This window comes from Lissotriton helveticus, chromosome 2_1 (genome assembly GCF_964261635.1).
Source record: "Lissotriton helveticus chromosome 2_1, aLisHel1.1, whole genome shotgun sequence".
NCBI classification, from domain to species: domain Eukaryota; kingdom Metazoa; phylum Chordata; class Amphibia; order Caudata; family Salamandridae; genus Lissotriton; species Lissotriton helveticus.
Genome location: NC_136059.1, coordinates 1539207147 through 1539351325, shown reverse-complemented (window position 1 = coordinate 1539351325; position 144179 = coordinate 1539207147).

Below are 144179 nucleotides of genomic sequence, written 5' to 3'. Positions count from 1 at the left end.
GTGATGTGGAAGCTGAAAACTTTGTGGAACAACTCAATGTTAACAACTATAACATAAAGTTGACTCACTGTAAGGACAGACATAAGGTTAAATATTTAGATGTTGAGGTCAGGGCGGAAGGAGACCGATTGACAACTAAATTGTTCAGGAAGGAAACTGCGGGCAACAGTGTCCTCCATGCTCTTAGAAGCCACCCTGATACCCTAAATGGAGTATTCCTTATGGGGAGCTTCTAAGAGCAAGGAGAAACTGCTCTAATACCGAGGAGTACAAACAAGAGAGTAACAACATGATACAGAGATTCAGGGAAAGGGGCTACCCTAAATGGGTCCTCAATAGGGCCTTATCTAAAATGGAAAGCATAACAAGAGAAAATACTCTGACACCAAAGGAATGTGAGGATAAGGAGAATGACACCACCAGAGTAATCCTTACTTACAACAGGGGGTCTCAAAATGTGAAGAAAATAATTTCAAGGAATTCTAACATTTTGAAAAGTGACCCGATTGTTGGCCCTAAACTGAGTGCAAGACCAGCAATCACATACAGAAAAAGTCGGAGCTTGAGGGACTTAATTACGAAGGGAGATATCACAGAATACAAGGATAGGAACCAACATAACCTTGTGGGATTTTTCCCGTGCGGGCACTGCAGAGCCTGCAGATACAGCTCGATGCGAAAGGAGTTTGAGATCCCTCATGGAACGAACAAGAGAAAGACTATTGGTCAATTTTTGACATGTAGCTCAACACATGTAGTACATGTACTTGAGTGTCCGTGTCAAAAGAGGTATGTGGGCAGCACAACAGTTATGGTGAAAAACAGAGTTATGCAGCACCTGAGGGCAATCACGAACAGGGACCCACAATACCCTGTGGCGAGACATTTTGCCCAATATCATAAATCCAATTGCAACTTATTAACATATTTTGCAATAAAACAGGTGAACCTGAACCCGAGAGGGGGAAACAGAGAGCTACAGCTGAGAAAGAAGGAATCCAAACGGATCCTTGAATTAGAAACGAGACAGCCTTATGGGCATAATGACCATGAAGAGTTAGTAGTACACCTGTATGATTCCTGAAGTTGAAAATAGTAATAGTTCTTCAAAGGGAAATACTGTATCAATTGAAAAGTACTATAAATGTTGACTCATCGGTATTTGCAATAACTTAGGGCTATCATGTTTAAGAGTTTCTCATCTAATGGTAACAAGAAATGCTTGAAACTGTACATATGTTTTTAACTGTGATGGGAGCGCAATTGTAATTATACGTTTGTTTTATTCTAACAGGTAGAATCAAGGAGCTCAGAGTAGATATCACGTGCACTTCACGAGCAATTGAACCTGTCACCTGGAAGAACTCATAACAAGATACAATATGAGATCACGTCACCTAGTAATGTAATGATTTATTCACTATAGTTCACGTTTTTTTCACTTAATGTTTTTATTAGCACTCCCCAGAGACATTGGACCCTTATAAAGCCACTTGGCGAAAGAATAGGGGTAATGAAACAGAATAGCACATTCAGCCACTGTGGCGAAGGAATGAGAACGATAAATGATAAAGTGTACTTAACTTAGAGAAGGATTAAGATTTTCTTGTAAGAAAAGTAAGACATCGTGAGAAAAGAAATCATGTGAAATGGACATACTTTAAGATGTCAGCCATAATGAAATGTGCAGTCCTGTTTCTATAGCCAGCGCGAACTGTGTATGTAACTGGTTGAGAGCAGAGGTATTGTTGTGTGAGCAAGGGAGCAAGGGCTTCCGAAACGCGTAACAGCAATAAAACTACACTATGTACAATCCTGGCTTCTGAGAGTGCGTTATAACTTTGGATATTATTGAAACTTTAATATCTGGCGGGGCTCTGCCAGTACGACGCACCACCAGACTACGGGCGGTTCCCCCTGAAACGAGCCGCGGAGAGTAAGCATATATATATATATATATCCAACAAACTTGCGCCCAACAAGGAGAGGCCCAAACGGATTTGAAATTCGCCACACTTTATTGATGGAGATTAAAGCGTGCAGGCAGGAAAGGAAGCTTCACTTCTTGTAAAAAGTTCAGCCCGATGCGTTTCGTGCATGTCAGCACTTCCTCATGGGCTACGGCTTTCTCTGCGAATGAAATACGGCAGTTTCAGGCTTCTGATAATATCCCAAATCCCGCCCCACTGGGCGTGGTCACACAGTGGCCTTATGGTCTTTGTAGTGCCTTGTGTCCTCATGTGAGTCGCCGTTTTCAAAAAGAATTAAAAAGTCTTGTATTTCCCAAGTGGGCAAGTGTTGCTCTCTTCATACCTCACGCCGCACTTGATAACCACCATCTCTGGCACCCGTTCCAAATGCTGTAGCGTATTTAATCGCCACAGCTAGACCGCAACAGCAGCTGGGCACTCTCCGCGGCCCAGACGTGACCGCTTTACATCCAACAAACTTGCGCCCAACAAGGAGAGGCCCAAACGGATTTGAAATTCGCCACACTTTATTGATGGAGATTAAAGCGTGCAGGCAGGAAAGGAAGCTTCACTTCTTGTAAAAAGTTCAGCCCGACGCGTTTCGTGCACGTCAGCACTTCCTCATGGGCTACGGCTTTCTCTGCGAATGAAATACGGCAGTTTCAGGCTTCTGATAATATCCCAAATCCCGCCCCACTGGGCGTGGTCACACAGTGGCCTTATGGTCTTTGTAGTGCCTTGTGTCCTCATGTGAGTCGTCGTTTTCAAAAATAATTAAAAAGTCTTGTATTTCCCAAGTGGGCAAGTGTTGCTCTCTTCATACCTCACGCCGCACTTGATAACCACCATCTCTGGCACCCGTTCCAAATGCTGTAGCGTATTTAATCGCCACAGCTAGACCGCAACAGCAGCTGGGCACTCTCCGCGGCCCAGACGTGACCGCTTTACATCCAACAAACTTGCGCCCAACAAGGAGAGGCCCAAACGGATTTGAAATTCGCCACACTTTATTGATGGAGATTAAAGCGTGCAGGCAGGAAACTGCCTTATTTCATTCGCAGAGAAAGCCGTAGCCCATGAGGAAGTGCCTGCACGCTTTAATCTCCATCAATAAAGTGTGGCGAATTTCAAATCCGTTTGGGCCTCTCCTTGTTGGGCGCAAGTTTGTTGGATATATATATATATATGTATATATATATATATATTCACTGAAAAAAACATAGGTTATAGACCATATATAGTTAGGAATTAGCATTTACAAAACCTTGAAAATTCACTGAAAAAACCATAGGTTATAGACCATATATAGTTAGGAATTAGCATTTACAAAACCTTATTTTACTCACACAAAACCATTGAAATTCGTATATATAGTTATTTGCACTAACTATATATCGCGCACCCGCACTAACTGCTGATCATGTCACATATTACATCATTCATGACATGGTCAGTGACATCACTGATGACATCACTGATGACATCTCAAATGACATCACTGATGACATCACTGATGACATCTCAAATGACATCACTGATGACATCACTGATGACATCTCAAATGACATCATTGATGACATCACTGATGACATCTCATTTGACATTACTGATCACATCACTGATGACATCATTCATGTGATAATACGATGAACCTCTTTAGACTCTAATATAACCTTAGATACACTCAGTGTAAACAGACACTCACAGACTGTCACTCATCCATGGAGTTACTCACACACCTAGTCAGTCATGCAAAGAATCAATCACACCTCCATTTCCTCAACTATACAGTTATACACACCTTACTTATTCAAACATATACTAACACATATTTACTCTCTTATACAATCCCTGATACAAGTTCACAATGATCCATACAGCCACTCACACTTTCACTGGCTCTTATGCACAGTTATTTATACATGTCAACTCTCACATGTACTGTGTTTTACATATGTACTTACTTTGACATGTAGCACTGAGATATCCATTCACTCACCAATACACTCATGCACACAGTCAACCGCCCATACAGCTGTTTCCACATGCACTTTTGAACCCATACATCTAGTGAATCAACTGCTCACACATCTATGCACAGAGTCATACACCTCCCAGCCACCCACACACACACCCAGTCTCCCATACAAATACTTGGGCAACCAATCAATAACCCATATAGTTACTCGTATAGCTACTGATCAACACATGCAGCAGTTTACAGAACAACAGACATAATGATGCACAAATTAAGACAGTTTAGTCACTAACCCATGCACTCAGTGAGACACATTTAATCACTCACTCATACAGTCAGTCATGCACCTACTAAATCCTTCATCCAGACACTTATACATCCACTCATTCTTTAATATGTAAGACATATTTTAACTTTACAGAAACATACAGTCACTGGATGTTGTCATCAGTGATGTCATCAGTGAAGTCATTTGAGATGTCATCAGTGATGTCATCAGTGATGTCACTAACCATGTCATGAATGATGTAATTTGTGACATGATCAGCAGTGGATTGCGGGTGCGCGATATATAGTTAGTGCAACTAACTATATATGCGAATTTCAATGGTTTTGTGTGAGTAAAATAAGGTTTTGTAAATGCTAATTCCTAACTATATATGGTCTATAACCTATGGTTTTTTCAGTGAATATATATATATAACATATATGTATTTATTACTAAACACTCTAGTAATCTCTTTATGAGATTACAGAGCCTGGTACACATCAAAAACACAATATAACTTAAGTAAATAGCACACCATACAATGGGCCCCACAGGGAGACCAAACCATATATTAAGAAAGTGGTATAAGAACCACAACTTGACTAGACACAAAGCCTAGAGCTTGTAGAATCACCGGGACTCCAAGGAACCACCCAAGGTAGTGACACAGGGGACGCACGGGGGACGTGTGCAGTGTGAGAACACAGACACGAGCTCCGTTAGCTTCTAAAAGGGAAAGTCACGGTTGGAATTTTAAAGTTTAAGGGCACTTAGGAGAGGACTTTGAGAAAACCCCTTTACACTTAAGGAGTTCTAGGGCCAACACCCATGGGAGCACCAGAGTACTGGAGTTACCTCACCCATGGAAGCCCGGAGCATAGGTGTCAAATGGTGTTGGGAAATTTCGTCGTTTCAATGGCGACCTGCTGCAAAGTGCTGCTGCCGTGAAGAAGGAAAGTGTCCAGTGTGATCCAAGACAGGACTAAAGATGTGAAGAACCTGAAAGCAGAGGGGACAGAGTCTGGGACACTTGCCAGTGACCAGGGGCACAATAGACTAATGCCAACGAGTGATTCAGGTGCGAAGAGATGAAGCTTGACTCTGCAGCCAAGAGGACCAGGAGGCGTCGACAATGACTGGGAGCTGGATTCGAGCTGTCCCATGAAGGGAACACTTGTGGAGTGTAGGCCAATAATCTTCGGTGGAAATGCTGCTCGGGTCTGGGCTACAAGTAACCCAAAACACAGCCTCAGGATTGCCAAGAAGTATATGCACTTGCAAATGTACACGGTGTCCAGGGGTTCTGGTTCCACGGTCCTCACGAGGGCTAAGGGTCTCAGCTTTGCTGGGAGCTCAGGTTAATCTCTGGGACGTCTGGGTACCCACCTCTTGTGTTGCAAATTCTTTGGAATCCAGCCGGAGCTTCAGAGATGCAAACCAGTCAGATGCATCTTTGGTGCCTGCCACGCAGGGGAGTAACTCCTTTACTCCAAAGGAGATTCTTCAGTCATCTAGCGTCGTGTAGTTCATCGAAGTTCCAGGATTCAGTATCAGAGTTTCGTCCAGGTAATTCTAAAGTCCTGTAGTCAGGGGTTCCTACTTTATACCCAAGGAAGGGGTGGGACAAACACTGGGGACCCACCTATGGGAGGGTTTAAAAAGAGGGGTGGCTATACCCATTTCCTTTGTTCAATTTCATCCTGAGCAGGGGCTGGCAGCCCCTGAAATGGGTTTGAAATGGGCTCTGCACAAGGACACCAAATGTGCCCCCAGTGCATACTTCAGAGCAGTCTTGGAGTGCACTCGCCCAGCCCCAATACACTAAAGCCTGTCTGGGAGGTAGTTACACCTCCCTAGTCCAGGTCTCTCCTGTCGGAGTTTCATCCAGCAGCAGAAGGCCATAATCGTGCCTGTGGCTGCAGCAACCATTTTGTGATGCCAGGGTTAAGGAAAGCTGGTACCGGGTAGCCCAGTGCTCCACACTAGTGGTTCTACCATGGAGGAATCATACCTCCCACACCAGTTACTAGTGTGGAGGTATGATTCCAAGGTGTTTGACACCAAACAGGACATGGTCCTGTGCAGCCGATTTAAAGTCAGCATTCACCGCGAGGTTATACTGCACTTAAGAGTATATGGTCTAGGCTGTATCACTAACAACCACAGAAGATAGATCCCGAAGGCTGCAGAGGGCTCTGCTCATGCATGGGCACTCTCTCACACAAAGCCCAGCACCCTGCCTTCAGGATAGAAAAGGCCTGCCATAGGGGTGACTGATAAGTTAATAAGTGTAGTGATAAGGTAGATATAGGTAGATGTAGGTAGATAAGGGATGCATACACCATCTTACACAGGCTGCTGTAGAAGACCTGTTGTGTCATTTTGGAAGGCTTCCCAGGGGTGGCATAATACATGCTGCAGCCCCTGGGAGGCCTCTGGGGTACCTATGCCCTGGGTACATAGTATATCATTTCAAAACTTTATTCGGTTATTAAGACAAAATAACCATAAAAGTACAATAAAAGAAAATCATGATTAAAAAGATTCTTACAATACAGCAGATTACAGTACACAAAGGTTATTTCCACATAATTCAGATTACAATTGATTTTCGTGATTTAAAAACATTTTTAAGGAATGAGGAAATAAATACGACACTTAAAATACTATCAAGCTTCTGTATGGTTAAAAAAGCAGGGCGACAGCGATGAATTCCCATAGTCTTCAGGAATGGAATAACCCACGTTCGTCTAGGTACAGAATAAAATTTACAAAAAAATAATATATGTATATCTGATTGTACTGACAATTCATCGCAGAGACAATTTATCAAAGTTTTTGACCAATCATTCATTACTGGGAAACTAAGTAGCCGAAACAACAAGTTCAATCTAAAACGAATTAATACAAACCTTTCATGGTCACTCATTGGTAAGCTCAAAAAAGGTTGTACATTTCTAGAAAACATAATTTGTTCATGAGCTACTACAGTTATTTTCTTCATTTCAATCTTAGTTCTATTCTCGTGCAGATAAGTCATACACTTTTCTTTTAAGGATTTTCTAGAAATGTTACATAAAGAAGATGGTTCTGTGAAATAATACCCCATGCCCAATGAAGTGAGGAATTTCCTCACATAACACAGCCAACTAAGTTTATCACTCTTCTCTAGCCCAACCGCATTGTTCATTATTGTGCGGTTTAAATTACATTCATCAACTGTCCATATTCTGTGCCATAGTAGAATTGGTGCCGTTTTTATGGTGTCTTCCAAATAAGGCTCCCCTAATTCTACATGACAAACATATGTTGAAACACTCTGTGGTACTGCTAGTAGATCTATACTACTATAATAAAGGAAGAACTTTCAGCCTTTGAGGCGGGTAAACTCGGGAGCCACAGCACCAATCCACACACCTGTTACACTGTTGGAATCGTCAGGGTGTGTAGATGGTTATAGGCTATATAAATTTTTTTAAAACGTTATTTAAAAAATTTACAGTAAAAAAAACTAGTCCCTCCGAAGTAGCGCCGGCCGCGACGTGCGTGCTCACGTCAGGAGCGCGGGGAGGAGCGGCGTCCAGGAGCTCAACGAGGAGCGGCAGACATGGCGCGGGGGAGGAGCGGTGACGTGAGGAGCAGCGGACAGGCCAGCGGCAGTGCGAGCAGCGGACACAGCGGACAGGCCAGCGGCGGTGCGAGCAGCGAACAGGCGGGAGGAGCGGCAGCTCAGGTAAGGGGACCCATGTCAGGGCAGGCGGGGTCGGGGCAGACGGGGGTCAGGGCAGGCGGGGGTCGGGGCAGGCGGGGGTCGGAGCAGGCGGGGTACGGGCCAGGCGGGGGCCCAGGCTGCTGCACAATGTCGGGGCGGGCGGGGTTCGGGGAAGCCTGTTGCACCCGGACAAGGTCGGGACGGGCTGCTAGTATTTCATAAAGAGATTTTCAACGACCTGCAGTGAGCTCACGTTGGAATGTCCCCATAAACCTGCGCCATATGTTACAATCGCTACGCAGGTAGCTTTATATCCGGTTAGCATTGATTGGTCTTTTCCCAATCTTATGGCTAAAGTTCTTTAAGGCCATAATTGATTTGCAGAACAGCAGTCTCCTAGTACTAATAGTGGTATTCCATAGGCCCTTGCAGTCAATTAAAACTCCTTAGTAACAAAATGTTGGGGAAACATCAACAGGGATAGAGCCAATATAGAGTGCCCTTTTCCTATTTTTTGATCCAGATCCACAAGACATGGTAAAGGTCTTAGAACAATTAATACGCGAATCTAGCCTTGTCATGAAATCACAGAATGAGGTAACCAACCTCTGGATAGCCTGTGGAGTTCTGGCCATAAGAACGGCATCATCGCCGTATAGCAGGGTTGGTATTGGCCTTTCCCCTACCATTGGGAGGTCCCTACACTCATTCAGTAGTGTGCTCTCCACATCGTTAATATAGAGTGTGAAGAAAAATGGAGCTAGGACACAGCCTTGGCGTACCTCTCTTTTAATTCCAAAAGATTTGGTGCATTCCCCATTTTTCCCAAATCTAACTTTTGCAGATGCTCCAGCATAAAGTTCCCGAAGAAGGTTTATGATAGAGCGATCTACACCCATGTTACCTATAACCAGCCAAAGTTTACTATGTGAAACACAGCCCTGGTTGTCATCTATGACCCTAGCGAGGAAGAACCTCCACTGGCTCCCCATTCCGTCAAGGATCACTTTCAAACTTCTTTGCCTCACATATAAGGCTTTAACTGCAGGCTCGGCTGATGCCCTTGGTTCATTACTTACCAGATATGTTCCGAGCAGATGTTTACGATCCAGCGAGCAACACCAACTGGTAATCCCCAGAGCCAAGAAGGCCAGATGGGGGTCCAAAGCTTTTTCCATACTGGCACCTCTGATGTGGAATTCACTCCCCCTTGAAATCAAACGACTTCCCTCCCTTGATCTCTTTAGGAAGTCAGTGAAAACTTGGCTCTTTATTAAGGCATACCAGTAGGCTCTGTTTCTGTCTGCTAACAGCTTTACATTTTGGTGTAGGCGCCTTGACGCCCACTGGGCATAGCTGCGCGTTACAAATAAAATTTCATTCATTCATTCATTCATTCGTATATACATAGTATATCATATACTAGGGTCTTATAAGGGTACCCCAGAGAATCCAATCTGGAGTGTAAAGTACATGGAATCAATTTATAAGAGAAAGCAGACAGGCTGGGGACCTGAAAAACAGGTTACCAGACAAATTAAGTCAAAAACCATCAAAACACCAGTAAATAAGTGGTGGCAAACATGTAGTCAGATTCCAACTTCCCTCAAGGAGCACAATAATAGCACAGTGGAGTGTGATGACCTGGTCAAAAATACAGTTAATGTGACTGTCTGGGAATTAAAAAGGAACCAAGTAGTAATGGGATAAGCAAGGGATGAATAGAGAAAGCTATAATATGGCCATCAAAATGTTGAACTGGAACAGTGACAGAGTGATTATTCAGATGAAGATAGGGAGCACTGATCATGTGCCAAGCCGACTGCATAATATGAACATACTGATAATTTGAAAAGCAGTAAGCATAGCAGGAAGAGAAATATTGAGACAATCCATGGAAAAAAGAACTTTGTGCTAGTGTGACTATCCTGGGGACAAAAAAAGACGGAGTACCCGATTACCAGTGCGGGGCTAAATTTTTAGCCCTGTGCAACAACAGTCAAATTAATGAGTAATGAATTTATCACTGCAGAGCCTGTAATTTACCTGAGTAAAACATGGGGATAAACTCTGATACATGCAGAACTAGGTGCAGTAAGTACATAATTTTCAACTTTCTGAGTGTCAACTTGGGCCAAAGAGGGTATTAATGCTGCTTGTAAATATTGCATCCTAGGAAAATGTTGTGTACCCAGTATGGTCCCCACCCTCTGTGCCCAATCATAATCAAGGTTATAGAAAGAATCATAATCCAGAGAAACAATATGAATATGGTGAAAATATTGCAACCATGTAGCAGAACAGAACTATGAAGGGGTGAATTTAATATCTGCATATGTTCACTCTGAATGAGTGGTTGTAGAAAACAATGATTCAAGAGTCATGTGTGACATTCATTAGCAAATATTCCTTACTGAAACAAGGATGCATTTCCACTGTGCCAAGTCAAAAGTTCTTTCCGTTGAAGCTGAAATAGCAGTTGGAAAAAAAGATTTATATGTAAGTAAAGGTAAACGTCAAGACTCATTTTAAAGGCCATGGGCTTACATATCAAGTACTGGCAGAAATAGAATCACACAATTCAAAGTGTGAAAAATGTGTCTGTTGGCTCAGCCTCACCTAGCAATTGATTTCAAGGCCCTCATTTATTCATGTGCCCTTGATGTTACTCTTATCTCCTTAAATCAGTGTATTACAGAGTTTCTGCCCTTAAGCATTTTGGCTGTCAGGTGCAACCGTGATCACCATTATAGTTCAGAGTTAAAAAGTGCATACATGCTCTAAAATTACATAACGTAGACAAATACTTTTTTAATATATCCAAGACCAAAATTATTTTAACACTTCATAATTCACCTAAATGAAATTATAATAAGTAATAATATATACCTAAAAACACATTAAAACACTTCAGCATGATATCTGGTATACACAGGCTGAAATATTTCTTGTGTTTCAGAAAACAAGGGTGTGCAACCTAACAGTAATACGTATCAATTCATTACCACCAACGTAATATCACCAACTCTTCTTAATGTCCCTTACTGTGAAATTCTCACATAGTAGGATTCAGCTATGCAACATTTAAAACATTACTTTTAACTCCAACTAATGGTTGAACCAGTGTCCTAACATTTTTATACATATTAATTGCGGTGAAATACCTTGTTCAGCCTTACTCATCATACAAACAATGTTATGCCCAAGTAGGCTAATCTACCCTCCCATGTACCCTGACTAATACTTGCTTCTAATATAAAAGTAGAGACAACGTTTGGTGTTATTAATTGTGTTTGGAAATTCTCTTCTGTATTGAAGCCACCTGGGGTCTTTTTTCAAGCTCAATAATTTCGAAGAAGTGGTGATACTGCATTGTTAAAATAAGTCACAATTGAAATAAAAGACCTGTTGCGGATCTGAGAAGTGTAATAATCATGATGGCCTTGGATATATTGAAGAAGTATTTTTTCTATGTTCATGGAATGTTTGAGCAAATGTGCACTTTAAAACACGGTGCTTCATTATGTGATCAGGCTACCGTCTGACAGCTGAAGCACTTCATTGCAGAAGCTTTGTAACTAACTGATTTTCAGCAAACCAATGCTGTCAACGGCCTATCTTTTACATGAGGGAGGAACCCAGAACTTGTATGAAGCTTCTGTCGATGAGGTTTGGAGTATGGCAGCAGCCAGCTACAAAACAATGACTGTGTGTATTTCTTTCTTTTTTTTTGCTTACTTATACAGGCTTTTAGTCAGACCTCCTCATCCGCGGATCTATTGTGTCATCAAAAACATTCTCTTTTGTCCTCCACAGCATTCAGAATGGGCCAATCAGCCCTAGGCTAACTTCACTGTGAGTGATGACATTCTACTTTTACAGAAGGAATACATTCACACACAAAGTATTTATCTTTAGTTCCGGGGACTACTATGGGAATGTTCCCATGAGGCACAGGGTCAGACTGATTTGCATATAGCCATGTCAGAACTGGGGTGGCAGAGTGGGCTAAAGAACGGTGATGGATTGAACCCAGATCTTTTGACTGGGAGTGAGTGTTTGATTGATTCAGATGCTCCGTCCATCACCACCCCCTTTTGTACCGCTTTTGGCCGCCATAAGTGTGGCAGGGTATGCTCAGACGTGAGTCCCTTGCTCACTTTGCTACTGGATTCAAGCAAGCCGGGCTGAAGACGGCTGGAATGCCAGAAACCGGTCCTCGGAAGCTTGTTTCCGGTCCAGGGAAGACATGGCTTGGCAGTTCGGGCTGGACTGTTCCCATGAGGCACAGGGTCAGACTGATTTGCATATAGCCATGTCAGAACTGGGGTGGCAGAGTGGGCTAAAGAACGGTGATGGATTAAACCCAGATCTTTTGACTGGGTGTGAGTGTTTGATTGATTCAGATGCTCCGTCCATCACCACCCCCTTTTGTACTACTATGGGAATGTGGGCTTTTAAAAACCAAAACAATAATATATGCTTTAGACAATATGTTTTTTATCTTGGTGAGTACCTGGCGTCTCCATTCACAAAAATGTTTTACAAAAACCGTTAAAAAATACAAGCGTGGACAAAGCCTAAAAGCTAGCAGCGACCACCAGAATTATTTACTTTGTCAATGCTTGTTTAAATGCCATTAATGCTTGTTTAAATTGTGTGCTCACTGGCTCATACTTTGGGGTCTTACCTTCTAAATATGCTATCAGCGGGGGGATCTTCATTTTGGCGAGTCCCACTAGAAATGGGTAGTTTGCAGTAATCAGGTGCTCGATAAGAGCCAAGACCGAGGTTCCCCTTTCGACATCCCAGTGGGCATAAGAAGAAATTACCTGAAAATCCACAACAAATTATTCAGAAAGTGATCATTTCATCAGGTCTTACTCTCTGGCCTTTAAAGTATCTGTAAATGCTACCTTGTTTTCTATACAATCCACATGTTGGCTGTTTCTATACAATGTAAGTAGAATGTTGTACTGATAACCAATTGCCTGGAAATAAAACCATCAAATTCATATGGATAAAAGCTGAGTTGAATTCAAGATCTTCACGGGCAAGTTGTATAGAAATGCCAGCAAAGAACTTGGGAAAATGGATCTGGTGGAATATTGCGGGGATGGAATGTGATACTCACTAGTAGTCTGATGAAGAGGCTGCGCATTGGAAGACCTTTAGCTGATAGATACAAAAGAAAGAAGCTGTGTCATACTCAGTTCATATAATACTGAGTAACACTTGCTAAAGGAAGACATATGGCTGATACACACACGTATGACACATAGTTGTCCCTGCAAGGAAGAGGGTGGGGTGATGGGTGACATTTCATTGATGCTCTTGAGGTCATGAGGATACTTTGAGATCACTGCAGATACTGGCAAAGGTCCCCTACCACTAAGGTTGCTGCTAGAGTTGTAAGGTGCCTCAATGTCATGTGTTGCAATGCTCCCCCTCCCACCCCAGCGGTTGCTCTCAAGCAATGACAGCTGCAGGAGGAGCTACGTAAGCTGTCATGCCCAGATCCCCCTGCAGCTGTCATTGCAGGGCAAAAGTCTTCAGTGGGATAAGAGAGGATGCCACAGTAGCCGTGGACGTGCTTTACATCCTGAATGGACCATGTCATTCTGTGACAGCGGAGACCCATAAGAAAATAGGACTCCAGAACATGTTCTTGCATATCCATTTTCTAATAATGTTAATGACCTGGGAGGAAGGCGATATAGGGGCACATATTGCATGTTCTCTTCTGCTCACGACCCACTAACACAGGTAACAAAGAAATAGACTATGATGCCATCTGCCCAGGTTACTTGCACTTTAGCAAAACAGCCAATGGAAAACTGCAGTCTGCAATTACAGGTACTCACCCACAGATGCAAATCTTTCTCCTAACCGTGGAGTCAGTCAAAATAATTATTTTCATTTACCCTCATTGAGCAGGCATCCTTGTGTACCAGGTCCATAAGTCAAGTGAGGGCCAATTACTAACATTTTAGTCTAGATCTGAAGTCCTAAATGTTGAACCAGAAACATTGCAGAGAAAAATATAATAACTAAAAGTAACTCCATGGAGGAATAAAATACACCCCTGTTGCTGTCAACAAAATAAAAAATGTATAAATAGGTACCATATCCAGAAGGGTCTGATCAGCATACCAGACAGAAGTAATTCTATGGATAGCAAAAACACTCCAAGGTATGAAGAGGAGAATTAGCGGCCTGGGTAGCCTCACGGAGTGGGGAAACCTGGGACAGTTGACAGGGGTTGAGAGCATTAACCAGACGAAGAGATGAAACCAACAGGAAAGTAACTTTATGGCTGGCAAACTGCAAGAAGTATGTAGAGAGCTGCAACATTGGCACAGATACATATATCTCTAAAAGGAGAGCAAAAACTGTTATTTGAAAGAACACCCACATGCTATAATAAATCAACCAAAACCCCTGAGCGAATGGACTGGTTTTTCACCTCATGCCATATCATGGCTATGTAAGAGGTGATCTGGGAGCTGAGGAAGAAGCATTAACCACCTTCAGGGATCGATCCCACAGTATCAATGAGCAAGATGCATAAGACTCACCACATTTCTGAAAGTTGATGCTTGCTCTTTTATCCACAACAAGTAGCATCTGGCACAGAGCTGGCACCGATGAAGTATAGTCCTCTTCCAGCATGTAGCTCAAAATCTCTTTCCAAAATTCCTCAAGAAAGAGCGGCAAATGCGTTATTTGTATCATTAGCATTTAATAAGGTTTTATTTCCATAGATATACAATCATTCCCTGTGGGACGGTTTTGGGCACCTAAGATCATTTGTCATTTTGTAAGTCCACCTCTCCTGGAGATGGGGCTTCATTTGATTCTTCCCCTTCCTTATACCATATTCCTTAATCATGGTGTCCAAGGAAGATGCCTAGTATTACACTCATGTAGCACCAATCCCGTTTAATGCTACAATCTGTGGCTCTGCATCCAAGGAGAATGAACACATGATTTGCATAAAATGTGTGCAACATTTACTCTCCAAAAAACCTGCAAGTGAGCTGAACGTTGCAAATTATCTCATTATCTGCGGTTATCTTCAAAGAATTATCTTTATCAATGTGCAAGAATATGCAAAGCCATTGCTGGGAATGCAAGACCATGTTGATGTGAAATATTGGTGCCTGATGTATCATGGGGCATATAGCAAATATTAGATGTAAATTGAGTAGCAATATTTTGCAGTATCACTCATGTCAAACTGGCTATTTAGAAGAAGATGCAAAACCTCCTGCCTCATTAAAATGAATGAGGTAGGATTTGATTAGCAATCTTCCCCGAATGCTGCAAACACTGGGAATGAGGACTGCATGGGTCAGCAGACCTCCATCCCAGCAGCAAAGGAAACAACCTTTACATTGCATCTTGAACCACGCTGTGCTTAAAAATGTGGTCCAAACCACGAATGCATTTTTACAACGCATAACAATGCAAGTCATTACAACAAGTGTTTTAAAGAAAGCTTTGTTGGCCTAATGTTGGACTTTAAATCCAACACTTTCCATACTTTGCGCAGGCTGGAGTTGGAATTGTAAATTGTACTATTCCAAAGTCCAGTGCTTTCCCTAAGGCAAGACATTGTAACAACTTGTGTGGTAAAGGAATGCATTTTAAACAGGTATTCATGGTTCAGACCACGTCGTTAAGGCAGACGTGATAAATGTCTGAATGGTTCCCACATACAACCCTGCAGTAGAAGGAGCTTTACTAAAACATGCTTTTATGTGAGGTGGTGGATAATTAAGATCACCTGGGAAATCAGGACTCTTTGGACATTCTGCAATTTATATTTTCTGCACTCCTAGTTAAATGCCCCGCCTTGTTTCACATTGTTCTCACTTACTTCATCAGTATTTCTATGGCGTAATGCAATTTTATTGAGGAGCTGAGAGATTTGGATGCGGATGGTCTCTTCCTCAACATCAGATTCATGATCCGTGTGACTAGTGCACTGTGAAAATGTGGAAAGCAAGAGAAGTAAAGCAACATGTTTTTTCACATCATATTTACTATGTTTTCTCACCTCATGGAGGGACAAGAGAAGTGAGAGTCAAAACATTACAACTTCCTAATCCAAGTTGTAAACAAAAAGAGAATCTCTTGGCTTAAATTCAAAAGTGAAAGCAAAAACAATCACCTCAAACATGTAAATAAAATGTATAAATGAGGTTATGCTCTCATGCTCCGCTCTGTAGAGAATAAATTATTCAGTAATTTGGCAGGGAAAGGCATAGCATTCATATACTATAAAAATATTGGTGGACTCACTTATAATATGTAAGCGTCTGATACATAGGACACTACACCTGAGATATTGCACCTCTGGCACCCCAAGGTAGTCTCTCATCCTTACCACACGGATTGGGCTGCTCATGCACCCTGCCCCCACCGCTTGATGTGGAAGTATGTGCTATATTATGGGACTTTTTACTCTCAATAAGGACAAAAGAATTCCAGGAACTACATTTTTGGGAGACAGTGTTGATATGAAATAGTGATTTGAAGTACATTGGTGCTACTTTGTGCAGGATTTGGTAGTTTGCCCTGTCAGGCATTTGAATGGTAAAAATGGGTATGTAACAGGATAATGCACTCTCAGTGAAAAGCACATCATTTCAGTGCAGTAGCGCAATGCCCTTGTGCCTTGTCCAATCACCCTAGAAGCTCTAGTAAAGTCTAATGGCCAGTTGCCTCTCATAGGCTGGATTGTGTGCTAGGCCCCTGCACTGCCTGTGAGCACTGCTGTGGATCCAGTGCCATTCCCACGGTGTCTGAGCATTGTATTTCAGGTACAAATGTAAGCAGATAGATGGAGCAAGGGAGTCCTTTAAAGCAAGGGAGGGAGAAAGACACACTGGAGTGGTTGTGCGGGAACATTAGGCTCAAATGGAGAACATGGAATGTCAAGGCGGGCCTATGGGAACTAAAAAGAGGGACACAAGGTCTATATTCCACCACCCGATGCAAATATGGAACACTGCAGATCTATATTATATGGCATAGGAGCTACATTGGGTCACAAAGGGGCCAAAAGGTCCCCTTACTTCTTTTGGATTGACTACGATTGCTGTTCCCTAACACATTCACTTAAACAAATATGTACATCTGCCACTTACTTGCTCTTTGGTGAGAAGATTGTACTTTTTGAGCACATACTCAATCACAGCTCTTCCACTCATATCTTAATAACCTTTGGATGTTAAACTGGATATTAAACTTAAAGTAGCAAGAATAACCTATAATAAACAAAAAATGGTAAGCATGTTTAGTGAGAAACACTTTTGGCGTATAAATTGGATCAAATCCCACATTCTGGTGAGGGAGCAGCAAGGGAGTGTGAGGAAACCATACAATCTCTCCTTCCCTTTTGTTCACAGAGGATAGAAATATACATTTTGTTATGTGTGGAAAGCTAGTATCTCGATGCAACCTTTTAAAAAATATTGGAAAAGGGTTATTAAGACACTCTGAGAATGAAACTGGAGTCAATTTAATTAAACTGTTCTAACAGAGTGTCTGACCAAAGTGCGATTGAGGGAATATCCAAACATTCCAGGTACACTACACCTTCTATAGGTGCCTGCGACTTGGTAAAAGATGGCAAAACATTGAAAAATATGTCCAAGTAGGTTACAATCAACAAAGAACCTCTCAGGACCTGGTATTGATTTAAAAAAATTAGACTGAAAAATAGACTGTGGATTCCACTAATGTGGGAATTAAAACAACCTAGAGTAGTCTGTGGGAAGAATGATGGCCTCTGTCTAACTCCACCCACAGGATATAGCAAACCTACACCATCCCCACTCTACCATCAGTTAACAGATGGGTTAAAGTACTTAGAGTCCATTATCCCACACCTTGATGTTTGATTGGTCCATATAACTTTCAAGAAGTCATTTTGGCTCAAGACCGTAAATAGTCACAGTCTCCTGTATCCACATAACAGGGTTAAAATTCACATCCCTAATATCGCTCTGTATGCTGCATATTTGCACAAGCTGACCCCAATGTCTTCAACCGCCAAAGAATACATTCATGTTTGGTTTCTGTGATTCTAACGCTCCTAGTAGGGTCCTGACTCTCATGTTTCTGGTTTAGTCTGCCAAGTATATAAAGTCAACTGGGTTTATATCATGAAGTTAAAAATGACAAACCCAATAAACCCCCCAAAGAGAATAAATTAGAGACCCAGTTATGGAAATACAGGTTTTTGTTGATTATCAAAAGAAAATTACTTTTTTGATTTTCCTTCATCCCTAGGTCCTGTGCTTTCTTACATACTGACCATGGTGATGCTGTTATTGAAGTTACCGGCTTTCTCAATGTCACTGAAGTTGGGCACATTGTGGACGAATATGGCGTGAAAGTTACATATATTCCAATCTCTACAGACAATACATCTTTTATATCACAATTAGATTTTTCAAATGTGCACACTGAATATTATCCTGCTCTATTGATCCATATGTGGTGAGATTTCGCTGAGACATAGTCCAAATATCATTCTTGGAAGAGACCATTGACTCATCAACAAAATATCTTACCCCCGGTTGTTAAAGGTTTCAGCAGATATTATTATTCTAAACTTCAAACCCCCTGATTTGATCATCAACACTCTCCTCTTCAGTGAAGGGTATTACAGACCAACTCAATGTGAAATACAGACCAAACATGTAGACAGCACACAAGAATTGTTTCTTAACACACATGTATTCAACAATTAGGGAACAGCACCTGGGACAGGACAACTAGGATATGTCCACTTGGACAGGGAAACAATGGAACTCAGGATGCACTGAACAGACATACATGAATGGAGGTTGCATGACCCAACACCTCCCAGAAGATTTGCCTTGGAGAAAATCAACAGACTGTAGTCTGCATACCACTGTTATGGGTCCGTGTCAGTAGAGAATACTACACTATCCAAAAAGTGCAAAACTTTAATTAGATTGAGTTGTTAGTTATGAAACTGCTTCAACACAGATTGCTTCATACATAATAGCTTGATGGTACCTTGCGATTGTCATCCTCAAGCACGTGACAGACAGCATCCAGATAAGAGGCACCTTCTGAATCTATAAAATAAAGCCATACACCAAATGTTCACAACACAGATATTGCCTTTGTCTAGAAAGATCAAGATTGATGGATAAGTAGATGAAGTTTCCGCTATCAACTGTGCTGACCACTCTGAGGGTCCTGTCTTTTAGTTTTGGTGTGCGAGTCTGTGACTGTGAGTCCCATGGGCCTATCAACGCCTTCCTGTTCCACTGTAGATGTCTGTGTCATCATGTCCCACTGAACGTGTCTGTGTCTTCCTTCTCCGCATTGTATGTCCCTTATTATTCCTGTCCTGTCTATGTCAGGATCTCTGTTCACAGTGTCCCTGTTCCATTAATGGCTCACAATGGGAACAATAAACTGAAAAGATAGAGGTGGCATTGTTTGACCACTACTTTATATTTTCACTGCAATTCATGTTATTGAAGGTGATGGAAGGGAGGCTTTATCTAAAATTACAGTGCTCTCCCAGAAACTATTTGCAGTTAATATAGCTGAGGAGTATGAAATTGAACTGATTTGCTCAGAGCTGCACCATATTGGTTAAGTAAGGTAGTAAGTATAATTTAGGGCTACAGATTCCATGACAAGCATTTTAGTCCTTTAACTATTCTCCATGTTACCTAAATCACCCACTGCCACCTACTCACTGGCAGTCTTACCAGTTTCAGCAAAAAGCTTGCAGAGCAGCTGTATTGTTATGGCACGGGACTCTGCACTCATCTGGATCAAGCTACTTTCAAAATATTTAAGGACCTCACTAGAGTGAGAATGGGCTGCAAGAGGAAAGTGAAGAGAAAAAATAGACATCAACGAAAAATAACACAACATAACATCATGCAATGAGAAACTCAACGCAGGGGAGCAGTTCATCAAGGCCAAATATACGAAAATTCTTCAACTCATATCCAGGAGGTACGATATCAATGGTCTACAACATAAATGATGATCTTAGGAGCACATAGTACTCATGTGATTACTATAGCTGTATATAGTAAACTGGACTCCATGATCCAGTAAAAAGCCAACCAATGCACTGGGAAGGGAGATAAAAACTGAAGCAATAGTATCTTTTAATAAGATCAAGTTATGTGCAGGGCAGTGAACAGAAATTAATGTTTCTGAGGACCTGATTCCTAGTAAATACCATAATATACTTGCAGTATCACAAATATATACATACATGCATTTTTGACCAACTCACCCAGTGACAGGATAATGGCTGTGGACACCTTGAGTGGCTCTTCCCTTTCATCAGAAACTCCCCTTGAGGGTGTGCAGATCTGTCAATAACAAAGCAATAATGGAAGCTAGGCTATCTGAAAGCCAATCCCTTACATCCAGACAGCAAATAACTTTCAGCGAGGGAATTACGGCATAATAGTTTGTCAGACCTAGTGGGGCCATGATCCATACAGCGCTACAGCAAAATCAATTGCGTGGAAAACAGCATTATCTGCGAGTCCAGTGTTGGTAGAATTGCAAATCCTCAGTCACCACTCTAAGATGGGCACCTTAGTTTCAAATGGTTTGTTGTATGGTTTGGAGACTCTGAAGTCTCACGAGATTGCAGCAGGCAGTCGTACGGAATGCTATTTAACACAGCTGGCACTAGTGACAGTGTTAGCTATTCAAGGAAATCAAGGAGGACTCTGTTGTTGCATTTCAACTTTGTTTATCTTTGGGGACGATAACTGAGTTCCCCTTTTCCATCCCGAGGTCTCTGGCAGGCAAGATGGGTTTCATGCTTTTCAGAACTGCCATCTTTTGTGCACTTGTTGCTCCTTTTGCATCCCAGGTTTCTGGTTGGCAGAGGAGGGAGGTGAGTGTTTCTGTCGGTGCCTACATTAAGACCTTTTTCTTTTGGGTAAGTACTGAATTTCCGTTAATTGATGGCATTAATCCGATGTATATGATATATACTATTTATTATTATACTTATTGATTTATGACATGCGATGTTATTAGACCTCTTTGTGTTTACCATATAAGCATTAGGTTTCCTGTTGTTGGGAATGTCACAACGTCCAGTTAATGTTATATAGTAAAGTCTAGATGGACAATTGATCCTTCCAGATAAGCTTTGTTCGTGACTATGTCTCTGTTGTAAACCATTGTTATTAGGTAAGACGTTTGTTTCTCTTTCAGGTCGCCATCCTTCTCTGTTATCTATTACAAGAGCCAGAGTTGCAGAGAGATGGATTTATGGGTAGTTCCTGACTAGTACCTCTCTACGCTGACAGTACTGACAGAGTTTTTGGCATAATCTTCTTTCTTGGCATCATTGATGCAAATTGGTTCATTTTGATGAGACTCTGTGTGTTGGTCTGGCATGAATCACATGGAAATTTGTCATGTGTTGGGAAAAATGTTTAAAAATGATATAGTGGGAAGGAAAAGTTCAAGGCCATGAGAACTTCCACCATCTCTGACTCCAGGATGACCCAAACCAATATAATGTGGAAGCTCACATCTGGGTTTGTACTCCTGAGCAGATTTCCACGTTTCGTTTTGGGCATTTGGTACCATTCGGTGATCCTGGGTCTACGTGTGGGGATCTAGGTCACAGTAGGGAATACCTGATGGTGAATAAGTGAGGATCCCACACTACCAAGTAGCGGTGTGAAGGCAACCTGCTCTGATTGCTTTTGAGAGGCATGACTCCTGTCCTGGTTTCATTGAAAAATGCAAATGACACATGCTCTTTTTTCAGTTGCTGAGATTGCACTTAACAAGGCTTTTTATGGATTATAATTTAATATTTTTTCCTAAATGTTGTCCTTTAAAAATACTCTTACTATAAATTGGAACAATGTGGTTCTTTTCTTTTTTACAATATGTTACATAGGAAATGACTGTTGTTTCCCACTGAGATACTTTGTATATCCTCATGTATATACTTACCAGGTGATGCAGGGCTGCAAGAACATTTGGCACATATCCATTCAGGCCTCTGCAACTCTTAGTAACAGCTGCCTGCATGCATAACTCAAGGGTCTGTAAGGAGATAGGAAAACTGGGATGAGGCCAAAGGGCAATTTGATGAAATAGTGATGGTCAGTGGTGAGTTACAAACTTTAAAATGTAAATTCTGTATGAATGCCAGAGTGAGTTTCTGTGTGAATGAGCTCTCATGTGTTCTAATTCTAAATAGAAATTACCACAAGTACATTTTGACAGATGACCTTTCATAGGTTTAATTATTTCTTCACTGGTTTGTCTGTTTTCTTCACTCGCTGTGCTTCACATAGTACTGTTCTCTGTTGGCATCAGATGTTGGATTGTGGTCTATCAAGGAACCACAACCGAACATATGCAGCAATTAACTGGAGCATGCCCTAACACGTAGCTTACAATCACTACTTGTCATTGTAGGCCCTGTTTTCCTAGCTGCACTTGCTGATGGCCCTTGTCTCGGTTGTCCCAATTCTCTTGGTGGTTCGAGTTCTCTTGTTTGTCTGCTGCTCCTTGCTTCTTATGGCACTGTTGTCTAGATCCACTTAGCCATCTTAGTCCCTTCCTCCCTGTTCTTGGTCTTCCTGTTCCTTGTCCTCATGCTGGCCTTGGTCTTGATGGCACTAATCAGTTTTGTTGCTCTCCCTTTCCTTTTTTCAAATCCTCATTCTGCCTTTGCTACTCCTGTACCTAGTCCACCTGATGTTTCTTCTCGTGAATCTCTTGATGGTTGTGTCCTGATCCTTCTCGTCATGGTCCACAAATTCTCTTGGTGAACCTGGTAATCCCAGTGCTCCTGGTCTTCTTGGTTGCCCTTGTCCCTCTACTCCTCCTGGTCATTCTCCTCTTCCTGGTCTCCCACCTGTAGCCTTTCATCTTCATGCTCCTGGTTTACCAAGTCTTCCTTTTCCTAGTCCCCCTAATCTTTGTGTCGATTTTCATGCTCTTCTTTTTTCTAGATATCTTCCTCCTGAACATCCTCTTACTCTTCTTCCCCTCTGCCACCTCATATTTTTCCTCAAACTCATCCTCCTGGTCTTCATCTACATATTCTTGGTCCTAGTGTTCTGGGTATTGGTCATTGTTCATAAGTGCCCTCATCCTCCTGAGACCCTCCTTCTGTTGGTAACTATTATCTTTACCATGGTGCTTCTTGCTGTGCCAGTCCTTGTTGTTCTTCCTTTTGGTCTGAGTCCTACTGGTCGTCATGATCTTCCTTGTCCTTCTGCTTGTGGTCCAGCTAGTCCTGGTCATCCTCATCCTGGTTCTCTGAATCTTCTGGTACTATTCCTCCTAGCAGTTCTGGTGTTGGCCCTCATGATGGTCATGGTGGTGAATGTTGTTCTGGACCTCCTAACCTCCAATTTCTATTCTTGGTCCTCCTCCTCTTTCTGGTCTTCCTCCTCCTGGTTTTCCTCTTTTTTCTCCTACCTCTTGGAAGTCCTTTTACTTTGCCTCTTGGTCTTATTCCTCTTGGTTTTCCTAGTTCTTGGGCATGATATTGGTCGCCTGTTGGCTCTAGTGTTCCAAATCCTTTTGGTGGTCTTGACGTTCAAAAACTTCCTGGGAGCGAACTTGACCCGGTATTGGGTATCAGAGCGCTTTAAATAGCATCAGTTGCGTTACATGAGGACACATTCTTTTTTTAAGGCACAGAGAGATTAAGTGATTTTCCTAGAGTCACAGGATGTTCAGCGTCATTGCCAAAACTCGAACCCGGTTCCCCAGATTCAAGGTCAACCGCCCTAGCCATTAGGCCAACACCTCTCCCCACTTGACCCCCTACTAATCATCCTCATGGTCATCTTCCTTCTCCTCATCGTGTGTGCGGTTTTCATAGTGGTCTAGGATCCCCTTGTGGATATGGTCATCTTTTTTCTTCTTCTTCTGGTGGTCTTCACCCTCCTGATAGTCCTCCTTTTCTACTTACCCATCCTTCTCCCCCTTTTTCGCGTTCTGGTTCTGGTTCTTCTGGGCTTCCTCATTCTAATTCTCATACTGGTTTTACTGACCCTCCTCTTTTTCTTGGTCTCACTGATCCTCATGTCCTGTTGGTCCCAGTCATCCTGGCTGTGTGATCCTCCAAGTCTTTCTCATGGTCCTCCTGCTATTGCTATCTCATCATTCTCCAGGACATCCAGTTCCTTGTGTTCTTAATCCTGCTGGTGGGCCTGGTCCTCCTCCTCCATTAATTCCTCCTCATCTGTGTGACCTCCTCTTCATTCCCCTGGTTCTCCCTCTTCATCCGAGAGGACCTTTAGGTATCTGCCTGCTTCTCAAAGTGCTCCACCCCTCACAATATAATCTCATACAAAGTCAACCAGATAAACCTCCAGCTAGAGGGCACACTGAGATGCAGCACGGGTAGATAGGACCTATTAAAAGGAAATCAGCCCCTTGTTTCCTGTTAGATAGTACAATACAGTACGAATTGGGGTGCTCCTCTAAGCCCTAGATCCCGATGCCACTGCACCTGTTTTACTTTTAACATTTGTGGACCCAGGTTCCTCAATGTCCCCCTTGCAGCCCCGCAGACTGAACCAAGGGAGTACAGAGGTGCCTACATGTGGTAGCATTTGCTTATGAGAATCTAATGCAACTTGGAGGCAGAAGCTGCAGGACAAAAGATGTGTGCCTAAAAGCAGGAACACGTTTAGCTTCACCGATACTAATGAGGAGAATGCTCCTCTACAGTGAAGGCTCAGAAGAATCATCTGAACAATTGCCTAAAATTAAGTGCATGGTCAGTATGTCTTACACCAAACCTTTGTGATTTGTTTTTTGGTTTGTAGCTGGCTTTTATTCCAAGTGGAGTCTGTCAAAAGAAGGCCTGGTAAGGGAATTTGAACATCCTGTCCTTTGTTGAACTGTAAATGATCAGACCCACAGAATCTGACCCACTTAGAGCCTCAGCACTAATCTTTTATTCTAAAGCATCTCCAAACAATATTTCTGTGGAAATTAAAATTGGAAGTTTTGAGAAGTAATGATCCCAATAATGTTTCCACCAAGCTCTATGTCTCTCTTGCTTTTTCATTAAATACAGTGTGAACCCGAGTAACTGTGGACTATTTCCTTTGCTAATGTTATTTTAAAATTTCACATAGCAACCAAAAGTAGTATTCAATACTGCCAACAAAATATTGATTACCAACATGTAACAAGTCCAGGGCCCCTCTTAAAATTACCTTGTTTTACCTTTATGTTCGGTCACCAGGAGTGTAATGCAAAGTCATTGTGCTCTTTAGTGAAGGTCATTTAAAAATGTACTTGTCGTATCCAACTTGTATTTCAAAGGGTGTAAGCAGCCCCTCAGACTACAATGTCCCTCTGTATGTTCTAAGCGGACACTGAGGCTTCAGTATGCCTCATAACTGCTCAGGACCTATCTCTGGGCTCTAGTGACTGAAGATTTGCTGTTCTGTTGTGATTACCGCACAAATATGGGGCGTCAGTATGCTTGATTTCACTTAAATAACCAAATTTGACTTACCCAGTATCACAACAAGTGTAAAAGTTGCAGCAAGAATGATGTTTATTTAAATTCTAACACAATTGTTTGGTTCACATTTTTCCTTCATTTATTCATATGTAACAAATAGGAATTCAAGTTTTGCTTCTCAAGCTGTCCTCACAAATTGTGTACAAATCAGAATTTAGCTGGTTTGGTATTTAGAATGAATGCTTGGAAAACTATATTCACTGTAATCCCTTCATCGCTCCACACAATACACCAGTTCAAAGCCGAAGAAATTATCAGACGTGAATGTGTCAAATAGTGGGGAATTACAGTCTGAATTGATGTGGTATTTCTATTTCTCACATTTACCTTAGAGGCAAACTTGGATTCATACATTTTTCCTGTAACTCAAAATTACTGATACTCAGAACATTGGTAGTGTCAGGTGTGGAATACCAATATGTTGGCCCAAAGTGCACATTATGGCGGCCTGAACCATTGCACAACTCCACCTGTGGTGTAACTGACTCACCAATGGAATTCTTTAGTTCTGTATTTGGTCCTCATTTCTCAGTAATTTATTATTTCATTGAAGCTAATCTCTCACTATGGATAGGGTGTTCATTATGAGCGGATCACTTGGGATTGGTTGCAGTGGCAGGCATGGACAGCAAATGGAGGTCACACTTACCTTGAGCAAACAAAATGCCATATCAGCAGGCAGCTGGGGTTGAAGGCTTTCAACCTCTTTAACCAACCATGGAAGCTCTTTATCTAGTTGCTCCTCTGGCAGGACGGAGGCCAAATGTCCCAGAGTGGTGATAACCTGCCCCCTGTTAAGAGAAATTACACCTGGTTGTCAGTTCCACACCATTGACATTAACTACTAAGAAAACATGAGCCACATCTGGAAGAAGGTGGTTCTTTGGAGAGGCCGTGCATTTCACACCCGTTCCCCAGGAAGTGGTTTTGCCATGCAAAGGCAGAGGCTTTGTTTTACTGTCAGTATAAAAAAAGATAGACCAGACTGATTCTGGAAAATAGAAATCTTATCCATGAATTCGTTTTCACAAATACTTCAAATAAATAATAATCCCAAGTTGTTACATTTATCCTGATTAATGAATTTAATATCAGAGTAATTCCCTCCAATTCCTTTGTTAAAATTGCATAGACCCTTGGGTTCGCCGCCATACCCTTCCAATTTTGTATCCCTCACAAACCTCTCTTCTTATTTGGATGAGAGTTCTACATCCACTCTTTCCACTTTTGTATGTTATGTTTCCCCTGCCCCCCCACCACATCTCTCAGCTGTTTTCAACAATTTCTACTCCCCTACTAAAGCCATCTCTTCCCCGAAGCCGCTCACTACCACTCCTGCCATTAATCCTCACTACCACTTTAAATCTGTACCATCATTTCATTCCAATACCCATTATTCTCCTTGCTTCCTCTTCATGTTAAGATTGTGGTGGACATAAAAAAGAGACTCCTGCAACTCCGATTCTATTAAATTACCCTAGAATCGCACTCCGTCACTTTCTTTTTCAAAAATAATTATTACACTTACTGTTCCTTAATACTTAAGTATTATAGCATTGTTTAGCTTTGATTTTTTTTTACATATCTGACCTGATATGCATTGGATACTTGGTATGGTACAATACAGGGTTTTACAAATGTTAGTCATCTACAAGAATAGATATCACAAGTCTGGATCAAGAGAAGGAATTACATTTTGTTTGTATTTCATCGAATGAAGTCCATATGCAAAGGCAGAGGGAGGGGCAGTCTTGTGTATGAATCAGTCGTCTCACTAAACGGTACAGCTCTAATCCATCATCCTCTGCGCTCTGTCCTTTCCCCACTTTTCCAACTCACCTCCTGGAGACTGGGGATGGTTTCAAGAAGAAACATCTTACAGGCTGAGTAGGCTTCAAAGAGAAGTGTATCTCGAGAGAGGGTACCCCACTGGACACCAGGGAACAGGGTACAAGAGACCGTAAGTCAAAAGGAAATCCCTGGGGAATGCTCGTTTCTGCTTTCACACCACTTCATGCACACATAATTTAAATCTGTGTGGCCAGATGGCCGTGCTTGGAAAAATATTTCAATTTCCACAACCAGATTGGATCGTTTACAATCTATATTTTAATAAAAACATGTACAAGAATATACAAACAAATCAATATCACATTTAAAAATTTCAGCACATTTCTGTTGCATAAACCACCAATGAACAGACATTAAATCACAATATTTTCATCACAGTAAAAAAAAATTCAAAATTTAAGGATTAAAAAATGTAGCACAGAACACATAAGAACATATATAAACAACTCATGTATAAAAATGAAAAAAGAATTAAGCCTAATAATGTGTACCCCCTAATTCAGTTGTGGCTACCAAATCTATTTGCCACTGTTTATCGTTGGATCCAAAGGCTTGCCAAACTATTCCATCAATAAAAACAACAGTAACAGTGAGTCCTGTATATCAGTTGTTCACTGGGCCCTGGTTGGATTCTCAGTATTTACAAAAAATGCGTAGACGCGTTTCGGTGCAGAACAAATGATATAGTAGCACCTTCTTCAGGACTTCTTACATCGGGGTTTCTTACTTGACAAAATGGTGACAAGCACCCTCTCCCATCTATGTTGAGGGAGATCCAAATATAGGCATCCGAGAGGTTATAGTTGACGTCTTCACTGTCACGTCTCAGGATCCCCCCGGGAATTGTCTCTATTTTCTGGGCAGGGATACTTCTATCTGGTTTACTTTTCCTGTGCTTGTACTGTATTAGACAAGTTTGCTAAGTATCTTATAAACGTGTAAAACTCTCATTGGACGGGCATAACGTTCATGCTCTCCTTCGGGAAACTGGATATGTTCTCGTCTTTGGTCGAGCCGCGTCTCTGCCTTGTTCCAGCACTCTAGAGAGTGCTGGAATAGTTTGGCAAGCCTTTGGATCCAACGATAAACAGTGGCAAATAGATTTGGTAGCCACAACTGAATTAGGGGGTACACATTATTAGGCTTAATTCTTTTTTCATTTTTATACATGAGTTGTTTATATATGTTCTTATGTGTTCTGTGCTACATTTTTTAATCCTTACATTTTGAAAAAATGTTTACTGTGATGAAAATATTGTGATTTAATGTCTGTTCATTGGTGGTTTATGCAACAGAAATGTGCTGAAATTTTTAAATGTGATATTGATTTGTTTGTATATTCTTGTACATGTTTTTATTAAAATATAGATTGTAAACGATCCAATCTGGTTGTGGAAATTGAAATATTTTTCCAAGCACGGCCATCTGGCCACACAGATTTAAATTATGTGTGCATGAAGTGGTGTGAAAGCAGAAACGAGCATTCCCCAGGGATTTCCTTTTGACTTTCAAAGAGAAGTGTGACTAGAGGAGCGTCTATAGTGGCAGCAAACTGGCCTGCTAACATCTCAATGACTGCAGAAAAATTAAAATAAATCACAGATAAAGTTCAAAGGCTTAGGTGTTGCATTTATGTGAACATTTACCACCTTGCCTGGTAGGACATACTGAACAAAAACAGTGCAATGTGTCTGCTGACAGCAAATGATTTTTCGCAGGTATTAGACTCAATTCACAGAGGTTTTCTTTGACTCTCATGGGTCATGTAATGTCATCCATTTCAGTCCTGCATCGTATTGCACTTTTTTAGCATTCTAGACTCTAGATATTACATGGTAATAATTCCACATTACTGCAACTCACTGTATTGAACTCAAAAGAATGAAAGGACAAATATGTATCACCAGGGTGTTGAATACTTAAAATTTGCAACAAAGTATTTCTATTTTGCACGGTTTTGTTGTTTGTGAAATAAGATTGGAGAAATTAGATTTTGCACAAGTTAATATTGTATGAAGATATTGGCCCTCTGGGCAAAATAACAAAAAACTGAATATAAAAATATAACATATGATGCATCAAAGCATTCCGTATTACTAAATATGTGAATAATTTTAGGTGCTTAACAAAGAAGTGCTGGTTCGGGTATCACCAGAGTAAAACGTGATGTAATGATTCACTATTTTGCTCCTCAGGAAGGAAGAAACTGAACCAATTTAATCTCACACATCTGAATAAACACTGATTCACTAAATTTTCTATTTTAAACATAACAAAAAGTGTGGAATCACATTTCCCCCTTTTCTGTCCTATTATTGTAAATGTTTAGTTGGGAGCAAATCTTGCTTCCTGCATTCTCCATTTTTCAAGTGGCAAAAATGGTTAAAATATATTAACACCATGATTTGCACCAGTCAAAACCTTTACCTAATATGGTGCTTAGTTTGCAATTGTGTGAGCTGTAGGTTGCAACAAGATGTCTGTGCCAATGAAATGAACCAATGCCTCTTGATAATTGTGTACGGTTTCTACAGATTTTAATGCTCCTCTTCCTATAAAGGTAATTTCACAACTCAAGACCTGATTCTGGTTTTGTCAGATGGGTATCCCATCACAAACCTGATTGAGAACCGGTCCGTCTAATTACAGGTACAATAAGATTTAAAGGATTTGTAATAAGTCAGCGGGAACAGACGCCAAGTTCCTAATGGAACAATTCTTCCACCAAACTCTAAATCAGGCCCTTAGATTTTTGTTACTAAAAAGAATAGGTTGTTTCCTGGAGGTGTGCTCTTCAGACAAGAGCGATGTGGTCCCCTCATGACATGGTAAACTTGACACAGCAGCTCAGCATGCAAGTTCAATTGGCATATGTACTAGAATGTAGTGTTGTTATACTTTATGCAGACCAATGTTGCAGTTGAATTCTGATTTGGGCCACAAATGAGAGTTCAATGAAGATAAGTTATCACTTGTTGAAAACTATGGGATGAATATGGACTGTTATTCTCTGCACTGATCAGACATAAGAAATTGCATGTCTTTGCATGAAGGGTGTTCTCAGGTAATGTTACAAAAGGGAACTTAATAAAGGTGTCCTTTCCCCACATCATACAGAACCCCACGCTTCCACCAGCGCAGGTACACACGGAGGCTAAACCAATATTTCTGGTTGACTGTAGAAGCAGTCTTCATTACAGGATAGAACGTCCTGAGAATCAGACCTAGGTGTGGTTCAATTTCTGGTCCTGCAAGAGAAAATAAAAAAAACAATATTAATTAAAAGAAAGACAAATGCCAACTTAAAATGGCGAGTGTGCTGCAAACCTCATGTGTTTGTTATGATACATATTGAAAAATAACTTGGTGCATGGCTTTCTAAGATTTCCACTCAGCAGCAAATGAAACTTCAAACCTCTGAGGAAAAAGGGAACCAGATTTCACCAGATTTGATATAGAAAAATGGGCAACTTTCTTTTTTGACAAAATGTGACTGCAACTCCTTTTTAACATGGTTCACACAAGTAAGACATAATCACAATTTTTGCATCTTTGTGCAGTCTGCATCTCTGCATCTACAGCAAAGTTTATATTAACTTTTCAGGAGGAAGCAAGTAGGGCATTTAGCCAACACAATGCTCCAGGCAATGTAACTTTTTACAGCTCATGTAAGGCAATCAGCCTCCATCAGTAAGCGAAAAAGAACGTTTCACATTGTCTTTTCCCTGGATTCCCTGGATTCCCTTGCACCTTTTTATAATGGTGATGAAGGAGTGTGGAATTATAGCAGGATTGCTGCATTTTTACAGAAATCCAAAATCCTTGTATGAAGAAATACTTCATAGTTAAGTAGTAAGTTGGTGTAGAGATGTTTTAGTTTTTAACTGTTTTTTAGCAAGAGACATAATGAAACAACACCTGTAAGGAACATCTGGTCCTGGCATGTGGTGCTAAAATGTGACTATGCAATGTGAATTGATTACGAATGACAACAAATCTAAAACAATATGTATCTTTTTAACATAATAACCAAAATAGCTGCAATACATGTTTAGCCTACAAAAATTGCTGTCGGTGTACCTATATTTAAGATGCAACCATTCACTTCAAAGGCCTCTTGCTGGAGTTCCATATTTGAAGCCTCCTGATGGAAGTAGCTCTGAGATGTTTGTTTCCTTAATGAGCACTGTCCGGAAAGCAATCTTCTTAGAGTTGATTTGCTTACCCAATATGACATGGGGTCGCAACAGATAGTGTTGCTGTTTTATTTTCTTCCTGTTCATTGTCAAATTCCTCACAAATTAAGTGTTGAAACTATATGGGTTGAAATGACAAAGTCATGGGCTTCTATTCTCAATGCCAACATTTGTTTGAAATATATGTAGAAAAGAACTTAAAAATACCCTGTGTGGCTTTTTTCCACTTTCAATTCGCATTGAACCTTGAAAATGCCATGCTAGTGATTGACCCACTTTCAAACAGCACTGTAAAATGTATAAATCCACCATACTGTCATGGGCTTATACAAAATGTGAAACACTTTATTAAGGGACCAGAAAGAAGAAGCCAACATCTGTCAAGGCATGCTTCAAAGCCAACTATCTGTGTATTTGAGTGGTGTGATGACATGAGCCAAAATAGACAGATAAAACTATCTGCAGCCAGACCTAAAAGCAATGTAGAATGGGTAGATTGCCACAGATCACAGTGTTCCATAACAGCATAGCATTTTTTAAATTACCGTATTGAATTGTTATTTGATGGATGGCCCAAAACACAATCTCCTCTGGAATAGATGACACCATAAATAGATTTACGATCCTAAAAGATATTGACTGTGGTATCCACTTGGTAAGAGCAATTTGACACATTAAAGCCATCCTTTCAAGTTCAGCAGAATTCTCCTAAATATGTAGAAAGAGGAAATATTGGTAATTTAAATGATTTATGACAAGCAAGACGAGACAAACAAATCCAAAACAAGAATTAAGTACAAAGTATCAGGTATGCAGATGATATTGTGAAACAGGAAATGCCTAAACACATCATCTTGGGCCTGATTATGAGTTTGGCAGATGGGATACTCCGTCAAACACGTGATGAATATGCCGTTCGCCATGCTACAAGTTCCAAAGGATATAATGGAATTGTAATACAGCGGACAGGATATCCCTCACGTTTCTAACAGAATATTGCTGACTACCAAACACTTAATCAGGCCTTAAAACTCAATCAACAATAAGATAGAACCAGAGCAGATACGAGAAATGTATTCACTCCTTAAAATAGATGAAGTAGAACCAGGAATTTCCAAAACAGACTGAGCACCAGCGGCAGGAACGTTTACAGGCTAAAAACGGGTCATATATAAAATTATAAATATAGTGGTGCACCCAATACATAAATAAAAAGTCCATCGCAATATAAAAAATTCTTGTCTCTTCTTTATTTCACATCCAATATACTTATATTTTTATCAGTGTCTGTCTTTCTGCACTGCAGAGGTATTTAAAAGCGACTGATACCCTTTAGGGTGTGCACCAAATATATTTCATGGGACAAGCTGGGACGTGCGTGCTATTTTACCTAGCCGCTTTCAGTATTTGTATGGGGCACATACAATAAGAAATAATTAATTGCATTTGGCTGTTCTCTAGACCTTTATTGCCTTAGTGTTTTCTACATATAAAATAGCTGACTTTAGGGTGTGATTTTATTAAATATTTAACCTCTTTTCAACACAACAGAAAGATTGCAGAAGCTTTTTGATCGAAACAAATAGTACTGGCTTTAAAAATATTGAATGATTATTTTTACAAATATTTTACCTATTTTAGGACTAACACAAATGTATTTCAAACACTCTGAAAAGGATGGACTGTTTTAGATATAAATGCAGGGACAGGGAAAATCATGATAAAACACCATGACAATAAATCAGAAGTACCTATAATAGTATAATACATAAACTGCATCCTAATGACAATGTGGGGAATTACTAAATATGTCTACAATTGTTTAATCTCGTTGTATAGCTTGCAAAAAACCGCAACCTCTCTTGTGAAGTTCTGAACTCTCAGAGGCCAGAGATGGTACAACAGTGAAACATAGGTGGCACTTCCAAGCTGCTGTTCTGTTTTGCAATGCCAGCATACATGGCTGCATGTGGAGGTTGGTACAGTCCTTAACTCCATATTCCTTCAGGGGATGCCTGGACCTCTGAGACGCTAAGTGTCCCCTACCAAAATGTTTCTTAGTAGCTGTGCTAGCTTTGCACCACTTCCCTTAAACATATTCTGAGATCGAGTTTGCCTTTACCAGTGCTTAGTAATTTGACAGAAACAACTGGACAAAAGTGTTCACTAATTTGTATGGGACTGAGCCTCCTAACAAATGGTGTAATGCATCTTGACACAGTGTTGGGGTGAAATGGGTATAAATACAATGCTTGTTACAAAAGGACCAAAACATTCCTTGGCAGCATCCGCTACAAACTGGTACGGCCAAAGAGGAGCAAAACAAAGGATCTAACACCACCTCCCTCCTGTGCACTTTGCTAATCTAGTCCATGTTGTGAAATGAATGGAGATCCGATCTCTGTCCCCCTTTCTCTCTCTTTTCACTGTTTCTCACACACATAAACAAATACACACGCAAACACGTACAGACATGCAAACACATTTCTGTGTGCACATCAGGCTCTAAAATAGGCAATTCATTAAAGAAAATACAAATCAAGATCTACAAGAGAGCTTAACTTTTGAATCTATAAGTTTGTTACATACAGATTGAATCTATTTTGTGTTCTCAGCCCTTGCCTACATGAACATGTGGAAGGTAAAGAAGAATCAGATTCTTGGTGGCTCTACATTGCTACCTTTGTAAGATATTTAAGAAGCAGCAGTTTCTGAAAAATAGAAAACTCATGACCTACACGCTCAGGGAGTTTTCACCTAAGGTATGTGGGTCATTATTGTTTTTGTTGTCCCTCACCGCCAAGTTTTCCTTGCAGTGATGGACAAAAAGAAATCATACAGTTTGCGCTAAATAGAGGGGACTTTGTGATGCCTTTATTACAGACCATCAGAGTAAGCTTTCATCGACTGAGCTACCAAGAAAACTACTGACAAAAAGGTTGTAGTCTGCCCATCTGTAAATGAGGCAGGTTGACAAAAGCTTGGTGGGCAGAGTGCTCTGACACATTTACAATAGTGTAACCTGTACCACAAACTCAAAAATAAGCTCTTAATATTTGTAATAGTTTTATTAAAGGCCTTGCAAAATATATAAAAAGGGGAAACAATCATATACCTGAGTTTAAATCCACTAGTTTCTCACTTAGATATCATTTAAGTATCATATTGTTACAAAGGAATATTTACTTTGGTGTATGCTCATTTATTTTTTAATTGATATATGTATTTACAGGTTTTTTTTTCCATTAGTTGTGAAACAAACCTCTCTTTCTTTTACTGTCACTGTGCAGAAAAAATTAGTGTGACTAAAATGTGATATTTTTTGAATATTTTTTCTGTTTGATCGGATTATATTTTTCTAATGCATAGGTTTTGTTAGATGTATTCATGATTCAAAACCTCTGACCACAATTTGCCAAAAATGTATTAAATAGTTTTAAAAATCACAACCAAGTACACCACTATTTTACAAAAGAATCAGAAATAAAGCAGAGCTGTTTTATTAGTTGTATTTTGTTTGGGTATGTGTGTGGGATGTTATGTTTGAGAAATGGTGTAGAGAGTTTGTGAGACGTATGATTTGGAGGGTGGTGAGAGTGGCTGTGGTTGTGAGGGGGTTGTTGGTCAGTATGAGGGGTATAGATAATAATGTGAGTTAAATGATGTGGGTTTGAAATGTTGGAGGCATTGGTTGATGAGGAGAAAATAGTGTAAGATTCATAGGATGTCTGGTGTAGGTGTTAGTGTAAGGTGTAGAAGGAGAAGGAATGTAGGTGAAGCACTGTAGGCTATTTAAAAGTTTACAATGGCATTTCGTATTGGTGGATTAAAAACAGGGGTCTCCAACTGGTCGATCTCAAGTTACTATTAGCTCGCAGGCTGCTACTGAGTAGCTCACATATGATATTTGCCTGTCAACAGACTTGAGGACATGCTGGTGCCATACAGATAACAAATCTATTTAAAACACTGTGCCCGTTTCTATGATTTACACAAAAGCTGAGAGTGTTGGATGATGCAGACTACCCTTTTCTGAAAAATAATTTCTTCTTTTTCTACTTTCTTTCTAGCCTCTCTTTCCTTGTCTTTCTTTTTTCCTTGCTTCCATGTCTCTTGTTCCTGTCTCAATGTATTTTTTCCCTCTTTCTTGCTTTCTCTTAATTTCTCCTTCTTTCTCACTTTCTTACTATTTCTTTACCATATTTCTTAATTTCCCTCTTTTGTTGTGCATTCTTTTTCAGTTCTCTTTCTTTTTGACAAACGTTTCTTATTGCTATTTTTCTTTCTTTTTTTCCATTTCTACCTATAGTTATTCCTTTTCTTCCATGTCCCCATTCTTTGTTTCTTTCATACCTTTTCTTTCTCCTCCTATTTCAATCTCTTAATTGTTTCCCTATTTTTCTCTGCTTATTTCTTTTCCAGTCTAATTATTTTGTCTTCGCCTTTCTTTCTCTCCTTGTTTCTCTCAGTAATTCTTTTCTTTAATCTTTCATTCTTCTTTTTTTATCCCATTTCTGTCTTTCTCTTTTCTCTGTTTATTTTTCTATCTTCCACTCTTACTTCCTTTTGCTCCTTCTTTTCGTTTGTCCTAACTCTGTCTTTTTCAATGTCTTTCTTTCTCTTCTTTTTTCTCTTATTGTTTCCTTCTCTCCCTCCTTTCGTTCAGTCTTATCTGTTTTCTATGCCTTCATCTTTCCTCCTCGGTTATTCTTTTCCTGTCTTTCTCCTTTTTGTTGTATTTACTTATTGTTCTTTTTTCTTTTTTTCCTTCTTTTCTTTTATTCGTCCACTACTGACCTTTTCTTCATCTACAACTGACCTTATCTCTTTCTTTCTGTTTTCTTCTAATTTCTTTTGCTTTCTTTCTCTCTTTTTTTTCCTTTAATTCCTTTCCATCGTTTTCTCATTGTCTTTTTTTCTCTTAACTTCTTTCTTTTCGCTTTCTCTATTGTGCTCTTCATTCTTTCTACTTCTACTCCCTCCTTTGTCACACCTTATTTTTTCCCTTCTTTTCAATCATTTCTTTCAAGGTTGGTTTCTTCATCTTTCATTTATTTTCTTCCATAATTTTCTGTTGTATGGTCTTTTATCTGATTAATTTGTCCTCATTGTTTTTCTCCTTTATTTTGTTCTTTTTCATTTCCTACATTTCTCTGCCTCTTTCTTTTTTATTTTCCTGTCTTTCTTTCTTTTTTCTTTCCTTTCTTTTCCCTCATTCTATCATTTTTTCCTTTTGTTTTTTCCCCTTCTCTGTTATGTCATGAAATAATAAAGAATTTGTAAAGCAGATGGCTGCCCCAGCAACAGGGCATCCCAGCATTAATTCCAGGTCATATCGTGGAAGGAGAGAAGAAGCTGAGAAATAGACCGGAAATTCCCAAGTCTTTATGGCCTTTATAAAAGCCTAATGATTGTGGATACTCCTGATGGTCACTGGGAGCGTGTTTGAGAGGGCGGTACCTTTTCTCGGAATGAGCGCCCTCCTGCTCTTGCTCTTCTGACTCGGGGAACAGACACCAAGTTTAGATCTTTAGAACGCAGCTCACAAAGTGGGACGTACGGAAATAATATATTAGATAGAATAGGGTGCGCAGGGAAGTAAGGATTCTGTGTGCAATGCACAGTGTCTTGAAGTGGATTCTCTTATCCACCGGGAGCCAGTGCAATTTGTGAATAAATGTAGCAAATGAGCAGAATTCAGGGAGTGCGAATAGAGTTCGCAATGCGGCATTATGAGCCCTCTGAAGATATTTGATCCTTGTTTTAATAGCGTCCAGATAGAGAGAGTTGCAGTAGTCCAGTCTAGAGAGTAAAGTAGACTGGATAATGATCTGGCATGTCTGTGAGTCAAAGAACCCAAGCAAAGGCTTAAGTCCTCCTAAAAGTCCAAATCAGACACCTGCCACTGATTTCGTCTTTGCTTCTAAGGACAATGCGCTATCTACCCAGACACTCAGATTGTTTTACAGTCTCCTTGGGCACAGAGGAGGATCCTAGCAAGGTGGCCCACCAATGATCACCCCATATGTGGGTATCTCTTCCTAAAGGAAGAATCTCTGATTTGTTAGCATTTAGCTGCAGACAGTTGGCCAACATCCAATCCGCAACGACCACCATATCATCATGAAATATGATCAGACTCTAATTAGAGTTGTTTGAGAAGGAGATCACGAGCTGAGTAACATCACCATAGGATACTAATGAGAGCCCACTGTCTTTTGCCACCACCGCAAGAGCCTGTTTATAAATGTTAAATAGCCTGGGGCTCAGAGCTGATCCCTGGGCTACTCCATGACATACGATGTGCACCTGAAAGCAATAAGTGGAAGAAACAACCTGGAATGATCTCTCTGAGAGAAATGACATAAGCCAGGTTAAGGCCGAACCTCCAACACCTATCTCTTGTAAGCGCCGCAAAAGGATCCCAAGTAATACTGTGTCAAACGGGGCACTTAGATAGAGAAGGATCACAGTAGAATTGTTGCGGAGTCCCGCAGATGTTCAGTAACCGCCAACAGGGCAGATTAGGTACTGTGATGGGATCTAAAACCATTGGGAGTACAAGATTTCGATGAACTCCACAAATTTGGTTAAAATAGAATTGATGTAGGATTTAATAGTTTTAGCCAGGAAGGGAAGAAGGGAGATGGGATGAAAGTTTTCTGGTTTAGGTACATCCACAGTAGTACTTCTCTTTTTTCCCTCACATCATTGCCTGCCTGTCTTTCTCTCTCGCTCTATTTCACACTTTTGGTGTTTCAAGAGCAAAGGGACACAACTTACCCACAGGGACCCCAAATGTAAACCTTTGCGATACATCTCCTATTCTATTAACACTTTATGGTCCCTGTATCTGGAATGAGTTACTCTAGGGTATCTAGGTGCAGGGTTTACGTTGTTTGGCCTCTGTGTGCATTTATCACTCCTATATTAGACAGTAGCTCAGAAAAGGGTGAAGACACCTGAATTAACGAATGTTGATGGCAGTGTACACTGCATGTGGTGGTGAAGGAAGTATATGCTAGCTAGTCGTACCTGATGTTGTTTGTGTTGCAGGTGTGTAGAACAGCAAACATTTGGGTGTAGGTTTCATCTATGTTGTAAGTAGTGAAGGTGCGGTATGTAAGTGCAGTGTTGGTGCAGGTTAGAGTTTACTTGGTGGTGTCAAATGTCCCTAAAATGTATCAGAGTGGTGTGCTTACACTAATTTGCCTTGCATCATGGTGTTCAGTACACTCATTTTATAGAGTCAGACCATTCTCCATGCTTCCTTTCTAGGAACACTCTTTACTATCAATATACTAATTCATCCCTGTCAACTCTAAAATACCACTACACCAAACTAACGGGCCTGGAATTATTAAAAAAAATAATAACGTGCAAACACTAGGTAGCAACAAAATTGACTGTTATCTTGAGAGTACTAACAGTAGAGAGACTCGTAACTAAAACCCTTAAAAGGGAATAATAGACTATGGCACCCACAATAGCATTGGTGGCTCTTCCGCTAACGCGGATGAGCATCACCCCACTGTTTGAATTGCAAGCTGAATACAAAAAATAAAATGCTAATAACATTTGTTATTATCATTTTGTTTTCTGTATTCTACTTGCAGCTGAAGCCAGAGGTAGGGGCTGGGCTCCGCGTGTCACAGGGGGAGGAGTCGTGGCAGCACATAAAGAGCGCATTATGGTTTGGCCGGCCATCTCAGGCCAGCCAAAGCATCATGTGCACACTGCATGTTCTCCAGGGAAGCTGTATTACAGCCTGCGTGGAGAACATGCACAGCCTGCCAGCCCCTGTCTGAGCGCCAAACCACGGTGATCCAACATATCACAACGCTGCTGTAAGGCAGCCTCGTGACTGGTCAGGGGATTTTGGGAGGCTGTGTGCTTCCAGTGGAAGGAGGAGGGAGGAAGAAGAGGCGGCAACCGGCAGTCGGTGGTATAAGGTAGTGCTTTTTAATTATTTTTATTATTTCCCACCACCTCCTTCTGTTCCCCCGCCCCACCACCACTATTCTGCAGCAGTCAGTACTGAATAATAGTATCAGTTATGGTAGTTAAAAAGTCCAGCACTTTGTATTATACTCCTACTTAAAGGTTTTTTAATGGAAATAAATGAGAAACCGGTGTGTAAATGAAAAAACTGTTTAATAAAAAGCCATATTTTACAGTTCATTATTTCTCTGATTTTATTATCCGTGTAATAGTTTTAATTAACCATGCACTTTGCAAATCAAACTTACTTACTTAAAATTAGTTAAAAATGCCATTGTTTAAAATAATTTGTGTGGATACAGTGTCACGTTAAGTTTTTATATTTTTATTGAAAATGAAATACTACGACTGCATTTCACACAGTGTGAAACAAGTTATATTTTCTTGCTAAACGCACTTCTGGACTAGCACCTGATATATTATATAGGTCCTCCTGACAAAATCTAATGATGCAGTAGCAGCTGGTGTCATTGCAGTATTTTACATAGAGTTATTCTGCTCTGCCTTCAAAGAACGGGCCCATGCGCAAGATCAAGATGGCCATACATACTGGATTTTAATATGGTGCCTGTCGAGCACTACTGATTTACCTGCTATCACCACTTACTTTATAGAATGACATCCTGTGCCACATTCATTGAAGGTCTGGTACTAGAATATCTTTGTCAGTATATTGCTTGGCATAAATATTCTGTACTAAACATTGTTGATAAAAGTTATCACCACCTTTAGGACAGGATATTGATGTCAAATTATATTCTATATGTGATATTCTGATACATAGTCCTATTAATTATTACTTTCCCACCAACTGTAAAACTAAGTCAGTGCTCTCTCTCAAGAGCTGTTATATTTCCTGCAGCTCCCACAATATTACCAATCCTGTGGTACATCCTAAAAAATCCCTTCTATTGCCATTGGGTAAATAATTAGACTTTTTCATATCATGAATATCTTGTTATTTGTTAGTGCCCCATTGGGTCTCCCATGCACTACTTCAGCTGGGCTCTCTACTCACATCCATTGTGGCATCAAGATAATCATCCTGTGTAAATTATATCACAACCTATGGGAGAGCCATCTGTATAAGCCTGTTAACAATCCAATGGCACATCTGCTCGTTTCCATATTGACTGCAGATCACGATGGAACTATTTGGGATACCAAAAGTCTGACCGGATGATCCGTAGTAATTCTGCTTTGCCACGCAAGTAAAGACGCAGTGCTTTGCTGCACCTGCCCTAAAGCTCCTGAGGTTTCCCAAAATGGAGTGAATAATTACCATCTGTCAGTGAGAACCTGTTACTTACCGAGTACTTCAGGATGCTGTCCAGAGTTTCAGCAGTCACCAACATGTTGCTCTGTGTCAAATCCCTTTGTGTGACGGTAGTGTACATACAATGTACAATAGCTAGTTCCTGCAGGGGTGTTAACTGGGAAAAAAGCAAATTTTATGCATCTGAACAACAGGGTTAATCAGGGACTCATTCACAAACTCTAACAAACTATAACATGCTTTTCACAAAACCTATATCTGAAGACTTCTGCCTCCAACTCTCACATCTTTTCTACGAGGAGATAAATGCCGCGCATGTATACCTACCATTTTCTTTTACCTGTTGGAAGGATAGGGGTGATTGGCTGGAAAATGGGGAACATTTATTACAAAATGGGAGGGATTTAGGAAAAGGTAAGGAGGGGTAAAGGAAGGAATAAAGAGGTTTTTAGGGAGGGACAAACACCCACCCACAAAAAGGTAAGCTTGTTGATATTCACAAACTGTACTTACTTTATTACTTAAGCCATAAAGGTCATAAAACAGTTACAAATGTTTTTTCAGCCCAGAGCTGGAGTAAGTGCAGAATCACACATGGCAAACCACTGAAATTGCAACACCATTCCATAGCAAATAATGAAGATAAGGACGTAAAATAAAACCCAATAGAAATGAATGTTAAAATACATGAACCTATTTTGAATGTAAACATATATATATATATATATATATATATATATATATATATATATATATATATATATATATATATATATATATATATATATATATATAAAATATATATATATGTGTGTGTGTGTATATATATATATATATATATATATATATATATATATATATATATATAATTCGCACAGTTTTACCGTAGTAAGCATCACACGCACTCGGAAAGGTACAGCTGGTGAAGGTTTATTTACAAAGTCACGCTATGCGTTTCAGCACAGAAGTGCCTTGTTCACACGTTTAACCTGAATTAAGTGAGGAGCAGTATTTAAGTACAAACATACAGATCACGAAGTGTAGTAAACATAAAAGAAATACAATCCGCCCAAGAAAACTTGGCGGCCATTATTAAACATGTTGGTTCATAAGGATCCTCTATGGGTTCAATGGCTTGCTGTCATATGTGTTTCAAATTATATAAAATTGTATGGCATGACAGTGTTTCAGGTTAAGAAAACATGAAACAAAGTATATGGTAATGTTTGGTATGTGCACAAAAGAGCCATAATCTGTCATATGTAAACATCAGCCCTTATACACGCCATTTTGGAATGGGTTATCCCAATCTATCAAAGTATCACACTGAAGTTTGTAAGATAACCGGTACTCATGATGGGGAGCAACATAAGCATTCAATTTCCTAGATGCATATTTACCCAACATGAAAACCTTTGATTCAAAATACAATCGGTCTAGTGCCCGACCACAGCATAAATAAACATAATTCAAAAACAATACATTCGGTCTAGTGCATGATCACACCGTATGTAGGACATACGAAAATACTTATTATGCCAAGAGACATTAACAGCCAGTGAGTATCAATGTCTTATATAGTCCAAACATATTCGGAATCAGAACCTCACATATGAAGGAGGTTTAGCCTGTCTATTAGAGGAGACCCAATCTATGTAGTTGGTGATCCATATAAAGTCGAAACTAGATGTTCCCTCACATTTCCAAGAAATGCATCAATCCAACAACGAACTTCTAAGGTATTTTGCCATCGAACAGGTTAACATTGGCAAACAGGCGGAAATCGTGAACTGGCCCTGAGGAAAAATGAATCCAATTGGATATTAGAACTGGAAACTAAATTCCCTGGGGGGCACAATCAGGACGAAGAACTTACAACCCATCTCCATATGGACTAACCTTCCCTATGCCAAATTGTATGATGTACCTGATCTTAACTGTGACAACAGTGTCTTTACTCTAATTTGTGTGTTTTAAAAACATTTTTGGGGTGATTCCAATATTCACAGCAAATTCTATGTGATAAATTTGTACAATCTTTGCGTTTTTAAACCAATTTAAAAAAAAAATTTAATTTTTCTTCTAGGACCAATAGTGGGACATTAATTTTTGAGCACTATACTGAATCCCACATGGCTTCCAAGAATTGAAGACTATCACCTCACAACGTTAAGCTAAGACATTCACTTTCACTTTTATTATTTTTGTATCGTTTGGAATTTTTGCACTCGTTTCCAATGTGAGAAAACATCTAGTTTCGACTTTATATGGATCACCAACTACATAGATTGGGTCTCCTCTAATAGACTGGCTAAACCTCCTTCATTTGTGAGGTTCTGACTCTGAATATGTTTGGACTATATAAGACATTGATACTCACTGGCTGTTAATGTCTCTTGGCATAATAAGTATTTTCGTATGTCCTACATACGGTGTGATCAGGCACTAGACCGAATGTATTGTTTTTGAATTATGTTTATTTATGCTGTGGTCGGGCACTAGACGATTGTATTTTGAAACAAAGGTTTTCATGTTGGGTAAATATGCATCTAGGAAATTGAATGCTTATGTTGCTCCCCATCATGAGTACCGGTTATCTTACAAATTTCAGTGTGATACTTTGATAGATTGGGATAACCCATTCCAAAATGGCGTGTATAAGGGCTGATGTTTACATATGACAGATTATGGCTCTTTTGTGCACATACCAAACATTACCATATACTTTGTTTCATGTTTTCTTAACCTGACACACTGTCATGCCATATGATTTTATATAATTTGAACAAGGAGGTATGGAGAAGTCGCACAGCTGTTTTTTATAGAACAAGGATTACTATATTGTAAATCCACAATTTTTAAAGTTCATGAGGTTTGCTGTCAGGGAGGCGTCTCTTGTCAAAGACGTCCAGTAAATCATAAAATCGTGCTGCCAATAGAAATTAGAAGCATCCCCTGGCGCTCCACTCTCAAAATAAATTCAAATTGATTCAAAGAAAAGTTCATTCAGCGTAGAAATCATTTCAAAGTTTATATGTATAAGTTCAATTTAGGAAATATTTCTCATTCAATTGTATAGTTCATCGGATAACATTCCATGATCAAAAAACAACACATTTTCAAGTCCGATGCATTTCGGGCTATTTGCCCTTCTTCTGGGACAACAACTAGAAGCAAGAAAAGAAATTCTATTCAAATCACTGTAGATATAATATCATACTCAAAACAAATTCATTACATTTTATGTGTATCACTAAAACATGGTGCCTGTGACCGTAGTGCTCTCCCCTTGTGTGCATGCATGCTAAATTGTCAACAGAATCTTTATACACTCACGCATTGTTCGTTTTCTAACTCATTCGAAGTCAATGACTGGTGCTGAGGTTTAAACAAGAGAATGCGTAAATATCATGTATAGACCAAGCGTCTATACCAAATTTAAGAATCGCTGTCTCAGTTTGACTTACTAGTGGTACGCATTAGCGTCTCCTGTGTGTTTCGAACGGTTTCCCAAACGCGTCTGGCGCGAAGCTATTTGAAAGGACTCAACCACTCATATCAGGTATAAGATATCTACGGATTTTCTGTTCAAAGTAAGATGTAGTGCAATTGGACGAAGTTCCGATCATGTGATCGGAAGTCCCCCAATGGCTGATCAGCATTATGAACAACAAACTAATATATCGTTTCTATTGCAATAGTAAAGATGCATTACAGTGCACATTATAATGAGATTTAGAATGAACCCATGATTAGAAAAAATAAAGAAAATTGGATATGCAGATCGGTCCCCTTTCAGTTCCAACAGGGGAGAAAAAAGTTCAAAAAGGTACTACAAATTCATGAGTCAATATCATAGATAGCATGCAAATTCGATGCGGTCATTGAGACCGTTCGGCTTGCTGGAGTTCAGTAAATAGATCCAGTGATTTTCTCTTTGAAGAAGAAAACGGTTGTTATCTCTGCCTTCAATCTTCTCAATAGTTTCAAGAACCACATATTGAAGTTGGGAAATGTTGTGATTAGCTTCAGAAAAATGACTCGCTATTGTCGATTTTAAGTTTTTTGTTCTTATGCTTGACTTATGTTCGTTGATTCTGATTTTTATTTTTCGTTCGGTCTTGCCGACATATACTTTGCCACAAGGGCATTTCAACATATATATCAAGTTCGACGTATCACAAGTCGCGTTGACTCTCAGTTTGTTTTTATGACCCTTCATAGGATGTACTATTTGATTTCCTCTCATGATGTTGTTACAGTTGCCGCATTGCAGACATGGACGGGTGCCACGATATAGTTTGGAATCTGTGGTAGTAGGTTTCAACATTTCTCCCAAATTTCTGTTTCTGGTGAAAGAAAAGATCGGTGGATTGTCAAAAGTCTGTTTGCTTTTTCTGGGTTTGACGTTATCCGTTTTGCCCGCATCATTGGGTAAAACAGATAACGTCGAAGCCAGAAAAAGCAAAGTTGACCATTAGAGAGATGGGTGAAAGATTTCACGCTAGAGGATATCCAGAGTCCATAACCAATGAAGCTGAACAGAAAACAGCAAGCCTACACAGAACGGATTTATTGACAACAAGAGACAAACCTCAGTTAGACAGAATGACAGTAGTGTCTAAATACTCCACTGCGAGTTTCAACTTCAAGAAGATTATTAATAATCACTGGAACATTCTCAAAGCAGAACCTGATTTTAAACAGACTTTTGACAATCCACCGATCTTTTCTTTCACCAGAAACAGAAATTTTGGAGAAATGTTGAAACCTACTACCACAGATTCCAAACTATATCGTGGTACCCGTCCATGTCTGCAATGCGGCAACTGTAACAACATCTTGAGAGGAAATCAAATAGAGGATTAATAGGCACGGCTCACAGCCAGGGTTAATGGAGGGGTGTTTGTTGAGCGGTGTTGAGGTTCAGATAATTTTCAGGTGCTCCAGCAGGTGACATAACTGTCCGGGTACGCCAAGGAAACTGTTATGGGGTTGAGTGCATTACCACAAGTGTAAATGCATCCCTGCATATGGGAACTCTGTCGTGGTTCGTTGTAATTTATCGTCCGACTCCCGGTGAATATGGTTAGAAAGTGTTTATTTGATTTCAAATGTTCAAATTATGTTTGCAGGTTTGAAACTGATAGGTTCTCAGTTAAACAAATGTTCAAATATTATCATAATTCATGATTGATGATGAAACCAAAATTAGCCTTGCAGGCTCCGATGCATTTCGGGCCGGTTGGCCCTTTGTCAAGGAGCGCTGCAAAAGAATGCAAAAATTACGAGCTCATCAATGAACGACATCCGGTAATAAGATCTCACAAGATATCATGATTACCATAGTGATGCATGCAAGTTGGGCAGTGTAGAGTAACATGCTTAGAAAAGGGGTAAAATGGTCGGCCGTGTGTCATAACTGGTTGAGGGGGGGATTAGGGAGTGGCGGTCAGTGAGGAAACGGTTGTGAGAAGCACGTCAGGAGCGGGTTTTACAAGGATCCTGTACACGTGAAGGAGACTGGGTTAGGTGCTGGGGAGGACGCGTGATGCTTCTGGCATAGAACGGCGGTCACTGGTGCTCGGTGTGTGGTGTTACAGTGGTTAATGCGATGTGCCATTAAAAACCGAAAAAGGGGAAAAAAGTGTAGGGAGGTTGCCTCGTCCAAACGAGACTTACGTGTCGGGTTACGCGCCCAGGTTTGGGAGCCTGAAAATCAAAAAGACATAAAGAGATGATTACAAAAAAAGGGTCTAAACATGGGAGCGCATTCACACGGCGCTCCGCGAAAAGTGAAAAAGACTTACAGTAAAGGTCGGTTTTCGTCGTCTCGGAGCGGGGTCTTCACGAGGCGTGTGTAAGGGTAGAACGGAGTTCGGAAAAACTCCGTGAAGATGCAAGTGGAATGCTCGGAGAGTTCCGGTTAAAAAGAAGGGGTGGCCACAACTAAAGAAGTGAAAGACGGACTGGGGAATTGGTCGCCGTGAGGGCGGCCATCTTGGAGAGGGGTGGAGTGTAGGAAGTTTAAAACAGTGGTGGATTAGTAGGGAACAGTTCTACATTCAAGTATAACAGACCGATGCAGATAACAATGTGTATGACATGTACCAAAAGGCACTATAGATAACTTCTTAGTTCTAAACGATCATTAAGACCATTCGGCTTCATAGCTTGAAGTCTATAAATCCAAAATGTTTCTCTTTGAAGGAGTGTTTTGTTAATGTCTCTTCCTTCCATTATCGGTACAATCTCTAGGACAAGGAATTTCAATTGTGCAATGTTGTGCTTGGCTTCAGTAAAGTGAACAGCAATGTTGGATTTAACGTTCTTTGTTCTGATGTTTGATTTGTGGAATGGTGGCTGCATGTGTCATGGCTTCATCGATGATCTCTTTGGGGTATCCTCTCTTCAAGAACCTCTTTGCCATAGTTTCCATTTGAAGAATGCTGGTTTCAGGATCAGATACAATACGTTTTATCCTCAACATTTGACTGTGTCATCACTGCAATAACTGCAACAATATAATAAAAGGGACCATCATCAACCACCCCATGAGGGGATTCAACATAAAACTGAAAGTTGACGCTACTTGCGATTCAAGCAATTTGATTTACTTGCTAAAATGTCCATGCGGCATGATTTATGTAGGCAAAACAACCAGGAAGATAAAAACCCGAATAAATGAACACAAATCAAACATCAGAACAAAGAACGTTAAATCCAACATTGCTGTTCACTTTACTGAAGCCAAGCACAACATTGCACAATTGAAATTCCTTGTCCTAGAGATTGTACCGATAATGGAAGGAAGAGACATTAACAAAACACTCCTTCAAAGAGAAACATCTTGGATTTATAGACTTCAAGCTATGAAGCCGAATGGTCTTAATGATCGTTTAGAACTAAGCAGTTATCTATAGTGCCTTTTGGTACATGTCATACACATTGTTATCTGCATCGGTCTGTTATACTTGAATGTAGAACTGTTCCCTACTAATCCACCACTGTTTTAAACTTCCTACACTCCACCCCTCTCCAAGATGGCCGCCCTCACGGCGACCAATTCCCCAGTCCGTCTTTCACTTCTTTAGTTGTGGCCACCCCTTCTTTTTAACCGGAACTCTCCGAGCATTCCACTTGCATCTTCACGGAGTTTTTCCGAACTCCGTTCTACCCTTACACACGCCTCGTGAAGGCCCCGCTCCGAGACGACGAAAACTGACCTTTACTGTAAGTCTTTTTCACTTTTCGCGGAGCGCCGCGTGAATGCGCTCCTATGTTTAGACCCTTTTTTTGTAATCATCGCTTTATGTCTTTTTGATTTTCAGGCTCCCAAACCTGGGCGCGTAACCCGACACGTAAGTCTCGTTTGGACGAGGCAACCTCCCTATACTTTTTTCCCCTTTTTCGGTTTTTAATGGCCCATCGCATTAACCACTGTAACACCACACACCGAGCACCAGTGACCGCCGTTCTATGCCAGAAGCATCACGCGTCCTCCCCAGCACCTAACCCAGTCTCCTTCACGTGTACAGGATTCTTGTAAAACCCGCTCCTGACATGCTTCTCACAACCGTTTCCTCACTGACCGCCACTCCCTAATCCCCCCCTCAACCAGTTATGACACACTGCCGACCATTTTACCCCTTTTCTAAGCATGTTATTCCACACTGCCCAACTTGCATGCATCACTATGGTAATCATGATATCTTGTGAGATCTTATTAACGGATGTCGTTCATTGATGAGCTCGTAATTTTTGCATTCTTTTGCAGCGCTCCTTGACAAAGGGCCAACCGGCCCGAAATGCATCGGAGCCCGCAAGGCTAATTTTGGTTTCATCATCAATCATGAATTATGATAATATTTGAACATTTGTTTAACTGAGAACCTATCAGTTTAAAACCTGCAAATATAATTTGAACATTTGAAATCAAATAAACACTTTCTAACCATATTCACCGGGAGTCGGACGTTTAATTACAACGAACCACGACAGAGTGCCCATATGCAGGGATGCATTTACACTTGTGGTAATGCACTCAACCCCATAACAGGAAATCAAATAGTACATCCTATGAAGGGTCATAAAATCAAACTGAGAGTCAACGCGACTTGTGATACGTCGAACTTGATATATATGATGAAATGCCCTTGTGGCAAAGTATATGTCAGCAAGACCGAACGAAAAATAAAAATCAGAATCAACGAACATAAGTCAAACATAAGAACAAAAAACTTAAAATCGACAATAGCGAGTCATTTTTCTGAAGCTAATCACAACATTTCCCAACTTCAATATGTGGTTCTTGAAACTATTGAGAAGATTGAAGGCAGAGATAACAACCGTTTTCTTCTTCAAAGAGAGAATCACTGGATCTATTTACTGAACTCCAGCAAGCCGAACGGTCTCAATGACCGCATCGAATTTGCATGCTATCTATGATATTGACTCATGAATTTGTAGTACCTTTTTGAACTTTTTTCTCCCCTGTTGGAACTGAAAGGGGACCGATCTGCATATCCAATTTTCTTTATTTTTTCTAATCATGGGTTCATTCTAAATCTCATTATAATGTGCACTGTAATGCATCTTTACTATTGCAATAGAAACGATATATTAGTTTGTTGTTCATAATGCTGATCAGCCATTGGGGGACTTCCGATCACATGATCGGAACTTCGTCCAATTGCACTACATCTTACTTTGAACAGAAAATCCGTAGATATCTTATACCTGATATGAGTGGTTAAGTCCTTTCAAATAGCTTTGCGCCAGACGCGTTTGGGAAACCGTTCAAAACACACAGGAGACGCTAATGCGTACCACTAGTAAGTCAAACTGAGACAGCGATTCTTAAATTTGGTAGATACGCTTGATCTATACATGATATTTACGCATTCTCTTTTTTAAACCTCAGCACCAGTCATTGACTTCGAATGAGTTAGAAAACAAACAATACGTGAGTGTATAAAGATTCTGTTGACAATTTAGCATGCATGCACACAAGGGGAGAGCACTACGGTCACAGGCACCATGTTTTAGTGATACACATAAAATGTAATGAATTTGTTTTGAGTATGATATTATATCTACAGTGATTTGAATAGAATTTCTTTTCTTGCTTCTAGTTGTTGTCCCAGAAGAAGGGCAAATAGCCCGAAATGCATCGGACTTGAAAATGTGTTGTTTTTTGATCATGGAATGTTATCCAATGAACTATACAATTGAATGAGAAATATTTCCTAAATTTAACTTATACATATAAACTTTGAAATGATTTCAACGCTGAATGAGCTTTTCTTTGAATCAATTTGAATTTATTTTGAGAGTGGAGCGCCAGGGGATGCTTCTAATTTCTATTGGCAGCACGATTTTATATAATTTGAAACACATATGACAGCAAGCCATTGAACCCATAGAGGATCCTTATGAACCAACATGTTTAATAATGGCCGCCAAGTTTTCTTGGGCGGATTGTATTTCTTTTATGTTTACTACACTTCGTGATCTGTATGTTTGTACTTAAATACTGCTCCTCACTTAATTCAGGTTAAACGTGTGAACAAGGCACTTCTGTGCTGAAACGCGTAGCGTGACTTTGGAAATAAACCTTCACCAGCTGTACCTTTCCGAGTGCGTGTGATGCTTAAAACTGTGCGAATCATTAAACTAATCGGCGGTGGGGTCTTCCGAAAATTGACACACCACCTGACTACGGGAATTGGATCCCAGAAACTAACCCTCTTGCAACTTTTTCATATATATATATATATATATATATATATATATATATATATATATATATATATATAGGCTTCACAAGCCGAACACGTAGATGTTTTTTTTGTCTGCCACTTGCTATGTTTCATTAAATTTCATTTCTTTTCACGGAGTGCCGTCCCTGAGTGATTCTTTTGGAGCAGCCCTATTTCCCCCTTTGCTATTTTCAGATCCCCGATCGGGATGTATGGTGGTGTTCTCATATAAAAATACACTCTTTTAAGATGTCCCTTTCAATGTTAAGCAAGGACTGAAAAAGGCTAACGCCGAAACACGTCTACTTGCTAATTTAAGAACAAACTGATCCCTTGAGTGCTCCGTGTTGTCCCGTTGAACCTAAGTTGTAGCAAAGCATGTCAGCAGATTTCAAGCAATAACAGTGACTCAAGCCAATCTTTGGAGAATGGTTGTACATGTATATAAGCTTGAAAATGGTGAAGTGCCAAAAGCAGTAAAGTTATACAAAGTCTAAGAGTAAATGTACGTGTGTGTGTGTGTGCGTGTCCTTTTGCACTGGTAATCATTGACCTTTTTCTGGTGCTTAATTTTTCCCAACTATCCATAACCAGAGGAGGAACAAGCCATGAATGCTTGCTCTCTCAGAAATCTCTCCTTTACATGACACTCAACATTACCGTTCCCGGGATGCTTGTTTCGGGTGCAAGGAAGACCTGGCTTGGCAGTTCGGGCTAGACTGTTACTATGAGGCCCATGGTCAAGACTAGTTTGCATATGGCTGGGTCTGAACTGGGGTTGCAAAGTGAGCTAAAGAACTATGATGAATTCAACCCAAATCTGTGACTGGGGGTGAGCATCTGAGGGGTATCAGCGCTCCGTCCGTCATCTCCTTGTGTTTGCAGAAATATGATATAACACTGCAATACCGCACAATAACTTATTTATACTGTACACTACAGCAATACACTGTATGACAACCCAATACAACCTAACCTATTACAGCTGTACTTCACACCACACAGTCCTTCACAGTACAGTAAAGCACAAAACGTCACACTACAACCCTACACAATATAACACAATGTTAGACAACCACATATGTAGCTGAAGCTCACTGCCTCTCATTGCCTTGAGTGTCATGTAAAGCAATGGAGACTCACAGATACCTTTTTTCGATGTTCCAGGATTTTACAACACGTTAAAATGGTCTCATCTGGTTTCACAGAAGCAGACGTATCCAAAAAAAACATAAGGATTTCTATGTCCAAGCGCCGGGCTGATGCCATCAGTCGAACTGTAATGACAACCCCAAGAAACAGACACATGTATGAATAATGTCTAGGCAGTTATTGCTCTTTAGTCATTTAGAAAAAAGTATCACAAGACATTTGTAACTCGCAACGCAATCTGCATGAATTTTTAAAGGTAGGACAGATATCTAAGATTCATTTGTGATTGCGCAAATTATGTTGTGTTTTATTTTTTTACGGCTTGATTACATATGGAATTTAAGTGTTATGCATTCTATATATATATGTGCTTATGACCTATTGGTAAAACTAGCATTGGCATAGGCAATAGATCTCGACCCCTAAATTGGGCTGCCACCTTTCGAAGAGAAAAATACAGTAATATATTGATGTTTTAAGAGTCTGCAGAGACCCAAAATAGGACTTTAAACACAATTGTATGTATTAATTTGCAAAATGACTCTTCTGTCTTTGTTTACTTTAATCATTTGTCATGGATCATTAACTCACGCCTAGAACACATTTAAATGGGTTTTCTATTTATATTTGCTCTTTGAAGTATACACAGATAAGGCCTAACAATTCCTGCATTAGGTGGTTTAGCCTATTTTTGTTACGACTGAGACATTAAAATGACGGTGGTGCTGCTAGGAAAGAAGTTAGGTGGCAACCTACCCCTGAACCATATTGGTTTTGCCAACTGCTTTTTAGATGACTTCTGTGGATGTACACACATTCACAGTTGTCAGCTTTGAATGGATTTTCCTATGCTTTAAGAAAATCCATTCAAAGATGATCCCTACACATGAAAACCCATTCATGTCAGCCATCTTAGAATGGATTTTCTTAAAGCTGATAAGAATTAATTGGGAAATGTCTGTCATGTATATTTGTGCACGTGGAAGCACAGGCAGCCATCTTGGAATGTTTAAAAAAACACTTTATGATTACCGCCTCCCAATACAACAGTGAGCTGAGTTAAGAGCCCGAAATCTCTGGAGGGTCAAGGAAATGTAGAGGGGGCAGTTTTAACAAAGAGCGGGTGGTGGCAGAAGACGTGGCAGCAGGAGAAAAGAAGAGAAAATAATACTTCATATGCACTGCAGTGCAAGATCTGATGCCTGTAGTGGAAGGATTCATGCCATACAATGAACACTGGGTTAGTAGAAAAGGCTCAAATGAGCGACAAGCACAAGAATAGGGCGGAAAGCCATCAAAACATTAACAGAGAAGTGAGAGAGACAAGAAAACTATCCAATCATGAGCAAAGAAAAGACAAAAAACAAAACACAAAGACTACTATCTGATGATGACTAGCTGTTTTGTATTGCTCAATAGGTCTTCAACAATAGACATCTAAAACTAAAGAGGCCTAAAACAGCCCCAAAACAAGAGAGTCAAACATACTCCTTTTTCTAGGTTATTGGGACAGGTAGAACAACTGATTGCATTTTTTGAGTGATGTACAAGTCAGTGGCTGACATATGGCATGTTTTCATAAAGATTCTTGGGGAATAGATCACAAAGATTTTTAGTTAATCAGAAACTATCATCACCATCCCCTATTACAATTGGTGTAACGCAAGGATGAACTCTTTCCCCAACTCTTTTTAACTTGTACATAGAACCGCTGGCTGAGAGTCTGCGACAGCCAACATCTTGTTTCATATATATGCTGATGACAGACAGATCTACATTAAAGTCTCATCACTGAAGGAGATCAAGTCAATGAATGAAGCGCTAACGATCACCATTCAATGGCCAACAAGTAATCAACTTGAACAAAATGAGCAAAAAACTGAATTCTTATTAATTTTCACCGCAAAATCTCTTCTAAAATAAAGGAATGGACCACACTGATTCACCGCGCTTAACTGCACCCAGACCTTAGTGGACTCAGCCAAATCACTAGGATTCATGTTGGACAAGAACCTGAATATGCAAAGCCACATCAACTTGATGGCTAAAAGTACCTGGTACCACCTGAGTTGTCTTAGAAAACTGACACCATTCCCAGAAACGTCAGACCTCAAAATGGCGGTTCAGGCGTTGGTCATCACGAGGATCGAATACGGTTGTTCAACTTTATCTGGCCTGCCCAAGACCTCTACAGCGCCCCTAAAAGCTTGTCTCAACGGAGCCACAAGAGTCATAACTGGATTTAGAAACTTTGATCACATCTCTCCAAATTTAAAAGCTCTGAACTGGCTACCATACGAAGCCAGAGTACAACTCAAACTGGCCTGTATGACACATAAGGCGCTAGACTCAAAATCACTGGCATACCTTGCCCAGAAAGTGATTATATCCGGAGGAGGCAGGTACCACCAAACATTAGAAGAAACCATTGTATTCAAAATTCAAGAAGGAAGCTAGGATCTTCCTAATGGGGAAATTCCTACCATAACTCTTTACAAAGAATCAGCTAATTCAGCTGTCAATCGAATCACGTTCCGTTCGCTACAGATTTATAAATTAGAGGGTCTTTTGATGGTAAAAGATCATTTGTAATTTTACGTATTCGTTCATTCTCAGATATTATTGTAAGTCCTGAGAACTTTTACTGTCCACTGTTTTGATACTGTTTTATGTTATCTGTATGCATAAGTTTATGTTGCTTGCTATTGGTCACATTCTAGACCACTATATCTCTGTTAATCGCTCTGACACACTAACGGGTCATGATCGTGCTATATAAAACACAAAATAAACAAATAAATATAGATGCCATGGAGCCTTTAGTTTTGCATGTGGTGGCTGGCAATCGACCCTCTCTTCAATCAGTTTGGAAGGTTTTGCACAGTGCTCATTTTGTCTTGGTAAGTTAACATGAAGTGTAAGGGGTAAATTTAGGGTAGGGTTGCAAGATGAAAGTGGTCTGATAATTCATCCTAAAGAAAAGTTAAGTTACATTTTCAGAACTTAAGATAACCAGTGTAAGATGTAATAGATGCTGTTAATAAGGACAGTGAGATAAAGCAGGATTAGACAATGTGCAGGTAGGTGTGGCTCCCTGAGGATCATGTATACCCAGGTTGACAAAGGACCAATATTTCATTAAGAAGGAAGCAACAAGTAGGTCAGGTGGGGGACAGTAGGTCATGTCTGAGAACTGAACATTAGGCCACAGGACAAAATGTAGACGTGAAACATAACAGAGGACCAGCACCAAAATAATGAGGAAATGCGTAAAAGGTGAAACATAAGTGAGGGAAGGGGAGATAATGTTATAGCAAAATAATGGTGGAATGATTTGTTCACTTCAACATATATTTTGATGAAAAACTTGTGAACACTTCAATGATCGACTTAAAAGCAACCCATCATAAATTTCATATATCAACCTTTCTAAACTTAAGACCTAAATATTGGGGTAAAAGCTAAATAATTGGTATTTTGCATTGCAACTGTAGGTTGTCTCATATTGAATTAAATGCATTACCTACTGCTAAATGTATCTGCTTTTTAAACATATTTCAGGCATTTGCATAGTGCACATTTTGCCTTTGGCTGGTCTTATGGGATTTTCCATAGTTTGGTGGCTTTCTACATGGTGCTGGTGGTAATAAAGCAGACCTGTGTCATTTAGCTAAATTAAGATATGTTATTGCTGTTGTGTGCTGGTCATGCTTTGGGTTAGCTGGATAGTTAAGGCTGTAAGTCTTCCCCAACTGTTCATGCATTTTCTGCATTGTTAAACATACATGTGGATGTGTTTGAATCCTATGAATGCCTTGTGTGTGTGTAGTATTTGTTAACATTGGTGCTTTTGGGTACTGCAATAGCCCACTAAACAGTGTATCTGTGTTCCATGTATGTTAGGAGTATTAATGTTTTCTGTTGAATGTCTATTGTGATAGCCATCTATACTGCATACCTGTACTACTTTGCATGTTGAATATGTTTGTAGTATTCTATTTAATGTGTTCTGGAACTTGGTTTGTTTAATAATCTGGGGTGGTGTGGAGTGCAAAAAAGCGATGGATTTAGGCCCAGATCTATGTACTGGGGTGAATGTATGACATTGTTCTGCATTCTGTCCATCAACTGTTGTTTTGCATTTGTCACCTCGAGTGGGATGGGTATGCTCAGACGTGAGTCCCATGCTCTCCACACCACTGGAGTCAAGCTATCCTGGCTGAAGACGGGTGATAGCCAGAAACCTGTCCTAGGATGCTTGATTCCAGTCCAGGAAAGACATGGCCTGGCAGTTCGGGCTGGACTGTTCCCATGAGGCACAGGGTCAAGGCTGATTTGCATATGGCCATGTATGAACTGGGGTGGTGTGGGGTGCAAAAAAACGATGGATTTAGGCCCAGATCTCTGTACTGGGGTGAATGTATGACATTGTTCTGCATTCTGTCCATCAACTGTTGTTTTGTATTTGTCACCCGAGTGGGATGGGTATGCTCAGACGTGAGTCCCATGCTCTCCACAACACTGGATTCAAGCTATCCTGGCTGAAGACGGCTGATAGCCAGAAACCGGTCCTAGGATGCTTGATTCCGGTCCAGGAAAGACATGGGTTGGCAGTTCGGGCTGGACTGTTCCCATGAGGCACAGGGTAAAGGCTGATTTGCATATGGCCATGTCTGAACTGGGGTGGTTTGGAGTGCAAAAAAACGATGGATTTAGGCCCAGATCTCTGTACTGGGGTGAATGTATGACATTGTTCTGCATTCTGTCCATCAACTGTTGTTTTGCATTTGTCACCCCGAGTGGGATGGGTATGCTCAGACGTGAGTCCTATGCTCTCCACACCACTGGAGTCAAGCTATCCTGGCTGAAGACGGCTGATAGCCAGAAACCGGTCCTAGGATGCTTGATTCCGGTCCAGGAAAGACATGGCTTGGCAGTTCGGCCTGGACTGTTCCGATGAGGCACAGGGTCAAGGCTGATTTGCATATGGCCATATCTGAACTGGGGTGGTGTGGAGTGCAAAAAAACGATCGATTTAGGCCCAGATCTCTGTACTGGGGTGAATGTATGACATTGTTCTGCATTCTGTCCATCAACTGTTGTTTTGCGTGAGTCACATGCTAGACAGCTAAATGACATATCTTGTATGAGTTGGGTTTGTGAAATATGTTCTGTCTTCTGTGTTGTATTGAAATTGTGTAAGGCGTTTCCTAAGTGCAGTTGTGACCTCCATGATGGCTGACCATAGATTCATCTTCTTGAGTGTGTGTTGTATTTATGAGATATGTTCTGTCTCAAGTTTTTTATTTTATTTTGGAGCATTCTTTGAGAGAAATACAGATGGTAAATGCTCAACTTTGGATAATTCCCTTATCTTACTTCAGTTTAGAGCTGATTGGTTGAACTATACCTTCCACCTGATGAAGCCTACGAAGAGAAATACAATGAGAATTGCCCCTCCATGGTGTTGGCATCTGAAATCCCATAAATGTGATAATGTATTCCTTTACATTTTCAGTGGTGGCTTTTGAACCAAACTAACCATTATTTATTTAGTTGTTTAATTGGTTGACAACTGCAACAAAACTTCCATGAATATGCAGATGTACTGAAAGGACCCATAAGGATATAATGCTAGAGCTGTTTGTTGGAACGGAAAAGTCCTCTGCATGGTAAAGGACCTGTACCCCTGCCCTGAGTGCCCAACTGTACTGTTGCCTAGATCCCTAATGCTGGTTGTAATCAGCAATCGCATACCATGCGTTTGGTCCATGACATAGACCTGTCTCACACATTGCGTACTTGTTGGTCCGGGATGGGTACCCACAGCCCTACACTCATAGTGCTGTTGTGTGGTTCCTATAAACCTATATTGAATCTACGCGTTTAGACAACATAGAATGTTGGATTAGTGTCCAGACTAATTCCTGACACCCCCACTGGATATGTTCCCCTGTATACCAGATAGCTCACAGTGCCACTGTAAACTCCTCTTACCAAGGAGAGAATAGTTCTTGGCAACCATCGAACATGACAACTCTGTCCCATCGGGGATCGTGGCAACAGTACAGTACTTTTCGCTCAGTCACTCGTGCTGACTTTGTCTCAGAGATAAACAGAATAAACGGTGGGATCCTTTTCAATAAGCATTTAGTGAACCAGTGTCATTCTAGTGTAAAATATGTGTGCTGAAACAACCATTTGACAGAAACAGATATATATGAATATAAGCACCAGCAGAGTAAAAGAATGGTAGATTTCTACCGTAGTGCTAAAACAATGAATACAGGCAGGTATAAAAATACATCACAGTTATAATGCGTACTCCTACGATGCAACCGTATCTAGATGTACCTAAGTGTACCTAGCATGCATGTAGGTATAAAGCCAAGACTCCCACTTTGATAAAATCAACCCCATTACATGAAGTGGGAGACTGTGGGACCCCTTCTTTGTCTCGAGATGGACACCCTGTGAGGGATGTTAGAACGCTGCAAGCTGGAGTGTCTGCGTGCAGGAATCTCAGAGTCTTATGTCAGTGTGTCAGTATGGAAGTCCTTTTTCTCCTCTCCCTGCCTCAGCAAAGATATGGTGTATATATACCCGAAGTGGTACCCTCAGGGGATCTACCTTGCTGTGTCATGTCAGACTTAGGTTGACGGATGGAATGACCCTTAAACATAGTTATTATGCAGGAGATGGTAGTCCTGCTGAGTTTCCAAGAATCTTCATGCATAATGAATGAGGCTAGGTTTCAGGGAAAACCCTACATCCTGTTAGAAGTACCATAACTAGGTAAAAGGTCAGTCCCAAGAACTGTTATGTAGTGTAATGGCAGGGCAAATATAGGTGAGAGGTTAGGTTGCTACCTGAGTCTATATTGGGGGGCCTATGTGGAACATAAAAGTGCTGGAAGGCCACTGCCTTCACCAGACATTAAGCAGCATGAGGGCTGTGGTGGCAGCATAATGTGTAGTGATTCTAAGACTGAACAGGTCCTTTTTACCCTGTGTCACTGGAGTTAGGACTACAGGCTCACTCACCATTTTAAAAGTTTCACTGCTGTGTGCCTAGCTCACCCTTGTCCTTCATGCCTAAAGTGTTGCACAGGAGTGGTGACTATGCACTGGTTGTATGTGTGCCTGGGAACAGTACAGTACAGGCATAGAGCAGTGCTGTGCAGTACATGCATGGGGCGTGCAGTACTGGCTGTATGTATGCCTGTGAGGAATACAGGATAAGAGAGATGTAGTGCTGTTCAGTTTGAGCACAGTGGAAGCATGTGCTGGGTATATTTTAAACAAGGTCAAGGTGCACCACTTTAGAGTTTGCATGAACTGACAACTTTGATGAGGTTAGCAGCAATGATCACATTAGTTGTTACTTGTGTTCTTTAAGGGTTCTTTTATTGAGTTCAGTTGTAAGTAACAAATCACACACAGGAGCTACAGCCGACGCGTTTCGTCCTCTTGGGACTTCTTCAGGGCTGTTTACAGAAAAATGACAATGTACAAAAAACATACAATTAAAATTTACATTAAAAACAATTGTGCTTCTGTAGACAAAGCCAGGCTTAAAAAACAGTACAGTACTGGATTAAAGGCTAGTGCCAGGATTGTATGCAAATTGCCAACAATAATCAGAGGCGGTCCCTTTCCACCGGGCCGCCCTATTATTGCAGGCATCAACTCACCCACGGAGAGACTGTCGGAATATGTGGACACTTACATCCAACCCTTTGTCCAGAATTTACCAGCCTACATTAGGGACTCCAAAGACATTTTATCGAAATTCCAAAATCTAACATGGTCCAAAAACATGCTTTTTGTGACTATGGATGTGTCAAGCTTATACACTTGCATTAAAAAAGAATTTGGAATGAGAGCTTTGGCCTTCTTTCTGGGACAACGGACTGCAAACCATAGGTTGCACAACGAAGTACTAATGGAAATGACTGAGATCATACTGTCGAAGAACTTTTTCCTTCACAATTCAGTGTGGTTTCAGCAGGTACAGGGCACGGCGATGGGTTCGAGGTTTGCTCCCGCTTACGCTGGCCTATTTATGGGCTGGTTTGAGCGGGAGCATGCCTGGGGCCGTCACTCGGCTAGGTGGTCGGATCACATTATTTTCTGGGGCAGGTACATTGATGACGTGATTATGTTATGGAATGGGCCTGCCCCGGACTTACTGTCATATTTTGAATTCCTGAATGACAACCCGTACAATGTGAAGCTCACCATGGAATACAGTGAACAGCAAATTGATTTCTTGGATGTAACCTTTTTTATTGAGAACAATATGATTCAAAGCAAGACACACAGAAAAAGCACTGCATGCAACAGCACGTTGCATTTCAAAAGCGCGCATCCTCGCCATGTGGTTAGTAACATACCATTTGGCGAAATGTTACGAATGCGAAGAAATTGCAGCACTGATGAGAGTTTCCAAACTAACATTAGAGAAACCGAGGAACGCTTCCTCCAAAGAGGTTACCCTCGAAAAGTACTTAACAAAGCAAAAGAGAGAGTTTCCAAAATAACTAGGGAAAGCACATTGGAAAATAGGGCTCCAAAAAATAACAACACATTTCCTCTTGCTTTCTCTACGAGATTTTCTAATGAGAACAGTAGAATTTTCAACATTTTAAGAAAACATTGGCATCTCTTGACAGAGATCCCCAGCATCAAAAATGATCTTCCTGCCAAACCCAAAATTGTCTACAGACGTGGATCTAATTTGAGGAACATGCTTTGTCCCAGCTTGGTGACTACGGTGGAACAGAAACATTGTTGGCTGCCGCCTAAAACCAATGGTTTTTTCACGTGTAGAAATTGCAATGTGTGTAATTTAGGAAAGGATAAGACCAAAAATTTCTGTTTTAACACAAACAAAACACACAAAATCAAGCATCTCATAAACTGCAATACTACCTTTGTAGTATACATCATAGGCTGCCCATGTGATATAATCTATGTGGGCAGCACGAATCGACCGTTGAAACAAAGGATTCAGGAACATGTACGGGCCCATCGCAACAATGATCATAAATACGCGATGACATTCCATATGCAGGACAAACATACACCAGATGACACACTATGGTTTATGGGAATTGATCATGTCCCTGTGAACCCGCGAGGCGGGGACCGAGCGCTAGCCTTAAGAAAATGTGAAGCAGAATGGATTTGTAGACTACGGAGCGTGGAATTGGGACACAATTATGATGATGAAATGCATCATCTTATCTCATAAACTGCATGTAGACACCTATGAGTAACCTGTTAAGATGGTCATACTTGGTGTCCATAGGTCGCTATGCTAGTCTATCCGTAAATCTATGAGCTTAATATCATCATGCCCAGTATTCTTCCCTTTATCGACCAACATCAATATCTAGTATGCGTAGAATGCTTCTGATAAATGCTTATGAAATAGAATATAAAATGTTTTCATTAATGATTGATAAACTATGTTAATGACGTGCCCAGTGTTCTTCCCTTTATCGACCAACATCAAGATCTAGTATGCATAAAATGCTTCTGGTAAATGTTTATGAAATGGAATATAATATGTTTACAGTAATGAATGACAACTTATGTTAATGATGTATACTGTGTTTATAACACTAAATAGTCTTTATATGAATGACAAGCTAATTCTTGCATATAGTGTATTGTTCCCATATAGGTCAGAGATAATAGGGCTGGGAATGAGATTCTTTTAGAACACATAAGGTTTTGATAGCTTTTTGCTAATTCCTATGTAGTTTGTAATTTGAGTAACAGAGCACAAACAGCTCTTCTCTAAACATCATCACTTGGTAGCTATACCATGCCACCTAAAAGTTGATATTGGTATTGCACAGCACACTTTAGCAATAATATTTACAAAAGCCAATTCAACATAGCGGCTGTATACATTGTTATTTGAACAACAGGGTTTCTTTTCAAGAAGCTTAAGGATATAGAGATATTTCTTCAATATCCCTTATGCTGCATCATACAGTCGCTGCTCTCTTAAAGCCTCCTGCATCCATGCCCATACCAACATGGCCGCCGTATTTGGGATCGACCCCTGTAATTTTTCTAAATAGGCTTTGACTATTTTTTCCCCTTACTTTGGGATGCAATCCCCACTCTTCGATTATTTAATCCTTTAGTAATAGCTTATTTGGGCCCCCAGGGCAATCCACAACGCCAACGCGATTTTAGCCTGCAAAGGGTTTTTTGATTTTCTTTTTTGTGCTATATATTTGTTTCGAAATCACATTTATCCTTACATTGTTGCTTTTCTATTTTCTAGCAACAAAAGTGTAGAACACCTGGATAATATAGACTAAGATTTCTCCTTTGACATAGACGCTCTTAACCAACAACAGGTACCAATATGGCGCCTGTTTAGGCTTCAAAACACGGACAAAAACAAAATGGTCGTCGTAATTCGGATCGATCATTGAAATTTACCTAGAAAGTCTCTAGCTACTTTTTTCCTGTACTCTGGGAAGCATTTACCTAATTTGATCATTAAAATACTTACCAATAGTTCACCTGGGCCCCCTGGGTAATTTAGAACGCTACGCAATCTTCTCTTGAATGTTGTTTCAAACACACTTTTTTTGCGCTCTACATTTTCTTTGAGAGCACTATGACCCGCGAGATCTCACCACCTTCCGATAATAGTGCCGAATACCTTTACAACACAGAGAATCAATCACCCAGGGACATAGACGCCCCGAACCAACATGGCGCCCGTTTAGGCTTCACTACACGGCCTCAAACAGAAATCGGGCACTTATGCAATATGGCCCCCGTTCCAAATTGCTGATATAAACACACGTTTTCGGACAAGATAGGCGCTGCAAACCCAGATGTAGGAGATTTTATATGGGCACAGGCTTAAGAATTCCTTTGCTCATTCGATCTCTAGTTTTACAGCACCATCTTTTTGTACTGGTTTAAGATGCTATTCGGTACAAACATAAGATGGCGTCCGCTATAACTTCACACTGCATTGCAGAATGACAATAGGGCACTTACACAATATGGCCGTCGTGCCACTTGCCAAACTGAACCAGGTGTTTTTAATTAGGACTAATTAAAGCCTATATATAAACTGAGCCAAAATGTCTCAGTAGTCTGCTGCTACTTGACGGAGGAGGACGTTGTACTGCAGGTGGATATAGGAACCAGGGGATGCCTTAGCTCACTTTATTAAGGTAAGAGGGCTTTGTCAACAGACTAAATAGGGGTTTATTAGAACTTTGGGTCTTTTAGAGAGATCAATCTAGGGAAATTATCATGTTAGTTCATTAACTATAGTAAATGGGGTTCTTTGACTATATTTACTTTTTGCCCACTTAAACTAAACAGACACATAAACAGGTGTCCATAGACAGAGGGATAGGATTTGTAATAATTAAGTCCTTTTTTGGGGTTACTCTTTTATACTGATTTCCTGTTATATATTTTCTTTTCCCCTCTCTCTTTCTTGTATATTCCATTCAGAGTGCGTAAGCAGAAGGTTTAATACCCCTTTCCTTACAACAAGCCAACTATAATAGGTAAGATATATTTACAAGCACATACTTGGATGCTTAGTGGCCGTTATAGGTTGTTCCTACATTGGCTCTTCAGTTAACAATGATCAGTTATGTAAATAGACAAATATCTAATTAAATAACCAAGTATATTTAAAATGCTTTGCTTAACAATGACTCTATAGATAGTAATAGCCATGGGAAGGTTTTTCTTCTCATTGCACGCCTAGTTTCTAATAATTCTTATCCCCATCCTCCCTCCTTATCTTGTTGTAGATAGCCAGATTAAAACCTACACTTTCTACTACCCTGGTTCCAGCTCTTTTTGGATCATCATCCATATTCTTGATGTAAGTGAGTTGCCGTCCGTTCATTTCGCTTATGTAAATATCAGGCTACCCTTTGGTTGCGGATGACCGTTATGAGAAAAGTACCATGGAAGTGTTTTTGTCCTTTGTCCTTATCTTATCGTTTTAGCTTATCTTCCTTACTAATCACAAACGTTCCAATGTTGAGGAGCTGCCTTGAGGAGAATTTCTAAAAACACTCTGTTTGCCCTATAGGATAAATAAATGTACAACATCAAATTAGTGTTTTTTTCTTGTCAATTGCAAACATATATATTTGTTTGGTGTGGAGTTATCTTTGAGAAGAGTATCTAAAACACTCTGTTTGCTCTTTAGGATATTTATATGTACAATATTGAAATACCCTTTCAAGAGAATTTTGGCAGTACAGACCACAAATAGATATATACCGTCCAGTAATAAGAACGACTCGGACAGACGAGATTCCTCCACAGAGAACTTTTTGTTCAACAGGGTAGGTCATAGTCTTCAGTCGCAATTATCGAGTTATGGGAAGCTTTCGAGCTCTTTTAGAGTGTCTGTTGATATAAAGACTTTTGATATTTGACAATTCACTAATGTTTTCCCATTAATCAATTCTAGATGCTCTATCAAGCATAACAAATCGTTACAGATATCTCTACGCACCCTGATAGTCACGGGAGAAGACACAAGGACACTAGTCTATTTTTTCACTTCGGTATGTTCTTCACTTTAGCGTTACTCATTTCTGCTGATAAATTGTTGATTACTCCCCCATGTCACCTCTCTAAGGTGGGTTGCAGATACAAGAGGGATAGACCCTTATGGTGAACAATATACAACAACCTAGAACATGCTGACCGCTTTTGAAAAATTTCAAAAATGTTGTCTTTAAATTAATTTTTCAAAATCTTCTATTCTGATTATTGTTGGCAATTTGCATACAATCCTGGCACTAGCCTTTAATCCAGTACTGTACTGTTTTTTAAGCCTGGCTTTGTCTACAGAAGCACAATTGTTTTTAATGTAAATTTTAATTGTATGTTTTTTGTACATTGTCATTTTTCTGTAAACAGCCCTGAAGAAGTCCCAAGAGGACGAAACGCGTCGGCTGTAGCTCCTGTGTGTGATTTGTTACTTACAACTGAACTCAATAAAAGAACTCTTAAAGAACACAAGTAACAACTAATGTGATCATTGCTGCTAACCTCATCAAAGTTGTCAGTTCATGCAAACTCTAAAGTGGTGCACCTTGACCTTGTTTAAAGTAATTCATAGTTCATGTTTTGAACCAACATTGTAACGGTGGGTGTTACTGAAGTGTGCACACATATTGTCCCATGCACTATAATGTGGGTCTAAACTAATTTTGGGAGAATATTTGACCAGGTGCTTTTTTGATGGGAATCCTCCACCGTTGTTCTTTCCAAAACTTATTGTCACAATTCCCAGTAGCACTGGCCAACTCTGCATTTGACTTATTGCTATAAGATTAACAAAAGATTCAGCCTATCTATCAAATAGCGGATCACTATGCCAGGCTTTAAAGATAGTACATCCTATGAAGGGTCATAAAATCAAACTGAGAGTCAACGCGACTTGTGATACGTCGAACTTGATATATATGATGAAATGCCCTTGTGGCAAAGTATATGTCAGCAAGACCGAACGAAAAATAAAAATCAGAATCAACGAACATAAGTCAAACATAAGAACAAAAAACTTAAAATCGACAATAGCGAGTCATTTTTCTGAAGCTAATCACAACATTTCCCAACTTCAATATGTGGTTCTTGAAACTATTGAGAAGATTGAAGGCAGAGATAACAACCGTTTTCTTCTTCAAAGAGAGAATCACTGGATCTATTTACTGAACTCCAGCAAGCCGAACGGTCTCAATGACCGCATCGAATTTGCATGCTATCTATGATATTGACTCATGAATTTGTAGTACCTTTTTGAACTTTTTTCTCCCCTGTTGGAACTGAAAGGGGACCGATCTGCATATCCAATTTTCTTTATTTTTTCTAATCATGGGTTCATTCTAAATCTCATTATAATGTGCACTGTAATGCATCTTTACTATTGCAATAGAAACGATATATTAGTTTGTTGTTCATAATGCTGATCAGCCATTGGGGGACTTCCGATCACATGATCGGAACTTCGTCCAATTGCACTACATCTTACTTTGAACAGAAAATCCGTAGATATCTTATACCTGATATGAGTGGTTAAGTCCTTTCAAATAGCTTTGCGCCAGACGCGTTTGGGAAACCGTTCAAAACACACAGGAGACGCTAATGCGTACCACTAGTAAGTCAAACTGAGACAGCGATTCTTAAATTTGGTAGATACGCTTGATCTATACATGATATTTACGCATTCTCTTTTTTAAACCTCAGCACCAGTCATTGACTTCGAATGAGTTAGAAAACAAACAATACGTGAGTGTATAAAGATTCTGTTGACAATTTAGCATGCATGCACACAAGGGGAGAGCACTACGGTCACAGGCACCATGTTTTAGTGATACACATAAAATGTAATGAATTTGTTTTGAGTATGATATTATATCTACAGTGATTTGAATAGAATTTCTTTTCTTGCTTCTAGTTGTTGTCCCAGAAGAAGGGCAAATAGCCCGAAATGCATCGGACTTGAAAATGTGTTGTTTTTTGATCATGGAATGTTATCCAATGAACTATACAATTGAATGAGAAATATTTCCTAAATTTAACTTATACATATAAACTTTGAAATGATTTCAACGCTGAATGAGCTTTTCTTTGAATCAATTTGAATTTATTTTGAGAGTGGAGCGCCAGGGGATGCTTCTAATTTCTATTGGCAGCACGATTTTATATAATTTGAAACACATATGACAGCAAGCCATTGAACCCATAGAGGATCCTTATGAACCAACATGTTTAATAATGGCCGCCAAGTTTTCTTGGGCGGATTGTATTTCTTTTATGTTTACTACACTTCGTGATCTGTATGTTTGTACTTAAATACTGCTCCTCACTTAATTCAGGTTAAACGTGTGAACAAGGCACTTCTGTGCTGAAACGCGTAGCGTGACTTTGGAAATAAACCTTCACCAGCTGTACCTTTCCGAGTGCGTGTGATGCTTAAAACTGTGCGAATCATTAAACTAATCGGCGGTGGGGTCTTCCGAAAATTGACACACCACCTGACTACGGGAATTGGATCCCAGAAACTAACCCTCTTGCAACTTTTTCATATATATATATATATATATATATTATATATATATATATATATATATATATATATATAGGCTTCACAAGCCGAACACGTAGATGTTTTTTTTGTCTGCCACTTGCTATGTTTCATTAAATTTCATTTCTTTTCACGGAGTGCCGTCCCTGAGTGATTCTTTTGGAGCAGCCCTATTTCCCCCTTTGCTATTTTCAGATCCCCGATCGGGATGTATGGTGGTGTTCTCATATAAAAATACACTCTTTTAAGATGTCCCTTTCAATGTTAAGCAAGGACTGAAAAAGGCTAACGCCGAAACACGTCTACTTGCTAATTTAAGAACAAACTGATCCCTTGAGTGCTCCGTGTTGTCCCGTTGAACCTAAGTTGTAGCAAAGCATGTCAGCAGATTTCAAGCAATAACAGTGACTCAAGCCAATCTTTGGAGAATGGTTGTACATGTATATAAGCTTGAAAATGGTGAAGTGCCAAAAGCAGTAAAGTTATACAAAGTCTAAGAGTAAATGTACGTGTGTGTGTGTGTGCGTGTCCTTTTGCACTGGTAATCATTGACCTTTTTCTGGTGCTTAATTTTTCCCAACTATCCATAACCAGAGGAGGAACAAGCCATGAATGCTTGCTCTCTCAGAAATCTCTCCTTTACATGACACTCAACATTACCGTTCCCGGGATGCTTGTTTCGGGTGCAAGGAAGACCTGGCTTGGCAGTTCGGGCTAGACTGTTACTATGAGGCCCATGGTCAAGACTAGTTTGCATATGGCTGGGTCTGAACTGGGGTTGCAAAGTGAGCTAAAGAACTATGATGAATTCAACCCAAATCTGTGACTGGGGGTGAGCATCTGAGGGGTATCAGCGCTCCGTCCGTCATCTCCTTGTGTTTGCAGAAATATGATATAACACTGCAATACCGCACAATAACTTATTTATACTGTACACTACAGCAATACACTGTATGACAACCCAATACAACCTAACCTATTACAGCTGTACTTCACACCACACAGTCCTTCACAGTACAGTAAAGCACAAAACGTCACACTACAACCCTACACAATATAACACAATGTTAGACAACCACATATGTAGCTGAAGCTCACTGCCTCTCATTGCCTTGAGTGTCATGTAAAGCAATGGAGACTCACAGATACCTTTTTTCGATGTTCCAGGATTTTACAACACGTTAAAATGGTCTCATCTGGTTTCACAGAAGCAGACGTATCCAAAAAAAACATAAGGATTTCTATGTCCAAGCGCCGGACTGATGCCATCAGTCGAACTGTAATGACAACCCCAAGAAACAGACACATGTATGAATAATGTCTAGGCAGTTATTGCTCTTTAGTCATTTAGAAAAAAGTATCACAAGACATTTGTAACTCGCAACGCAATCTGCATGAATTTTTAAAGGTAGGACAGATATCTAAGATTCATTTGTGATTGCGCAAATTATGTTGTGTTTTATTTTTTTACGGCTTGATTACATATGGAATTTAAGTGTTATGCATTCTATATATATATGTGCTTATGACCTATTGGTAAAACTAGCATTGGCATAGGCAATAGATCTCGACCCCTAAATTGGGCTGCCACCTTTCGAAGAGAAAAATACAGTAATATATTGATGTTTTAAGAGTCTGCAGAGACCCAAAATAGGACTTTAAACACAATTGTATGTATTAATTTGCAAAATGACTCTTCTGTCTTTGTTTACTTTAATCATTTGTCATGGATCATTAACTCACGCCTAGAACACATTTAAATGGGTTTTCTATTTATATTTGCTCTTTGAAGTATACACAGATAAGGCCTAACAATTCCTGCATTAGGTGGTTTAGCCTATTTTTGTTACGACTGAGACATTAAAATGACGGTGGTGCTGCTAGGAAAGAAGTTAGGTGGCAACCTACCCCTGAACCATATTGGTTTTGCCAACTGCTTTTTAGATGACTTCTGTGGATGTACACACATTCACAGTTGTCAGCTTTGAATGGATTTTCCTATGCTTTAAGAAAATCCATTCAAAGATGATCCCTACACATGAAAACCCATTCATGTCAGCCATCTTAGAATGGATTTTCTTAAAGCTGATAAGAATTAATTGGGAAATGTCTGTCATGTATATTTGTGCACGTGGAAGCACAGGCAGCCATCTTGGAATGTTTAAAAAAACACTTTATGATTACCGCCTCCCAATACAACAGTGAGCTGAGTTAAGAGCCCGAAATCTCTGGAGGGTCAAGGAAATGTAGAGGGGGCAGTTTTAACAAAGAGCGGGTGGTGGCAGAAGACGTGGCAGCAGGAGAAAAGAAGAGAAAATAATACTTCATATGCACTGCAGTGCAAGATCTGATGCCTGTAGTGGAAGGATTCATGCCATACAATGAACACTGGGTTAGTAGAAAAGGCTCAAATGAGCGACAAGCACAAGAATAGGGCGGAAAGCCATCAAAACATTAACAGAGAAGTGAGAGAGACAAGAAAACTATCCAATCATGAGCAAAGAAAAGACAAAAAACAAAACACAAAGACTACTATCTGATGATGACTAGCTGTTTTGTATTGCTCAATAGGTCTTCAACAATAGACATCTAAAACTAAAGAGGCCTAAAACAGCCCCAAAACAAGAGAGTCAAACATACTCCTTTTTCTAGGTTATTGGGACAGGTAGAACAACTGATTGCATTTTTTGAGTGATGTACAAGTCAGTGGCTGACATATGGCATGTTTTCATAAAGATTCTTGGGGAATAGATCACAAAGATTTTTAGTTAATCAGAAACTATCATCACCATCCCCTATTACAATTGGTGTAACGCAAGGATGAACTCTTTCCCCAACTCTTTTTAACTTGTACATGGAACCGCTGGCTGAGAGTCTGCGACAGCCAACATCTTGTTTCATATATATGCTGATGACAGACAGATCTACATTAAAGTCTCATCACTGAAGGAGATCAAGTCAATGAATGAAGCGCTAACGATCACCATTCAATGGCCAACAAGTAATCAACTTGAACAAAATGAGCAAAAAACTGAATTCTTATTAATTTTCACCGCAAAATCTCTTCTAAAATAAAGGAATGGACCACACTGATTCACCGCGCTTAACTGCACCCAGACCTTAGTGGACTCAGCCAAATCACTAGGATTCATGTTGGACAAGAACCTGAATATGCAAAGCCACATCAACTTGATGGCTAAAAGTACCTGGTACCACCTGAGTTGTCTTAGAAAACTGACACCATTCCCAGAAACGTCAGACCTCAAAATGGCGGTTCAGGCGTTGGTCATCACGAGGATCGAATACGGTTGTTCAACTTTATCTGGCCTGCCCAAGACCTCTACAGCGCCCCTAAAAGCTTGTCTCAACGGAGCCACAAGAGTCATAACTGGATTTAGAAACTTTGATCACATCTCTCCAAATTTAAAAGCTCTGAACTGGCTACCATACGAAGCCAGAGTACAACTCAAACTGGCCTGTATGACACATAAGGCGCTAGACTCAAAATCACTGGCATACCTTGCCCAGAAAGTGATTATATCCGGAGGAGGCAGGTACCACCAAACATTAGAAGAAACCATTGTATTCAAAATTCAAGAAGGAAGCTAGGATCTTCCTAATGGGGAAATTCCTACCATAACTCTTTACAAAGAATCAGCTAATTCAGCTGTCAATCGAATCACGTTCCGTTCGCTACAGATTTATAAATTAGAGGGTCTTTTGATGGTAAAAGATAATTTGTAATTTTACGTATTCGTTCATTCTCAGATATTATTGTAAGTCCTGAGAACTTTTACTGTCCACTGTTTTGATACTGTTTTATGTTATCTGTATGCATAAGTTTATGTTGCTTGCTATTGGTCACATTCTAGACCACTATATCTCTGTTAATCGCTCTGACACACTAACGGGTCATGATCGTGCTATATAAAACACAAAATAAACAAATAAATATAGATGCCATGGAGCCTTTAGTTTTGCATGTGGTGGCTGGCAATCGACCCTCTCTTCAATCAGTTTGGAAGGTTTTGCACAGTGCTCATTTTGTCTTGGTAAGTTAACATGAAGTGTAAGGGGTAAATTTAGGGTAGGGTTGCAAGATGAAAGTGGTCTGATAATTCATCCTAAAGAAAAGTTAAGTTACATTTTCAGAACTTAAGATAACCAGTGTAAGATGTAATAGATGCTGTTAATAAGGACAGTGAGATAAAGCAGGATTAGACAATGTGCAGGTAGGTGTGGCTCCCTGAGGATCATGTATACCCAGGTTGACAAAGGACCAATATTTCATTAAGAAGGAAGCAACAAGTAGGTCAGGTGGGGGACAGTAGGTCATGTCTGAGAACTGAACATTAGGCCACAGGACAAAATGTAGACGTGAAACATAACAGAGGACCAGCACCAAAATAATGAGGAAATGCGTAAAAGGTGAAACATAAGTGAGGGAAGGGGAGATAATGTTATAGCAAAATAATGGTGGAATGATTTGTTCACTTCAACATATATTTTGATGAAAAACTTGTGAACACTTCAATGATCGACTTAAAAGCAACCCATCATAAATTTCATATATCAACCTTTCTAAACTTAAGACCTAAATATTGGGGTAAAAGCTAAATAATTGGTATTTTGCATTGCAACTGTAGGTTGTCTCATATTGAATTAAATGCATTACCTACTGCTAAATGTATCTGCTTTTTAAACATATTTCAGGCATTTGCATAGTGCACATTTTGCCTTTGGCTGGTCTTATGGGATTTTCCATAGTTTGGTGGCTTTCTACATGGTGCTGGTGGTAATAAAGCAGACCTGTGTCATTTAGCTAAATTAAGATATGTTATTGCTGTTGTGTGCTGGTCATGCTTTGGGTTAGCTGGATAGTTAAGGCTGTAAGTCTTCCCCAACTGTTCATGCATTTTCTGCATTGTTAAACATACATGTGGATGTGTTTGAATCCTATGAATGCCTTGTGTGTGTGCAGTATTTGTTAACATTGGTGCTTTTGGGTACTGCAATAGCCCACTAAACAGTGTATCTGTGTTCCATGTATGTTAGGAGTATTAATGTTTTCTGTTGAATGTCTATTGTGATAGCCATCTATACTGCATACCTGTACTACTTTGCATGTTGAATATGTTTGTAGTATTCTATTTAATGTGTTCTGGAACTTGGTTTGTTTAATAATCTGGGGTGGTGTGGAGTGCAAAAAAGCGATGGATTTAGGCCCAGATCTATGTACTGGGGTGAATGTATGACATTGTTCTGCATTCTGTCCATCAACTGTTGTTTTGCATTTGTCACCTCGAGTGGGATGGGTATGCTCAGACGTGAGTCCCATGCTCTCCACACCACTGGAGTCAAGCTATCCTGGCTGAAGACGGGTGATAGCCAGAAACCTGTCCTAGGATGCTTGATTCCAGTCCAGGAAAGACATGGCCTGGCAGTTCGGGCTGGACTGTTCCCATGAGGCACAGGGTCAAGGCTGATTTGCATATGGCCATGTATGAACTGGGGTGGTGTGGGGTGCAAAAAAACGATGGATTTAGGCCCAGATCTCTGTACTGGGGTGAATGTATGACATTGTTCTGCATTCTGTCCATCAACTGTTGTTTTGTATTTGTCACCCGAGTGGGATGGGTATGCTCAGACGTGAGTCCCATGCTCTCCACAACACTGGATTCAAGCTATCCTGGCTGAAGACGGCTGATAGCCAGAAACCGGTCCTAGGATGCTTGATTCCGGTCCAGGAAAGACATGGGTTGGCAGTTCGGGCTGGACTGTTCCCATGAGGCACAGGGTAAAGGCTGATTTGCATATGGCCATGTCTGAACTGGGGTGGTTTGGAGTGCAAAAAAACGATGGATTTAGGCCCAGATCTCTGTACTGGGGTGAATGTATGACATTGTTCTGCATTCTGTCCATCAACTGTTGTTTTGCATTTGTCACCCCGAGTGGGATGGGTATGCTCAGACGTGAGTCCTATGCTCTCCACACCACTGGAGTCAAGCTATCCTGGCTGAAGACGGCTGATAGCCAGAAACCGGTCCTAGGATGCTTGATTCCGGTCCAGGAAAGACATGGCTTGGCAGTTCGGCCTGGACTGTTCCGATGAGGCACAGGGTCAAGGCTGATTTGCATATGGCCATATCTGAACTGGGGTGGTGTGGAGTGCAAAAAAACGATCGATTTAGGCCCAGATCTCTGTACTGGGGTGAATGTATGACATTGTTCTGCATTCTGTCCATCAACTGTTGTTTTGCGTGAGTCACATGCTAGACAGCTAAATGACATATCTTGTATGAGTTGGGTTTGTGAAATATGTTCTGTCTTCTGTGTTGTATTGGAATTGTGTAAGGCGTTTCCTAAGTGCAGTTGTGACCTCCATGATGGCTGACCATAGATTCATCTTCTTGAGTGTGTGTTGTATTTATGAGATATGTTCTGTCTCAAGTTTTTTATTTTATTTTGGAGCATTCTTTGAGAGAAATACAGATGGTAAATGCTCAACTTTGGATAATTCCCTTATCTTACTTCAGTTTAGAGCTGATTGGTTGAACTATACCTTCCACCTGATGAAGCCTACGAAGAGAAATACAATGAGAATTGCCCCTCCATGGTGTTGGCATCTGAAATCCCATAAATGTGATAATGTATTCCTTTACATTTTCAGTGGTGGCTTTTGAACCAAACTAACCATTATTTATTTAGTTGTTTAATTGGTTGACAACTGCAACAAAACTTCCATGAATATGCAGATGTACTGAAAGGACCCATAAGGATATAATGCTAGAGCTGTTTGTTGGAACGGAAAAGTCCTCTGCATGGTAAAGGACCTGTACCCCTGCCCTGAGTGCCCAACTGTACTGTTGCCTAGATCCCTAATGCTGGTTGTAATCAGCAATCGCATACCATGCGTTTGGTCCATGACATAGACCTGTCTCACACATTGCGTACTTGTTGGTCCGGGATGGGTGCCCACAGCCCTACACTCATAGTGCTGTTGTGTGGTTCCTATAAACCTATATTGAATCTACGCGTTTAGACAACATAGAATGTTGGATTAGTGTCCAGACTAATTCCTGACACCCCCACTGGATATGTTCCCCTGTATACCAGATAGCTCACAGTGCCACTGTAAACTCCTCTTACCAAGGAGAGAATAGTTCTTGGCAACCATCGAACATGACAACTCTGTCCCATCGGGGATCGTGGCAACAGTACAGTACTTTTCGCTCAGTCACTCGTGCTGACTTTGTCTCAGAGATAAACAGAATAAACGGTGGGATCCTTTTCAATAAGCATTTAGTGAACCAGTGTCATTCTAGTGTAAAATATGTGTGCTGAAACAACCATTTGACAGAAACAGATATATATGAATATAAGCACCAGCAGAGTAAAAGAATGGTAGATTTCTACCATAGTGCTAAAACAATGAATACAGGCAGGTATAAAAATACATCACAGTTATAATGCGTACTCCTACGATGCAACCGTATCTAGATGTACCTAAGTGTACCTAGCATGCATGTAGGTATAAAGCCAAGACTCCCACTTTGATAAAATCAACCCCATTACATGAAGTGGGAGACTGTGGGACCCCTTCTTTGTCTCGAGATGGACACCCTGTGAGGGATGTTAGAACGCTGCAAGCTGGAGTGTCTGCGTGCAGGAATCTCAGAGTCTTATGTCAGTGTGTCAGTATGGAAGTCCTTTTTCTCCTCTCCCTGCCTCAGCAAAGATATGGTGTATATATACCCGAAGTGGTACCCTCAGGGGATCTACCTTGCTGTGTCATGTCAGACTTAGGTTGACGGATGGAATGACCCTTAAACATAGTTATTATGCAGGAGATGGTAGTCCTGCTGAGTTTCCAAGAATCTTCATGCATAATGAATGAGGCTAGGTTTCAGGGAAAACCCTACATCCTGTTAGAAGTACCATAACTAGGTAAAAGGTCAGTCCCAAGAACTGTTATGTAGTGTAATGGCAGGGCAAATATAGGTGAGAGGTTAGGTTGCTACCTGAGTCTATATTGGGGGGCCTATGTGGAACATAAAAGTGCTGGAAGGCCACTGCCTTCACCAGACATTAAGCAGCATGAGGGCTGTGGTGGCAGCATAATGTGTAGTGATTCTAAGACTGAACAGGTCCTTTTTACCCTGTGTCACTGGAGTTAGGACTACAGGCTCACTCACCATTTTAAAAGTTTCACTGCTGTGTGCCTAGCTCACCCTTGTCCTTCATGCCTAAAGTGTTGCACAGGAGTGGTGACTATGCACTGGTTGTATGTGTGCCTGGGAACAGTACAGTACAGGCATAGAGCAGTGCTGTGCAGTACATGCATGGGGCGTGCAGTACTGGCTGTATGTATGCCTGTGAGGAATACAGGATAAGAGAGATGTAGTGCTGTTCAGTTTGAGCACAGTGGAAGCATGTGCTGGGTATATTTTAAACAAGGTCAAGGTGCACCACTTTAGAGTTTGCATGAACTGACAACTTTGATGAGGTTAGCAGCAATGATCACATTAGTTGTTACTTGTGTTCTTTAAGGGTTCTTTTATTGAGTTCAGTTGTAAGTAACAAATCACACACAGGAGCTACAGCCGACGCGTTTCGTCCTCTTGGGACTTCTTCAGGGCTGTTTACAGAAAAATGACAATGTACAAAAAACATACAATTAAAATTTACATTAAAAACAATTGTGCTTCTGTAGACAAAGCCAGGCTTAAAAAACAGTACAGTACTGGATTAAAGGCTAGTGCCAGGATTGTATGCAAATTGCCAACAATAATCAGAGGCGGTCCCTTTCCACCGGGCCGCCCTATTATTGCAGGCATCAACTCACCCACGGAGAGACTGTCGGAATATGTGGACACTTACATCCAACCCTTTGTCCAGAATTTACCAGCCTACATTAGGGACTCCAAAGACATTTTATCGAAATTCCAAAATCTAACATGGTCCAAAAACATGCTTTTTGTGACTATGGATGTGTCAAGCTTATACACTTGCATTAAAAAAGAATTTGGAATGAGAGCTTTGGCCTTCTTTCTGGGACAACGGACTGCAAACCATAGGTTGCACAACGAAGTACTAATGGAAATGACTGAGATCATACTGTCGAAGAACTTTTTCCTTCACAATTCAGTGTGGTTTCAGCAGGTACAGGGCACGGCGATGGGTTCGAGGTTTGCTCCCGCTTACGCTGGCCTATTTATGGGCTGGTTTGAGCGGGAGCATGCCTGGGGCCGTCACTCGGCTAGGTGGTCGGATCACATTATTTTCTGGGGCAGGTACATTGATGACGTGATTATGTTATGGAATGGGCCTGCCCCGGACTTACTGTCATATTTTGAATTCCTGAATGACAACCCGTACAATGTGAAGCTCACCATGGAATACAGTGAACAGCAAATTGATTTCTTGGATGTAACCTTTTTTATTGAGAACAATATGATTCAAAGCAAGACACACAGAAAAAGCACTGCATGCAACAGCACCTTGCATTTCAAAAGCGCGCATCCTCGCCATGTGGTTAGTAACATACCATTTGGCGAAATGTTACGAATGCGAAGAAATTGCAGCACTGATGAGAGTTTCCAAACTAACATTAGAGAAACCGAGGAACGCTTCCTCCAAAGAGGTTACCCTCGAAAAGTACTTAACAAAGCAAAAGAGAGAGTTTCCAAAATAACTAGGGAAAGCACATTGGAAAATAGGGCTCCAAAAAATAACAACACATTTCCTCTTGCTTTCTCTACGAGATTTTCTAATGAGAACAGTAGAATTTTCAACATTTTAAGAAAACATTGGCATCTCTTGACAGAGATCCCCAGCATCAAAAATGATCTTCCTGCCAAACCCAAAATTGTCTACAGACGTGGATCTAATTTGAGGAACATGCTTTGTCCCAGCTTGGTGACTACGGTGGAACAGAAACATTGTTGGCTGCCGCCTAAAACCAATGGTTTTTTCACGTGTAGAAATTGCAATGTGTGTAATTTAGGAAAGGATAAGACCAAAAATTTCTGTTTTAACACAAACAAAACACACAAAATCAAGCATCTCATAAACTGCAATACTACCTTTGTAGTATACATCATAGGCTGCCCATGTGATATAATCTATGTGGGCAGCACGAATCGACCGTTGAAACAAAGGATTCAGGAACATGTACGGGCCCATCGCAACAATGATCATAAATACGCGATGACATTCCATATGCAGGACAAACATACACCAGATGACACACTATGGTTTATGGGAATTGATCATGTCCCTGTGAACCCGCGAGGCGGGGACCGAACGCTAGCCTTAAGAAAATGTGAAGAAGAATGGATTTGTAGACTACGGAGCGTGGAATTGGGACACAATTATGATGATGAAATGCATCATCTTATCTCATAAACTGCATGTAGACACCTATGAGTAACCTGTTAAGATGGTCATACTTGGTGTCCATAGGTCGCTATGCTAGTCTATCCGTAAATCTATGAGCTTAATATCATCATGCCCAGTATTCTTCCCTTTATCGACCAACATCAATATCTAGTATGCGTAGAATGCTTCTGATAAATGCTTATGAAATAGAATATAAAATGTTTTCATTAATGATTGATAAACTATGTTAATGACGTGCCCAGTGTTCTTCCCTTTATCGACCAACATCAAGATCTAGTATGCATAAAATGCTTCTGGTAAATGTTTATGAAATGGAATATAATATGTTTACAGTAATGAATGACAACTTATGTTAATGATGTATACTGTGTTTATAACACTAAATAGTCTTTATATGAATGACAAGCTAATTCTTGCATATAGTGTATTGTTCCCATATAGGTCAGAGATAATAGGGCTGGGAATGAGATTCTTTTAGAACACATAAGGTTTTGATAGCTTTTTGCTAATTCCTATGTAGTTTGTAATTTGAGGAACAGAGCACAAACAGCTCTTCTCTAAACATCATCACTTGGTAGCTATACCATGCCACCTAAAAGTTGATATTGGTATTGCACAGCACACTTTAGCAATAATATTTACAAAAGCCAATTCAACATAGCGGCTGTATACATTGTTATTTGAACAACAGGGTTTCTTTTCAAGAAGCTTAAGGATATAGAGATATTTCTTCAATATCCCTTATGCTGCATCATACAGTCGCTGCTCTCTTAAAGCCTCCTGCATCCATGCCCATACCAACATGGCCGCCGTATTTGGGATCGACCCCTGTAATTTTTCTAAATAGGCTTTGACTATTTTTTCCCCTTACTTTGGGATGCAATCCCCACTCTTCGATTATTTAATCCTTTAGTAATAGCTTATTTGGGCCCCCAGGGCAATCCACAACGCCAACGCGATTTTAGCCTGCAAAGGGTTTTTTGATTTTCTTTTTTGTGCTATATATTTGTTTCGCAATCACATTTATCCTTACATTGTTGCTTTTCTATTTTCTAGCAACAAAAGTGTAGAACACCTGGATAATATAGACTAAGATTTCTCCTTTGACATAGACGCTCTTAACCAACAACAGGTACCAATATGGCGCCTGTTTAGGCTTCAAAACACGGACAAAAACAAAATGGTCGTCGTAATTCGGATCGATCATTGAAATTTACCTAGAAAGTCTCTAGCTACTTTTTTCCTGTACTCTGGGAAGCATTTACCTAATTTGATCATTAAAATACTTAACAATAGTTCACCTGGGCCCCCTGGGTAATTTAGAACGCTACGCAATCTTCTCTTGAATGTTGTTTCAAACACACTTTTTTTGCGCTCTACATTTTCTTTGAGAGCACTATGACCCGCGAGATCTCACCACCTTCCGATAATAGTGCCGAATACCTTTACAACACAGAGAATCAATCACCCAGGGACATAGACGCCCCGAACCAACATGGCGCCCGTTTAGGCTTCACTACACGGCCTCAAACAGAAATCGGGCACTTATGCAATATGGCCCCCGTTCCAAATTGCTGATATAAACACACGTTTTCGGACAAGATAGGCGCTGCAAACCCAGATGTAGGAGATTTTATATGGGCACAGGCTTAAGAATTCCTTTGCTCATTCGATCTCTAGTTTTACAGCACCATCTTTTTGTACTGGTTTAAGATGCTATTCGGTACAAACATAAGATGGCGTCCGCTATAACTTCACACTGCATTGCAGAATGACAATAGGGCACTTACACAATATGGCCGTCGTGCCACTTGCCAAACTGAACCAGGTGTTTTTAATTAGGACTAATTAAAGCCTATATATAAACTGAGCCAAAATGTCTCAGTAGTCTGCTGCTACTTGACGGAGGAGGACGTTGTACTGCAGGTGGATATAGGAACCAGGGGATGCCTTAGCTCACTTTATTAAGGTAAGAGGGCTTTGTCAACAGACTAAATAGGGGTTTATTAGAACTTTGGGTCTTTTAGAGAGATCAATCTAGGGAAATTATCATGTTAGTTCATTAACTATAGTAAATGGGGTTCTTTGACTATATTTACTTTTTGCCCACTTAAACTAAACAGACACATAAACAGGTGTCCATAGACAGAGGGATAGGATTTGTAATAATTAAGTCCTTTTTTGGGGTTACTCTTTTATACTGATTTTCTGTTATATATTTTCTTTTCCCCTCTCTCTTTCTTGTATATTCCATTCAGAGTGCGTAAGCAGAAGGTTTAATACCCCTTTCCTTACAACAAGCCAACTATAATAGGTAAGATATATTTACAAGCACATACTTGGATGCTTAGTGGCCGTTATAGGTTGTTCCTACATTGGCTCTTCAGTTAACAATGATCAGTTATGTAAATAGACAAATATCTAATTAAATAACCAAGTATATTTAAAATGCTTTGCTTAACAATGACTCTATAGATAGTAATAGCCATGGGAAGGTTTTTCTTCTCATTGCACGCCTAGTTTCTAATAATTCTTATCCCCATCCTCCCTCCTTATCTTGTTGTAGATAGCCAGATTAAAACCTACACTTTCTACTACCCTGGTTCCAGCTCTTTTTGGATCATCATCCATATTCTTGATGTAAGTGAGTTGCCGTCCGTTCATTTCGCTTATGTAAATATCAGGCTACCCTTTGGTTGCGGATGACCGTTATGAGAAAAGTACCATGGAAGTGTTTTTGTCCTTTGTCCTTATCTTATCGTTTTAGCTTATCTTCCTTACTAATCACAAACGTTCCAATGTTGAGGAGCTGCCTTGAGGAGAATTTCTAAAAACACTCTGTTTGCCCTATAGGATAAATAAATGTACAACATCAAATTAGTGTTTTTTTCTTGTCAATTGCAAACATATATATTTGTTTGGTGTGGAGTTATCTTTGAGAAGAGTATCTAAAACACTCTGTTTGCTCTTTAGGATATTTATATGTACAATATTGAAATACCCTTTCAAGAGAATTTTGGCAGTACAGACCACAAATAGATATATACCGTCCAGTAATAAGAACGACTCGGACAGACGAGATTCCTCCACAGAGAACTTTTTGTTCAACAGGGTAGGTCATAGTCTTCAGTCGCAATTATCGAGTTATGGGAAGCTTTCGAGCTCTTTTAGAGTGTCTGTTGATATAAAGACTTTTGATATTTGACAATTCACTAATGTTTTCCCATTAATCAATTCTAGATGCTCTATCAAGCATAACAAATCGTTACAGATATGTCTACGCACCCTGATAGTCACGGGAGAAGACACAAGGACACTAGTCTATTTTTTCACTTCGGTATGTTCTTCACTTTAGCGTTACTCATTTCTGCTGATAAATTGTTGATTACTCCCCCATGTCACCTCTCTAAGGTGGGTTGCAGATACAAGAGGGATAGACCCTTATGGTGAACAATATACAACAACCTAGAACATGCTGACCGCTTTTGAAAAATTTCAAAAATGTTGTCTTTAAATTAATTTTTCAAAATCTTCTATTCTGATTATTGTTGGCAATTTGCATACAATCCTGGCACTAGCCTTTAATCCAGTACTGTACTGTTTTTTAAGCCTGGCTTTGTCTACAGAAGCACAATTGTTTTTAATGTAAATTTTAATTGTATGTTTTTTGTACATTGTCATTTTTCTGTAAACAGCCCTGAAGAAGTCCCAAGAGGACGAAACGCGTCGGCTGTAGCTCCTGTGTGTGATTTGTTACTTACAACTGAACTCAATAAAAGAACTCTTAAAGAACACAAGTAACAACTAATGTGATCATTGCTGCTAACCTCATCAAAGTTGTCAGTTCATGCAAACTCTAAAGTGGTGCACCTTGACCTTGTTTAAAGTAATTCATAGTTCATGTTTTGAACCAACATTGTAACGGTGGGTGTTACTGAAGTGTGCACACATATTGTCCCATGCACTATAATGTGGGTCTAAACTAATTTTGGGAGAATATTTGACCAGGTGCTTTTTTGATGGGAATCCTCCACCGTTGTTCTTTCCAAAACTTATTGTCACAATTCCCAGTAGCACTGGCCAACTCTGCATTTGACTTATTGCTATAAGATTAACAAAAGATTCAGCCTATCTATCAAATAGCGGATCACTATGCCAGGCTTTAAAGATAGGAGACAGGAATTAGCCCAAGATCTATTTTCCAACAATCCTAATGTGAACAATAGAGCCACCCCCTCTACTGAGGGACTAAAAATAAAATTTCAGAAACTAGAAAAACTTAAAAAGAGTGAAATGTCCCGTTGGTGGGATGGGACCACCCTAGGCAAATATATAGAAAATGAAAAAATTCCTAGGGGTTTAAGAATCTTAATATTTCCTACGTTTGAGGACCTTAGCCCTGAACAGCTAGAGAACTGGGAAAGCAATTTAAAGAATGCCTCCTTCAACATGATGAAGATACTGATAAGAAACTCAGAAATCAAGGGTGAAAAACTCAAAAAAGAGATAGAAGACTTAGAAAAGGAAATAGAAACATCCCCTCTAAAAGATACCATCAAGAAGAACTACGATATATTAGATGGTATCCTTGAGAACCATCAGTTATACCTTCGTGATAAAAAAATGAAGAAAATCAAAAGAGATGACAAGGACTACAAGGAGGGTCGAATATATACCTTCTCACACAAATTTGATAACATCAGAGTACCTGGGGATGGCAAAAGACAGAGAGAGGACACCCCTGAGTTAACATCAGCAAGTAGTCTGACCTCCCTCTCGTCCACTGCAAGCTCACTTTTGAGTGAGGTGCCGGCACCCACAGTGACAGGAGAGACAAGACCAGGCCAGAATCCTTTTTTAGTGGAAATGGAGAGGGTGAGGCTAGGAACAAGACCCAAAGACCCAAAACAAGGAGGGGGGGGTGTAGTTGGAAGAGATCTAAACAGAGGCAAGAACTCAAATGCAGAAACGGTTGCAAAGAGAACAAGGTCCAACAAGAATTAATTGATGCCAACATTGAAAATGAGGGAGGGAAAGAAAGTATGAATGAATCGATCATTGTGAACCTCTCGGATAAATGTCTCTCTCAGGATGAAAAGTCTGTACTTGAAATGGGATTGGGTTTCTGTCCAAATCAAACGGGGGATGACACTGAAATAATGGTGGATTTATGTAAATTGGTTCGCACACTTAAATTGAAGGACCATTTTGCTAGAAATCCTGTTAAAGCAAAAGATGTTTGTAATGATGGAAACACTGTGACTCAGTATACCATGAATGAAATAAATTTGTTACAATCACTGATAACTATTGACCTTGAGACTTCTATTGATACAGAGGATATTTGTAATGAGTTGGATGTGTGTGAGAGTATATCTAAAACAAGTGGTTTAAAACCAAGATCTACCTTTGTACCAGTGGGCACCCATCCCAATATAGACTTATTCAAAAAAAGAGTAACGGCAGGACTTTACAAACTTATAGACTCTACGACCAATCGCAGTGACAAGAACCAAAATCTTACCCCCCAGGAATTTACTGCATTAAAAAACCTTAAAGCTGATAACTCTATAGTCATCCGCGAGGCGGACAAAGGGGGCAATATTGTCCTCATGAGAAAAGCTGACTATATGAATGAAATTGAACGTCAATTATCAGATACTAACTGCTATAAAAAATTGACCACAAATCCAGTGGGTGATCTCATCAGCCACATTAACCTGAGACTGTCAGATTGGCGAGAAACGGGGCTAATCAGTGAAGAAGAATATAGGTATTTGGCTGTAACCTCACCGACCTCGCCTATCCTATATATTCTTCCTAAAATTCATAAAGGCGGTCCCTTTCCACCGGGCCGCCCTATTATTGCAGGCATCAACTCACCCACGGAGAGACTGTCGGAATATGTGGACACTTACATCCAACCCTTTGTCCAGAATTTACCAGCCTACATTAGGGACTCCAAAGACATTTTATCGAAATTCCAAAATCTAACATGGTCCAAAAACATGCTTTTTGTGACTATGGATGTGTCAAGCTTATACACTTGCATTAAAAAAGAATTTGGAATGAGAGCTTTGGCCTTCTTTCTGGGACAACGGACTGCAAACCATAGGTTGCACAACGAAGTACTAATGGAAATGACTGAGATCATACTGTCGAAGAACTTTTTCCTTCACAATTCAGTGTGGTTTCAGCAGGTACAGGGCACGGCGATGGGTTCGAGGTTTGCTCCCGCTTACGCTGGCCTATTTATGGGCTGGTTTGAGCGGGAGCATGCCTGGGGCCGTCACTCGGCTAGGTGGTCGGATCACATTATTTTCTGGGGCAGGTACATTGATGACGTGATTATGTTATTGAATGGGCCTGCCCCGGACTTACTGTCATATTTTGAATTCCTGAATGACAACCCGTACAATGTGAAGCTCACCATGGAATACAGTGAACAGCAAATTGATTTCTTGGATGTAACCTTTTTTATTGAGAACAATATGATTCAAAGCAAGACACACAGAAAAAGCACTGCATGCAACAGCACGTTGCATTTCAAAAGCGCGCATCCTCGCCATGTGGTTAGTAACATACCATTTGGCGAAATGTTACGAATGCGAAGAAATTGCAGCACTGATGAGAGTTTCCAAACTAACATTAGAGAAACCGAGGAACGCTTCCTCCAAAGAGGTTACCCTCGAAAAGTACTTAACAAAGCAAAAGAGAGAGTTTCCAAAATAACTAGGGAAAGCACATTGGAAAATAGGGCTCCAAAAAATAACAACACATTTCCTCTTGCTTTCTCTACGAGATTTTCTAATGAGAACAGTAGAATTTTCAACATTTTAAGAAAACATTGGCATCTCTTGACAGAGATCCCCAGCATCAAAAATGATCTTCCTGCCAAACCCAAAATTGTCTACAGACGTGGGTCTAATTTAAGGAACATGCTTTGTCCCAGCTTGGTGACTACGGTGGAACAGAAACATTGTTGGCTGCCGCCTAAAACCAATGGTTTTTTCACGTGTAGAAATTGCAATGTGTGTAATTTAGGAAAGGATAAGACCAAAAATTTCTGTTTTAACACAAACAAAACACACAAAATCAAGCATCTCATAAACTGCAATACTACCTTTGTAGTATACATCATAGGCTGCCCATGTGATATAATCTATGTGGGCAGCACGAAACGACCGTTGAAACAAAGGATTCAGGAACATGTACGGGCCCATCGCAACAATGATCATAAATACGCGATGACATTCCATATGCAGGACAAACATACACCAGATGACACACTATGGTTTATGGGAATTGATCATGTCCCTGTGAACCCGCGAGGCGGGGACCGAACGCTAGCCTTAAGAAAATGTGAAGCAGAATGGATTTGTAGACTACGGAGCGTGGAATTGGGACACAATTATGATGATGAAATGCATCATCTTATCTCATAAACTGCATGTAGACACCTATGAGTAACCTGTTAAGATGGTCATACTTGGTGTCCATAGGTCGCTATGCTAGTCTATCCGTAAATCTATGAGCTTAATATCATCATGCCCAGTATTCTTCCCTTTATCGACCAACATCAATATCTAGTATGCGTAGAATGCTTCTGATAAATGCTTATGAAATAGAATATAAAATGTTTTCATTAATGATTGATAAACTATGTTAATGACGTGCCCAGTGTTCTTCCCTTTATCGACCAACATCAAGATCTAGTATGCATAAAATGCTTCTGGTAAATGTTTATGAAATGGAATATAATATGTTTACAGTAATGAATGACAACTTATGTTAATGATGTATACTGTGTTTATAACACTAAATAGTCTTTATATGAATGACAAGCTAATTCTTGCATATAGTGTATTGTTCCCATATAGGTCAGAGATAATAGGGCTGGGAATGAGATTCTTTTAGAACACATAAGGTTTTGATAGCTTTTTGCTAATTCCTATGTAGTTTGTAATTTGAGGAACAGAGCACAAACAGCTCTTCTCTAAACATCATCACTTGGTAGCTATACCATGCCACCTAAAAGTTGATATTGGTATTGCACAGCACACTTTAGCAATATTATTTACAAAAGCCAATTCAACATAGCGGCTGTATACATTGTTATTTGAACAACAGGGTTTCTTTTCAAGAAGCTTAAGGATATAGAGATATTTCTTCAATATCCCTTATGCTGCATCATACAGTCGCTGCTCTCTTAAAGCCTCCTGCATCCATGCCCATACCAACATGGCCGCCGTATTTGGGATCGACCCCTGTAATTTTTCTAAATAGGCTTTGACTATTTTTTCCCCTTACTTTGGGATGCAATCCCCACTCTTCGATTATTTAATCCTTTAGTAATAGCTTATTTGGGCCCCCAGGGCAATCCACAACGCCAACGCGATTTTAGCCTGCAAAGGGTTTTTTGATTTTCTTTTTTGTGCTATATATTTGTTTCGAAATCACATTTATCCTTACATTGTTGCTTTTCTATTTTCTAGCAACAAAAGTGTAGAACACCTGGATAATATAGACTAAGATTTCTCCTTTGACATAGACGCTCTTAACCAACAACAGGTACCAATATGGCGCCTGTTTAGGCTTCAAAACACGGACAAAAACAAAATGGTCGTCGTAATTCGGATCGATCATTGAAATTTATCTAGAAAGTCTCTAGCTACTTTTTTCCTGTACTCTGGGAAGCATTTACCTAATTTGATCATTAAAATACTTAACAATAGTTCACCTGGGCCCCCTGGGTAATTTAGAACGCTACGCAATCTTCTCTTGAATGTTGTTTCAAACACACTTTTTTTGCGCTCTACATTTTCTTTGAGAGCACTATGACCCGCGAGATCTCACCACCTTCTGATAATAGTGCCGAATACCTTTACAACACAGAGAATCAATCACCCAGGGACATAGACGCCCCGAACCAACATGGCGCCCGTTTAGGCTTCACTACACGGCCTCAAACAGAAATCGGGCACTTATGCAATATGGCCCCCGTTCCAAATTGCTGATATAAACACACGTTTTCGGACAAGATAGGCGCTGCAAACCCAGATGTAGGAGATTTTATATGGGCACAGGCTTATGAATTCCTTTGCTCATTCGATCTCTAGTTTTACAGCACCATCTTTTTGTACTGGTTTAAGATGCTATTCGGTACAAACATAAGATGGCGTCCGCTATAACTTCACACTGCATTGCAGAATGACAATAGGGCACTTACACAATATGGCCGTCGTGCCACTTGCCAAACTGAACCAGGTGTTTTTAATTAGGACTAATTAAAGCCTATATATAAACTGAGCCAAAATGTCTCAGTAGTCTGCTGCTACTTGACGGAGGAGGACGTTGTACTGCAGGTGGATATAGGAACCAGGGGATGCCTTAGCTCACTTTATTAAGGTAAGAGGGCTTTGTCAACAGACTAAATAGGGGTTTATTAGAACTTTGGGTCTTTTAGAGAGATCAATCTAGGGAAATTATCATGTTAGTTCATTAACTATAGTAAATGGGGTTCTTTGACTATATTTACTTTTTGCCCACTTAAACTAAACAGACACATAAACAGGTGTCCATAGACAGAGGGATAGGATTTGTAATAATTAAGTCCTTTTTTGGGGTTACTCTTTTATACTGATTTCCTGTTATATATTTTCTTTTCCCCTCTCTCTTTCTTGTATATTCCATTCAGAGTGCGTAAGCAGAAGGTTTAATACCCCTTTCCTTACAACAAGCCAACTATAATAGGTAAGATATATTTACAAGCACATACTTGGATGCTTAGTGGCCGTTATAGGTTGTTCCTACATTGGCTCTTCAGTTAACAATGATCAGTTATGTAAATAGACAAATATCTAATTAAATAACCAAGTATATTTAAAATGCTTTGCTTAACAATGACTCTATAGATAGTAATAGCCATGGGAAGGTTTTTCTTCTCATTGCACGCCTAGTTTCTAATAATTCTTATCCCCATCCTCCCTCCTTATCTTGTTGTAGATAGCCAGATTAAAACCTACACTTTCTACTACCCTGGTTCCAGCTCTTTTTGGATCATCATCCATATTCTTGATGTAAGTGAGTTGCCGTCCGTTCATTTCGCTTATGTAAATATCAGGCTACCCTTTGGTTGCGGATGACCGTTATGAGAAAAGTACCATGGAAGTGTTTTTGTCCTTTGTCCTTATCTTATCGTTTTAGCTTATCTTCCTTACTAATCACAAACGTTCCAATGTTGAGGAGCTGCCTTGAGGAGAATCTCTAAAAACACTCTGTTTGCCCTATAGGATAAATAAATGTACAACATCAAATTAGTGTTTTTTTCTTGTCAATTGCAAACATATATATTTGTTTGGTGTGGAGTTATCTTTGAGAAGAGTATCTAAAACACTCTGTTTGCTCTTTAGGATATTTATATGTACAATATTGAAATACCCTTTCAAGAGAATTTTGGCAGTACAGACCACAAATAGATATATACCGTCCAGTAATAAGAACGACTCGGACAGACGAGATTCCTCCACAGAGAACTTTTTGTTCAACAGGGTAGGTCATAGTCTTCAGTCGCAATTATCGAGTTATGGGAAGCTTTCGAGCTCTTTTAGAGTGTCTGTTGATATAAAGACTTTTGATATTTGACAATTCACTAATGTTTTCCCATTAATCAATTCTAGATGCTCTATCAAGCATAACAAATCGTTACAGATATCTCTACGCACCCTGATAGTCACGGGAGAAGACACAAGGACACTAGTCTATTTTTTCACTTCGGTATGTTCTTCACTTTAGCGTTACTCATTTCTGCTGATAAATTGTTGATTACTCCCCCATGTCACCTCTCTAAGGTGGGTTGCAGATACAAGAGGGATAGACCCTTATGGTGAACAATATACAACAACCTAGAACATGCTGACCGCTTTTGAAAAATTTCAAAAATGTTGTCTTTAAATTAATTTTTCAAAATCTTCTATTCTGATTATTGTTGGCAATTTGCATACAATCCTGGCACTAGCCTTTAATCCAGTACTGTACTGTTTTTTAAGCCTGGCTTTGTCTACAGAAGCACAATTGTTTTAATGTAAATTTTAATTGTATGTTTTTTGTACATTGTCATTTTTCTGTAAACAGCCCTGAAGAAGTCCCAAGAGGACGAAACGCGTCGGCTGTAGCTCCTGTGTGTGATTTGTTACTTACAACTGAACTCAATAAAAGAACTCTTAAAGAACACAAGTAACAACTAATGTGATCATTGCTGCTAACCTCATCAAAGTTGTCAGTTCATGCAAACTCTAAAGTGGTGCACCTTGACCTTGTTTAAAGTAATTCATAGTTCATGTTTTGAACCAACATTGTAACGGTGGGTGTTACTGAAGTGTGCACACATATTGTCCCATGCACTATAATGTGGGTCTAAACTAATTTTGGGAGAATATTTGACCAGGTGCTTTTTTGATGGGAATCCTCCACCGTTGTTCTTTCCAAAACATGTGCTGGGTATATAGATGCTTGCGAAAAGTACAATACATGAAAAGTTAAGTGTTGTGCAATACATGCCTGATGAACATGTGTACTGGCAGTGTTTGTTTTCAAGTAGCACATCACGGCACAACACAGAAACGCTACAGTAATGAACAGTGCTTAGAGTGAATGAGTGTGCTGAATGCATGTGTGCCTGTGAGGGCACTATGCATGAAAGTAACAGTACTGTGTGGAGTGTGTACTGTGTCCATACACTGAGTACAAATGTATCTGCAATGGTACATTATATAGAAGACCCTGGGTTCCATTTTGGGAAGCTCTGGCCTGCCTAATGAAGACATTAGTAGAGAAATACCCTCAGAGAGTTTTGTGTATGGCTGCATTCCTGTGAGCTGGGTGGGACCCACTGGAGAAGGGAGAGAGAGAGACCCCCAGTACACTTCAATGGGTGCTCTTTCATTCAGTAATAGATCACAAAGGAAAGGGCCAGCACACATTTCAGGAAGGCGATGGGGCTAATAAGGGAATGTACCAGAAAGACTAGAGCTGGGAGCCTGGGATTAACCTTTTGATGAACATGTTGCTGTGGTTGGCATCGAGGTGTGAACTCTAGTTACTCCTATGGCCTCTGTTGTGTGACTATCAGCTTCAGAGTCACTCCTACTGTAATAGACAGCCTTTCAAGAGAAAACAGAGAGAGAAAAGTGTACACTTCTAAAAGAAGCAGAACTCCAACTTAAAACGTAAAAGAATCAGACTCTACATTACATTTGGCGCCTGGAAAAGGACTATAAGAAAGGGTGGTTGAGTCTTCTGCCAAGCAGCCAGTCTGGCTGCGTGAGCAGGATAAGCTTTGCAAGACTTCTGCCTGTGACCTGGACTGGGGCAAAGGTCTGCTAGTTTTCCTGCTGGGTAAGAGGAGGGCATTACCGAATGAAACCAAGGCCAGCTGCTCTGGAGCCCTGAGCATCATCACCTGCCTGCTTGCCAAGATCAGTGTGCCCTGTGAGGAAGAGGAGAGCCTTGAAGGGAGAGAGGTCCAGTAGGGAGCTCTGACAAAAACTCCCAGTGTGAGCATTGAGGAGACAGCTGTGCACTGGAGGGGTCCTTGTCTGTGTGCAGGATCAAATCAGCAACCCCCGGATGCCAGGAGAGGGCTACCGTGGACTCAGCAGTGAATCGAGAGTAGTGTCAAGAGCGTTAAACCCAGCCTGTACCACTTGGTTGTAATGACTCTGTATGCCAGGAGGGGCCACCATGTAAGTAATTGTTGCCAACAAAGTGCCAAGACCTGTGCGGGCTTTAGCGGTGACATCATATGCCAGGAGGGATTTTGGCGTGGTATATGTTCCTGCGAAGACTGATGTCTTGCCAGCGGGTACTGCAGCAACCCAGTGTGCCAGGAGGGATTACCAGTACCCCGTATTACAAATATTAGGGCTGTCTCCTGAGTATACTGAAGCTGCGATCTGCGGTCGGGAAGAAGTACTAAGACCAGCCCTTCAACCTGACCCGTGGACTCCAAAGTAGGTTGAGAGGACTTCACCCTGTCCCTGGTACGGGGTCGGGGCACAAGGATCAACCCTCTCCCCTTGTGTAGGAAAAGCTGAATTTACCATGCCAGTGGAAGCCAGGAGCACCTCTGATTGTGTTGAAGCCGGCTGTGCTCCTGAGAATAGAACCTGCACCAGCTCGGTGCTGCCACGCATCCAGTGTATAGATCAACTTAACGGAGCAGGAGTGGAGCACTGGAAGCACCCAAAGTCAAGGCACCCTCTGTAGTTCTGAATGCTTCTTTACTGCTGGCGGTACAAAAGGGGGTGGTAATGGACGGAGCCATCTGAACCAATCAAACACTCACACCCAGTCAAAAGATCTGGGTTTAATCCTTCACCGTTCTTTAGCCCACTCTGCCACCCCAGTTCAGACATGGCTATATGCAAATCAGTCTGACCCTGTGCCTCATGGGAACAGTCCAGCTCGAACTGCCAAGCCATGCCTTCCCTGGACCAGAAACAAGCTTCTGAGGACCGGTTTCTGGCATTACAGCCGTCTTCAGCCCGGCTTGCATGAATCCAGTGGCAAAGTGAGCAAGGGACTCACGTCTGAGCATACCCTGACACACTTATGGCGGCCAAAAGTGGTACAAAAGGGGGTGGTAATGGACGGAGCATCTGAACCAATCAAGCACTCACACCCAGTCAAAAGATCTGGGTTTAATCCATCACCGTTCTTTAGCCCACTCTGCCACCCCAGTTCAGACATGGCTATATGCAAATCATTCTGACCATGTGCCTCATGGGAACAGTCCAGCCCGAACTGCCAAGCCATGCCTTCCCTGGACCGGAAACAAGCTTCCGAGGACCGGTTTCTGGCATTACAGCCGTCTTCAGCCCGGCTTGCTTGAATACAGTGGCAAAGTGAGCAAGGGACTCACGTCTGAGCATACCCTGCCACACTAAGGACTGTTCCCATAAGGCACAGGGTCAGACTGATTTGCATATAGCCATGTCTGAAATGGGGTGGCTGAGTGGGCTAAAGAATGGTGATGGATTAAACCCAGATCATTTGACTGGGGGTGAGTGTTTGATTTGCTCAAACGCTCCGTCCATCATCCCCTTTTGTATCGCTTTGTTTGCCCTATGTGTGGCAGGCTATGCTCAGACGTGAGTCCCTTGCTCACTTGGCCACTGGATTCAAGATAGCCTGGCTGATGAGGATTATGAATCCGAAACCGGTCCCAGGATGCTTGTTTCCGGTCCATGGAAGACATGGCTTGGCAGTTCGGGCTGGACTGTTCCCATAAGGCACAGGGTCAGACTGATTTGTATATAGCCATGTCTGAATGGGGTGGCTGAGTTGGCTAAAGAATGGTGATGGAGTAAACCCAGATCATTTGACTAGGGGTGAGTGTTTGATATGCGAAAACGCTCCGTCCATCATCCCCTTTTGTATCTCTTTACTGCTGGAGCAGGTAAGTATTAATATAGGCTGATGAGGTGCTGTGGCACCATAGACACTTTTGACTGCTTCCAAAGAGTGGCCACCAGTGAATAGAAGAGGTCAAAACATTTCCCTATCTAGGTGTACTTTTTGACGGGGCTTTACAATTTAATTCACTAGTTGAGGAGCGTTGCAGCAAAATGATCGCTACCAATGGGGCAATAGCAAGCTATGGTAGGAGGGTAGGCAGATGGAGCCCTGAACAGGTGATGAACCTGTATAGCTCCATATGCTGCTCCAAAGTGACCTATGGGGCAGAGGTATGGGGTTTTGTTAATACTGTAAAAATTCAGCGGGAGGAAAATAAATACCTAAAAACCATCCTGAGGGTACCCCCAAGCACTGAGGGCTTTATAGCACACAGGGAACTAGGGAGGCCTTACCTAGAAGATCAGGTAAAACTTAGGCCAATAGTGGCCTGGTTAAAAATCTGGGTCAACCCTGACGCGTCTCTAAGTAGAGAAATTTTAAATGACTGCTTAGAAAGGGATAATTGTATGAGAAAACCATGGCTCAATTATGTAAAGAGTACCTTAGAGGCCCTTGGCTATAGGAACCTCTTCACTAACCCTGCAGCAATTACAGCCCAGCATAAGATGTTAGTAAAAAAAGCTTTTCTGGAGCAAAAAGCACAACAGAGAGCTGAGGCGGAAGGGCTTCAAAAGACAGTGAGGGTTCACAGTCTGGCCAAGAGAGCCGAGGGTATGGAGCCATATCTGTACCTCATGCACAACGCTCAGGATAGATTTTTGATGTGCCGCTTCAGATTAAATTTACTGCCTTATATATTGGCATCACCAGCAGGGTTCTCAACAACAATTGAGCAGAAGGGATCCTGCAGCTGCGACAATAGGTCTCCGCAGGATTCCCTTCACTTTGTTCTACTCTGCCCTTTCTTCACCATGCCTAGGCGCAGATTTCTAGTGAAAATTTTAAAACAAGCCAATCTGGAACATGCTATTGAGGCCCTAACATACCTACAGAAAGCATCTGACCCGTTAACATTATGCTGTATAATGAACTTCATCAAAGTGGCGGTCCGCTTAAGGGTAACTAGAGGTGAAGAATGATGTTCAAAAGTTGTTATTAATTGTTTTAAAGTGTCACAATCCCTTTTTTCCTTTTTTAATATGTAAATAATAATTATTGTAATTGGGTTCTTGAAAATGATTTAATGAATTTTTTACTTATGTATAATGTATGTGGTTTTATGGTGATTTTTAATCATCGAATAAAGAATCCTTGAAATTGAAATTGAAATTGAATGGGGGACACCTCAAACCACATTACAAGAAAGAGTGTGATACCGTGATTTGTTAGTTAAACAATAGAGCCCCGACCTCAAGGGGATTGTGTTATTGCTTACGAATGCTGAAATACTTTTTTGAAAAGAAAATCAAATACTTCACTGGTCATTGATTTATTGACATTACTGAGTGCACTTCGAGTCGTGTTAATCAACCTGTATCTACACTTCTCCCACGAGGGAGCCTTTAACTGCTTATCCGCAGCTATCACTGAGAGTCAAGTGCAGCAGGGGTACTAGGTCCAGTTGCTCAGACCCATAGTAGGTTGGGCACTGGGAGCTCAGGAGAAGAAGATCTCAACCACAACAGTTGGGTCCAATAGTCTCTTCATGCACATGGCCCTCTTAAAGAGGTTTTGGCAATGTTACTCTTAATTTCTATAGTCAGACTCCTCAATTGTTATGTTATGTAAAAGCCCTCCAGCATACAAGACAACAGACCCCATGAACTCTCTAACCTATTTAAAAGGGCCTTGATTGGAGTCCATCATATTGGACACTATTGGTATTTGTTAATCACAAAGAGCCTATGGTCAAAAATTAAGGTTAGAATGAGGGCATGGGTATAACTAGATTCAATGTGACTTTCAATTACAGAGTCCTATATGTCTGCATAACCTCAAGATAGTGGATCCCAGATGGTCCTCCTTTCATGCCCAAGTTGCTGGTGCTTGAAACAATAACATAACATAACATAACATAACATGACATACCATGACAATATAACAAAACGTAATATAACATGACATAACACAACATAACAAAACATAACATAACATGACATATCAAATTATAACCTAACACAACAATACATATTTGTGATTGCATACATATTTGTGATTGTGTCATTGATATATATAAATTTAGAAGGTTCTCCTAATTTGCCCCTGCAGCGAAGCATCAAATTTTTTAAGAAAGGCTTACAAGTGGAGGGCCTGTTCTCATGCATCCCATTGGAATGTATTGTCTCTAGGTCACTGTTTTGGGCAGGCACTTTTGAATCTACTTACTGCAACCCTGAAACTGCTATAAGTTGTGCAGTGTTGCTCATGGCCAGGTCTACAATTGTTAATTTTACTTTGGAATTCTAGGGCCACGGACCTCCTATCCAAATACCAGGAGTGCTGTGCTCATTTTGCCACACTGAAGAAAAGTGTAATTTGAGAGTGTGGATTGCTGAGGTGAGCAGACTTCTCCATTTCCCAGCATACATTGTCCATTTGGACTCTGTAGACTAGGTACTTCCAAAGGACCCCTGTTGTGTAAAGTAGCTCTGCGGCCATCACCAACATTTGGCAGCATGCATTCAAAGGCCATACTACCTGTGATCATTTTCAGTGTCATCTTAAAGATTTTGTGGGTCCTGGGAAAAACATAATATAAAGGCCCCTGTACAGTACAAATTAGAATTGTGTTACCCATTTCCTGGTAATTCAAGCCCACATGATGCCAAACAGTACTAAATTATATGTTAACAGGGACACATAACTAGTTGAAACATGTCTTGACCAGGATGCAAAAAGTCCTTAAAATGACACAGGGTAAAATGAGTCAGTTGTAGCAGTAGGCAAAGAGTGTAGATACAGAATTAGAATAGCCAGAGATCAAATAGAGAGAAAGTTCACTTTTCCATGGGGTCTCTTAGGAGGCAGGGGGGCATCTTGCCCATCCATCCTGTGACCTCCATGCCCACCCCCCACATGCCATAGTGCTCTAATAATTTATCAGTGCTGCATTTGGTTGACTTTTGAGCATTCTGCTGGCGTGGTTCCAGGATTAGAAATCCAGTAAGTACCTACCTCCTCAATGACTGATGGCCCAATATGCCCAGAACTGAAATACTGAATGATTGATGCTGCCACCACATCCACCATACATTCTAATATTGAGTGACTGCTGCTTCCATACCCCCATGTACTTCAATACTGAGTGGTTGATTCCCCTTGCAGTTCATGTACTATAATATTACACAATAGCTTCAAGGACAGCTTGTACTGTGCTGAAATTGTACTTGTTTCAGAACTACATTCATTTGTTTACATGCAGCTATAAACAATCAAAGAAGGCACACAAAAGGAGAGCACCCAGAGTACATTTATGTCAAGTACAATGAGGTAATGAGGGGTTTTGTTTTTGACCACTTACCTCCCTCAGGCACTGCATATGGTCTACAGCAGTGGATTACTGACCTCAGGCGTGCCCGCATTTGCAACTATAGGAGAAGCAGAAACAAATCATGTGCTCATTCTCTCTAAAACCAGATTTCACCATTAAGTTATGTTGTTATACAATGGCATGCCCTGTGCAGCCACCTTCTTGTTGAATTGTAGTAGCTAACTACTCATGGGAACACCTACATATTCAACTCCCATGATCTCCATGTTACTGGGCTCACCACATTCTATGAGCCTCCTCGGTGTACTGCCCTATATCTCAGCCATGCCTTGAAGGGGAAGTAAATTGTTTAGTTCAGTGTAACTCTTTCACTTCACATTGAAGGCCTGTTGTGGGGTGAGAACTAAGCATGATGTTTATGCAACTTTGGTAAAAAGATCAATCTCCCACACTTTTTTGGAGACACTGAATCAATTGCGAACAAATCTGAGAACATCCCAATTGACAAACTCTTTTCATCAAGGGGTAAACTTTAAAGTGAGCACTATAATTTACTCACTACTTATTCTCCCAATCCTTTAAACTCACGCTGTGAGTTGGGAAGGAACCATATGCCTAGCTCCAAAAAATTTCTCAGTTACCAAACAAAAACAAAGTTCAAAGGTTACTCCAAAAACTGTTACCGCTCCCTGTGTTTTAGTGACACTACATTGTATACCTCTCATATTTTAAAACATCTGCATGTCTCATGTAAAGTAAATGTATTGCGACTTATATAGCACACGTATCACCCGAAGGCATCAAGGCGCTTGCCTTGGGAACCCGTCCTGGCTTTTCCCCTGTGAGATAACCCCTACTGGGTATCCCCAGGGTGAAAGCCAGGCATCCCGCAGCAGGTGGGCCGCCGTAGTGGAGATTAAGCAACTATTGCCCAGAGTTGCAGCGTGGGACCCCATGATTAGAATAGGCACCGAGCCGAGAATTATCGAGTCCGTGGACATTTTGGGCTCAGGACCCTGCCGCGTCGGGAATTGAACCCTGGTCCCGGGCCAGACCTCTGCATCCGGGTCTGCCGCTCTAATCAGTGAGCCACACTCCTCCACTCCCCTCATGCTTTTCCCTTGCTCACTTGCAGCTTCCGTTATCCCTTTCTGCTGTATTTGCTGCTATTGTCTTGGTCTCTTAAGCTGTAAACTTTCACACTAATTAAGAAACTCAAAACCTGGTGATGACAACTAAGCATGATTCCCTATTTACACTTACAGGCATGAAATAAAAACTCACATTGATGGACATCTTCAATTGAGTAAAATTCAAATGTCAGCTGTGGTTGATGGTGCTCACACAACTGGACGGTAGGCAAACAGCTAGGAATTAAAAAAAAAAGTTAGTGTGTGAAGTCAAGAACTTCAGTTGTCACACATTCCATGAGTTGTGAAAGCCTGAGATCAATGACATATCCTCCCAATTAGGAAACAGTATACAATAAGTGGCCCATTTACAAAACAATGCTAGAGCGTGGTTTGATGCCAAATTTGGCAAAGCAGTGCTCGGGCATTTTTTAAATGTAGGGATCAGCCGTATTTACAAAAATACAGTGCACCCCTGCGTTTTCTCTAGCGTTGGCGCTAAAAAAGCTGCCTAGCCCCAGCGCAGGCACCCTTGTGCCATGTTGCAAGGGTGAAACAAGATTCCCAGGCACACGTTATTGAGTAAGTATGCATTTACGCAAAGTCTTTTTTACCACAATTACTCTCATAGATGGTCCATTCAAGATTAATAGAAATTTTTAAATTCATTTAATATTTAACATTGGCAGACACAACCAGTCAACACTTGTTTTGTCACAATGGGAGGTGTCCCGTGACTTCTTCAGTGCTGTTAAACAGAACAGAACAAACTCCGTGAAAACACCATCCTAGTAATATATTACTGACTGTGCCCTAGGGGGGTGGTCACTGAATCTCTGGCAGCCCACCGGGAAAGCGTCAGCGAGGACTCGCTATCTACACACACTTTAGTTCAACATAAACGGGTAACTTATGCAAACAAATGCATACTTGATCTCCCACCCCAATCAGCGCCCTTAGTAGCTGTGCTTTTGGGGGTTCCTCCACTTACATCTGGAAGTAGGGAAACCTCATTAGATCTGATACACAAGACCACTCATTGGTGTAATAGCAATGTGACAAATGGCTCGAATATTACTCCAGACATCATAATGGCCAGAAGGTTTGGTTGGATTGGCCATGGGACTAGGAAAAATATTGAGGGGGATTGTATATTTGTCAACTTCAAGCACCCCATGCAAACCAAAGCATTAGTAGATTGTCAACACAAAAATGGTATCAAATCTAAAATTAAAATAGTCCCATTGCAAACTTTTTACCCTCCCAAATATTCCTTAGTAAACTGTGACTGGCCGATGCCTGGTTGGCAGAGGCCATTTAGGTTGATTACACCCCCCCCCCAAGAAAGCAAGTTAAACACTAGATTACCACTAACAAACCAGTTACTACCACTAGCTAACCCGCAGGGACTTGATGCAAATATTTGACTGGCTATGGTAGCTGGGACAACACAGGTCAAGAATTTATAACCAAAAGCTTACATTGAACCAATAACAGTTGCCCCCACACCCCAAAGTTTGTTGGATAATCCTCCTAACTCTACCTCTAGCCCAGTTATTTCCAATGATGCCTATATGAAGGTATTGTCTTGGAATATAGCTGGACTTAGGGCAAAGAAGGGTGATGGTTCTTGGGTACACTTCCTTGCCAAACACCATATTATTGCTCTACAAGAGACCTGGGAACCTAATGATTGTTTTTATCTTGATGGCTTCATCTCATTTTGAAAACACGCAATCCCGTATAATATGGGTAGAGCCAAGGGAGGCCTCCTTTTAATGTTCAGTCTCAAACTTTGTTATAGGGCCAAACTGATTGATTCCCCATCACCCCACGCATTAGCAGTGGAACTGTCAGGAAAGAACCTTACCACCTTATTAGAGGTGAATTTTTATAATTTCTTTTCCAGGACAAAGGGAGACCGAACACCTCTTGGCCTTAGAAGACTTAGTAAAAATATATGGGGAAGGCAGCAACGTTTATTATGACATGCTAATTGTGGGGGATTTTAACACTCGAAAATGTTGCTTTAACTGTCCCTCAATGTTGGAGGAGGAAGACGATTTACAGGGGTCAAACCTCTTTGAGCACACACCGTCAGGAACTTTCTTAGAAGGCCTGCTCTTTGTGTTTAATCTGAATTGTTTACAACAACCCGATAAGTCTGCCCTTGGTCCCACCTACGTAGGTATTGGTAGCTCAAGTAAAATTGATCATTTTTTTTTATCTGCCTTATTAAATTTGGCTGTACAGACTTTTAATGTTGTCTGTAATTGTTTTAGTGACCATAACCCTTTAATATTGGTTCTCTTCCTCTCTTCTGTCTTAAAAGGGGGGCTGTGAACCACATTACTAATACAAATATCAGTACCAAAGACCAGGCGCGAGGTTGAGGGGGGAAAAGATCACTCCAGAGAGCTTCCTGGAGAACCTGTATACCACCTGTGCCTTGGAGCACCAAGTATGTATGGACCCAGCACTACAGGATAGAGTTACCTTAGGTGCCTTTGATATCATTATTAAACAGGCCGGCTCTAATTTAGTGACTAAAATTAAAGCGAAATACCCAAGACTAAAAAGGTGGTTTGATGGTACTTGTTCAGCCACCCTTAAGAAGTTAATGAAGGCTGTTAAGCAAAAACCGAGGGACCCAATAGTAACCAGGAGCTGCAGGAAGGCGTATACATTAGCAGTCTATGAGAAGAAAAAAACAACTAAGAGAGCATGCCTGGGAGGAGCTTGGTCAAGCTAGCGTCCTGTCTGATAGCTCTAGATTATGGTCTATAGTCAACAGTCTCCTTTTTTCAGATGTATCAAACTCCAGCAAGGATTGCATAATACCTGCAGAGAAATGGGGCCAGCACTTTGGCAATATTTATAGTAACACCAATCTAGCAGAAACTGTGGGACACACAGTTCCCAGACTAGTTATCTACCCTCTCCATCTCAGAACAGATGAGGTATATAAAGCCATTAGTTCAACATCGGGAGAAAGGCCCCTGGCCCTGATGGGTAACCAGCTGACATGTATAAGGCAGACCCCAAAGTCTGGGCCAAGATTTTAACACATTTTTTTAATGCCGGCTGTGGTTACGGCTCCCCCCCCCGTCATGGGCAAAGGCAGTCATTTTTCCCATTTTTAAAGAGGGCCCCGTGACAGCCTGGCATGTTATAGGCCAATTTCGCTTTTAGATTCTGCATCTAAAATTTTGGGTATGGTAGTTCTGGATCGCCGCACCGCCTGGCTTGATCACGCTATTGTTATTTCCGATCTCCAATATGGATTCAGGCAGGCGAAAGGGACACTAGATCAATACCTGAATCTCCATTTGGTGATCGTGAAGTACACCGTTGCCAAGGGAGGTGTAATTCATCTGGCCTTCATGGATCTAACCTCAGCTTTTGACCTTGTCAATAGGTCTAAGCTGTGGTTGATCCTTCATGACATAGGGCTAGATGCAGAACTGATCTCCTTCCTGCATACTGCACATACTAACACCACGGCCGAGGTACGATTTAATGAAGACGGCAGCCTGACGCATGCTTGGCCACTAGGAAGCGTGGTCCGGCAGGGATGCATTTTCGCTCCCCTGCTATTTACTCTATACATTAATAAATTGGGAAACACTTTAATAACATGCTGCAAGGACATACCTAGGGCCGGCACCAAAATGATCCCCGCATTGCTGTACGCAGACGACGAGGTCTTATTGTCGAGAACTGCAAGGGGCTTGCAAAACCTCTAAATTGTTTTATAGATTTTATGAATTCACTAGATTTAATCATGAACTTTAAGAAATTCCCTGCAATGTCCATAGGTCCTCGAAAGGTGGCCAAGGCCAAATGTTATTGTAATGGGGACAAACTTTCTAAGGTACCCACGTTCCCATACATAGGGGTACTCTTTGAAGACCAAGGTACATGGTGTGTGCAATGAACACTTAAAAAGAACGTCCTAGCTAGAGCGACTGGGGCTACTCTGGACTTTGCAAAAAGACTAGTGTCAAAACCCCTCCCTGCACTTTTGAAAGTCTATAACGCAAAATGTATTCCCATAGCTACGTATGGTTGTGATATTTGGGGCGACAAGGACGTAAAGGGCATATAAGTGGTGGAGAATGATTTTTTGCGCAAACTCCTCGGGGTCCCTGTAGCTACCCCTGTTTCCTGTTTGCATGAATAATTGGGGATAGGGTATATTTCGGACCAGATCACAGTTGCCCCACTGTTACGATGGCTCAGAATTTGGGCGCAACCTTCCCCAAATTTAAACCAACTCATAATTTTGGATTGCACTGCGCTTGAGAGAGCCCTACACATCCCTTGGCTGAAATACATAAAGGAGAGACAAAATGTCTTAGCTGTGCAGAATTGTTTTTGCCCCGAGGCCCCTGGGCAAGACCGCGATCATAGATTTTAAACTGCAGTTTTTGGATAGGCAGAAAAGCCCCAGGGAGGAGGCTGAGTTAACACCTTGAACGCTATGGGGATTTTTCCCCTGTGCTGGAAATCCATCAACATCATTATTCATGACGAGCTGGGCTCGTCATCAGCGTAGCAGGAGGCTACTGCATGACGAGCCCAGCTCGTCATGAGCGTGGAAGGGGTTAATTAAACCTTCAGTGAGGAGGTACGTTACATTGAGCCTAGGTCCGCAACTACAACCATATTTATCTTATGTCAACAAACCATACCATCGTTTTGTTTTGACAAGATTCCGCTTAAATATGGTTCCCTGGCTGCTGGCGTTCCCGAGGGATATTTAAAACCTGAATCATTAAAACATTGCCCTTGCGATAACTTTTCGGAACAAGATACATTGCACCTAAAGTTCTTCTGTGCTTACTATGATTCTTTGTGCAGGCAGCACATTCTTCCTTTACTTAGAGATTGTCAATTTGCCCAATTGAGGCCAGCGCTACTCTATCTAAAAATGCTAGCCTCACCTATGGTTTGCTTTGGGGTCGCAAGCTTTTTAGTCGCGCCATTAGATATAGGACCAGACTATCGCTGTAATAGCAAACCTGTGTTACTTGCTGGTTCAAATATGTCTTCTTTTTTAACCAATACCATGCATTTTTTTTTTTCACAACAAATTTTTATTGATTGATTTGAGCAGAAGAAAAGACGTGGCTCCCCACAATCAGGAGATCACCACCAAGTATCTTGGTACAGTTTTCATCGTAAGAACAATGTCCAATCAAGAATAGGAGTAAAACCAAGAAGAGTAACCCCCTTCCCCACCCCTACTCCCACCAACTCCCATTACCCAACTACCCTACTACCCACCCCTTATGCCTCCCTAACCCCGTGCACGTGTGTATAGAAAACCTCCAGTGCTCGGTCGTAGTGTGATAGGCATGACTGAGTTCACAGGCCCGTACGGCGCCCACCACCTATATATCTTCCTCTCGTTCCACAGGGGGATCTAATGTCAACTCCCTATAGTCTGCCCACCGCTTCCAGATCTTGAAGTGTTTATGGGGGCATCCTCTCGCTTCAAACACCGGTCGTTCTAGCCCCATATAGTAGTCTAGTCCGGCTTTCCATGCACACAGGGGGGGGCTCGCTCTCCCTTCCACGCTCGGGCCAGGTCTCTTTTGGCAACTACAAGCCCCAGCAACAATAAATGGCGTTTATATATGTTCCCACCAACCCCCTCAAGTATGTGGAGCAACCCTAATCGATGAGTGTGTGGAAGGTCCCATCCCAGAACTTCAGACAGGCAGCTCCATACACCCCTCCAGAAACCAATCAGTCTAGGACACGACCACACCGTATGCAGCAGCGTACCCGTTGCAGCCCCACACCGCAGACCTTCCGGCGAACCAATCAGTCCCGCCTTCCACAGCCGCTCTCGGGTGTAATAGGCCCAATGGAGATATTTGAATTGAATTAATCTAAGCCGCATTGCAATTGCGGTCCCCCGCGGGGATTCCAGGGCTTCCCTCCAGTCATCTTCGTCGTGGGGGCCAACATCCGCCTCCCAAGCCGCCCTCATGTGAAGCAGGGTGGAGGAGCAATGAGTGACCATCGTTTGGTAAATACGGGAGACTTTCTTATCTCCGAGGTCTCCCATGAATACTTTCGCTTCAACAGGGCTAAATTCAGGGAGCGATTCCAGGTTAGCAATACTTGGCGTAAGTGCATGACGAAATTGTAAATAGCGAAAGAATTGGGTCTGGGGCATGTGGAACTCAGTGCTAAGTTCTTGGAACGATTTAAGAGTGGCCCCGGACATTACATGTCCCAACGTCGAGATCCCAATTGCATCCCAGCCGTCGAACTCCGGCAGCGTGGATAGTTCGGGGAGTTGTCCATTGTTCCACAGCGGTGTTTCCGCTGTTAGCCTACCCCACCAGCCCATGCGACGCAACGCCTGTCGCCACACAGCAAAGACAATTTTCGTGACGCATGGCAATGTCCGCCGCAGCCGGGCTGAGTAAAGAATCGTGTGCAGTGTACTGTCCCCCATCAGTGAGCGCTCCAGGGCATACGCTGGGTCCACTCTGTCGCCTTACCACCATTTATTAAGTATTAGCAGTTGGGAGGCCTGATAATAGGACAGTAGATCTGGGGTGGCCAAGCCACCACAATACGTGGATAAGAAGCATGTCCGCAGAGCCACCCTGGCCGCTCCCCCAGCCCATAGGAAACGGCCTAAGGCAGAGTTGACCTGCCGAAACCACTGTGGAGTGATGGGGTGAGGATAGTTCAGCAATTGGTACAAGAGGCGCGGAAGCGCCACCATTTTGAAAATCGCAGACCTACCGAAGATAGTCAGAGGCATCCGAGACCATGTTTTAACATCTGCCTGAACCCTCTCCCACACAGGCACTATGTTGCGTTCCCAGGCAGTGTTCACTGATTCCGATAGGAACACCCCCAGATATTTCAATCCTCCGGTCGCCACCTGCAAGCCTGACGCCCAGGGATCTGTCACTGCTCCGCCCCCCAGTACCCACAGGGTGGATTTGCCTAAATTTAGACAAAGGCCCGAGACCTCCCCAAAGATTCGCATAATTTCTAAGACTCGGGGCCCCGAGCGACGCAAGTCAGTAAGGAAGAAGAGGACGTCGTCCGCATATAATGCAATTCTATCTACAAGGTTCTCGGTCCACACGAAGCCCCGCATCTGTGCGTCTATGGGCACCCAAGAGGCCAGAGGCTCCATGACCAAGGCGAATAAGTATGGGGACAGTGGGCACCCCTGCCGGGTCCCCCGTCCAATAGAAAACATTTCCGATATCGCCCCGGCGACCCGCACCGAAGCTGTGATATCCGTGTACAGCAGTTTGATATATGACAGAAACACCGGGCCCAGATTGAGACGAGGCAGGAGCGCAAAGAGGTACGTCCAGCTAACTGAATCAAAGGCTTTATTAATATCTGCTAGTAACAAAGCCGCCTGTTCCCCGGTGGCCCCCATGGCATCCACCGCCGCCTGCGCACGCCGGATGTTGTGTCGTGTTGCCCTATGAGGCATAAAGCCGGCCTGATCAGAGTGGACCAGGTCCGTTACATATGGGAGTAGGCGGTTCGCCAGAGCCTTAGCGAGTATTTTAGCCTCTATATTGAGCAAAGAGATGGGGCGATATGAGTCATGCCTGTCAGGGGGTCTACCCGGTTTTTGGAAAACCACAATTTCAGCATGGCGCCAGTCAGAAGGTAGCCTGCCCCGCGCTCGTGCCGTTTCAAGTGCACATCGATAATGGGACCCTAGTTGGAGTTGGAATTTCTTAAAGAATTCGCACGGGAAGCCGTTCGGCCCAGGTGCCTTCCCTACGTTAAGTTGTCCCAGTGCCTCTCCCAGTTCGTCAGCTGTAAGGGGAGCATCAAGTGCCTTCCTGGTCTCATCCGAGACCGCCTTAGGTGGCAAGTCATCTATGAATGTAGCTACTTCGTCTACTGATAGGCAGTCTCGCGGGGCATATTGTGCCTTGAAATAGTTGGTAAAAACTCGTCGCCAGCTCGGCCGGGTCCATATTCGCCACTCCGTCCTCAGCGGTGAGGCCCGGCAGCGTGATCGGTTGAAGACTGCGTTGACATAGCCTATGGAGCATTGTACAGGACTTATCTCCCCACTGGTATATTCTGCTCCGTGTGGCCAGCTACGCCTGTTTAGCCTCATCCATCAATATAGATGCATAGGACTGCTGTGCCTGGAGAAGCAACCGTATCGCAACTTCATCTCCCCCCCCCCCCGGCTTCGCCGTTCCAAGGTTTCCACCAGCGTGGCTGCTTCGGTGATTGTCTCCCAATGTCTTCGACGGGCCGCAGCACACCACGCGATGTCTACCCCCCGTATAGTGGGCTTCATTGCCTCCCAAACCACCACCGCGTCAATATCCTCCACTAGGTTTTGCCGCCAGTAATGGGCAATCGCCTCCCGCAGGTGTTGGACATAGCTGGGCCGCAGAAGATGCCACGAGGACATCTTCCACCGGAACGGTTGTCGTTTCTTAAGGAGTTTTACCCTGACCGACACTGGGGAATGGTCAGACAGTCCCCTCGGTAATATCTCGGCTTCCCGCACCCTGCTCAGGCAGACACTAGGCACAAACACATAATCCAGTCTTGAGAAGGAGCCATGTACTGCAGATACATATGTGTACTCGCGCACTGTGGGGTGCATATGTCGCCACACATCCACCCAACCCATTCCCTCAACCACAGCATGCAACCGGGTAGGGGGGGTGGGAGCCTGCAAGCATCCCCTGTCGCCTCTGACGATCTATACACACATCCATTACCTCATTCAAATCGCCCCCAACCACAGCCAAGGATTCCGGGATATCGTCCCACACTGTAAACAGCTTCTCGGACAAGGCCCACTGCAGAGGGGGGGGGGGCGTAGACACTTCCAAACACCACCGGCTCAGTGCCCACCATTCCTTTGACAAAAATATAGCGACCCTGTGGGTCTGCCCACTGCTTCTCATGGACGTAGGCCACCCTGCGATGTATCAAGATAGCAACACCTCTGGACCCCCTAGTAAAACCGGCGTGAAAGACCTGTTGATAGCCAAATCTCTGTAAGCTAAGTACCTTTGATCCCATCATGTGTGTTTCTTGCAGCAAGAGCACGTCTGCAGTCTCTCTCTTCCCCCAACGCAAGACCGCTCCTCGTTTAATCTTATCAAGCATCCCCCTGACATTCCAGGTGATCACCCGCAGGGACTCCCTGGGGAGTCTATAAGACGTTTCAGCCATAGTCAAGTGGGACCCACCAGGTAGGCCCTCTGCGCCAATCCCACGCATCTCGCACCTTCCTCAGTACCTCTGTAAACAACACATGCAGTCCCCCCACCCACCCCAAAGCCCCCCAACAACAATATCAACCCCCGCCCGACCCCCAGCTCAAGCCATCCTCAACCCAACACCCCCCATCTCCCCCCCCTGCCCTCCACACCCTCCACCCCTATACCTCATAGAACTCTGAAGTACCTGTCGCGGCATGGGCAGCCCCGCGCCCAGAACAGAGGGCCCAAGACTAGCCATACCAATGGATCCCAACACCCCTTAGGAACAGTAAAGTCCGCCCCCCCCAGTCCACTCCCACTGCGTGTGGTGGTTGATGGCCCCTATCAAGTTGCCCCTGAACTGCTATCCGCAATACTACACATGTCCAAAACACCCGTAGGACAAGTAACGTAGGCAGTGTCAGTGCTCCCAAACAATGAAACCTGACCGTGGGACCCCCGGCAGTCTGAGTCTACAGCATCTGCAGAGAAATGCAGTCCTCCCCAGGGTCTCAAGAATCGTCCTCAGAGTGATCAGACGCTACAGCTCTACTATCCTGAGTCGCGCTGGCGGAAGCGGATCTCTTCCGCGATCTGGACCTCCGATGTCGTCCGCTCCGGGCCGGCTGGCCCCTCTGCTCCTGCGACGAACCTCCGGAGTCGCCTGGGTTCAGTCCCGGCTGAGGATGCGGCCTGATCTGCACAGATTCGTCAGTCCATTGGAAGACGTCTTCAGGGGAATCGAAAAAGTGTGTCCGGGACTGATAAACTACCCGCAGGCGGGCCGGGTACAGTAGAGAATATTGAATTTTCAGACCCCGCAACTTGGCCTTGGCAGCTATGGAGTGGCGTTGCTGCTGCACCAGTTTGGTGTAGTCGGGAAAGATCATGATCTTCCGGTTTTCGTATGTAATGGAGTCCCTGGTTCTCTCTTCCCGCAGGATAACGTCCCTGTCATGATAATTCAAGAGTTTGGCAATCACAGGTCTGGGACGCTCACCTTCCGGTGGCCTCTGTGTTAAGGCCCGATGTGCACGTTCAATTACAAAGCAGTTGGAGAGGACCCCCGAGGGGAGCCAGCTCTCCAGCCATTGGGTTAGGAACAGTTCCATATTGTCTTTCTCACACCTTTCCGGAAAACCGACGAAGCGAAGGTTGTTTCTGCGTGCGCGTCCTTCAGCATCCTCCACCCGGAGCGCGAGGTTCATTTGAGCGTGTTCCATTGCCGCCATTTTACGTTTTAGGGTCCCAACATCGTCTTCTACCACCGAAATCCTAGATTCCGTCTCCGTAATCCGCGCCACCGCATTTCGTAGGTCTTGGCGCAACAGAGTCACATCCACGCCTACTGCCCCAATCTTTGCGTCCAGCATGTCCCTGGACTGGGTGATCGCCGCCATGAGCGCCGCGTTGTCCGGCCCCGCTCCACTGCCACCACCGGATGCTCCGGACCCTCCACTGGGCCCCGTAAATTTGTCGATGGTCCCTTGTTTGGACGGACCACCACCTCCCCTGGTCATGGCTGTGCTCAGTCTCGGGGCCACTATAGTATTCGCACAGGCGCAGGCACCACACACATCCAAGAACGTCCAACGCAGACCAGCGCAGCGAACCTTCTACCTTCGGGTTTAAGTGTCCGAGGCACCTCGGCTATCGGTATTGGGTCGGCTACCAGCCAAACCAGACCCAGCGTCGCGAATCAGTCCCAAGCCAGTCCTCGGTCCGCACTCACCGCGCCGGTCGCCTCGTAGCTCCGTGGTCCGGCGGCCCACCTGCGCCTGACCACTCTGCGCTAGGCCGCCGGGCGCTGCGGTCTCACTCGTCCCCCTTAACGTCCTCCACAGCCCATCAGCCGACCACACCAAACAATGGACCTAGGGGGGTCTCAGACGGCCCCCAGGCTACCCCGGGGCAGGCCCAACACACCAAGTCTCGCAATGGCCCACAAGTCCGCCTCCAGGGGCAGCACCTCAGTGTCACTCACGGTCCGTCGTGGTTATGTACCAGGGTCGCAGTCGCCTAGGCTCCACCACTGATCCGCCTCAGCCAAGGCCAGGGCCGGCCCCGGGATCACGAAACCCGAGGCCCCGGCTGCTCGATAACTATGTAGGCCTCTGTGTCCCCCAGGGGGCTGCTGCGCTCCAATCACCTCCTCTGTGACCAACGAGGCAGTCTGGCGCTCATTCACGGCGCCTCTGACTCTCCGCGACCCAAGGTCCGGCCGCTCGTCGTGCCGTCAACCCGCCAGCCAGCTCTGCTCCTCGATTCAGAAAAGGGGGTGGTGATGAACAGAGTGTCTGAATTAAGCAGGCCACTCTTACCCAGTCCAAAGATCAGGGCTTGATCCATCACCGTTATTTATCTCACTGCCCCATCCCAGCTCAGAACCTGGCTATATGCAAATTAGTCTGTCCCTGGCCCAGTGCATCATGGGAACAGGGCAGACCAAACTACCAAGCCAATTCTTCACCAGAAAGGAGACAAGCTACCGGGGACCGGTTTCTGGCATTTCAGCCTCTTCGGCCCGGCTTGCTTGAATCCTGATGGAGCAGTGAGAAAGGGACTCATGTCTGAGTATACCCTGCCACACCTATAGTGGCCAAAAACGATTCAGAAAAGGGGGTGGTGATGAACAGAGTGTCTGAATTAAGCAGGCCACTCTTACCCAGTCCAAAGATCAGGGCTTGATCCATCACCGTTATTTATCTCACTGCCCCATCCCAGCTCAGAACCTGGCTATATGCAAATTAGTCTGTCCCTGGCCCAGTGCATCATGGGAACAGGGCAGACCAAACTACCAAGCCAATTCTTCACCAGAAAGGAGACAAGCTACCGGGGACCGGTTTCTGGCATTTCAGCCTCTTCGGCCCGGCTTGCTTGAATCCTGATGGAGCAGTGAGAAAGGGACTCATGTCTGAGTATACCCTGCCACACCTATAGTGGCCAAAAACGATTCAGAAAAGGGGGTGGTGATGAACAGAGTGTCTGAATTAAGCAGGCCACTCTTACCCAGTCCAAAGATCAGGGCTTGATCCATCACCGTTATTTATCTCACTGCCCCATCCCAGCTCAGAACCTGGCTATATGCAAATTAGTCTGTCCCTGGCCCAGTGCATCATGGGAACAGGGCAGACCAAACTACCAAGCCAATTCTTCACCAGAAAGGAGACAAGCTACCGGGGACCGGTTTCTGGCATTTCAGCCTCTTCGGCCCGGCTTGCTTGAATCCTGATGGAGCAGTGAGAAAGGGACTCATGTCTGAGTATACCCTGCCACACCTATAGTGGCCAAAAACGATTCAGAAAAGGGGGTGGTGATGAACAGATTATCTGAATTAAGCAGGCCACTCTTACCCAGTCCAAAGATCAGGGCTTGATCCATCACCGTTTTTTAGCTCACTGCACCATCCCAGCTCAGATTCAGAGACTCTGTCCATCACCACCCCTTGTTGTAAATAATTTTGTCCACCCTAAGCGTGGAAGGGTATACTCAGATGTGAGTCCCTTGCTCATTGCACCATCAGGATTCAAGCAAGCCGGGCCGAAGACGGCTGAAATGCCAGAAACCGGTCCCCGGAAGCTTGTTTCCTTCCCAGTGTAAGAATTGGCTTTTGTAGTCTGGTCTGCCCTGTTCCCATGATGCACTGGGCCAGGGACAGACTAATTTGCATACAGCCAGGTTCTGAAACTGGGATGGTGCAATGAGCTAAAAAACGGTGTTGGATCTAGCCCTGATCTCTTGTATGGGTGAGAGTACTCTGCTTAATTCAGAGACTCTGTCCATCACCACCCCTTGTTGTAAATAATTTTGTCCACCCTAAGCGTGGAAGGGTATACTCAGATGTGAGTCCCTTGCTCATTGCACCATCAGGATTCAAGCAAGCCGGGCCGAAGACGGCTGAAATGCCAGAAACCGGTCCCCGGAAGCTTGTTTCCTTCCCAGTGTAAGAATTGGCTTTTGTAGTCTGGTCTGCCCTGTTCCCATGATGCACTGGGCCAGGGACAGACTAATTTGCATACAGCCAGGTTCTGAAACTGGGATGGTGCAATGAGCTAAAAAACGGTGTTGGATCTAGCCCTGATCTCTTGACTGGGTGAGAGTACTCTGCTTAATTCAGAGACTCTGTCCATCACCACCCCTTGTTGTAAATAATTTTGTCCACCCTAAGCGTGGAAGGGTATACTCAGATGTGAGTCCCTTGCTCATTGCACCATCAGGATTCAAGCAAGCCGGGCCGAAGACGGCTGAAATGCCAGAAACCGGTCCCCGGAAGCTTGTTTCCTTCCCAGTGTAAGAATTGGCTTTTGTAGTCTGGTCTGCCCTGTTCCCATGATGCACTGGGCCAGGGACAGACTAATTTGCATACAGCCAGGTTCTGAAACTGGGATGGTGCAATGAGCTAAAAAACGGTGTTGGATCTAGCCCTGATCTCTTGACTGGGTGAGAGTACTCTGCTTAATTCAGAGACTCTGTCCATCACCACCCCTTGTTGTAAATAATTTTGTCCACCCTAAGCGTGGAAGGGTATACTCAGATGTGAGTCCCTTGCTCATTGCACCATCAGGATTCAAGCAAGCCGGGCCGAAGACGGCTGAAATGCCAGAAACCGGTCCCCGGAAGCTTGTTTCCTTCCCAGTGTAAGAATTGGCTTTTGTAGTCTGGTCTGCCCTGTTCCCATGATGCACTGGGCCAGGGACAGACTAATTTGCATACAGCCAGGTTCTGAAACTGGGATGGTGCAATGAGCTAAAAAACGGTGTTGGATCTAGCCCTGATCTCTTGACTGGGTGAGAGTACTCTGCTTAATTCAGAGACTCTGTCCATCACCACCCCTTGTTGTAAATAATTTTGTCCACCCTAAGTGTGGAAGGGTATACTCAGATGTGAGTCCCTTGCTCATTGCACCATCAGGATTCAAGCAAGCCGGGCCGAAGACGGCTGAAATGCCAGAAACCGGTCCCCGGAAGCTTGTTTCCTTCCCAGTGTAAGAATTGGCTTTTGTAGTCTGGTCTGCCCTGTTCCCATGATGCACTGGGCCAGGGACAGACTAATTTGCATACAGCCAGGTTCTGAAACTGGGATGGTGCAATGAGCTAAAAAACGGTGTTGGATCTAGCCCTGATCTCTTGACTGGGTGAGAGTACTCTGCTTAATTCAGAGACTCTGTCCATCACCACCCCTTGTTGTAAATAATTTTGTCCACCCTAAGCGTGGAAGGGTATACTCAGATGTGAGTCCCTTGCTCATTGCACCATCAGGATTCAAGCAAGCCGGGCCGAAGACGGCTGAAATGCCAGAAACCGGTCCCCGGAAGCTTGTTTCCTTCCCAGTGTAAGAATTGGCTTTTGTAGTCTGGTCTGCCCTGTTCCCATGATGCACTGGGCCAGGGACAGACTAATTTGCATACAGCCAGGTTCTGAAACTGGGATGGTGCAATGAGCTAAAAAACGGTGTTGGATCTAGCCCTGATCTCTTGACTGGGTGAGAGTACTCTGCTTAATTCAGAGACTCTGTCCATCATCACCCCTTGTTGTAAATAATTTTGTCCACCCTAAGCGTGGAAGGGTATACTCAGATGTGAGTCCCTTGCTCATTGCACCATCAGGATTCAAGCAAGCCGGGCCGAAGACGGCTGAAATGCCAGAAACCGGTCCCCGGAAGCTTGTTTCCTTCCCAGTGTAAGAATTGGCTTTTGTAGTCTGGTGTGCCCTGTTCCCATGATGCACTGGGCCAGGGACAGACTAATTTGCATACAGCCAGGTTCTGAAACTGGGATGGTGCAATGAGCTAAAAAACGGTGTTGGATCTAGCCCTGATCTCTTGACTGGGTGAGAGTACTCTGCTTAATTCAGAGACTCTGTCCATCACCACCCCTTGTTGTAAATAAGCTCTGCTCCTCAGCTGCTTCAAAATCGAGGTCCCGGTCTCACCGTGAGGGCCCAGGCCGCACGCCTCCGCCAGCTACTCCGCCGCACCGGACAGTCTAGGGGTGCCGCTTGTAACACCGGAGGGTTCCCGGCACCGCCAGACACACTTGCCCTGTTGATTTACTGCGGCATGGGCTCAGGGGCCAGGATAAATGATCGGATTATGTCCGGGCCGGCGGGAGCTCTACGAAGCTGCAACCGCCATCTTCGCCCGCTAAGCCACCCAATACCATGCATTTTTAAATGTGATATTAACTATGAACTTGGTTTACTATTCTAGCACAGTGCACTTTATATGATATAATTTTTTAAAGGTTTTTAATATGAATAACTGTGACTGTAATGCGGGATGACTCTGTTGTAATGTATTTTGGTGGGATGTGTATTTTTATAACATTGTACACTTTTATGACTCTTGGCTGTCGAATAAAGTATTTTTGACTGACTGACTGAAAGGGGGGTCACCTGGGTTTTTGGCCCTGGACTCAGCGGCCATCTAGGGAAACCTACCAAACCCATACATTACTGAAAACTAGAAACCAGGGGAAGTCCAATGAGGTGTGACTTGTGTTGATCCCCCAATGTTTCCCTACCCAGAATCCCCTGCAAACCTCAAATTTAGCTAAAAAAACACATTGTCCATATATTTTTGTGTGCAATCACCATGCCGGCACAAATGTCCTACCCTACAGCGTTCTCCTTAGTGTCCTGAGTAAAATGATACCTCACTATGTGGGTGTCCAATGCAGAATTGCAGAGACTGAGGGGAATGCTGTGGGGTAGCACATTTTTGCTGGAACGGTGATTCCACCTAAAAATATGTGGGAAATTTGTTTTTATCACCTAAATGTGAGGTTTGCAGGGCATTCTGCGTAGGAAAACATTGGGGAATCAACACAAGCCATAACTTGCTGGATTCGCCCAGGTGTCTAGTTTTCATAAATGTGTGGGTTTGCTAGCTTCCCAAAATGGCCACCTAGCTCGGGGCCAAAAACCCAGACGACTCCCTTGCAAAACCAGGTTGTTTTGTGATAGGTAATTTTGATGTCTCCTCAATACGTTTTGGGCCCTTGCCTGTCGCGGGTACTTGACACACCCACGCAGGTGAGGTGTCATTTTTATCGGGAGACCTGGGGGAACGCTGGGTGGGTGAAAATTTGTTGATCCATGTAGATTCCAGAAATTTCCCACATAGAAATTTGAGAAAAAAGTTATTTTTTTCAGCTAAATTTGAGGTTTGCCGGGCATTCTGGGTAGGAAAACGTTGAGGCATCCACGCAAGACATATCTCACAGGACTCCCTTGGGTGTCTACTTTTCAGAAATGTGTAAGTTTGGTAGTTTCCCAAGATGGCCACCGAGCCCGGGGTCAAAAACCCAGGTGACCCAGCTTGCAAAACCAGGATGTTTTGTGATAGGTTATTTTGATGTCTCCTCAATACTTTTTGGGCCCTTGCCTGTCGCGGGTACTTAACCCACCCACTCAAGTGAGGTATCATTTTTATTGGGAGACGTGGAGGAACGCTGGGAGGTAGGAAATTTGTTGATCCACGTAGATTCCAGAACTTTCCCACACAGAACTTTGGGGAAAAAGTGATTTTTTCAGATAAATTTGAGGTTTGCAGGGCATTCTGGGTATGAAATCGTTGAGGGATCCGCGCAAGCCGTACCTCACTGGACTCCCATGGGTGTTTAGTTTTCAGAAATGTGTGGGTTTGGTAGTTTCTCAAGATGACCGCTTTGCCCGGGGCCAAAAACCCAGGTGTCCCCCATTGCAAAACCAGGTTGTTTTGTGATAGGTAATTTTGATGTCTCCTCAATACATTTTGGGCCCTTGCCTGTCAGGAGTACTTGACCCACCCACGCGAGTGAGGTATAATTTTTATCGAGAGACCTGGGGGAACGCTGGGTAGTAGGAAATTTGTGGATCCACATCGATTCCAGAACTTTCCCACACAGAAAAAAAAGTGATTCTGTCAGCTAAGTTTGAGGTTTGCAGGGTATTCTGGGTAGGAAAACGTTGGGGGATCCACACAAGCTCTACCTCGCTGGACTCCTCCAGGTGTCTCGTTTTCAGAATTGTGTGGGTTTGGTAGGTTTCCCTAGATGGCCGCTGAGCCCGGGGCCAAAAACCCAGGTGACCCCCCATTGCAAAACCAGGTTGTTTTGAGATAGGTCATTTTGATGTCTCCTCCATATGTTTTTGGCCTTTGCCTGTCGTGGGTACTTGACACACCCACACATGTGAGGTACCATTTTTATTGAGAGACCTGGGGAAATGCTGTGTAGAAGGAAATTTGTGGATCCACGCAGATTCTTGAACTTTCCCACACAGAAAAGTAAGAAAAGGGTGATTTTTTCAGCTAAATTTGAGGTTTGCAAGGGATTCTAGGTAGAGAACTGTTGGGGGACCCACGCAAGCCATACCTTGCTGTACTCTCCCGGGTGTCTAGTTCAAAAAAATTTGTAGGTTTGGTAGGTTTCCCTAGATGGCCGCCGAGCCCGGGGTCAAAAACTCATGGGACCTTGCAAAACCAGGTTGTTTTGTGATAGGTTATTTTGATGTAGCCTCAATAGATTTTGAGCCCTTGCCTGTCTCCGGTACTTGACCCATCCACACAAGTGAGGTACCATTTTTCGTGGAAGACTTTGGGGAATGCGGGGTGGGTGGAATTTTGTGGCTCAGTGCAGATTCCAGGACTTTCCACCACAGAAATGTGAGGAAAATGTTTTTTTTTTTTTTTTTACAAATTTTGAATTGCAAGGGATTTCGTGTAACAGAACCTGGTGAGAGCCAAAAACCCAGGTGACCCCATTGCAAAACCAGGTTGTTTTGTGATAGGTCATTTTGAGTTTGCAAGGGATTTTGGGTAACAGAACCTGGTGAGAGCCAGACAAGTCACCCCATCATGGATTCCCCTGGGTGTCTAGTTTTTAAAAATGTATAGGTTTGCTAGGTTTCCCTAGGTGCCGGCAGAGCTAGGGTTCAAAATCTACAGCCAGGCACTTTGCAAAATAGTGTCAGCTTTCACTGTGAAATGTGGTGTGTCCACGATGCGTTTTAGGCCGTTTCCTGTCACAGGCACTAGGCCTACCCACACAAGTGAGGTACCATTTTTCTTGGAGGACTTTGGGGAATGCGAGGTGAGTGGAATTTTGTGTATCCACGCATATTCCAGAACTTTCCACCACAGAAATGTGAGGGAAATGTTTTTGGTTTTTTTTATACAAATTTTGAGGTTTGCAAGGGATTTTGGGTAACAGAACCTGTTGAGTGCCAGTCTAATCACACACTCCTGGATTCCCCTGGGTGTCTAGTTTTCAAAAATGTATAGGTTTGCTAGATTTCCCTAGGTGCCAGCAGAGCTAGGATTCAAAATCTACAGCTAGGCACTTTGCCAAAAAAGAGTCCGTTTTCATTGTGAAAATGTGGCGTGTCCACGTTGCGTTTTAGCCCATTTGCTGTCGCCGGCACTAGCCCTACCCACACAAGTGAGGTATAATTTTTCTCTGAAGCCTTTGGGGAACGCGCGGTGGGTAGAATTTTGTGAATCTATGCAGATTTCAGAACTTTCCACCACAGAAATTTGAGGAAAATGTGTTTTTTTTCCACAAATATTTAGGTATGCAAGGGATTCTGGGTTACATAACCTAGTAAGAGCCACACAAGTCACCCCATCCTGGATTCTCCTCAGTGTCTGTTTTTCAAAAATATATAGGTTTGCTATGTTTCCCTAGGTGCCGGCTGCGCTAGGACCCAAAAGCAACAGGTAGGCACATTCTGAAAAAAAGTCAGTGCCTCGTGGGCTTTCTGCCGCCGTGGGGAGGGGGAAATCAGGGGCTATTGCCTCGATATGCCCCTGAGGGGGGCAAAAAGTCAGTGGCTATTCTTTTGGGGGGTTGGGGGTCTTGGTAAGCCCATTCTGGTCAGCCCCCACTGCTGCGTTTGAAAAAGCTATCATATTCGTTGGCGCATAGTGGGCTTTATGCCCCCCTGGGGGCAGATCAGGGGCTACTGCCCCATCTGCCTCCTGGGAGGAGTAAAAAGACTGTAGCATCTTTTTGGGATGGATGGGGGCATTGGCATGTCCGTTCTTGGCAGACCCACCCCGAACTTTGGAGGAAATAAATTGCTGGTTCCTAGTGGGCTTTTTGCCCCAGTGGGGTGCAGATAAGGTGCTATTGCCCCATCTCCCTCCCAGGAGGGTGCAGAAAGACTGTAGCATTTTTTATTTGGGTGGGGGCATTGAGATGCCCATTCTGGGCAGCCCCCACCCCTACATATATATATTCAAAAATAAATCCCTGGTGCTTAGTGGGCTTTCTGCCCCCCCTGGTGGCAAATCAGGGGCTATGGCCCCATCTGCCTCCTGGGGGGCAGAAAGTCTTTTGTTTTCTTTGGGCGGTAGGGTGGGGGCATTTGCATGCCCATTCTGGGCAGCCTCCACACCGGGCAAGGAAAAAAAAGAATCCCTGCCATCTAAAGTGCTTTTTGTCCCCTGGGGGGCAGAATGGGGGCTACTGTCGCCATCTTCCCCCCTGGGGGCAGAAAGATTGGAAGTTTGTGAGGGGGAGGGTTGGGGACACATCTTGGGCAACCCCAACCCCTATATTCATTGGGGCAGATTGGGGGCTACTGTCCTAATATGCCCACCAGTGGGGCATAAAGACTGTACCTTTGTGGCGGGGGTGGGCAGCCCCAGCCCAATTATAATTTTTACCAGGGATTAAAAAAAAAATCCAAGGTACCTAATGGGGTTTCTGCCCCGCCGGGGGGCAGAAAGACTATTCCTTTGCAGCATGAGGGTGGGGGCATTGGCATGCCCATATTGGGTAGCCCCCACCCTTAATTATATATTTTCTTTAATCCCTAGTATCTATGAGGCTTTCTGCCCCCCTCAGGGATGATTTTTTGGCCGGGGGTGGGGGCATATGCAGGCCCATATTGGGAAGCCCCACCCCTAATTAAAATTAAAATATAAACAAAAAACCCTGGTATCTACTGGGCTTTCCACCCCCCCCCCTTGTGGGGGGCAGATTGGGGGCTACTGCCCCACCTGCCCTCCGGGGGGGGGGCAGAAAGACAAAATGTGCCCAAATTCATATGGGGGAGCAAAGGCCCTTGCCCAAGGGTCTGATCCCCTCTACCTGGTGCCTAGTGGGTGGGATCCCTGCTTGTGGATTGCCCTCCTGGATCAATCTCCAAGCAGGGATCCACTAGGGAGGTGCCAAAAGAGGCAAGAGTGGTGCAGAAAGAAGCAAGTGAAGTACAGAAAGAGGCAACAGAGGTGGGGAAAGAAGCAAGAGAAGTACAGAAAGAAGCAAGTGAGGTGCAGAAAGAAGCAAGAGCAGTGCAGAATGAACCAAGAGAGGTGCTAAAAGAGGCAAGAGGAGTGCAGAAAGAGGTAGGAGAGATACATAAAAAGGCAAGAGAGGTACAGAAAGAGGTAGGAGGGTTGCAGAAAGAGGCAAGAGAATTGGTGAAAGAAGCAACAGAGTTGTAGAAAGAAGCAAGAGAAGTGCAGAAAGAGGCAAGAGAATTGATGGAAGAAGCAACAGAGGTGTAGAAAGAAGCAAGAGAAGTGCAGAAAGAGGTAAGTGAGGTACAGGAAGAAGCAACAGCAGTGCAGAAAGAACCAACAGAGGTGCAAAAAGAGGCAGGAAAAAGGGAAGAGAGGTGCACAAAAGAGCAGGAGAGGTACAGAAAGAGCCAGGAGGGGTGCAGAAAGAAGGAAGAGAAGTGCAGAAAGAAGCAACAGAGGTGCTGAAAGAGGCGCGAAAGGTGCAGAAAGAGCAAGAGATGGTTAAAAAGAGGCAAGTGAGGTGCAGATGGAGACAAGAGAACTGCAAAAAGAGGCAAGAGAGTTGCAGAAATGGGCAAAGGGGTGCAGAAAGAGGGAACCGGTGTGCAGACAGAGGCAAGAGAGGTGCAGAAAGAAACGAAAGAAGTACAGAAAGAAGGAACAGGGGTGTAGAAAGAGGAGGCCAGAAGAGTTCAGAAAGAGGGAAGAGTGGTGCAGAAACAGGCAAGAGAAGTGCAGAAAGAAGCAACCGAGATGCAGAAAGGGGGAGGAGGGCTGGAGAAAGAAGCAAGAGGGATGCAAAAAGAAGCAAGAGAGGTGCCGAAAGAAACAAAAGAAGTACAGAAAGAAGCAACAGAGGTACAGAAAGAGGCAAGAGGAGTGCAGAAAGAAAGCAGAGAGGTGCAGAAAGAGGCATGAGGTGTGCAGAAAGAAGCAACAGAGGTGTAGGAAGAGGGATTGAAAAGAGGCAAGAGGGGTGCAGAAAGAAGCAAGAGAGGTGCATAAAGCAACAAAAGAAGTGCAGAAAGAAAGAACAGAGGTGCAGAAATTGGCAAGAGGAGTGCAGAAAGAGAAGAGGGGTGCAGAAAGAGGCACAAGGGGTGCAGAAAGAAGCAAGGAAGGTACGGAAAGACACAAGATAACTGCAGAAAGGAGCAACAGATGCAGAAAGAGGGAAGAGGGGTGGAGAAAGAGACAAGAGAAGTACAGAAAGAAGCAACAGACATGCAGAAAGGGAAAGAGGGGAGCAGAAAGAAGCAAGAGAGGTGCATAAAGAAACAAAAGGAGTGCAGAAAGAAGGAACAGAGGTGCAGAAAGAGGCACGAGGAGTGCAGAAAGAAGGAAGAGGGGTGCAGAAAGAGGCAAGAGAGGTGCAGAAAGGGACAAGAGGGGTGCACAAGAAGCAAGTGAGGTGCACAAAGAAGCAACAGAGGTGCAGAAAGAGGCAACAGAGTTGCATAAAGTAGGAGAGATATGCAGAAAGAGGCAAGAGAAGTGCAGAAAAAGAAAGAGGTGCAGAAAGAAGCAACATGAATGAAGAAATAGGCAAGCAACGTGCAGAAAGAAGCAAGAGTGGCTTGCGCACCATTATTACGGATTTAACACCCACATTTAGCAATAAGTAAAAGGTGACCATTCTAGGTTTACAAAGGACCTTCCACCACTGTAACATTTGTCGCTGCATTTTTGGTAACGTTTGATCCGTTTGAGTTAGAAACAAGGCTTTTTTGTTCGAATCTGCAGATTAGGCAGCAGATGATGAATTATTTTTTTTTTTTAAACAAATTGTATTGATTTAATGCACTCATCATACAAACTCGCTTCATATATATCTCTATACACAGGATGTACAGTGAAGCAGCGTCGTTAACAGTCCCAACCAACAAAGCCCTATCCGCTGAATCCCACCTCCCCCACTACCTCCAACCCCCCCGCCTTGTCAGTGTGCCTCCATCGCCCCTTCTACGGCATGACATAAACCTTCCAGATGCAGCAGGTGACCTCCCCTAAACATTTCCAGTCCCGATTCCACAGCCAGGTGTGAGTCCAGGTGCTATTCAGAGCAGTGTACGTTACCCGCTCCGCACAAGATCATATGTGACACATGTAATCCACCATCACTCATTGCTGGTCATGCTGCCTAGCGCTCCTCCTCCACATCCACTGCCCCCACGCTCTCCACCCCGTGGTCCCCACCTGATTCGCCAGCGCGCCGTCCGCACCATCCTCATCAGCTTCCGAAAGTGACTGTGGGTCCGTCACTAGTGCACTCCACGCCCTGGCCGCATCTAGCGCTTTATCGTTAGCGGCGCACCTAGCCAATTGTAATCTAAGAGACCCTTCACTCGAAGCCCATTGCAGAAAGCACCCCCGCCACCTCAGGAAGTTAGGCCCCCCTCTGGATTTCCAATGTAGTGTTAGTTCCCTCTTGGCCAGAATTAACCCCAGGTCGAAAAATTTGCTGGTAACCTTCGTGGTTGGAGTATGCGGAAACCAGAGTAAAAGGCAAGTCCCCGCGTCCGTGTCGATCTGGCGTCCCGTAACCGCATTCAGGCAGGACAGAACTTCCGTCCAGTAAGTGCCAAGCCCTGTGCATGACCAGAACATGTGCTCAAAGTCAGCACCCTCTGCAGCGCAGCGGGGAGATACCGAGTGCGCGCCACCGAAGACCCGTTGGATTTTGGCCGGCGTCCAGTACGCCCTATGTAGAGTGAAGTACTGAACCAGTTGGAACCTGACATTGTGCATGCCCTTCCAGGCCCTACATACAAGCTGAGGCCAGGTCGTCTCCGGTATCTGCCGACGGAGGTCAGCCTCCCAGCGCTCCCGCAGTCTATCCAGGGGGGGAGGGTCAGCTAGCGCCAGTCTCCGGTATAGGCAGGTGATGGCCTTATAAGTGCCAACGCCATCATGACGTACTGGCAGCCCAGCGACGTGGGAGGTTCCACCAGCCCCATCCTCCAACGCTTCTGAATCCCAGTCACCAGAGCTGCATGGAGCAAGAAGTCACCCCTCGGGAGATCGAAGGCCTCTTGCAGGTCACAAAACGCCAGCAGGGCACCATCCCTATACAAATCCCCTATCATGTGGACCCCGCAGTCCTCCCAGGTGGCTAGTGCCGACCAGTCCCCACCATGCGGGAGGGCCGTACACATACCCAAGAGGATCTCCGGCGCATATGGAACGTGACATCCCGCCCGCCTGTGGCCACGAAGCCAGCACCGGCGAAGGGTGCGCTCCTCAAGAGTCAGCTGCTCCAACCGAAGCCCCTGTTGGAGCACGATGAAGGACAGGACATGGCGCTGCATAATCCGACCCTGCGGGCCGTCCGGACCTCTAAACTCCCGCGCTACAGCTTGCGTTAGCCACTGTAGTTGCGCTGCCAGATAATACCATTCAAAATCCGGCACCGCCAGGCCACCTTCGTCCTGGGACCTAAGCAAGGTATTCAAAGCTACACGTCTCCTGCCATAGCCCCAGATAAACCCTATCACCATTGACCTCAATGTTCGAAAAAAGGAGAGCGGAATCCACACCGGCAGTGTGCGGAAAAAATAAAGCAGGCGCGGAAGAACCACCATCTTCAGCAGCGCTATTCGTCCTGCCACAGACAGCGGAAGAGTGCGCCAAAACCCCATACTGCCTCTGATGCCCCTCAGGGCCCTGCCCACGTTCCCCTCAAATAGGAGCGAATGGGTATGATAAACGTGGACTCCAAGGTATGGCAGGCAATCTGGTTCCCAGCGCAGCCCATTAAGCACCTCAGGCTGGGCACAGCGGGAGATCAAGGGGAATAGGCAAGTCTTAGACCAGTTAACACGGAGCCCCGACAAGTTCCCGAACTCTTGGAGCAAGGCCCGTGCACCCGTCACCGACACCTCCACATCAGCCAAGTACAGCAAGATGTCGTCGGCGTACAAGGAAATATAATGTGAAACACCTCGCAGTGAAACCCCTTCATAGTACCGACCTTGTCGGGCCCATGCCGCTAGGGGTTCATTCGCCAAGGCGAAGAGGAGCGGGGATAAGGAGCAACCCTGTCGGGTGCCTCTTTCCACCGAGCATGCCGCAGATATCGAGCGGCCCGATCAGCAGATGATGAATTATGTGGCTAATGTGGAAAATGTATAATTGTGCCAACGTTGGTGCAGCCAAATAGTCGCATAATTCCAGTGTCCCTGCTCATACCTCTGACTAGGTCCAGAAGTGCTCCTCAGTGATTCCTTCTTTTTTTGTCTCGGGATGAGGTCCACTTTAGTCCTGAGGTCCTCAGGGCACAAGAAGACCTCATTATCCCACCAGCAGTGCACCAAGAGGCTAGTTTGCAGAGAGGTGTAAAAAGGGGCATGGATTCATACCACCTCTCAAGCATTCCACTGTGTGGGGCTTACTGGAGGTACCTGGTGGGCTAGTTGGCATCCAGGGATCCTGAAGGTTCAAGGGGACATTCAGCCTGATTCATGTACGGGCCGTTTTGCGTGTCCCTAATAGCGATTAATAGCGACTCGCTATTGAGGAAACGCAAAACGGCATTCATGTACTTTTCGGGGAAAAAATAGCGACTCGCACGCGGGCGCTAAAGGCGTTAGCGACCTACAAAAAACACAGAAAAATCGCTATTCCCGGCTATCTGCGATCGGGATAGCGACTCGCATTCCCGATCGCACGGGATTGCGACTCGCAATCCCGTGCGTTCGGGAATGCGAGTCGCATTCTCGCGCGATCGGGAAAACGGGAAGACGCATTCCGAGCACCGTGATGACATCACAACCAGGAAGCAGCCAGTTCCCACCCCCAAACACCACTGTGACGCTATCCTTCGAGTGTGCACGACGGAAAGCAGACGCTAAAGCACCGTTAGCGACTCCAGAAACGGCAGAAATAGCGACCGCCATGTCCGAGGAACCTGTCCCTGGCCCCAGCAACAGCGCTGGACGAAAGCGCAAGCTCAAGTTCTCCGAGCAGGAGCTGGAGAACCTGATTGAAGGGGTGGTGGCCAACCACGACAGGCTGTTTGGTACCAACTCCAGAAAGGTCCCAGAGCAGGACAAGCGGAGGATCTGGCTGGGGATAGCCTCCAGCGTAAACTCGGTGGGCGTGGCGGACAGGTCGTTGGAGGAGCTGAAGAAGCGCTGGTACGACCTCCGAGGGCGTGCCAAGGAGAGGGTGGCGGAGCGCCTTGGTGAGGCATCGGGCACTGGAGGTGGCGGACCGACTGTCCCACCCAACACACCCCTGGAGGACCAGGTTGAGAACACCTTGGAGAGGGAGGCGTGTGTTGGCGTGACCCCTCTGGACTCCTCCCGCCCCACCCAAGACACCCAAGGTAAGTGGCATGCGACTGCGACCCTGTCCCCTATGACCGTCCCTGACCAAATAGGCTCACTCATTGGCCCTTAGTCATGCCTATGTTGTGCATCAGGAAATGCCCTGAAGCATTGTGGGAGATGTAGTATGTCCACAATGTAGTAGTACCACAATGCGGCCAGAAAGGTTCCAAAGTGCGCAAATCCACAGCCATCCAGGGAATGACACCCAGCATGCATGTAACATCTGCACGTCTGACAGTCACATGCACCTAATGAGTATCCACTTACCCTCACAGGTGGCGATGATAGCAGTGACAGCGAGAGGCTGCAGATTGATGAGGAGGCCCAGGAGGAGGAATCAGTACCCGAAACCCAGCCACCAGCCCCTGCCGCTGCACCAACACCAGCAGCCAGGCCCCCCACCGTACCTGCTCCTGCATCTGCCGCTGCACCAACACCAGCAGCCAGGCCCCCCACCGTACCTGCTCCTGCATCTGCCGCTGCACCAACACCAGCAGCCAGGCCCCCCACCGTACCTGCTCCTACATCTTCCGGCCAACCGGCTGCCAAGGCCAGGCCCCCCACCGTACGTGCTCCTACATCTGCCGGCCAACCGGCTGCCAGAGCCAGGCACCCCACCAATGTGCCTCCAGTTCCTGCCGCACCAGCAACACCAGCTGCTACACCACCTGCAGCTCGTGCAACCAGATCTGGGCCAGCCACATCTGCAACACAGCGGCCGAACAGCAGGAGGGGCAATGGGCATCTCCATGCCTGCATGAGCGTGGAGCGGCGCATGCTCCGAATCCACCAGCGCCAGTCGCAGCAGCAAGGAGCCATCCAGCTCCAGCTGCATAAAATTGGCCGCAATGTGGCGGGTGTTGGAGAGCGGATGGACCGCATGACGGCGGCCATGGACCGCATGACGGCGGCCATGGAGGAGAACACGGCTGCGCTCTTCAAGCACCGCAGTGTTGCAAGCAGGCGCCACCACCAATTGATGAGCTGGCTGTCGGCCTATAGTAGGTCAAATTATGTGGCAGCAAATGCCACCACCCAGCTGTCCCGGCGCTCCCTCACCCAGCAGCACCAACTGGTCCAGTGCTGCGAGGACATCACTAGGGTGCTGGAGCACCTGACCACCGCCGTGACGGCACTTCATACACCTGTGCTACCGGCCAATGTAGGGGGAGACGATGCCAGTGAGGGTGCCTCCAGCGTGAGCAGCCACTCTGCCACGCAGGTCCCGCCACCTAGGCGCAGCACCAGGGCTACGCCTGGTACAGGTGCCCAGGATGAGGATGAGCCTCAATGGCGCCTGGGCATTACGCGCCGGAGGCGCCAATGACACTGTGTGAGGGACACTGGCGCAGGCTGACGCTAAGCCTGCCATGAACCTTCACATGCAGTATGCAGGAATACTGTAATTTGTAAATAGTTGATACCATGACCTTTTTCTTGTGAATCAAACAAATACATTTATTTTGCTGCACACATTCGCCTTGTGTAATCATTACATTTTGCATGCAATTGTGATATGTGGGGTGGGCTAGAAATTGTTAGCTGTGATGTGGTTGCGACGTCTGTGGCCTTCAGCTGGGTTCTCCCCGCGTGCATGGTGCGCATGTGCTGGTGGCCGGTCGTCCCCCTCAGATTCACTGCCTGAGATGTCAACTGGTATTCGGCGCTTGGTTGCAATGTTATGAAGCATTACACAGACAGCCACAATGCGGCAGCACGCTGCAGGACTGTAATACATGGCCCCACCTGTCTTGTGCAGTATACGGAACCTGCTCTTGAGCAGGCCAAATGTCCTTTCAATACAGTTCCTTGTCCGGATGTGCGCAACATTGTAGCGCCATTGCTGAGGTGTGGCAGGGTTGAGGTAAGGGGTCAGGAGGTATTCCCGTAGGGCGTAGCCACTGTCACCTGAATGAGAGGAGCAGATGTTGATTGCCTGTGCAGCGCAGTTACTTCATAGCAATGTGACATTGTCGACAAAGTGTACTTACCAAGTAGGTGTCCTTCCCCAAACTCTCCCCTGATCAGTCGTGTGTGGAGTCCGCTGTGCCTGAAGATAAAGGAGTCATGGGTACTCCCTGGGTACTGGGCCACAATGTCAGTGATGATGGTCTTGGCATTGCAGACCATCTGTATGTTGAGGGAGTGGTAGGACTTCCTGTTGCGGTACATATACTCCGTGGCAGCTGGTGGGCAGATGGCGACGTGGGTACAGTCTATGCAGCCGAGGACATGGGGAAAATGGGCGACATTATAAAATTGTAGTTTTGTCAGGTCCAATTCCTGTTGGCTCGTGGGAAATGTGATGTGCCGGTGGAGCTGGCTGAGCATGGCGTCAACAAAAGTGTGGAGGCAGCGTGACATGGTGGGCTGGGATATCCCCCCAGCAGCGGCTACTATGCCCTGGAAACTGCCGGAGGCCAGGAGGTGCAGGCTGCACAATACCTGCACATGTGTGGGCACAGAATTGTTTCGCCTTGTTGGGTGCTGCATGATGGGGTCGAGTTCTTGTATCAGCCAGGTGATCATTTCCCCATTCAGCCTGTATTTTGCATAAATCTGTTCTCTGGTTTGGCCCAGCAAGGTGACCCGCTGCCGGTAAATCCTTGCCTGCCTCATGCGTCTCCTCCGTGCTGCTCGCTGTAGCCTTCGCCGCCTCACCACCATGTACATCCCAGGCATTGTGGAACGCCTAATGCTGCTGCTGAATGTCCTTATGTGTGATTGGTCAGGCCTGGACCTGTTGGTGATTGGCCAACAGTTTTTCAAATTTTACTTAATCATGGCTTTTATGGTTACCACCTGCTTTGAGTTGTCCTTAATTTGCGCCGCGCAAACGTGCGAATTAGCGCTTTTTCGCTAATGTATTTATTTCATGAATGCCGATTGAGACAATATTGCGTTTCGCTATTCTTTTCGCAGATTCCGTGGTTGGTCGCTATTTCCGTATCGCTAATGCTCGACTACCCGGAGTCTGCGACTATTATAGCGTAATCGCTATTTAAATCGCTATTAATTTTTTGCGAATTCGCTATTTCGTACTTGAATGCCGATTCCGTGTTTTGCACCCGCAATTGCTTTTTCGCAGCCATTGCGGGCGCTATTTCGCTTCATGAATCAGGCTGTTAATCCCTTAGCTTAGAATACACCAGGAGGTGTGTTTGCACAGTGGTGAAGGGACCGGGGCTGTGTGACCCCCTTTCCCTTTATTTTTGGGCCCTGGCAACCCCGTCCACCAGAGCCTGAGCATTTATTCCTTTTTTTGTTTTTGTTTTTTAAACAGGAAGGGAGCCACTGGGCCCCCCTCCCACCCCGTGGCATTGCCACATATTTATTTTTGTTAAAAAAATTATTTGTAAGGAGGGGCGTCGCGTGGCCCCCGCTCCTGAGGCCAGTTTTGGCCCTGGGGACCCCATCCCTTGGGGCCCGGCCTTATTTATTATAATTTTATTTTAAATACAAAAGAGAGGGCCCCCCTTCCATGGACCACTTTTAAACCCAGGGACCCCATCCTCTGGGGCATGGCTTCTTTGATGGGGACCGTATGGGGAGTTACAATGCCCCCATGGTCCCTGCCGGCTCTCAGCCTCCTGCAGGAGCTGGCATTGCTTTTGGACAAGGGGAGCTGCTGACATGCAGTTTCCCGTGTCAAAAAGGATTCTTGGAAGCATGAGCAGGTTTCCTGCTTTGGCATGGTGGGAGCCGTGCTCCATCCCTGCCATAGGAAACGGCAATATCCTGGGGTGGGAACCACGGGACATTGCAGGAGCTGGCCCTGGGGGGTGTTGATCCCCAGGACCATCGAGGGCTCCAGGAGGGGGGCCATGTGGCCACCCCCTCCCATCATTTGCACAGCCCCGGAAAGGTGGTGGTCACCAGGGCCCGCAACAGTCCCCCATATATAAATGAAGTATGCCCCGGGGAGGTGGTGGTCCCTGGGGCCATGTGGGGGTGCTTGAAACCCCCCACACCTTTTTTTAAAAATCAGTACCCCGGGGAGGTGGCGGTTCCTGGGGCTGCAGGGGCTGCATGCGCCCGCATTTAATTAATAAAGCTCCGGGGAGGTGGCAGCCCCTGGGGTGCATGGGGGGAGGCATAATTCCACCCTATGCCTTTTTACTATAATAAAGCCCCGAGAGTTGGCTGTCCCTGGACCTGCGGGGGGCTGCATGCCCCCGCATATAATCAGCATGGCTCGCAACAGACCCCTATATGTAAATGAAGTTTGCCCCGGGGAGGTGGTAGTCCCTGGGGCTGTGTCGGAGTGCTCGAACCCCCCCACACATTTTTTTTTTAAATCAGAGCCACGGGGAGGTGGCGGTTCCCAGGGCTACAAGGGCTGTGTGCTCCCCACATTTAATTAATAAAGCCCCGGGGAGGTGGCAGCCCCTGGGGCTGCTTGGGGAGGCATAATCCCCCCTATGCCTTTTCACTATAATAGAGCCCGGGGAGGTGGCAGTCCCTGGGGCTGCGGGGCCCCGTGGGCCATCGCACTATATTTTGTGATTGCCCCCGGGACCTGGCCCAAGCAGGCGCTTAATTAAACAAAGCATAGGAGCCCTTTCTTTGTTTTTTAAAATTTTCGGCCTGATTAGTGAAAATTTCACTAAGTGCTGTTTATTCAGTAGTAGTGGATTTGCTGAGGTGCTAAGGCAGAATTTAGCCAGATAGTCAGAATAGATGATCTCAAATATCAATTTCTCAAAGAGTCGCAAGTCACAAAGGTTCTTGCAGCACAGTCAGCAGGGTTGATGGCACAGTGGGAGGAAGCATTGATTTCTCCGATGATAACAGGTCACAGAATGAGGTGGTGGAGTACTCATCAATCGTAATTGTAGTTCACAAGTTTGCTGTGGGCTGATCTGTCAGAGGACTAGGGACCCGTTGTTCAGAGTATTAACATCAATGGCTGTATAACTTCATGACGTTTTATTTGAAAATTCAGTTTGACTATTTATATATTTATCTGTATTCATCCTGCATTATGAGTCATGCTATTTTTTCAAGGATGATGTCCTTTGTTCAACCAATTTTGGTGTCTGTGTTGTGCATTTTCCATCATTTAGTCATGCTGCTTGTAGCAAAAACCCTCATAAGAATATAAATGCCAAAAGTCACATACATTTGGAGGGGATATTTTTCCACTTCTATTCTAGTTAAATTTCACCGCATGTGAAGTAATAAGTCAAAGGACATACCTGACTCACATGTAGTTTAGACTCACAATATCCGTGCTGAGGAAAATCTCAGTTTCTCTCAAGCTAACACAGCTTTAACCTTCTCTCCCCACGTATCCAAGGAAAGAAACCACTGCAGCTGAAATCCGGAAGCCTCGGCCTCACTGTTCTAGGCTCCAGTAATGGAGCCATTGTGACATCATTAGCAATTCCAGGCTGGTTATGTTTCTATCTCTGCAGCCTGGCAATGCTTAATGATCAGTGGCGGCTGGTGACATTTGAAAGTGGTAGGGCGTAAAAATTCTGGATGAGTGGCTGGTGGCGAGTAAGCATAGCGAGCGCGCCTCAGTGTCATAAAGAGGGTTAGTTTGGGGGAGTTCTCCCCATGGGAATTTTATTTAAAAAAGAGTGGGCAAACGGTGCATTTTCAAGCAAATTTGAGAAAGCAAGAAGGTTACTAAAGCATTTTTGAAAGTGTAGTTATGCAGTGGTGTCAGTTTGTGAATGTGTCATGAAGTACCAAAAAATCAATTTTATGCTGCATAATCGGCAGATTTGAACAAAAAACTAATTTGTTTCTAGCTCAAACAGATCAAAAGTAACGAAAAACATGGCAGCATGTGTTCGTTCTTTTGAAGGGGAAAGCCTGTCTCAAAGGCTGACTTGTCATCTTTCAGATGCTTATTACTGTATGTGGGTGGTGGTAAACTGGTACTAATAAAGTGAAAGCTTTTCCCAGGCAGTTACCATATGTAAAGACCCCGAGTTCACACACACTGCACTTTAAAAATTAAATAAAAACACTGCCTGCTTTCCTGCACTGAGCAGATAAAACCAGTGACACTAGCACCTCTCACAGGGCCATGATCCTGCTATCCACCTGCACCCCTTCACCCCCACTCCTGTGATATGTATAAACCATATGTACACTACTCCATGATATGATTACTGGGCCAGGCAGAGAGAGGCCAAGCCCCACGCGGGTATGGAGCACTGTGGGACAGTGGCAGCATGTCTGGCCTGTCTGCTGGTGTATATGGGTGGGTGCCATTAAACTATATCAAACCGGCTCCATTGTGCGCCTGTCAAAATGTATGCATTACCTGCGACAATAAAAGCCAGGTCACAGGCCTCATGTAATCCTTGCAAACACCCACTTTACACATCACACAACACAACACTACCGGAACTGACCCCTCTCTCATCTTGTTCACAGACCCTTTGGGCAGTTTTAGCCGCGGAGTGTGTCATGATCATCACTTGAAGAATTCACCAATTAGCACACACTGGGCCCAGAAAAAGCTTCATTGTTTTTTGCTCTGAATGGGGGTTGTTTAAAAAGTGACACCGTTGGGAAAAACAATTCGCAAAGCTATCAGAATCGTGACGGTCGATATATTCCCGCCGCGACAGATCTTGTAGTACACTTAACCATAACATGCTAGGCAACCTGCGGCGCTCTCCTCCGGGGGCCATTAATCAGCACAGTGGCACAGGCGCACCTTTTAAAGACCGTGAGATTAAATAACCCACAGCAAATGTCAGGGGTGCCCAAGCTATCTTACACCACAACATTGTGTTATCCCGACAATCCTGAAATCTACTGGGCTTCCAATTCACTGCTGGCAGGGGTCGTTGCGGAGGGTGCAGGTGCTCAGAGATTACTGGCGTCTGGTGGCCAGCCGGGGGAAAAAAAGAGACAATTGTGAAGAATGTGATTTGAAATTCAATTTGCAATCCCTGTTTCGTCTTATCCCCATCATCACCTTCCCCCACCCCTCACATTTTTTCAACACATCGGCAACTGGAGTGTTGGACGCCGTCGCCTAGGGAGCTGTCTGTCCAGAGGCCTCCTCTGCCTGTGATTTGTAGTTTATGCACAGATTTCTGCAGCAGGTACCTCGACCCACTGAGCTATCTAACATACACAGCGTAGCTAAAAACACTTCAAAGGGAAAAGAGAAAATGATTCCTTTTGCACAAAACACATCTCCAACAAATACGGAAAACAATACGCGGGTAATAATCATAGACAGATTCGTCTGTGCTTTGTGTGTGAAGCTGTTTGGGAGTTTTCTGGTAGACAATGCTGCTATTCACACATGGGGCAGAACGGTGTCCCTGAGTGCTATTAGCAGGCGGCGGATGAGTTGACAGGGAGCGGTGCTCGCCCGGAGGGGACAAGGGTCGCAGCAATACATTATTATATCTTGGCTGCTTACTTATGACCCTTTTTTCATGAACCATTTTTTATATGGACGGATCTGTCGCGGGAAAGAATATCGACCGTCGCCGGAACCAGATTCAATTTCAAAGGCTAGAAGAGCCGCTGTGCTGCCACTGCCTGCCAGCTATGAAGAACGATCATGCGCCGGCGCCGCCATGTTCGAAACACAAACAACTGTGAATGTCATGTGTTAACTAACTGAAATATAAAAACTTACGTTTTTCTCATACTGTTGAGGAAGAAGTGTGTAGTTTAGTCACGGGGCACAGTCAGACTGCAGCAGCGGCCGGCATGCTCGTGGAAGGGAGCAGTAGCTACTAGCCAATCCTGACGCTGCTCTCTTCAGAGAAGAGCAGCTCTCTAAAGAGAGCAGCGTCAGGATTGGACAGAGCATGAAAAAAACTTTGCTCCTTTTTGAACCATTGGGGTCTGTGGGGAGTAGCAAACCCCGTACTCAGCAGTGCTTGCTTTTCGAAGGCCACAGGGCTTCGTAGCTGAGGAAAGGAGGCCAGTCAAACACCACATGCGCAGTGGTGCAACAGTGAGTCAGAGACAGTCAAGTCAATGCAGGCTGTCAGTGTCACGTGATTTGATGACGTGGCGAGGCAGCGCGAGTTTTGCATTACAATCAGCGGTTCAGCGCGAGTTTTAAATTACAATTAATAATATATAAACTACAATTTAATAATATATAAACTTGATTAGTGGGGCAAAATTATTAGTGGGGCAACGCCCCAGCGCCCAAATGGTAAAACCGCCACTGTTAATGATGTCACTGACACAGATACCTAGTGTTTGTGGGATGTTCAGTTATGTAGCAGAAAGTTTTTACCCCAAAGAAGGGATTCCTCACGTTTTGAATTGAAATGAAAAGTGCATAATATCTATGAACGTTTTTGCCTTGCTCACCAGACCCAAACATTTTACTGCTGACCTGAAACTGAAATCTCTAGGCTGTTCTGTGAATTGCTCACCAGTCATCAATATTTTATGTTTGACTATCACAGAGAGTCATTAGCATGAATACAAGATTCTAAACTCCTGATATTGCTATGACATGGGAAACCTGGGTGTTAGACTTGTTTTTTTTCCCTAAAATGTTTTGCTTTTCCCCTTAGCCTTTTATCATGTGTGAGAAAATGCCTGCTGCGCAATGGCATGCGCAGATTTATTTGTTCTATTTTGTGAAGAAATGTCACTTTTAAAATGGACACCATTTCTGTCTGCTTGTGCCGCCTGCCTGAGGTGGGTTGGCGGTCTAGTGTTGGAAGTGACAAGGTGCTCTACACTTCCCCCACAGTGACAGTGAGGCTGGAACTGCCAGGGACCGTCTAGAAGCTTCCAGCCCTTTCTGGTAGGTGGGAGGAGGGGTGTTTATGTAGAGCAGTAGAGATGCCATGCGCACAGACTGAAGGTGGACTGGATTGAGAGGGGACACTCTGCCAGGAGGTACCACCGCAAGGGCCTGTGTGCTGGCCCCTGAGCCCATCTGTACCCCTCTGCTGTCCACAGGGCCAGTGAGAGCCTTTGCTGGAGTGAGGACTGCTATGTCAGGAGGAGTACCACTTTATGGGAGATGACTGCTTCTAGGAGCTGCTGTCCTGTACTGGTGAGTGCCCACTGTCTGCTGATCTTGCCCAGCCTGGCCTGCCTGCTCTGCTGGCCTAGCGCCTCGTGAGCACTATACTTTGACTGCCTGTATTCCCAGGAGGCGAGGAGTGTGGGCACTACTTTCTTGTGTGGGGCTCTGGATCCTCGCCAGCTCCCTAGTGCTTGGGAGGCACTATTTTCTTGGTTGCCAGAGGAGGAGTGACGCCTGCAGCGCTATGCTGTCAAAGCACTATCTTCTGGTTGCCTGCACTCCAAGGAGGTGAGGAGCGTGAGGGCTACTACATCGGCTGGGACCCTGGGACTGTGATCCATCTATGCCTCGTGAGCACTGCCTCCAGCCCAGCCCAGGAGAAGAAGGTACGTGGGTCCTGCAGCACTGTGCTGTCAAAGCGCTATATTTCAATTTCCCTGCGTGTGTGCTGCATTGTGGTGCTGACAGAGCGCCTAATTCGCATTGACTGTGCTCTGCTTGCTGCCAAGGCACTACAACTGTGCCCAGGAGAAGAGGAGCGGATGTCTGCAGCGCCGGGATTCGAAAGCACTACAAGGGTATCCCGGCGTGTGGAATTCCCCCCTGCCTTCTTAGTTGACAGTGGACAGCTGCAAGGTATTGGGGGGCATTGTACTCCTCAGGAGAAGAAAGAGAGGAGTGAGAGACACTCCTGCCCTGCCCAAGTGCTTTGCGCACTTTGCTTTTGCTGTTTTTGCAGCCAGCCCTGACTTTGCAGGACATAGTGCATTTGAGCCCCGGAGAGAGGCCAGTTTGCCTGGGGCCAGTTTCAGAGTGTTGTGCTCCTGATTGGGGTGAACTGTGTCTATGCTGGCGAGGCCTATTGCCCCATATGAATCCTTGCATAATATTGTTACATAATGCATTTTTACCTAGGATGATACCTAATGCTTTTCCCTCCGGTTTACCGTGCTGATTTTGGGCCATTGGTAATTTGAGAGCCCCCGAGTAGGGGTTCCCCAGGCGCAGTAGCACCAGAAGTGAATATGCAATTTTGGGGCAGATATTCCAGGTGTATTTAAATAAAGTGTAATGTTAATGTTGCTTATGCCTAATGCATGTGGTCATATCGCTAATGGTTTCTTTCCCCCCTAATGCTTACAGGATGTTTGGGGGTTACTAGGGATGCACCATTATGCTAATGTTCTGTCCAAATGTGCGCAATGATGAAATCCCTCATGTGTAAGCCCCATTCTTATATGATTAGGCCCGATGTACCGCAGGAGGTGCCTTATGCATCTGCTAATGCCTACGGTGATGTTGCCTGGCGTTTTTACCCTAATGAGAATGCTTCATGCCTACTATGTTTGTGCCCACAGGTTGATGCCTAATGCTTTTCCTGCCTAATAGGTTATTCATTTTGTTGTTTGCCTAATGCATTAATACTGACAATGCTTTTACCCTAATGCTACCTTGTGGGGGTCCTGCGTAAAGTGCCTAATCTAAGGTGATTTAATGGTCCCATGGTTTATGCCCCGGCTGAGTAAGGTGTGCCTAAAGATATGCAGAATATGCTCACCCGTTTATGCCTAATGTATTAATGTTTTCAGGTCCACTGAGACGGTATGCCTAAGGTGTTGATTCAGGCTTCATGCCTTACGACTGTGTGTTTTACGCCTAGTGCTAATGGTTTCTTTTCCCCTAAGGCTGCAATGCTGGTGTTCTGCATACTATGCCTAATCTGAGGTTCCCATTCCAGGCTACGGCAATGATGATTTATGCCTGAAGTTATGCATAATGCGTTTTCATGATTAATGCCTTTATGCTACTATTTTTCCCTAATGCCTACGTGGCTCGTTTCATGTTTAGGCCTACCATGACAAATGCCTAAAGTGATTTATGCCAAGTGCATGTCTACTCACCAGTAGGTACGGCCGATGAGATGTTATTGCTTATGGACTTTCAGTTATCCTTGGACTTGTGATGGTTCTGGCAGCGGCCCGATTGGCGCTGCCGTGTATATAGTCCCCCTGTGAATTATTCCCCGGTGCCGGCTGGTACAGTTTATCTGGACCTGTGATTCCCTTCTGATGTGTTTATTTTACAATACACATACTGTTTTTCACCTAACCTGGTGTGGAGTCTTTTTTTGTAGTGTGCCTTGTATGTCGACTGTGTGTGCTGCGCAGATGCTTTGCACATTTCTTCGGGAGTTTGGCCTGCCCGCGCTGCACCACGCTACCCATTTCTAACATTGGGAGACAAAAGTTGTTTCACACTATTGCAAACTGATAGATCCATTCCAGGCTATCCTGACAGGTGTCTCAGAGAACCTGTCAGCCTTGTATGGAGAGCAGAGAGCACAGCTTCGAGTGTGGAGGGGAAGGAAAGCTGTAGAGAGAGGTGTGATAGAGTGGTCGGAGGCCAGGTATTTTTTTTATATTTAGGCAGTAGAAAGATTTGAAGAGAGGTGTGGTGGGAGGCAAAATACCAAGCTTATCATTGAGTAAGGCAATGTTTTTTGTATCAGGGTACTGAGATACATAATCGACAACTCAAGCTTCCTTCTTATTGTCTAGTTGATGCTCCCAGGGATCCCTGGGTGCGAAACTTGGCAGTTGTGTTAAATGCTTACTAGTAATAATGTTACATTGATCCATGAGAAATTTCAATAGATCTAATTCAATAATCGGCTTTAGCATTTATTTGTGGATTACGCAATTTATTTGACCATAAATATTATTCAGTCAATAGGAATAATACAACCTGTAAAGGATGATGGTCCTTTGTGGTTCAGCTTAAACTTGGAGAACAGTGTCCTTTACAGCTAAATGATTTTGGGGGGAAAATACAATTGATGATAGCACACTTGACAATAACTTTCTGTTGCAAGGTGCACATGAATTTCCTATGGTATTGTCTTGTAAAGGAGTGTTCTGTTAAAATGTCTTATCAAAGCATTATTAGTGGGAATCAGTTAGAAAAGGTCTGAATAGAGATCCTTAAAAACCCTGCACCACTGGGCCCCATGCCACAGAGGATAGATGCATTCTGAGGTTATCTATGCGACATATCATCCAGTTGCACGTGGACCAAAAACCTGATAATCTTCCCCTGGGACTCAGACTTGCAGTTTTCAGGCAAGAAGAGAACACTCTGATGCCAGCCTGAGGTCCAGGACCTGGATGGGCTCCTCTTGGGGATCAGCGCTCACTCCAGCAGAGGCCAGCCCCAGGGCTCACCCAGTTCCATTAGGTGCTGGTCAGCTGGACAGGTGCGGGGAGGCCTCTGGAAGCTTGTTTCTTCCCTGTATCTCAATCAGGAGGTCAGTCAACTGACTCTTGGAATCAGTTTTGCAGAGCCTTAGTTTAAGACGAGCAGGTCCCATTTTCCTTCTTCAGATAGCAGGGCAGTCCTTTTACTGAATCTTCTACTGGTCCAGCAGTGTTTTGATGAGAGGTTTTGAAAGTGGCACTTTTATCCTCAGTGCCAGCCTCCGGGCGAGGGATGTCTCCTTTGTCTAAACTTCCCTCTTTCCTGTGTTTGGCTCCAAACTGTCTAGGGCAACAAAGGGTAGAAATGTCTAGTTAAGAGCTGCATTTGTCATTGGCACTGCAGTCAACCCTTAGACGTCAGGAAGGGGCAGGCCCCAATGCTATGCTTTGAAGCTCAGGAAGACTGAGCACAACTTTCTAAGACTTCCTGGTCAGAAGGCCCTGTCGCTCCCATATCTAGAAGTAATACACAAAACACCACAGGAGAGGCCTTCACACTCATGTGATCCTGGACCTTGGCAGTAAGGCAAATTTGGTTTATGCAGAAAAATGCACTCTTTCTAAAATTGGCTTTGTCAGAAAACGACCTAAAGTCCGGCTTTACCATTAAAGAGTATTTCAAATTACAATTTATTTGAGTGGGACAGTATTTCTTTCTCAGGTCCAAAATTTAAATTATGGTGTAATAAGTTAACCCAGTGTTAGTCTATGGGAGAGCTAGCTTTACAACATTGAAAACTGCCTCTAGGATGTTTTCTTTGTCCAGGCACGTAAAACTGAAATAAACATGGCCTCCTTTTTAAATATAATGCACACTGCCCTAGGAGCCTTTCGGGTCGGACTTAGGGGTGACTTATGAGTATTAAGCAGGGAGGTTTAGGCTTGGCAAAAGGTTTGTTTTCCCTGGGGGTAGACACCAGTTTAAAACTGCACTACAGATTTCAGTGGGAGGCCTGGAATATGTTTTTGCAGCTCTTCTTCAGTGGGGAGGGGGGTCACAAAAAGTGCTGCAGCCCACTAGTAGTATATAATATCCAAGCCCTGGGTACATTTAGTCCCATAAACTTGGGTCCTACATGTAAAGTAAATGTAACCAATCAGGCGTAGGCCAATTGTATCCTGTTTTGATGAGGGAGCAAAATCACTTTACAACTGATTAGCAGGAGTAAAGTGCGCAGAGTCCTAAAAGCTAACAAAAACGGGTTCAGCAAATGAAGGAAAAATCTGAGGTGACCTTGCATGCAGGGCCAAGTTGAGCACCACCTCATTCTGTTCCTGGTCATAACATCTAGAACGAATATTACCGTCTCTCTGAATATTAATATTTTGGCAGGTTGTAAGGCTGACCAACAGATATGAAAGCATCACCATTGACATTGATTAGCTGCAAAAATACCTCAAAAGCATCTACTCATTTTCTCTTTGATGGGTATACAAGCCCAGCCCTAATTTAGGGCTGGGCTTGTATACCTATTAAAGAGAAAATAATATAAACATTTATTAGATATCTCTAGATGGTAAATAGTGTTTGAACAGAACACAAGTAATCCTTCTTCCATTTCACCCGAGCCTGTAGGTTTTCCTCTTGTTCTGTACCACTACCCAGGTTCATAACATGTGTGTACAACTTGGGAGCCATCAAGCACCTGTCTCCCATGAACAGACAGAATGAGGAGCAGAGTTTATTAACAATAATTCCAGCCCAACTGAACAGCAAAAAACTAAACTTATCAGAAAACCTAAATGTGTGCAATAGCAAAGCAAAAACAGAGATGCCTATAGAATTTTGTGGACAATAAGTCACAAAAAATATATTTTAATAAAAAAAAAAAAAAACTCTAAACCACTAAGGGAATGTTTGACGGTAAAAGAATTTCCAAAATTAGGTAAGGCATACCATTTACAGCCTTCACCCCCTAACACTTAAAACACTTCACGCTCAATTAACACACGTTTAGATGTTTTGAAAATACAAAAGAAAACATAATCAATCACAAAAGAAAATTAAACATGGAAATATAAATCATAATCTTTTTACGAAGTGAGACATCATCTAAACTGGCACATGGTGCACAAATATCTTTGGGTATACTTAATTGAAAGCTGAGAAAGAAGAAGATCGGAGAGACGTACATATTTGTCATAGAAACTATTATAGATATCAATAAAACTATGTACTCAAGGGGGTTGTGTGTGAGTGTTTGTACCTTGATATTCACATTGTTTACTGCGAAATAGGTCCAGTTATTTTGCAACACTTCTAATTGAATTACCAGTAAAGTCATGTGTGTCACATTGAGATGAATTGAGTGCAATGTTACTTGTGAATTATAAACCTGCATATTTTTCTAACAGATGGGCAATAAATTCACGAAACACTCATTAACGTACTTCATATCTAAAACATTTCCATCTGTATTATTAAAGAAATGTAAAAACAGGGTTTCTTTAATCCTGTAACCCACACCCTGAATCCTCTACCTGATAAACTTAAAAAGATCCCCTAAATACTTAAGCCATACTTCCGTCCCGATACCTTATTCTTCAATTTTTTAAACTTTATTCCCTTAACCCACTAACTCTACACCCAGAATTGTCAATACCTATATCGTACATCAAATATCAAACTGTCTCGTCTGTAACTGTCATCACTCTAAATCCTAACACTTTAACTTTAATTTTCTGAAAATACAAGGCCTTCAGAGGTAGAACAGTGTCTAAATTCTATTTTAGTTAAATACGAACATAATGATTTAGAGTCAAAATGTAACAGAAGTCCCATCCATCACATTCCAAGTGTATTGTAGTCTTAGGCACATGTAATATGGCGGGAGAAGTATCTGTGAATGCAAAATTGGAGGAGCACTCCGATCTTTTAGCTTCAACTCTATTTTTCTTTTTGAGTTTTTGAGTTTTTGATCTAAGCGTGCTATGGAGGTGGCACGTTTGTCCTGACCGTGCCTAATTATGAACTTTATCTTAAGTGTGAGAAACACTTAACCTCTATGCACTGTTGCTGAGGTGGTCTAAAACCATCAGGTTTTTCTTTTTGTTCAGTACTCTATTTGTCATACTATTTTATCATACTATTTTTCACAAATTGTTTTTCATAAAATTCATGAACTTGATTTATAAGAACACAAATAAACCAACAAAAATCACTTCAAACATTATTGTATTCAGTCACAATAAGTTGAATTCTCTATGCATTGTACATTTTGTTTAACATATTTAAAAATTATTACAACAATCCATTATTGACGACTTGTCTTTCGTGCCCAATGCATTTCAAGCTCATAAGAGCTCTTCGTCAGGGGCCTGTAAAGTTGTATATAATTGTCAGTTAGCGAAACTGCGTATTGTTTTATGGACGTCAGAGTTTACACAAGGTACAAGGTTTGAACAATTAAAATTAAAACACGCAACATGGGTGCTCAAAATACCATCTTCCCTCACCCTGGTGTGTAAAAAGTATAGAAACAAACTCACTGGTCTTGAGAAAAGAAGGTGCATTAACCTACAACACGAAAACCGACATTACTAATATGCTCTCCAAAACGTTCATACCACCTGAGACCTGATCTCCAAAACTCTTACCTTATTCTAAAACGTGTAAGATAACCGATCTATATCCAAGCGACTGCTGTCGGACTTTCAACTTCTCCTATCGATACAAAAACACAAGCAAAAACTGTCTCGATTCCGAGCTACTTCCGAGAACTATACTCAAATGTGGGCTGAATCTGCCTCACAGCTCACCTCTGAATTGACTTTTCTGCCGTATAATCCCACGTGTGTGTTCACAGGAACTTTCACTCAGCGGTACACTCGCTAATGGTCTGCCCGCTCCTCTATGCCACAACGCAACGCTTTCACAGTGCAAACTCTGATAGTGATTTGAACACCAACAGGCCTTCAGCTCAAACTCAAATTGTCGAACGTTCTGCATCAGCAAATCAAGTTCTAAGTGATTCGTCAAGAGTAGGCACAAGCCAGTCTTTTTTAGCCCAGGCAGGGGACTCAAGTCAACCACCAGGGTATCCACAAAAAAAACTTGGCACAAAACAAGGAGAGGAGGCCGAAGGAGCTCGCACAAGGAGCATGAGACAAACTTAGTGTTGAATATTTCCAAAACACAACTAAGCAATGATGAAGTAAGAGTATTGAATAAAGCCCTGGGGTGTGTCCCCACATATGACACCAACCAACTGGAGTGTGAGATCGCTTTTTACAGATGCATGCGAACACTTAAACTTAAACATTTCTTTACAAATGTGGTACCAGCACAAACAGACAAAGAGGAACCAGAATTCTTGGAATTCAGACCTAAATCTAAATTTCAGGCACCAACATCACATAAAATCCTTGACGCCTTTGAAAATGCAGTGATGAATGATTTGGATAGTCTAAAAATAAGGAAATCCAAAAGAAAGAATTCATCAGTGTACGATAGAAGCATCATCAAAGGATTGCAAGAGAACCACAGCATTTTGATCCAAAAGGCTGACAAGGGTGGTTCCATCGTCGTTATGGACAAGAGTATGTATAACCAAAAAGTAGAGGAACATGTGTCAGACACATCTACCTACTTTGAATTGGATAAAGATCCTCTTGAAGAATTACAAACAGTGTTACAAGGAATTTTGACACAAGCACATGACTTAGGCTACATCTCGACTACTACGAAACGATGTTTAACTGTTCAATATCCCAGGAGACCACTTCTTTATATGCTCCCCAAGGTGCATAAAAATCTACACAATCCTCCAATGCGTCCCATCGTGACCGGATGTGGCACCATTTTTGAACCATTGGGTCAATACATAGATAAATTCCTTCAACCATTTGTGCAGAAATGGCCCTCGTATATAAAAGATACCAATGATTTTCTGTTGAAACTCAAAGAAATTAAGCTGACAAGTCAAACTCTTCTGTGTACAATCGACGTTAAATCGTTGTACACTTCTATTACCCACCAATCTGGTTTGGAGGCCGTGGAATGGGCCTTGTTACAGCAACCTAATGTCAAAGCGGAGAAAGTTTTCATTTTGGAACTTTTACACTTTTGTTTATACCACAGTTATTTTCAATGGTCTTCAAAGTTTTTCCTCCAACAAAACGGGACATCCATGGGATTTGCCGGGGCCCCGGCATATGCCAATACCTTTATGGCAAAGTTTGAGGCTGACTTTATTTACAACAACACCACATGGAACAATCACGCGTTTTTTTACCGGAGATTTATAGACGACATCTTTGTGTTGTGGTCTGGAACAAGGGAACATCTTGAAGCAGAAATTGGAAGATAAACCTTTGCACAGAGCATATTGAATTTACACACACGATCAGCGATAAAGAACTGTCATTCCTGGATGTGATGGTCAAAATTCAAGATGTAGAAATGAACACAACAGTCTTCAGAAAGACCACAGATGTGAACAACTCTTTATTATTCCAGAGTTTTCATCCACAAAATCTCAAAAATAATCTACCGGTCTCACAATTCATGCGCATAAAAAGAATCTGTTCTAAGGGAGAGGATCTGAATATCCATCTTACTCTACAACAACAGAGATATAAGGAGAGAGGCTACCCAGATGAGATCTTGACGAATGCAAGAAAAAGAATTTAAACATATAGCAGGGAAAATCTTTTGGTCCAGAAACCCAAGAAAAAACTGGAAAGACACGTGTTTGTTTCGAAATTTTCTACATCGTCATACAAATTGAAAAACATCATAAACCGACATGGGGAGCTTTTACAAAATGAAAAAGATTTTAATGGGATATTCATCCAGAAACCCCTTTTTGCCTACACTAGATCCAAAAATCTCAAAGAACTGTTAATGACCCCGATCAGACAAACAGAGGAGAACCACAGAGGAATGAAAAAGTGCCATAATTGCGTTCATTGTTCAAACGCAATAGAAGGGAAAAAGCTAAATCATCCACGTACTGGTAAAGAAATGAGTTTACATTTTGACGGAGATTGCAATTCCAAAAACTTAATTTACTACATCAAGTGTCCCTGTGGCAAAATTTGCACAGGCAAAACGGAAAGAAAACTTAAAACCAGAATATCGGAACATAAGAGTACGATAAGAAACAAGAATCTGAAAAGTAACTTGGCCAAACACTGGAATGAAAATAATCATAACATTGCCCAGATCAGGTTTTCCATTCTGGAAAAAGTGAAAACATACGAGGGGGTAGATCTCACTAGATCCCTCCTCCAAAGAGAAATCCATTGGATCAGAAATCTTGATACTCAAGAACCGAGGGGGTTAAATGAGAAAGTTGATTTATCATGCTTTTTATGATATATTTTTCACCCTGTACCTGCTAAAAGTTGCTGTTTGCATATAGTAATGAATGCCAGTATTCTTTGTAAATATGTATGAACAAAGCCATTTGTTAATCTACTCGTTTTTCACCACTTTCCACTTCATTTAATTTAATTTTATTTTCATTTTGTGCACTTTACTTTGGTGTAGCGGTTGGACGAATACATTTTAATATGGCGCCCGAGTTCGGGAGATGGATGAGTTCGTTTCAGAGCAGTTGTTTAGTCTGTTTTCAGTTTCCGCCGTGAAAGCGTTGCGTTGAGGCATAGAGTAACGGGCAGACCTTTAGCGAGTGTACCGCTGAGTGAAAGTTCCTGTGAACACACGCGAGGGATTATACGGCAGAAAAGTCAATTCAGAGGTGAGCTGTGAGGCAGATTCAGCCCACATTTGAGTATAGTTCTCGGAAGTAGATCGGAATCGAGACAGTTTTTGCTTGTGTTTTTGTATCGATGGGAGAAGTATCTGTCCCATTTTGACTGAGTATATCATCCACATACTCTTAATAGGACCCTCAGTCAAGCAATCTAATACACAGATGAACTTACCAGTAGTAGTAATATTCAAGCAGACTAATAAATGTCAGTGTTGAAAGAAATTGCAGTTCTCACAAGCTAACACAGCTCCAACCTCCTCTTTCCAAGTCTCCAAGGAAAGTGACCACTGCGCCTGAGATCTAGAACTCTCATCCTCAGTGTCCTAGGCAACAGCAATGGAGCCATTATGACACTGTCAACAACCATCTGCTTGGCTTGTTATCTTTCTATTTCTGCTAACTGGCAATGTCTGATGATGTCACAGACACAGAATCTGCATGGGGTGGGGAAGAAGTTGAGAATCCTGGTGTGTGGGAAATTCCAACAAACAAAGGAAGCGGAATTATCCTTAAATAAAATGCAGAAGAGGTCATGGTTCCTTAATAAGGGACTGCCAAGAAGCTTTCCAATCCAGGTAAAGATTTGTTCCAGTTACACAGTGTCTCAGAAACCATATCTGGCAATTCTCTATGTCATGGGAACCATGCTATACCTGTCTGATTAGCCTTAACTAGGGCAAAACCAGTCCTCGGTTGCTTGTGTTTCGGTTCAGGGAGAACCTTGCCTGTTCCCATTGGAACAGAGTCAAGACTGATTTGCATATGGCTGAGTCTAAACTGAGCAAGCATGCTATGGAAAATAATTATGGATTGGGATGCGGACCGAGTAATTACCAGTGGATGAGATTAATTCAAGCATTCCATCCATCACTTTTCTATACACTCTAATAAAAAAGCAGACATTGTTTTTTTACGATTTACATCATGGGAAGGCTTTCCTAATTTCAAGATATATTTTTGGCAATTCTTGAGGGTAACTTGCATTAGTTTCCAATGTTTTTCAATACCTAAAAACCAGTGGCTATCAATTTGTACACTTTTGGTGTGTTGTTGTCATTTTGGTCCACTCTTTTTTGGTGCTTACAGGGACTGTTTCTTTTATCATGAATTACTTTCAATACGGACATTGCATGAGATATATTACAGAGTGGTTGTAGACACTCTGTATTTATAGTTAGGATCCCCAGAGTTAGGAACTTCATAGATATTGGAGCATTAATAAATGTATGCCTTTTTAATGACTCTCCATGAACCTTTGCAGGCCTATTGCTTTTTCTACATTGTCAGATGATGCACAGTTTCATGTTGATTGGTCAAGGGTGTGCAAAGAAATCAGAGGGTCCAAAAGCACGTTTCTTCCTGAAACATTCCTTTTCTTTTTTTTTATTACATATTTTTATTAACTTTACAATTAACCCACCCATCCACCCACCCACGAGACCAGGTAGCAATTTATACATTCAAACATACATAGATACACATTACAGTTCAATCATTTTCTGGAAAAGAAAGAGATAAATACAAAGAAAATAAAAGAGAAAAAAAAAATGGAGGAGAGAGAAATACATAAACGAAAAATAAAAATAAAAGAAGACCTCAGAGATCTAACAAGATATTACTATATCAAGTATCTCCCATTGTTCCCCCTAATCATTCTCTTCGATGCATTCGAGAAGGGAACCCCATATCTTCATTCCTCTTCTACGAGTCTTATACCCTTTATTCCTATAGATGGCAACTTCAAGGCTACATGTCGCCAGCAGTCTGGCCCTCCACTGTATATATGATGGTGGTATCGAATCAAGCCAAGCTGATGCAACACACAGCCGGAACACCCCCATCGCGACAAAAATTAACCCTTGTATCTGTCTTGGCCTATCGCTGTTTGACAGCCCCAGCATGACTTCTGCTGTTGTAATGTTTACCTCATAGTGAGCTATCTCTGTAAGAATGCCTGATATTTCAGCGATTAAATTAGTTAGCAAGACACAGGAGGCGAAAATGTGGATAATATCTGCCGCTGGGAGTGCACAACGTGGGCAGGTTGTACCTTTCCCAATTCCCCATTTAGCTATTTTAGATTGTTATTGTTATGTTAGATTTATATCGCGCCAATCACCTGCAGGTCTCTAGGCGCTCGGAAATCGGTGGAATTCATACAATAACTACATATCACACAAGGAGATAGTGCAGCAGCCAGCCTACATTGCACCCAGGACCCTCCCAAACAGCAATGTCTTTAGGGACTTTCTGAACCGTAGGAGATTCACCTCTCTGCGTAGCCCCTCAGGCAGCTTATTCCATAGCTGAAGGACCAACACAGAGAAGGCTCTCCCTCCCTTGGTTACCAGTTTGTACCGAGGGCAGATCAGCAACTGAGAATCAGAAGATCTAAGTGATCTTTTTGGACTATACACTTCCAGACGGTCTCTAATATAAACAGGTGCATGGCCATAAATTGCCTTATGGGCAGTGCAGAGACTCTTGAACTCTACCCTCTCTTTTATGGGGAGCCAATGTAGGCTCTGTAATAGAGGAGAAGCCTTGGTCCTTCTGGGGAGTCTAAAATCAGTCGTGCCGCGTCGTTCATCACAACTTGCAATCTCTTCATCAGAGTTTTAGGGAGGCCTAAGTAAATGACATTCCCATAGTCTATTCTTGACATGATGGTCGCCGCTACAATTGTTCGCAACATGGCCTGAGAAAGAACGGGTACTAGCTTGCGTAACTGCCTGATGATGTTCGTGCAGCTCCCAACAACTGCAGAGATCTGGCTGCCCATTGACAAATCACAATCCAGATTAATCCCCAAGCTCTTTACATTTGCACTTGGCTTCGGAGTTGGCCCTAACTCCTGTGGCCAGTAAAGATCGCTCCAAGGTGAGGTGGCAGATGGAATTACCAGTACCTCAGTCTTGTCTGGATTGATCTTCAGCAGATTTCTCGTCATCCACCCGACCGTAAACCTCAGGATATTCTGCGCTTGAAGCTGCGCGGCATCAGTGTTATCGACACTCAGTACAAGCTGAGTGTCGTCCGCGTAGTTAAAAACTCTGCAGCCCATACTGGCCAGAGATGCAATCAGAGGTTGCAGGTAGTGATTAAACAGTAGTGGGGATAGTGCGGAGCCCTGAGGCA